Source organism: Trichomycterus rosablanca, chromosome 19, assembly GCF_030014385.1.
Source record: "Trichomycterus rosablanca isolate fTriRos1 chromosome 19, fTriRos1.hap1, whole genome shotgun sequence".
NCBI lineage: Eukaryota > Metazoa > Chordata > Actinopteri > Siluriformes > Trichomycteridae > Trichomycterus > Trichomycterus rosablanca.
Window position 1 is genome coordinate 13,786,070 of NC_086006.1, and position 111,242 is coordinate 13,897,311.

Genomic DNA, 111,242 nt, shown 5'->3' on the forward strand with positions numbered 1-111,242 from the left:
GATGCATATTGTCTGCAAGAAAATAAAATCAAAGTAAATGTAAGGAACACTGCATTTATGATTTGCATTTTCCAAACACACAGAAACACAGTAACTTAAAGCAAGTATTGAATCCAGCTTCCCGAAACCCTATATCTGTATGGCACTAACAGTATGTGTGGTGCCAGTGTGATTTGTTTTAAATGCAACACAACTTATAATCAGTGACTTTTAGTGTGCTATGACCAGCCAACATCTCTAGGTCTACTATAAATGTAACCGAAATAAAACTGTTATTTAATTAAAATTTGTCAAATAAACCGATATTATTTATTAAATTATTATAAATACAAAAATCAGAATAAATTTCATTACAAAGTAAAAATAAGGATTTATAACTCTAAGCTTTAATACACATAATAATAATGCCTTTTAATTATTTTAATTGATTAATTTGGATATTTGAACGTCATTTGGAAATGATAATGAGACCCATTTAAGCTGATTTGAAATGCTTATTTGTCACTGTGCTATGGCAACAGAGGATGACCCAAATTTCTAAATTACATAATTGTGAATTTTCTTATACACTGAAAAAATGGAAACTCGAGGGCTGTTCAAATTACAAATATGCAGTTTGTATATATTACATAATTTATTTATATTTCTCTTCAGAACATGTTTAAATCTTGTAAATATATTTCAATTTTTAGGTATGTAAATTCTGCTAGTTTCAATCATGTTAAGAATAATTAAAGTAGTTATGTTTTATTACCCGGGAAATTTCGCCTTCGGGGGTCAGTCTCGAGGACAGAAAACCGTCACTGTTGAAGCACGCCATATTTTCCCTCGCTTTTGAAAGATTTACTGTGGATGTGGACCGCAAACTACACGGAAAAGGTAATTAAAACTTATTAAGTTTCAGTCAGTGTTAGAGGTAGTTTGTTTACATGCAATATTTGAACAAGTTTAGTTTTTGATATGCCGATAATTTCGAGCGAAACGAAGTTTATGTTAATGCTTAAACGTTAACTTTTTTTTATCAGTATTAATAATGCGGTAATGTGTTTTAGATTTTGAAAATGTATGTGACAGAACTTCTCTTTTAAAATCCGTAATAAATGGTAGTTTTTTTTAAAACGTTACTATTGTAAAACAAGCTAACGCTTGTGAAAATAGACTTTATATATATGAGATAACTTCATTAGTTAAATAATATTATAATTCTTTAGACGGTGTTGGCCAGTTTTCTCATTATAAAAGCCTTTATGGAGTCTCACTGTAAATTCCTATGGTTTATTTTACTTTACAAATAACTTTTTTTTTAAACTGTTTAGACGTTTTTTTCATCTAGTGCCATTGTTTGGCCTCTTGAGTGCTGTTCCAAAGGTTGTGCAATTGTGGTGAGTAAATTTTTTTTTCATTTTGAACAAAATCTTATTTTAATGTAAATGTAATGATTTAACACTTAAAAGTATATGTTTGAAATTTATATAAACAGACCACAAATGTGTTTCTCTAAATTGAAATGTGGATTAGATGTTAGATTTACTTGATTTCTATGAAGTAGTTAGTTAAAAAAAAATAAAGTTTAAAATTATTTTAAATGAAATAATACAATTTATTTTGTACTTTATAGGTATCCTCCAACTTTGCTCTGAGTGCTGTGTCAAAGGCTCTTTAGTGGTGAGCATTATTATTCAAATGCATTTGTTGGTTTACTTGTTCCACAGCATGACTGATGCTATTCATCTTAAAAAATGTGCTAAAAGAATTGCAAGAATATAGATAATTTCTATTTTTTTAGATGCACATCATTGTTATGAACTTTTTTCCAACAGCCCTGAAGTGAGTCTTACTTTCTTTAAGGTTCTAATGTTCATTTTTTTGTTGAAACTGATTTAGATGGGTGTCACTAATATAGTTAAACCTAATTATTCTAAATATTAACACTCCTCAGTACAACACAAATTAAACAGCACCACAAACTACAGCACCTAAAGTTGCTGTGACTGTTAATTAACACTTCCATTAAACACAGGTGACTACAAATGACAACCATTATGATGGTGGGATTTATTGGATGGCTGTTGAATTACACTACAGTGGTTTTGGTTTTAAAGGTGGCATCTAAATGTATGCTTTTGAGTGGTAGAGAATAGTGGTATGCAGCATTTAATTATTTTGTGAGGCAAGACTTATTTTGTAAATAACCTGACCTTACCATAGTTTGTCTCTCTTTCTCTAGTAAATGTGGCAGTGTAAAGGGTGTTCAGTAGCTGTTGGAAGTAGGTTACAACTACTTAACCATTACAAACTTAAACACCCACATTTTGGACGCACCATATGCTATCCATGTACATATTCTAAATGTCCATGTACATTTAAGACATGGAATGCTTTAATCGTACATCAAAGTAGGGTGCATTCCACACATGATAATCAGACACATAAAGAGTTGTCTATATTTAGCTGTCACTTATGTGCATGCAAGAATTTAGCTAATGAAAGGGAGTTTTTTATACACATCAACACGCATCTAAAGAGAAATGAAAATGTCAGCTGCATGTTTGCTGGCTGTAGTTTTCAAACCAGTATTTATGGAACCTTTAAAGCTCATAAGAGTCGCCGACACACACCTCACAAGTTAACTGACTTCTTACCAGGTATTGTGAAAACAACTACACTAACAGCTCCATCATTAGATAATTTTTTTACTGATAGTCAGGATTGCGAGCGTGTGAAAGAGGGAGTTTCTGATACATCTCTTGATTTAAGCAATGAACATGAGGCACTTCCAAGTGTAATTGAGCAGCAGCTTGCAGCAGCCTTACTGAAGTTGGAATATTTAGTCCATGTGCCAGGTACAGCTATTGATGAATTTTTACAAGAACTTTACTTGATAAACTCTGCATCAGTTCCACTATCAAGAGATGCTGTAAGGGATATCTTTCAGCATCACAACCTACATGTTGATGAATTTGTAGTTACAGAAATCACCACAGCGGTTTGCTCATCTAACCCTGTTCCAAAAGCAATTGAAAAAGGTGGCCCTCTAAGCACTTCGTATCGACGCAAACAGTACTACAAGGAAAAATTCAATGTTGTGGAACCAATTACTTACATACTTGATCATAAAAAAAAACACACTTTTCAGTATGTTCCACTGTTAAAATCTTTGCAGCAAATTTTAAATAGAAAAGACATTCTTGATAGGATTATTCAAAATCATAGAGAACAGCAGGACATCGAACTTGACCCATCTTATGAATTCAGGTCACCTGAAGATGGTTTACATTTTAAGGAAAACAGCTTCCTGAATGCAGATGAGTTGCGAATATCACTGCGTCTCTATATTGATGATTTTGAGACCTGCAACCCCCTAGGCACTTCCCGGAAAAAACACAAGCTTTGTGGTATTTACTGGATTTTAGGTAATTTGCCACCAGGCTCCCACTCGTCGTTGTCGTCTATTTATCTTGCAGTACTTTGTAAGAGTGGTTTTGTAAAAACTTACGGTTATGACAAAGTTTTGGAACCTCTTCTTCAAGATCTAAAAACTCTTGAGGACCATGGTGTGTATGTGCCTTTGTTTGGCAGGTCTCTTAAAGGTACAGTGTTGTGTATTGTGGCTGATAACTTGGGAGCTCACAGTATTGCTGGATTCATAGAAAGTTTTTCTGGTGATTTCTTTTGTCGGTTTTGCACAGGAAGGAGTTGTGATATTAGGAATCATTGTGTTGCATCTGGTGCTTTCAGGCTGAGAACTAAAGAGGACCATGCAGAACATGTAAAAACAGCTTGTGAGATCAATGCACATTGCTTTGGAGTTAAAAGGGAGTGTGTTTTTACCAAAAATCTGTCTCATTTTCATGTTGTCTCCGGTTTCCCTCCTGACATTGCTCATGACTTATTTGAGGGCATTGTGCCTGTTGAGCTGGCGTACTGCTTGGCATCAATGATTTCAAAAAAGTTATTTACATTGGATCACTTGAATAAAGCTATATTGGCTTTTCCCTATAAATGGTCAGACAAAACGAATAAGCCACACATTGTACCACAGAGTGTCTTGGTTCGTAAAACTATTGGCGGCAACGCTCATGAAAATTGGAGCCTACTGAGGCTGCTTCCATTTGTGATTGGGCATCTTGTGCCAGAAAATGAGCCAGCGTGGCTTGTGTTGATGGATTTGAAAGATATTGTTGAGTTAGTTGTTGCTCCCGTGCATACTGATGAATCCATCTCATTCCTTGACAGCAAAATTGTTGACCACAGACAGAGGTACCAAGAGCTGTTCCCTGATGTCCGAATTCTACCGAAGCACCACTATCTTGAGCACTATCCTCAGATGATAAGATGTTTTGGACCAGTAGTTGCAGTTTGGACAATGCGATTTGAAGCCAAGCATGGCTTCTTTAAGAACATTGTGCAACACACCAGTTGCTTTAAGAATATACCTCTTACTTTGGCTTCAAAACATCAAATGATTATTGCTTTTCACATAAACTTGCCATCCTATGGTACATCTAGCCTAAATGTATCTAATGTATCCACAGTTCCAGTTGATGTACTGAAGGAGGAAGTGGCTGAGGCTATTAGGCTAAAATGCCCTAGCATGTCTGAAGTTCATCTTGCCAAGAATGCATCAAGTAGTGGCATAGCCTACAGTAATGGCATGGTAGTTGTCCATGGATCAGCAGGTGGATTACCAGAGTTTGCTGAAATTATTCAGATTTGTGTAATACATGAGAGTCTGTTTTTTATTGTAAAAGTTCTGTGTGGGTGGTACAGTGAACACTACAGAGCCTTTGAACTAAGCTTGTCCCCGTCCAGAGAAATAAAACTTGTGGCACTCAGTGACCTCACTGACACATATCCACTGGCCTGTTACATGGTTGGATCAAGCCGTATGGTGACCTTAAAAAGGCATATCATTATTAAAGGTTGGTTAACCCTCCCCAAAGTTGTCATTAAAAGTGTTCTGTTTTGTACATATATGCAATTTTGTTGACTTGTGTGATCTAATGAACTCCAGGGCTAGGTTGCCAAGAGCTCCCAGTAGGGTCTCCCAAGGTGAACAGGTCTGGAGTGAAGATCCAAACAAACACGATCCATATTTCGCCCTTATGAACCCAAAGGAGAGCACACTGTGTGCCCTGCCCAGGAAAGGGTTACCAGGACCTACCCCTGGAGCTTGGCATGGGGGTAGTGTCCAACAACGAGTTTCTTGTGGCTAGGCAGCCCATTTAACCCTGGCCGAGCTCAACCCGAAAAGGCAACGTGGGAGGATGTTGTGGACCCACTACCCGCAAGATCCAGATTAAGGGTGTGGTGCAGTGTTTGTTGGGCACAGTGTGGGGGAAGGGGCCCCTGGCAGAAACATCTGGGTTTTTTGCTTGCCCTATTGCCACCATGACCCTAAAAGGATAAGTGGAGTAGTTGATGATGTTTTATGATTTGACTACAAAATAAAAGCCTGGGCTAGAATCAGTTTAAAAATGAGAAATCTGACATCCTATTCAATACATGGTTGTTTCAATACAATAAAAATAAATAAATAAAATAAAAAATCTGATTAATCTAAAATAATAAGTAATTATGCTTTAACCTAATCACTATTCTTACTTTCTCTTAACAGACTAAGGCATAGAAGGATGTATTCCCCAGCAGTTCTCAGAGTTATCCTGGGTGACAACAGCAGTCAGAGGATAACTTTCCAAAATGGACTTCCTGAATCTATCAAATAACTTGTTGATGAGGTACAAAGACAGTGTGAAGTTCACTTTAATTTTAGGCTTCAATTTATGGATGCACTATTTGGAAATGAGTTTATGAACCTTACTTCAATTGATGAAGTACAGGATAGAGGGACAATCAGAGTAATTCCCATAACCGACGCTTCAGCTCCCCACTGTGCTAATATCTCTTTTACCTCAGCTACTGCCCATCGCTCGGTTGATGAATCCTCATCTCTGTCTAGTGTTGACACAGATATACTCTCTTCACCAGAGTCAGAGTCATCGTCATCAAGCTCTCGGTCATTTTGGCCTAGAATCTTTCATGTTCCTAAGTTTTGTTACGATGCAGAGTTGAAACTTCATCAGGGCAATGCAGCTTACAAGGAAAATGGTACATTGCTTATTCCAGATCCAAAACTGAAGTCAAACATTCTTGACGGCCTGGTGCAAGAAATAGTTATGTTTAAAGTTTATGTCACTGATAAAGAGTTTAACACTGTTGGAGAGGCCCTCATCTCAAAGCATCCTTGCCTGACTGAGAAAGGCTCCCTCACTGGATTTGCTGGATGGAAAGCTAGCTTGAAGAATAAACTGGCAATCTACCGCACTCACTTGAGAAAGCTTGGGTGTCCAGAGGTGACAATAAACTCTCTTAAGCACAAACCAGAGGGCAAATCAAGTGCTGCTTTTGGCATAAAAAAACCTAGGAGGTCTGAAGTGAACTACTGTCCCTCCTATCCTGCTGGAGAATCTGTTAAGAGCCTTGAGAGTGTGAGAGTTGAGCTTCTTTCAGATGTTAAGAAGAAGAGCAACAGGGAAGTACTGAGAATGAAAATGGAAAAGACATTTGCATACAGGAGACATGAAGTGGTTCGTGATACACCAATGATACAAGACTTTCAGGCAAGATGGCCAGCACTCTTTGATGTAAGCAAGGTATGTAATTTATAACATTCTACACACAGAGATGTTATGAACAAGCTAAAACAAAAGCTGTTTGTATGAAGCCTAACTGTTGAGCTTTGCCACAAAGCTAAACATTTGGCATATTTTTGTAAAATTATCTGCTGGCTGCTTGACGGCCCCCTTTAGTTTTAGACAAATTATCGTCATTATGTAGTCCGCTTATGTGCCCAACAAACATGTGGCCAACAAACACTGCACCACACCCTTACTTTGGATTTTTTGGGTAGTGGGTCCACAAGATCCTCCCATGTTGCCTTTTTGGGCTGAGCTTGACCAGGTTATGTGGGCTGCCTATAGCCACCAGGAACTCCCCGTCGTACACTACCCCCAGGCCAAGCTCCAGAGGTCATAATACTAATTATTTGTGAACTTTGGAACTGCTGTACAAATTAAACTTAAGCTTCCTCTTGCTTATAGTAAATAAACGGGTGACAAACGTTTTCATTGTATTTCTTTCCAAATTCCTGCTTCACAGCACGTTTATGTCTAATCATTCTTGTTTTCAGATAAATGCTGAATTTAAGCGGATTACCACCATGCCCCTTCAGTCCAGATTTCTCTCTCAGTTAGATGTGCACTCTGAGAAACTGATGGTTCTGTTTAAAAAGAGAGGAGGACAAATAGGCAAACACCTAGAGAGCATCATAGCACCCATGGCTCAAGTAAGTATACTTCCTTGAAAAAAGTACTGCTTTGTTGATGTAGCATTTGATTAAAAGGAAAAAGACTTTAAGCAAACAACTTGCTCTGCTTATTCCCTTTGAATAGAATGATGATGTTGATTTAGGACGAGAATGTATTATCAAGGCAATTTGTGTGTACCTCAACGAGGATCCAGAAAACCTCTTGAGAGAGTATGTGGTGAGTACTATTTACAATGTCTATTTATTGAAATTCTATATCAGCCAAGTCAGATATCAATATTGTAATGATGGGGCTGTGACAGTATGGATTTTTACTATGGTGAAAAAGCAACATATGCCTGCTCTTTGGCAATTTATTGCCAGTGACTTGTTAGCATGTAAATGAATATGGGTAATAAAATACAGTACATAGAATAATAATTCTGATGAGAATATTGCAGTTGAAATCCATTTTGGGGCCCAGTGCGATCATTCACAAAAATGTGTAGGCTAACTTCAGAACCTGTCCTTTCATTCTGCAGTACAATATTTCCTCTACACATTAGCAATGTGTTTGTGTAATCTTATTTTGTGACTGTGTTCTTCAGGCAGCAGATGAAGCCCTCATCCAGGGATCCATTGAGGAGACCACACTGGGAATATATGTTTTAAAAAAAAAAGAGATGCCAGTGATAAACCAGACGACATTGGGATTGTCCTTGAGGGTCAAGTGGTCTTGCAGGAGTTGGATAACGTTGCATTAGCTTCTGCAATGTTGTTTGGCCTAATGTATTCTCTAAACCTAAACTACCCTCCTGAACTCAAGTACACCTTCGAAGTGCTTCAGAAGGTTGTCATGGAGCTGGAAGGCAACACACTCTCTAAGAAAGTCCAAGTCCTTAAAAACAGACTTTATCAGTAAACTGACGTTTTGGAATGAATCACTGAATAGAGGGTATCTTGGCCTCAGCCTCTGTTATGACCCCTCTCATTGATTTTTGTGAACATATGTGAACCTTGCATTCCAATGCTTTGTTATATATGCATATATTATTTATAAGTGGTACAGTACCCCCTTTCCTGTTGGATTTGGGGCGATTTGTTCATGCATTATTTACTGTTGAAGACTGTAATGGTGGGAAGCAAGTCATTATAATCGTTTGAGCGCTTGCACATTTATGGGGCCTTTGTTATTAACAGATTTACAACACTACATTGTTAGGTAAACACAAATATTATAAGGAAAGTCTTACTGTTTTGTTTGAGGTTCGACCAATACCTACTGCTTTTATCAAAGATATTAGCTGTCCAGAGTTGAAAACTACAGTGTTGTAAAAAAAAGTATTTGCTCCTTCCCAATTTCTTATATTGTTGTTCATTTGTTACATTTTAATGTCTATGAGTTGTAAACTAATTTTAATATAAGATAGTCAACATGAGTAAACACATTACTATTTCACATGTTCAATAAACTAAACTATTATTTAAAAGCTGCAGTCATGCCTAGTAACACCGAACACATTTGTCAATTGGATTATCGGTTATCGGTGTTATCTGTATTGAATACATCTTCATGAAACTAAATGATCATTTAAAAGCTGCGTTTGTGTTTGCTTGTGTTGTTTATTTTGTGTTAATGTTATTTGAAAGCTGTAAAACATTGGAATGTGACATTGGCAACAGTAGAAGATTTGGGAAGGTGCAAATAGATTTTTACAGCCTTGTACGTAAGAATTCTTTGCGTCATGTGGATCACTCTTTGTTCTCTAATGTTTTTGCATAATTAATGGTTAGCATGTCAACAAATTCATTCAGTGTAGTTTGGTGTGAAATGCTCTGTTTTAGAGAAATTTGCAGTTTTTATATGTAATATTCATGCTAAATAGTGAATAGTTATATTTGTGTTGCAGACATTGTGAACCCATGTTCCAATCACCACTGAAAAGAAAATTTGATTTAACCACTGCATACTACTACTGAATGATATTGCTTTGGGTTCCAGTAGTAATGGATGTTTACTATGCATTTTCTTTATAAAACACATTATATAACTGATCAACCATAACATTAAAACCACTGTCCATTTAATCAGCTCCACTTACCATATAGAAGCACTTTGTAGTTCTACAATTACTGACTGTAGTCTATTTGTTTCTCTGCATGCTTTTTTAACCTGCTTTCACTCTGTTCTTCAATGATCAGGACTCTCCCAGGACCATGACAAAGTAGGTATTATTTGGGTGGTGGATCATTCTCAGCACTGCAGTGACACTGACATGGTGGTGGTGTGTTAGTGTGTGTTGTGCTGGTATGAGTGGATCAGACACAGCAGCGCTGATGGAGTTTTTAAATACCGTGTTCACAGCGTGGGCAGCGTCCTGTGACTACTGATGGAGGTCTAGAAGATCAAACAGCAGCAATAGATGAGCGATCGTCTCTGACTTTACATCTACAAGGTGGACCGACTAGGTAGGCGTGTCTAATAGAGTGGACAGTGAGTGGACACGGTATTTAAAAACTCCAGCAGCACTGCTGTGTCTGATCCACTCATACCAGCACAACACACACTAACACACCACCACCATGTCAGTGTCACTGCAGTGCTGAGTGATCCACCACCCAAATAATACCTGCTCTGTGGTGGTCCTGATAAAATGGACAGTGTGTGTGTAGAAACAAGGAGGTGGTTTTAATTTTATGGCTGATTGGTGTATTTTATTTTATTTTTCAAATGTATGTTTTGTGTATATGCACACAGATTTTTGTTTGGGTTTTTTTTTTTTTTTTGAGTGACTTATTTATTTTCCTGGTAAAGTTGTTTGAGGAAGAAAAGGCCAAATCCTCACAATAGTGCAGTTCAGAGTAAATTTATAAAAATGATTGGTATTGTTACTAAATACAGATATTTTGTGTTTTTAAAGAAATGTGTGTGTGTTTATTGCCATGTTGGCTTTCTGAAAAAATAATGTTGTAGGTAAAAGATTAGGCAAAATTAGTTAGGTACAAAATACACTACTTAACATGAATCAGGTTACAAAATAATTTGAAAATGTAAAATTGATGCCAAAGGTTTATAACTAAATAGTATCAGGTTGACCTGGGGATAGGTTGGTTTAACACACTGTGTACTTAGCATAATGAAGTCATGTTGGTTTAATAGATGATATTTCAAAATAATTTACTTTAATGAAAAGCTTTAAATTTGTATAAAAATTAAAAAAGTCATGTTAGTTTAACAAATAATAATTGATTATACTTTACGTTAATGAAAAGCTTTAAATTTGTATAAAAAAGTCATGTTAGTTTAACAAATAATAATTGTTTATACTTTACGTTAATGAAAAGCTTTAAATTTGTATAAAAAAGTCATGTTAGTTTAACAAATAATAATTGATTATACTTTACATTAATGAAAAGATTTACATTTATATGAAAAAGTCATGTTGATTTAACAAATAATACTTTAGTGTGTAGAACATGAATGCTTAATTTTAAGTAAACATAACTTTATTATGTGCAACCGATGTACATATTTTTTTCATGTAAATCCAACATAGTTTTTTTTTCAGTGTATGGGTCACAAATTAGTGCCACTGATCTTTGCTGTAGTGGAAGTGTAGAAAAACCAGTTTTTGCCTGAAGGGACTGGATTCAGTGACTAATGTCCTAAAGATAGAAATGATAAAGATAAACATGTCTGAACTAGAAGCCAATCTACTTGCCACAATTTGCACCTAATACCCAAGTCTCTGTCTTTATTACTGTGCAGGAGAATGGCACATTTCATCACAGCACTTATTGAACTGTGGTTGAGGTCAGTTTGAGCCAGTGATTTTCTTTTACATCAACCTTGGCTAACAGTTTCTTTATGAGCCATGCTTTGTGCATAGAGGCACTGTCATGGTAAAACAGACAGTGTCTTCCCCAGACTATTACTACAAATGTACATTAATGCAATTGACCAAACTCTCACTGTATGCTGACTGGTCAAGATTAGCTTTCTCTGGATCTACAAACACAACGCAACTCCATCTGGCCTTCCCTGGGTGAAGATAGAAATGATAAAGATAAACACGTCTGAACTAGAAGCCAATATACTGTAGAATGTCCTGTATAATTAGATTTCTTGCCACAATTTGCACCTAATACCCAAGTCTCTGTCTTTATTACTGTGCAGGAGAATGGCACATTTCATCACAGCACTTATTGAACTGTGGTTGAGGTCAGTTTAAGCCAGTGATTTTCTTTTACATCAACCTTGGCTAACAGTTTCTTTATGAGCCATGCTTTGTGCATAGAGGCACTGTCATGGTAAAACAGACAGTGTCTTCCCCAGACTATTACTACAAATGTACATTCATGCAATTGACCAAACTCTCACTGTATGCTGACTGGTCAAGATTAGCTTTCTCTGGATCTACAAACACAATGCAACTCCATCTGGCCTTCCCTATACTTCTCCATCAACATTCTAAAAAAACATTGCATTTGTGGTGCACTTTCCTGGCATAAAACCACATTACTGCTCACAATTCATCGTTAGACAAGAAATCTCTTGTCTTAACCACTACCCCTTTCTACTACTCTTTCCCAGATCTTCATGCTGTGGCTGATAAACTATATGCCTCTGTAGCTGCTGCAGCTATGCACATCACCCTTATTCCTAAAATTCTGAACCATTACACTTCTTCTCCACTCCTCAAGCATCCTCTTACATTCCAAGATTTTGTCAAACAATCTAGCTTAAAACTCCACTGCCATTCCTTATAAACATTTTCATGCTCCACTGGCAGTGATGTGTACAAGTATCTTACCAGAAATTTACTTTGATAGAAGTAAAAGTCACCTTTTAGAATATTACTTAAGTAAAAGTCTAAAAGTGTCTGATGTTTAATATACTTAAGTATCAAAAGTAATTTGATATTAAATGTACTTAAGTATTAAAAGTAGAAGTAAAAGTAAATGCTGTTAGTATAATGAACTCCAAACAAATTTAGTGAAACGTTGTATTTGTGGTTCGAATGTAATCGATAAAAATGGTTGGTAGATATCTGAACAATGTTAATGCTAATAATATGAAAAAACCGCTGATGCTGCAGCTTTACTTTGTTAATCATTGTTAACTTACATCAGTGTGTTGGAAGGGGAGCTTCTGAAATGTCCATATTTGCGTGTCTTTGGGTGAACGACTTTAGAGAACGTTTGCACATGCGCATTAATGTGTTTAACCACCGTCTAACTTACAAGCGCAGATTCACCAAACCAGCGTGCAGTCCGTCACACATCTCACATCATTTAACTTTAATTTTGTAGTAACGAGTAACGAATTTACATACAGCGAATGTATCGGAGTAAAAGTACACAATTTCTTTAGAAGTTGCCGAAAATTTTTATACTCCAGTAAAGTACAAATACTTAAAAAAACTACTTAAGTACTGTAACGAAGTATTATTACTTCGTTACTATACACCACTGTCCACTGGGCCAACTGCCTTTCCACTCATTCAATTTATAACTGCCCTCACTTTCTTCTTGCTAATCCAGGGCACTAGCTGGCTCACTATCACTACATCATCCAACCTTCTCTTTCTCTCAAGTTCTTAATTTATTAGCTTCCCAAAATACACTTTCCACCTTTAGTACACGCTCCTTGATTGTTAGCACATTCCTGTCTGCATCCTTTCTTAATCTTACCTTTTGTATATCCTACCCAGCTCTGTTCCTCTGTCTGTCCAATCAATACAAGTCCTTTTTACCTTCCGCAGTACCCTTCACTCCTGTCTACTCTAAGGTCTTTTTGACAACCTCTTATTTTTAAACCTTCCTGCACTTTCATTCCACCACCAAGTCTGTCCAACCTCTTTTTTAAATTTCCTCTTCCTCTTACTTCCTCACTTCTTTCTTTCTCCTCTTTACCACCAAAGACCTACAGAAAACCATCCAATTCTAACTACACTCTCTTCTGCCACCACCTTACAATCTTTTTCAGGTTGCATCTCCTGCATATGTGCATGTGCCCCCACTCTTATGCCACCCTGTGTTAAACCTTTTTCCTAAAATGTGTGTTTACTGCAGCCTTTTCCATCCTTTTTGTAAAATCTGCTTTTTCTTACTTCTGTCCTTAACACCAAATCCACCCAACACCTCCTCATCCTCTCTATTCCCTGAAAGCTGGAAAATGAGTGCTAATGAATGCCATCAGTGCCTATGCCCCACAAGTGAGTTGTGAGATAGAGGAGAAAGAATATTTCTGAAAAAAGAGGTGGTAGAGAGAGTACCCAAGAAAAGAGAGTGGCGATTGGAGCTGACTTCAGTGGGCATGTTGAAGTCACAGGTAGTTTTGCAACTTGGCACTGTGGGAGGAAACTGGAGCTCCCAGAGGAAAGCAATGCAGATATGGGGAGAACATGCAAACCCCACACAGACCGCCCACCTGGGGATCAAACCCTAGACCTTTTGGCTGTGAAACGACAGAGCTACCCAACAAACTGCCTTTTCAAATGACCAAAACAGTGCACCATACAGTTTACATGTAGTGATAAATGTTAATGATTTTCTACATATTAATAATAGTTTGCTCTATAGCAGCACTTAATGATGCAGAAAGTACATTCTAAATTATTTATTTTTCCAAAAACATATTTTTCTTTATTAATTTTTAGTAACCCTTTTATTGTGGTCAGTGCAACTTACATTTAAAAAAATATATTAGCCAGTCCACTTTTATAGGTGACAGAAGACTTTCTTAATCAGAAGCCATAGGTACTGATTAAAAGCATTTCTCTAAAAGTCAGACCCACTGCACCAGCTGTGCCATTATGGTGAAACTACAGGTAAAAACATACATTAAAAATCTTTAAGAATTTTAATTTTGCATCACAACCTTAATGCTAGAAAAAAACATCACTGCCAAGATTTTGTCAAACAATCTAAAAAGTTAGCTGACCCAATATCCAAAAAGCTTGTTTTTAGTAGAATTAGCTATTATTTATGTATTCCCATAGTCTTTTTAATATTTTCACCAACATTTAAAAAAAAAATCTCATTGACAACCGTGTAAAAAAATTCTGCTTTTCTACTTCTCTGTTCAATTGTATAAAATGTCACACTTATCTTACAATTCATTATAGTTTAAAATTTAAACCATGCCAATATCACAGAACATTTTTGTAAGGATAATTTTAACATCATACAAAAACTAAGCTTTTTATCATTATATTTGCAAATGTACAGAGGTCATTTGCATTAATAAATGCATTTGTTACACACTTTACAGTAAAGTTGTTTAAACACTGTACAGAAACATCTTTAACCAAAGTAAGGCACACACTATTGTGGTTGAAATGATGGGAAAATGTGAGCTACTATTATTAACCCACAGACCACTGTTAGGAGAGTCAGCACCTCAGCTCATTGCTGTGAAACCAATGAGAGCTCCCTCCATCATCCAGTGCATGCTGGGAAATATAAGCTAGTATATCCGGCCACGTTGTTCTCCTCCACGTTAACAACCACGTTTCCATAGAGACAGACAGCGAGTGAGAAAGAGGAAGACTTAAGAGATTGGTTAAGATCTGCGGGCGGCACTGTTGGTTTATTAATGAGGAAGTTTGATTCTTTGATTCTTCAGCTGATTCTTTGCTTTAAAGATACCAGGATTAAATGTCATAGAGTAAAGTATATCAACAAAGATTTAAAGACATATTAAGCCTTGGCTTTCTCATGATTCTTGCCTCCAAAATGTTTACATATTCCAACTGACAAACGGCCTCATTCATTTCGTATTTAATTTTAAACTGTTATTTTGAAACACATTCACTACTGTACTATTAGTACAGTACAAATGATAGCTTGTTATCAGAGCATGGTCAAAGCTGAATGTCACTATCACGGCAAATACTTACCTTGGTCAAACATCCATCCATCCATTCATCCATCCATCCATCATTACATCCATCACAACCCCATTCTTTCTGCCTTTAATCAGACCCTGCACATCCTTCTTCGACATGATCTAAAGAAGGATAAGTACCCCAAAAGTATACCTGCATGTTATAGGACAGGTTGCCCACACATAATGTGGATTTGCACCTAGGTGATAATTGGACTTTCCAGCAAATTGGATAATTGGACTTTCCAGCAAGACCAATAGCACTTACTGTTTGGAGGTTATCAAGGAGGTTATCAAGGCAAAATTATGTTCCACCAAGTACTGAGACTGGGGGACTGGGCGTAAATCACACATATGGAAAATTAAACACAATAATCAGTAATCAAAATTGCTTGTATGACACCATGTTGTATCATTTTATTCAATTCTATACACATCACCATAATATATTGCACTGTGTGTACAATATTTGTAAATATTTGTCATATTTTAATAAAAGTAAGATAAAAACGCTCGGGTAGTGCAGCAGTCTATTATGCAAGCCCACCACCTCTGAAACCCAGGTTTGAATCTTAGAGGTGCTCTTGGAAAGCCGGGAATCCACACAGACATGATTGACTATGTCTAAGGGAGGAGAAATGGCCGAAGCCTTGCAATGGATTGGTGCCCTATGTTTTCTGGTCAAATTCAGACTCAGTGCAACCTTGACCAGAATTAAGCGGTTGATGAAAATGAAATGTTATTGAATAAAAGTGAAATATACACCTATCAGCCATAACATTAAAACCACCTTCTTGTTTCTACACTCACTGTCCATTTTATCAGCTCCACTTACCAGGTAGGAGCACTTTGTAGTTCTACAATTACTTACTGCAGTCCATCTGTTCTCTGCATGCTTTGTTAGCCCCCTTTCATGCTGTTCTTCAATGGTCAGGACTCTCCCAGGACCACTACAGAGTAGGTATTATTTGGGTGGTGGGTCATTCTCAGCACTGCAGTGACATTGATCTAAACACTGGTATGGTGGTGGTGTGTTAGTGTGTTAGTGACACAGCAGCGCTGATGGGAGTTTTTAAACACATCACTGTCACTGCTGGACTGAGAATAGTCCACCAACCAAACATATCCATGTGACCACTGATAAAGGTCTAGAAGATGACCGACTCAAACAGCAGCAATAGATGAGTGATCGTCTCTGACTTTACATCTACAAGGTGAACCAACTAAGTAGGAGTGTCTAACAGAGTGGACAGTGAATGGACACCGTATTTAAAAACTCCAGCAGCGATGCTGTGCCTGATCCACTCATATGAGCACAAAACACACACCAACACACCACCACCATGTCATTGTCACTGCAGTGCTGAGAATCACCCACCACCTAAATAATACCTACTCTGTGGTGGTCCTGACCATTGAAGAACGTGAAAGAGAAGAGAGTGAAAGTAGGCTAAAAAAGTATGTAGAGAAATAGATGTATTGCAGTCAATAATTGTAGAACTTCAAAGTGCTTCTATATGGCAGGTGGAGCTGATAAAATGAACAGTGAGTGTAGAAACAAGGATGTGGTTTAATGGTATGTTTGATCGGTGTATTTGAATAACTGAGTTAAAAGAGGTGCGCAGTGGGATATTTCGCTTGCACCCCAGCACCGAGATTCTGAACTCCCCGGTTCAAAACTCGGTGTTGCCACAGGTCGACTGGGCGCCATCTAGCAGGCATAATTGGCAGTGCCTGCAGCAGATACTAATTGGCCACCTTATCTGCAGGGTGGGGGCCGGACTATGTGTGGGTGGGGTCTTCATACACTGTGTAAGGTGACCTTGATTGGTGGAAGAGACGCCTGTGCAGGATGCATGGGCGAGAAGAGGAGGGCTGTGCACGTGTCGAAGAGGCGTGTGCACCCAGGAAACAAAGCATACATGGAAACCACACAAATATGCAAAAAAATCTGTTAATGCATACTGGTGTGCACTTATGTGTTTAAATGCAAACTGGAATATAATAGAACTCATAATGCTACTCTGAGAAACACAAACTTTACATAACTGCCTATTAAATTTCTTTTAATTTTACCTTTCCCATCTTTCTTTTTTCTTTCCTCCAGCTATTTAATGCAAACCAGAAAGCTATTTTATTTCTGGTCCAGTTTTGTGAAGTGCAAAAAGAAATTATCTGTTTGAATGTAAAGAGTAGCACATCCTGCCGTAGCACATCCTGTGTTCCTTGTGCAGGGATTTAAATGTAAACTTGTCTCTTTTAAATAAAAAAGGAAAGAAAAAGAGTGGAAGAGAAATGTCATCGGAAAATCCCAGATGTTCCCAGGAAATGAACTCACACCACATTCTTCTTCTACCATACCCACAACAAAACTCACACACATACACACAATTATTTTAATATGCATGCATTAAACACTAATACAAACATTAGTTCCAACAAAAATGTTTAAATGACTATTCATTGTAAATATGGTTTCTTATCTTACTCACCAAAGTGTGTATGTGGTGTGTGTGTATGATCCAAAGAAAATACAGACTGAGGTTAAACCTCAACTGGACATGATCTAATCTTGTACTACTCTTGACACCACAGCCAGACTATCCTACACACTCTGCTACTTTCAGTTTTCCTGGTTTCAGCCCTACTAATCTTTCCATTTTCTTTGCTGTCTGAGCGTTGCAAGATATTTCATCATGTCTGCGTGCAGCTGCTTGAAAGGCCATCAGCAAGAGGGAATATTAACTATGGTAAGCAGTTGTGGGCAATGTAGCAAATAATGTTGCTCAAGTAAAAATAGTTTTACATACATAAATTAAATTATAGTAACATAAAACTGTGTAAAAAGATTAAAAATAATGTCATTTCAAAAACATACTAAAACAAATTAAAAATATTAATTATATTATTATTTTTATTACAACGAATAAGCGTAAGTTAGCAAAAATCTACAACCCTAAATCAGAAAAAATTGGGATAGTGTGGAAACTACAGTGTTTCTTACATTTAACCTGACTTTTGTCATTACAGACAGAATGAACTCAGGATATTTCATGTTTTGTCTGGTCAACTTCATTTCATTTGTTAATATACTTCCATTCCTGCATTTCAGGCCTGCAACACATTCTAAAAAAGTTGGGGTTGATTTTGATTTAGAGCTAGTAATGAGGTAAAAAACCAAAAATACAAAATAATACAAAAGCACTATCCACGAAAAGCTGAGTCCAAGGGGCAAAGATAGGCAGAGGAGCTCTATTTTGTCTAAACATGCTAGAAGAAAGTGTTTTAAAACAAATTTCCTCAAAGAAAGAGTGGGCGGGATTTGCATATTTCTAGTGCACTATATCATTAAACACTTAAAGAAATCTGGATTTTTTTTCCTTTTTACTACTTTAACTAATAAAAGTAGAAAGAAAATGTTTTTCAATGTTTAAGCTCATTTAGCTCTGTGTTCCATTACCGTTCCTATTAATAAAACTTGTTATGCTTTGGGAACTGAGGGCACTGATTGTTGCAGTTTTGCAAGTGGAATTTTTGTCAATTCTTGCCTGCTCAACAGTCTGTGGTCACCGTTGTCTGATCCTTCTCTATTTATGCTGCACCATACATTTTTATAGGCGAGAGATCTGGACTGCAGGCAGGCCAGTCAAGCACATGCATTCTTTGTCTACAAAGCCATGCTGTTGAAGCATGTACAAAAAAGGCCTGGCATCGTCTTGCTGGAATAATTATGGAAGATGTTGCCTCGATGGCAGTATGTGTCTCTCTAAAATCTCATATTACTGCTCCACATCAGTGGTACCTTTAAACATACGCAAGTAACCCATGTCATGTGCAGTGATGCACCCCCATACTATGACAGATGTTGGTTTTTGCACCTTTTACTGATAACTATTTGTATAAGTAGCATGATGGTTTCTCATGCAATGCCGTCTTAAGAGCTCCAAAGTCATGCATATTAAACAGTGGTTTCTGGCTTTGCCTTACATAGACTGAAATATCTCCAGATTCCCTAACTCTCTTCACAATACTATAAATAGTAGATTGTGCATTACTAAATTATTTTCAATTTTGCATTGAGAAGTTCTTTTTCAATTGTTTGGCAATTCTATCCAGAGCTTTGGCACAAAGTGGTGAGCCATGACCCATCATCTTTGGTGCATCCTCCTTTTATACCCATAATAATTCCTTCACCTGTTATCAATTCTTCTGCTTATTGTGGATCACTTTAACTGGAATATTTAGCATTTTACACAACATCCCACCTTTTTCAGAAATGGGTTTTGTACTTACTCACATCCACTGGTAATTTAGGGTAGCCAATTTGGTTTAGCCACCCTCCGCTTCAAGATGAGATCAAAACAGAATAGACATTCAAACAGCACCTTTATGACTTCAACATTTATTTGTAAAGTATGACAAACAGGGAAGTTAAATTTGAGGCCAAAACACCCACCCTAAACAAAAAACATTTTCATTCTTTACCCCCAAATGGAGATGTTTAATAAAATTCTTAGAGGGAAGAAGGTGAGCTAAGAAGGTCAAGCAAATTCAGGAAAGACATTCAATAGTTCTACACAGGATAAAAAGAGTATAAATTGTATACTTATGTACAGCATGTTTCAGGTTTTAACATTAAAAAGTGAAAGTTTAGTCACTTTTCAACAGTATGTCATGTAATAAACATTTTAAAAATATGAAAACAAAATATACAAGCTTTTAAAATAATTTAGCAAATTGTATTTAGCTAGTAGCTGGTATTTAGTTCATTTACATATTGCTAGACATACAAAGATAATCCAAAGTAAGGAGAGGAATTGGATAAAGGTTTACAGATTTATGTGATGAAGCATCTCTTTTAGCCTTGTAAGCTGATACCATAGGTTTATCTTTAGCAACAGGAATTTAATTAGTGTAGTTGTTTCAATGTATTTTCCTCAAATACAAATAGCTGTAAAAAATTCCAATGGTAGGTTTGTTTTAAGTAGCTTGAAGATAAGAACTTGGCTGGAGATTTGGATTTAGTTGGCAGACAGAGGAAGCTTTTGTCCCTCCACTTAAATTGTATGTGTATCCACTTTTAAGATAATTTTAACCATGCTCAGCAAAATTTATAATATAAATCTTAAGTGCCACTTTAGGACACAGGAACATTAAACAGAAAAGGCCCTTTCTGTTTCATGTTCCTGTGTCCTAATGTGGCACTTAAGATTTATATTATACATAATTAAATAACTTACATAATTGTCAGAATGAGTCTTCTGGTATTGTCAGTAAACTGTTTAGTTTGCAATTCATGGCTTCAACGACATTATAGCTCCAGCAACAAATAGAAAACAATTTTAAAATATCCTTAATTAACACACTTATGGTTAACACACTTATTAATATCCTTAATTAATACACTTGGTTTCAATTACTGTACCTAGTAGATAATTAAATATGTGCCAGAGGATGGCACATCTCAAAGACAACCAATAAGATTAGGTTACACAGAAAAGAAAAAAAGGCACTGTTAAAAATTTTAAAACAAAAATGGGGTGAATTGGAATACCACTGACTGAACACGCTTAAAAGAGGTAGCAGGTAAAAATATGGCTGTGGCTTTTAGGACATGGAGTGTGTTAAAGTGTTGGTAAGGCAATATAGACAGTGCCATATGTGAAAATAAAGCAAAGTGTCTTAACGTTAATGCCCTAGTTGTGTTTTTTTTTTTTGGCCAAGAGAGGATGTACAACTGTTTGTATTTCATGGTCAGCATTAATGTGTTTAATGTTGACTTGAACATACCAGTGAGATTTTATCTTCAATTTTATATTCAAAGACGCATTAAATCTCCTAATAAAATATTAAAAAAAGATTACTAAAATGTTTTTAAAAATGTACAGCACCATTCTGATATGACATTTAATAGTAACTGTATAGTTATTTAAGAAATCTGTGATTTACTGCAGAAAAGGGTAAATTTTCGGGTTTTTAGACACATACATTGTTCCATTGTAACAGTAAAATAATTTGTCTGTATTACACTTATATAAAAAATCTGCACTAACTAGCTACACTTTCGATAAGGCCTGGCTTCTGCATTGTTAGACATGATCTGAAGAACAGTTTGAAACAAACTTGTATTAGCTGTCTTACAAGTGAATGTAAAAAGTAACTCAGTTCAGAAATACATAGCTTAATACAATAAGATCAATGTTTGCATAAATAAAATACAATTATTTACATTTTCATTAAGAAAATCCTACTTTATCTTGTTGTCAGTAAATTTAGTTGAGATTTGCTGAAGTGTTTAGAAAGCCACTTAAGCCAAAGGATGCTTACCAAATGGCAATAATAATATGTGAAATTAGTAACACCATTGTTTGTCTACTAATTTGGCATACTAATTAGTGTTATACATACAGTAGAATGTTGAAAGCTTTCACTCACAACCTAAATATATTGACTGTCTGATCCCTGCACAAGAGGGTGACAAATTCAAACTTTTTTGTTTCAGATTGACTTTTTCAAACCACATTGTGCCTGCACCTTCAAAGACTGTACTGTATTTAATATTCCAAAGCTTGTGCAGGCCTGTTTAATTAGAAGCAGAAACCAGGCTCAATTACAACAACAATGTTTAAAATATCCAAATGAAGTTAGATTAAGAAATGTTTTTCACTTTTAAAAACATTTTTAAAAAATAAAAGCTTAAACTGACAACTGATTGTAAGATAGTAAGTAGTAAAATGTAAAATGCAATCACATTTTTACATGAGCTACAATTATGCATAAATTTGCTTCTTGGTTTGCCTCTGGAAAAGTGACTTTTTAATTAACTTGTGAAGTGCAGCTCTCCTCTTTAGAATCAAATCTACTGAGACAAAAAAGCTGCTTCCTAATTACTGCTGTTATTTTTGAAGTTGATCCCCGTGTACTTTGTGACATGTTTGGGCTGAGTGGTTAAGACTGTCCAGAGTCCAGTGAATTAAAAAGGCAGAGCTGAGCTGTTAAATGCTGGTTGTATAATTAATGGCAAGTGTAAGAAGAAGAAATGCTTGTTGAGTGTTGAGGATTTGTCCTTGGCAATTCTCCTTGTGCTGATCTCAGGTTCTTCAAACTGTCCAGACAGATATTCTACAGTGGCCTGTGGGATTTTAAATATTACGCACTGTATGTGCAAGTTTAGGCATGGCAGTGCCTTTGAGTGGATGTCTGTAAGCAGTAACTGTGTAAATATGTTTAAAAGAAGTATGAAAAGCCACACACTCTTGCCAATCACTCTTTCCCATTACTGGGATCTAATCTCTCTTCATTTGCTGACTCCTGTACATGGTGCTTGCACTGGCTGTGAGTAAGATGAACAGTGGAACGGGAGGTGCGAGTGAAACAAGAGGTGGGGGACTGCGGGGCACATTCACAAGAGTCCTGGAAAGAAATAAGATACCCACAGTATTTACTTATTTTAGCCTTAATTCTTTAAATATCTTGAAAGCATTTATTATTTATGTTGGGTTCAGATCATACTAAATATTGTTAAGTTTCCTTACCTCCAGGCTACTGGCACTAACCACTGTATCTTCCCGCTGTGTTTGTCTCATGAATCTTTTATTCACTATCCTAGTAATACTGTCTGTGCCAATCAGATAACCACTGAGACACTCAGGTTTGGGCTCATCTATGGCTCCAGTTTTCTCTGCAGGTTCTGTTCTTCCACACACGTTTTGAAAGAACTCCTGCACAATGCCGTATTTATGTGTTGCGGGATCACCAACACCAAATCGAACACTGGGGCAGGAGGGCTTGCCTGCAGCCTGCTTTCCAGGGCATGTGTCACCCCTCCAGAGGGACTCCATGCTGGAGGTGTGTTCCACCACGTTGAACAGGCTTGATAGACCATCATTAAGGCCACTGAGAACAGGGCTGTCACGGGTTGTGGTGGAACGAGCCCATGCAGATCCATTTTGGGTGATGCCACGATTTGACAGGTTCCATGCATTCCGGTCTCTGGAGGAGGTGGAGGATGTTTCTAGCTTAGAAGATGAGGTGGAGACCCTTCTTGTTAACTTGGGTGAGCCATATTTTGGAGAGCAGCAAGGTCGGTCAATGCGATTGTGTACCTTTTCCAGAGATGTGGAGATCTGCCGAGATCGCGCAGAGCTGAGAGACGTAGAAGGGCGAGGAGACCATATTTTCCCATGAAGACCTGCCCCTCTGGAGGTCAAGGAGACTGGACCCTCTGTCTGCAGGCCAACACTAACAAACTGAGCCGTCTGTGTTCCAGTGCTGGTAAAACCCACTGTTTGACTCCCAGTGTCTTTGCTGCACTTTCTTTCCAGAGAGCTGGAGCGAATTGCCTGCCGCACGCAGTTGGTCATCTCCTTCATATCGTCACTTAGATTTGCTGAAATTTCAAGGGTGTGGAAGGGCCCAGAGCTGCCAGCCCTGCCCTTTAGCAAGTCCCTGCGCTGCTGGGATAATGAGCTAAGCCAATGCTCATATGAGGACAATGAGGGTAGAGATGAAGATGGTGCTGCAAAGGCCAATCCCACTTGTTCTGGGATGATTGCACCCTGAGACTTGAGCCCTGGCTGGACCTGCTCTGAGACTGATTCTTTGGCAGTTTTTCTCTCTATCCTTCTGATGGTCGGGGGACTGTAGTAGATACGGATACCCGTTTTGTCTGGGGCAGTGTAACTCCTTTGTACATTGTCAACACTTAGTTTCAATTCAGGTAGGCTTGCACTGGGGCAGTCCCAAGTTTTGAATGGTTCAGGCTTCTCCAGATAGGCCATCTCATTACTTAGATACTTCCAGTTCTTGTGGTTGAGGTCAACTAAGTCTGTCTGGGCTGTAAGGCCAATTAATTGGGGCTTTACAGCTTTCTCTTCAGGAATTCCATTGATCTCCTGTCCTGGAAGGAAAGAATTAGTATCCAGCAGACTTTTAAGGTCTGACAATGGAGAAATTGTTTGAGATCTGCAATAAAAGACACAGATTTAACATATTTTCTTAAAAGGACAACATGTGACAAATCTTTGACATAAATATAAATGATTTTACCCCAGCATGGTTCTATTTGTGGTTGCACATGAGTCTTTGTCATCGAGAACCTAAAAAGAAACGTTGAGGAGTTTCTTTAAATTGTCAGCAGTAAATCAATATGGCTATTTTTATATTACATTCATGATAATTGTATTGTATGCGTATGATGATGCTGACTAAGTATTCCTCAGAACCATTATAAGATTTTAAATCAGTTCATACTACTGAAAAAACATTAAAAAAAACCATTTGTTTCCTGTTGGTGCAAGCTAATTTGCACTCTGGCATGACCTCTGACCTGTGCGTCTTTGTTCTGGACATCACAAAGCCTCTGCTCCCACTGGTTTCTTTCCTGATTGAAGCGCTCAAGGAGCTCCAGCTTTTCCCTGCTCCAGTTCCTTTCGCTGATCTGCAGCTGCTTGGTTAGATCCATCACTGCAGCATACGAGTCAGCCAGCAGGTGCTTGTGCTCTTCGCGCTCTCTCTTCATTGCCTTCAGATCTGGGGCATCCTTGTTAGTGGCAGCTGCATTAGTCTTTGGTGCCTTACCCTCCAGCTAAAAAGATTTTAAAGAAGTCTTATTTGTTTTAATTGCTCTTTTATTGGTACTACAGTGATAGCGTTATAATTAAAAGTGATGATTTGCATTTAATCACTTTTTTATTTTTTATTTGGCTGTGTCATAAAACAAATGTTTAACTAATCCGCTGACTAAGAAAGTATTCAGACCCCATGCATTTTTTGCATATTTTATTGTTTTATAGATTTGATTTTAAATATAAAAATGACCATTTTAACCATGGGTCCAAACTAAATGACCCCGCATAACGATGATGTGAAAATAAATAATGTTTTTTAAAAATTTTAAATCAAAATCTTATTCACAAAGTATTCAGACACTTGATTCAGTACTTTGTAGCAGCCAATTTGGCAGAAATTACAGCTGCAATGCTTTTTGGATATATACAGTGTATCACAAAAGTGAGTACACCCCTCACATTTCTGCAGATATTTAAGTATATCTTTTCATGGGACAACACTGACAAAATGACACTTTGACACAATGAAAAGTAGTCTGTGTGCAGCTTATATAACAGTGTAAATTTATTCTTCCCTCAAAATAACTCAATATACAGCCATTAATGTCTAAACCACCGGCAACAAAAGTGAGTACACCCCTAAGAGACTACACCCCTAAATGTCCAAATTGAGCACTGCTTGTCATTTTCCCTCCAAAATGTCATGTGATTTGTTAGTGTTACTAGGTCTCAGGTGTGCATAGGGAGCAGGTGTGTTCAATTTAGTAGTACAGCTCTCACACTCTCTCATACTGGTCACTGAAAGTTCCAACATGGCACCTCATGGCAAAGAACTCTCTGAGGATCTTAAAAGACGAATTGTTGCGCTACATGAAGATGGCCAAGGCTACAAGAAGATTGCCAACACCCTGAAACTGAGCTGCAGCACAGTGGCCAAGATCATCCAGCGTTTTAAAAGAGCAGGGTCCACTCAGAACAGACCTCGCGTTGGTCGTCCAAAGAAGCTGAGTGCACGTGCTCAGCGTCACATCCAACTGCTGTCTTTGAAAAATAGGCGCAGGAGTGCTGTCAGCATTGCTGCAGAGATTGAAAAGGTGGGGGGTCAGCCTGTCAGTGCTCAGACCATACGCCGCACACTACATCAAATTGGTCTGCATGGCTGTCACCCCAGAAGGAAGCCTCTTCTGAAGTCTCTACACAAGAAAGCCCGCAAACAGTTTGCTGAAGACATGTCAACAAAGGACATGGATTACTGGAACCATGTCCTATGGTCTGATGAGACCAAGATTAATTTGTTTGGTTCAGATGGTCTCAAGCATGTGTGGCGGCAATCAGGTGAGGAGTACAAAGATAAGTGTGTCATGCCTACAGTCAAGCATGGTGGTGGGAATGCCATGGTCTGGGGCTGCGTGAGTGCAGCAGGTGTTGGGGAGTTACATTTCATTGAGGGACACACGAACTCCAATATGTACTGTGAAATACTGAAGCAGAGCATGTTCCCTTCCCTCCGGAAACTGGGTCGCAGGGCAGTGTTCCAGCATGATAATGACCCCAAACACACCTCTAAGACGACCACTGCTGTATTGAAGAGGCTGAGGGTAAAGGTGATGGACTGGCCAAGCATGTCTCCAGACCTAAACCCAATAGAACATCTTTGGGGCATCCTCAAGCGGAAGGTGGAGGAGCGCAAAGTCTCGAATATCCGCCAGCTCCGTGATGTCGTCATGGAGGAGTGGAAAAGCATTCCAGTGGCAACCTGTGAAGCTCTGGTAAACTCCATGCCCAGGAGAGTTAAGGCAGTTCTGGGAAATAATGGTGGCCACACAAAATATTGACACTTCAGGAACTTTCACTAAGGGGTGCACTCACTTTTGTTGCCGGTGGTTTAGACATTAATGGCTGTATATTGAGTTATTTTGAGGGAAGAATAAATTTACACTGTTATATAAGCTGCACACAGACTACTTTTCATTGTGTCAAAGTGTCATTTTGTCAGTGTTGTCCCATGAAAAGATATACTTAAATATCTGCAGAAATGTGAGGGGTGTACTCACTTTTGTGATACACTGTATGTATTTGGGCAGTTTATCCCATTTTTCATGGAAAAACCTCTCAAGTCTCCCTGCCCCTATTGCCCTGATCTGTGCCTTGCTACAATTTGATCGCAGAGATCCACAGACAGTTCTTTGGACTTCATGGCTTGAATTTTGCCCTGATAATGCAGCCTAAATTGTGGGCCCTTACAGACCTAGGTGCAGCTTTTTATGTTCAGGTCAATTGGAATGTCAACGAGTGGACTCCAATTAAGTTCTTGACACATCTCAAGAACAATTAAACAAGGATGCACTACAATTTAAAGTGTTGAATATTAATTTTTTATTAAATTGTAAAAAACAACTTGTTCACTATGAAAAATTATTTGTAGATTGACAGACAAATGGCAATTATATCCATTCAAAATCTACAACACAAAGTAGAAAAAGCCAAGGATTCTAATTACTTACTCTATGTACTGTATATTTAACACCATCAAATAGTCACTGGTATTTTAGCAACTTTTAAAAAAGGGCATGGAAAAAACTGTCAGGAACTATGAATAACAAAAAATCTTAACAGGAAAATTCTGTGCTTGTGCCGGGAGCTCCAAAGCAATATATATATATATATTTACTTGACATCTTTATGAATTTATGCAGGGTATGTTACTAATACATGAGGTCTACTGGGATGCCTTTTGGTCACACGCACACATACACACCAGCATGTCAGCTATATTATGCTCTGATAGGAATAACTGGCAACCTATGAGATGATTATATGTGATAATAAACAAATTAGCCATGTAGTGTAGATTTCTTAGCACAAAAAAATAGACTACACTCATCTCAGGGTTGCATCAAATGAAACAATGATAAAAGCTTGGTGATTCTTACCTGAGTGATATAACTTTTGAGCTCTGTGCGCTCAACCTCCCATGAGGCTTTGGCTCGGGCAAACTGCTGTGTTAGCTCCTGGAAACCCTGACTTTCTTCTTGCAACTCTGTGCTCAAATCCTGCAGTGCCAATTTTAGGTCTGACAAAGTTTCATTTAAATCACTGGACTGCTGTTGGAGTAGCAAAGTTAGGTATATTGGATGATTATTCTAAAGCTGAATAATCATTTTCATTGATGAAAAGAGATCATATTTGATGTTTCCTGAGACCTGGTTAACCTACCTGGAGATGGATATTTTCTGGAAGGGTGTGATTTATGCTTGTGAGACTTGGTTGCTGCTCCTCTGCAGCTGTCAGCTTCTTGTCCCCATGATGAGGCGCAAGGCCATCATCTTTTAAAGGCAGGTGAAGATCCTTAATGCTGTTAATCTAAAGCAGTAACAGAGTTGTTTAATATAAAATATTGTCAATATTATCAGTCTATATAAAATTTATCTGTTTTACTACTTAAAATATATTTGTGGCACACTTAGGCTTATAGTTAAGTGTGTGTAATTATTACAATATGGACATTTGTTTATCTCTGGAAAAATTAAAAAGTGCCCTCACATATATTGTTTGTTTCTTTTATAATCCCAGTTTCACACTGCCAGTGACACAAAATGTATAGAAATCATTCATTTAGAATCAGGGTAGACAGAGAGATGACTAAATATACAGAGACTCTCAAGTTAAAATAACTGTTTCTGTTGTGTCATTTATATTTTCAGCATTTAGCAGACGCTTTTATCCAAAGCGACTTACACAATGAGCTGAACACAATGAGCAATTGAGGGTTAAGGGCCTTGCTCAGGGACCCAACAGTGGCAACTTGGTGGTGGCGGGGCTTGAACCGGCAACCTTGTGTTTACTAGTCCAGTACCTTAACCACTGAGCTATCACTGGCTACACTGGTGTCGATGTGACTAAAATGACATTCTACAATATATGAAATAATACAGTAGGTAGATGTACAGTGGTGTTCAAAAAAATAGCAGTCCAACACCATTAACCTGATAAATCAATGTTTTTAGTAGAAGTGTTATTTCTACATAGCAAAAAATGTACTTGAAAGTGTAGTAGAGTAATGAAAACAAAACAAACCCAACAATCAGGACATACATGCCACTCATTCGAAGCATTGATTGAAAGGGGGTTGTTCAAAATGATAGCAGTGAGGAGTTCAATTGGTCAAGTCATTCATTCTGCAGAAGAAAGACACTTCTTTTTGGCCCTTATTTAATGTAGGAGGGTGGCAAATGTTGCACAGCTTGGTCATAGTGCATTTCCTTCTGAAATACTGGTTAAATGGGTTGTTCCAGACATTGTTCTGATGAACAGCATACTTTGATTAAAAAGTTGATTGTAGAGGGAAAAACATACAGAGAAGTGCAGCAAATTATAGGCTGCTCAGCTAAAATGATCCCAAATGCCTTGAAGTGACAACCAAAACCTGAAAGACGCAGAAGGAAGCGTGGAACTACTGTTCGAATGGATCGAAGAATAGCCAAAATGGCAAAGGTTCAGCCAATGATCACCTCCAGAATGATCAAGGAACATCTGAAGTTCCAATGAGTACAGAAGATGATTAAGTGAAGCCAATTTACCAGCAAGAACTCCTTGCAAAGTCCTGTTGTTAAAAAAAAGACACATCCTGAATGGGTTCAAATTTGCCAAGGAACACATTGACTGGTCCAAAGAGAAATGGCTCAACCTTTTGTGGACTGATGAAAGCAAAATTGTTCTTTTTGGGTCTAGTGGCCATAGACAGTATGTCAGACGACCCCTGAGCACTGAATTTAAGCCAAAGCGCACTGTGAAGAAAATAAAGCATGGTGGTACAAAATTATGATAAGGGGATGTTTTTCATACCATGGTGTTATGCCTATTTATGGCATACTTGAGGAGATCATGTTGCCCTATCTTGAAGAAGAAATGTCCTTAAAATAGGTGTTTCAACATGACAATGACCCAAAACATCTTGGTTACAGACAAACAAGATTGAGGTAATAGAGTGGCCAGCCCAATCCCCTGACTTCAATCCCAGAAAGAACTTGTGGGCTGAAATCTGAAACGCGTTTTTTAGAGGCAAAATCCAAAAATGCAGAAGAACTGTGGAATGTAGTCTAATTATCCTGGACTGGAATACCTGTTCAGAGGTGCCAGAGGTTGGTTGGACTGTTGGAATTTTAGTTCTTGGAGAGATAATATATACTGATTTCAGTCTGTGCTTTACTTTAACGTAAATGCTGCTTATATTAATTGGGAAGGCCTACGTGTTTGACTTTTTCCAAGTGTTTATCAAACCAGTTTTAGCATTACTTATTCTGATTAGGATTTGCACCACAGGGTACACCCAATCCTGTAAGGATCCTAATAAAAGACAAAAGTACAAAAATTTGAAGCCTGAAACACATTCAAAACAGGTGAGGCCTGGCATTGTCTTGCTGAAATAACCATGGCACTGATGGTGGCATATGTATCTAAAATCAAAATCTGCCAAAGATATTGTACCTGCACACATTTGCAAGTCATTCATGCCATGGGTACTGATGCACACTCAAACCTTGACCAAAGTACTCCTGAGACTAGGTGGCTATATTTATCACAGTAGCACGATGGTTTCTCTTGCAGTGTTGTCTAAGGGCTTGAAGGGCACACACACATTCAAGATTTTTCCTAATTCTATTAAATCTTCTCACAATATTATGTATTCTAGCTGGTGAAAAACATAAATAATTTGCAATCTTGTATTAAAAATGTGCATTTAAACCGATTTACAATTGACATGTTTTACACAAAGTGACCCAACCCATTTTGGTTCATAGAATGATCATTTGAAATCCTTCTTTTATACCCAATTATGATACCCTCACCTAATACCAATTCACCTGTTTACTGTGGAATGGAATTTATTTGTTATTTTTATTGTTAAATCTTTTGAGTGTTAAATCTTTTGAGTGTCTTGAGGCATGAAATCTGAACGTTCTTTACATTTAGAAAATACAATCAAGTTGATCAGCCAAAACATCAAGTCACTTCTTTGTACTTTTGTCAGCTAAATAAAAGATCAAGATAATTAACAAATGACATATTGTTGTTGTTGTTACATTCTACATAATGTCCCAACTTTTATTTGGAAATGGTGTCTGTAGAAATTACCCAACTATCTGAGACTGTTTACCTCTAGCATGCCCTTGCCCTCTGTATCCATTTGCTTTCCAAGCTTCCACTGCTTGAGGAGCCAGCGCAGTTTGAGACTGACCAACCGTAAGCATTGCTTGAGCTGCTGGGACTCCTGTAACAGCACATTCTTTTCCTGGCTCCAAAATTTCTGCTGCAGCCGTGTTTGCAGACTCACACTCTGCAGCTGGAAGTTCCGATGCACCAGCATCTTCTGGTGCTCTTCATGCAGCTGAAAAGAGGCATAAAGATGGTACATATGGTACATGAGCTTTCATTTTTACTGTGTTACCATATTGAACTGAAATTAAATGTTTTTATAATGAAATGTACTATAATGCAGTTTCCAAGACCTCTCTATTCTCTGGTGATTTTAATGAGAACAGTATTGCTAACACACTTTACTGTTTAATGTATTAGCTTCAGATAAAGCGTTACCTGAGAAAGTTTTTTGGAGCAGGATTGTGTGTAATCTTGATGCACTTGGCTCTCTAGTGCGAACTCCTCTTGTGCTTTCTTAGCCTTCTCTTTGGCCTCACACAGTTGAGCCTGAAGATCTTTAACCTGCTCTAGCAGCTACAAAGAGAGACAAAGCTTTTTATAGCATACAGACACATATAGCACACATCCCAATATAAATATAAATAATGTATCTTAATATCCATAGCAGATTGCACCTAAAAGAAAAGTGTGGAAAGTGTTTATATACCCAAGATAAAAACTGCATCAAGTTTTATTAATTTGAACATTTTACCTCTGTACATCCTATACATCTCTCAATGTTGAAATGCAGTAGACAATCATACTATTGTTATCCGATAGTCTTATTATTAGTGGCATTTAAATGGCATTTGTAAATGTAACTACGTAATGTAGAGCATAATAAGCTTTTCCAAAATAATTCCTTGCCCATGTGGTTATATCAGCTATTGATGAATGACTGTTCTTGATGCAGTGCCGTCTGAGGGATCTTCGCCCTTTACGCAATTAAATACAACCAGATTCCTTAAACTGTTTAATGATATTATGCACTGTAGAGAGAGAAATATGCAAATCCCTTTCAATCTTTCTTTAAGAAACATTGTAATAACTTTCTCACATATTTGTTGACAAACTAAAGATCCTCCAGCCATCTAAGGGGGTCAGATCGGGAGACCTTGGGGGCCATTCAACTGGCCCACGACGACCAATCCACTTTCCAGGAAACTGTTCATCTAGGAATGCTCGGACCTGACACCCATAATGTGGTGGTGCACCATCTTGCTGGAAAAACTCAGGGAACGTGCCAGCTTCAGTGCATAAAGAGGGAAACACATCATCATGTAGCAATTTTAAATATCCAGTGGCCTTGAGGTTTCCATTGATGAAGAATGGCCCCACTATCTTTGTACCCCATATACCACACCATACCATCAATTTTTGTGTTCCAACAGTCTTGGAGGGATCTATCCAATGTGGGTTAGTGTCAGACCAATAGCGGTGGTTTTGTTTGTTAACTTCACCATTCACATAAAAGTTTGCCTCATCACTGAACAAAATGTTCAGTGTAAACTGAGGGTCCTGTTCCAATTTTTGTTTTGCCCATTCTGCAAATTCAGTGCGCCGATCTGGGTCATCCTCGTTGAGATGCTGCAGCAGCTGGAGTTTGTAAGGGTGCCATTTGTGAGTAGCTAATATCCGCCGAAGGGATGTTCGACTGATGCCACTCTCCAGTGACATGCGGCGAGTGCTACGCTGTGGGCTCTTGCTGAATGAAGCTAGGACAGCCACTGATGTTTCTTCATTAGTGACAGTTTTCATGCGTCCACATTTTAGCAAATCCAACACTGAACCAGTTTCACGAAACTTGGCAAGCAGTTTGCTAACTGTAGCACGGGAGATGGGTGGTCTCGTAGGGTGTCTTGCATTGAAATCTGCTGCAATGACCCGGGTACTGCGTTCACCAGACATCAACACAATTTCTATCCGCTCCTCACGTGTTAACCTCTGCGACATGCCAATGGCTGTAAACAAAGATAAACTTGTAAATAACTCATGAAAGAATAAAGTTACGTTAAAACCAAGCACACCATTGTTTTTCTTGTGAAATTCTCAATAAGTTTGATTTGTCACATGACCCTCTTCCCATTGAAAAAACTAAAGTTGGATCCAAAATGGCCGACATCAAAATGGCCGCCATGGTCACCACCCATCTTGAAAAGTTTTCCCCCTCCCATATACTAATGTGCCACAAACAGGAAGTTAATATCACCAACCATTCCCATTTTATTTAGGTGTATCCATATAAATGGCCCACCCTGTATATTAACAAATGAAATTAAGTTGATCAGACTAAAGATTAAATATTTTGGGTTCATATTGTCTGCAATGAAATAAAAGTCAAAGTAAATGTAAGAAACTCTGCATTATTTGCCTTTTCATGCTGCCCCAACATTTTCTGATTTGGGGTTGTATTACCAGCTTTAGTTCAATTCGGTGCTTCAGGTGTACAGTCAAGCCGGAAAGTCTGCACACCCCTTTCACCCTCTCCATGTTTTATTACAGACTCATTCTATAATAGATTGAGTTCATTTTCTGTCACAAAATTCTACACAAAATAGCCCAAAACGACACGGTGAAAGCAGGTTTTAAGACATTTGTTTATTTTGTTTAATTTATTAAAAAATTAAAATGTAAAATATCATATGTACACAAGTGTGCACAACCTTTGATATGACACCCAAAAGTGAGCTGAGGTGCATTTTGTGGTAAATTTAATTGACTGGACATGATTGGGGATTGCCAACACCTGCCTATATAGGGTCCCACAGTTGACAGTGCATATCAGAGCAAACTCCAAGCCATGGGGTCAAAGGAATTATCTGAAGACCTCAGACACAGGATTGTGTTCAGGCATAGATCTGGAAAAGAGTCAGAAAAATTGCTGCAGCTTTACAGGTCCTAAAGAGCACAGTGACCACCATCATTCGTAAATGGAATAAGTTTGGAACCACCAAAAATCTTCCTAGACCTGGCCGCCCGGCCAAACTGAGCAAGCGGGGAAGATAGGCCTTGGCCAGAGAGGTGAGCAGGAACCCGAGGGTCACTCTGACAGAGCTCCAGCGTATCAGAAGATCAACCATCCAGTGGCCAGACAGAAGCCACTCCCTTGCAGTTTGCCAAAAGGCACCTAGAGGCCTCTTAAACCATGAGAAACAAGATTCTCTGGTCTGATGAAACCAAAATTGAACTTTTTGTCCTGAATACCAAGCGTCATGTCTGGAGGAAACCAGGCACCGCTTATCACCTGGCTACTGCCATCTTTGAAGCTTGAAGCTTGGCGGTGGCAGCATCATGATGTGGGGATGTTTTTCAGCAGAAGGACCGGGGGTGACTAGTCATGATAGAAGGAAAGATGAATGCAGCTAAGTACACCGAGATCCTTGAAGAAAACCTGCTCCAGAGAGCTCTGGACCTCGGACTGGGGCGAAGGTTTACCTTCCAACTAAGCACACAAGTGAACAAAGGAGTGGCTTCGGAGAAAGTCTGTGAATGTCCTTGAGTGGCCCAGCCAGAGCCCAGACCTGAATCCAATCGAACATCTGTGGAAGGAGCTGATGGAGCTTGCAAAGATATGCCAAGAGGAATGGGCAAAAATTTCCAGAAACAAGTGTGCCAAGCTCGTAGCTTCTTTCCCAAGACGCCTTTAAGCTGTAATTGCTGCCAAAGGTGCATCAAACAAGTATTAGGCTAAGGGTGTGTACAGATATGTAACCTCTAAATAAACGATTTTTGTCAGTAAAATAAAATTGCATATTTTCTAAACCCTGTTTTTACTTCATAATTATTGGCGATTGTGTGTAGAAAAATGAACTCAAGGCGAAAAATGAACGCAATCTATTATAGAATGAGTCTGTAATGTAATAAAACGTGACTGTAAACATTAAAAACTGTGTTTTGGATTTGTAATTAAAAGCGAAATGGTTTGTCATTTACAGAACTGATCCAAGCCACTGGCCACAAACATGGACTGTAATACTGAAAGTGAATAAAAACTGTCTGTGGCTGTCGTGGGTTCCCCCAAAACGCCCCGCCTGCTTACGTCACCGACCGTGGGAGCGCTGAACTCAACCTGCTTTCACTTTGTCATTGTGGGCTATTTTGTGTAGAATTTTGTGACAAAAAATAAACTTAATCCATTATAGAATGAGTCTATAACGTAAAAAAACGTGGAGAAGGTGAAAGGGGTATGCAGACTTTCCAGCTTGACTGTATATGTAAGTACCTACCAGTGTGGAACTGGACTCTCTGTCTCTCAGACACGACCAATTACTACTCCTCCTGACCTCAACGTTTCCAACGAAAATATAAACGTGCGGAAACTTTTTAAACATCTTTCGAGGAATAAAAAGGAAAACAAAGAAAGGATAAAAAAAACTGTGTTAAAAGCTGCAAGACAAAGTGAATGAGGCAGGGTTCTTACATTCTGTTGAGCTGTGATCTGGTTGACCTGAGTATCTGCAGCGCAGGGAGGCATTGGGATAATTTCTTCATTCTGTTTTTTCTCAAGGGATTCTCCCAGGCCCTCCATCTTCTGATTGAGCACCTGAAGTTGGGCCTGTAGAAACTGGAGCTTACTGTGAAGGGCCTCCACTAGGGCCAGATAGTAACTATGTTCCTGGGATTTCTCCAGTAATCCTACTTCTGCATCTGCCCCGTTTGTGATTTTATGTAACATTGAATCTAATGAGCTGGTCAGGCAGTTAGATTTGGCAGATGTGAGTAGCTGAATTGCTGAGGTAACAAGCTGGGCTTGGTCACGAATGGCCAAAAGCTCTTTGATGCTGAGACACTGCTCAGAAACAAAATGGTTATTTCCTGTTAACTTCTCACATTTGTCCTCCAGAAACTGGTTGCCTTCACCTCCAATGGGGCCTTTATGCTGCTCTGGGTTAGACACATACTCGTCTGAGTCTATTGCTTCTGCATCTGTCTCCATGGCTTGTTGAGATTCCATGTGCCTAGAGACCAGATTGCAGCTCTGAAGGTTAGACAGTAAAATTCGGTTTTCATACTGAAGCTTTTGCACCTTGCCGCTCAGATCGCTAATCTGCAACCTGGCTGCCAGAAGCTCTTCATGAGATGCCTCATTCAGAATGTCTTCTTCTGGGTTGGTAATCTTCGGAACAATGAAGGGAGGAAGAATAGTGGATGGTAATGAGGACTCAATATCAGCACTGGACGGAATTTCAGACTTGAAGCGATTTAGTTCGTTCATCAGTAGCTTGTTTTGCTCCTCCATCTCGATCAGTGACCGCCTCAGCAGCTCTGCCTCTTCCTCCACAAATTGAAGGTGACGCTGCATCTCCATGACACTTTCAGCCGAAGGAGAAAGCAGCAGCTGGCCAACCCCTGTAGTGTGTGTCATGCCTCCAGGGGTCTCCTGGATTTTCAGGTCATCCATTTCTGCATGAAGGCCACGGTTCTCCACCTCCAGTTCTACAATCCGACGACTCAGCAGGTTGGCCTCCTCCTCAACCAGTTTTAGGTGAGCTCTGACCTCAGCTTCGCGAGTATGAGGTGAGTCGGCAACCTCTTCAATGGTAAGTGAGGTGTCCACATCACCATAAAGGGAATGATACTTTGCCAGTTCTTCCTTCATAGTCTCATTGTCCTTCACCATCTTGGTAAGCTTCTTGCACATTAGTGCTGACTCCTCCTTGGCAAAATGCAGCTGACACTTAAGGTCAGAGCTATCCTCTGGAGGCTGAAGGCAGAGAAACTGAATATGTTAACTACTTAAGCTATGAAATATTCTTCCAATAATTTTGGAACATTGGCTTTATCATAGCCTAACCCAAAAAAACATAAACTGTGTGTTTAAACCTAGGCATTTTGACATGCTAATAGCATCTTTCCACTGGACAATGTTGCACATGATCTGTGAGCCTGTTTTTGCTCTGTGGACACAACTGCTTAGTCAAGAGCATGACTTATAGCTTACATAATGTTACATAACACAAAGACAAGAGTCAGAGATTAAGAATTTTGAAGAGTCACTAGAGCCACTGAGAAAGATGAACACATCATACATTAAAAACACAATGGCTCAAATATCTAACTGTACTCCTGCCTCAGTGTAACAAGGTATGTGTTCCTAATAATAAGGCCAGGCTGCAACTGATATACCAGAATAACACACACTATCATGCCATTACCATGCTAGTCTTATTTCATGGCTGAGAATGATCGACCACCCAAACATCCTCTGGTCAGAGGGTGGGAATGTGAACAGAGCAACAGATGGGCTACAGTCAGTAACTGCATACCTAAAGGTTCATCTGTATGGTAGGTGTAGCTTATAACACAGTAAACAAAGGTACATACCAGATTGGTATACCTAATAAAAAGCTTGGTGAGTGTGTATTATATGCAACATATATGATGTATTTGCAGAATTTATTGCTTGTGCAAACTACCTGGGGTGACATCTTCTTTTCAGGTTTGTTGTTTGGCCTTGCACTTCGTTTTTTTAAAGAATTCTGTAAAACAGACACAGGAACAGAGAAAATTCATGCTGTTAATACAATTAAATACACTTAAACACTACATCTGGCATTGTCATAACAAGATCAGTAATAAAAGCAAAAATGTTAAACATAAAAACAGGTTAAGATGGGATTAAGCAGTGATTCTAGTAAAAGTAATTCTGCTAAGAACTCAGGCTCTCGGGCGCCCCGGTGGAGCAGTAGGATATTCCGCTAGCACACCAGTGCTGAGATTCTGAACTCCTGAGTTCAAACCTCAGCTCTGCTACCGGTTGACTGGACGCCCTCTAGCGGGCATAATTGGCAGTGCCTGCAGCAGACAAAATTGGCCATTTAAAGTCTGCTGGGAGGGTAAAAGACCAGACTAATGTGTGTGGGGTCTTCGATGCTGTGTAAGGACCTTGGTTAGTAGCCCGAGAAAGTGGTCAGTTGCCTGTACAGGATGTGGAGGAGCACAGAGATCAGTGCGTGGCTCTCTGCACACAAATACTGGCCTCATGCACAAATTCACAGAACGTGTGGATGAATAATAAGGAGTCTGTGTACTGCGCAAGCGTTGGAGGGAGCATGAGGCAGGCAAATATACCCTCCTCGGACACGACCGGAGGTAAAATCTTAGTTCTGCTATCGGCCAGCTGGGCGCCTACACAGACCTGACTGGCTATGTCTGAGGGAGGGCGGGTCAATGGTGCCTGCACTGAGATGGGAAATAATAGAGATCAAAGTAACTCTCCGTATATGATATTGATCCCTGTGTGATCATGCATCATGCTGGTAAAAATAAGCAGTTGGCTATTGCGCACATGCCGAAGGGGGTGTGCATTAAGTATGGCCTTTCTCAATTAGGGTAGGAGTCTGCAGCAGTAGAGGAGATACAACTGGATAAATGTATATGACTAGATTGGAAGACAAATGGAAAACGAAAAAATACATAAATATAATAAATAAAAAGGTTAAACTGCAGAAATGAAAACAAGAAAAGGGCGGTGGTTTGTGGTAAAATATGTAACCAACTACCCTGGTACCATTCTTGCAGACTCATAAACCACAATTATAGACTAAGAGTTAGGACAGAAAAAAGTGCATATTAAAGTCTGCTGCAGTGTAACACAGGTCTGTGGTTTCTATGGAAACCAACCCTTTTTACTGCATAATACACTTACCTTGTTTTACAAGTCAAAGAAAACAATAGCTCATCACAGAAAACACTACTTAAATTCAGCAGATGTTGTTTTACAGTAGGCCGCGTAGGATAAAGTAGCTGAAGAGAAGTTGAAGCCGTGGGCACAAAGGCTGAACTGCAGCATTTAATCGAATTGCATTTCCCATTTTTGGTTTTATGATAGAACACCATAGTTTAGGCAGGAGCAAAGCTGCTTTAAAAGGCCTTAAATGTGACTTTTGAAATTAATTTGTTCCTGCCAAATAATAATGGAAGTACTGACTTGACTATGCAACTGTTTTAGTTCTGTATTGTTTGTAGAATCTTTATAGTAAGCATCTTCTGTAGTAGTAAGATCATAGAAAGCTAACATTATTAGTACACAGCTAACTCCCATAGGCCTCTTACATACACAAGCATTAATGGAAAAGTGCGTGCAAATGTATGCTTATCAAAGCTTTTCCCCAACCCCCACCTTCTCTTTCTCTGTCCCTCTCTCTTTCTCTCTCTCTCTCTATGGTATTTCCCCATTTTACTAACCCTTTTCCTCATGGCTCTGGCTAATGTTTCCATCCATTCTGCCAAATCCATGCAACTAGTCAGACCTCCCACTTCAGCAGCAATGTGTCACCCCAGCACAAGGTCATGAACACCCACACAATTATCAAAGGCAATATTGGCTTTGACTATATCTTTCTAACATTATATCTTCTAACAATATTAGAAGAGACATTTCACTAGTGTAAATATAAATGATCTTGCAGTCTTTTAATACCATGTTAATCAGGCATTGTGTCACGCTTGGAGCCTCAGGGTGATCCTGTGCTCCAGTGTGCCACGCCCTTCTCTCCCCAGTCTCCAACCAGCCTCCCTCTCCTGATTGGTTAGCTGGGGCTAATTAGCCCCAGCTGCTACTATTTAGGAGAGGCTCAGGGAAAGGCTGGTTGGAGATTATTGAGTGTAACTCTGTCTGTTTGCTCCTGGTAACTCTGTCTGTTTGCTCCTGGTAACTCTGTCTGTGTTTGGTCATGATAACTCTGTCTGTTAGCTCCTGGTATCTCTGTCTGTTTGCCCCTGGTAACTCTGTTTTACCTTCCTCCTAGCTCCTGTCGGTCAGTTTAGTCTGTTTCGTCCGTTTAGTCTTTGTTCAGTCCTGTTTAGTCTTGTTAAGTCTGTTTAAACTGTTTAGTGTGTTTAGCAGTTGCCCCTTTGTTTGTTAGCTCAGTTTGTTAGCCTTTGTTTATTAGCTTAGTTCATGCACGTTTAGATTAGTCTGTTTAGCCACGTTAGTCTGTTTCACCCTGTTAGTCTGTTTAGTCCTGTTAGTCTGTTTAGCCCCGTCAGTCTGTTTAGTCCTGTTAGTCTGTTTAGCCCTGTTAGTCTGTTTAGCCCTGTTAGTCTGTTTAGTCCTGTTTAGTCTGTTTAGTCCTGTTCAGTCTGTTTAGTCCTGTCTAGTTCTTGTTTAGCTTAGGGTTTAGGTTTCCTGTGTGTTTAGTTTAGCTTTAGTTAGCTTAGCATAGGTTGTGTGTTTGGTTTTGTGTCCTGTCTTGTCTTTGTTATCATTAAAATATCGTTTCTATCACACATCTCTGCGTTTGTGTCCGCCCATCCTGTCCGTCTAGCCCACAAACCGTTACAGAATAATCTCCCAAAGCAAGGACACAGCGAGATGTTCATTGTTCATGTCTTCCCGGAGTTTAACTCCATGAGGTTCCCTCAGACCTTCCCGTTAAGTAGGCCAGCTCCGTATGATGGAAGCGACTCAGGCGTCGAAGGCTTCCTTCTGCAGAGCCAGCTCTACCTGCAGAACCTTTTGGACCCCCAGCCAGCTGAAACCGATAAAATTCGGTTTATGATGTCTAGGCTGAGGGGTCCCGCTCGTGACTGGGCCAGGAAGCTGTGGTCTGACCGGGGAGTTGTGCTGAACTCGGCAAAGGTGTTTGAGGGCCTCATGCGAGATCAATTTTCTAGGACTCAGGTTCGGGTGACTCCTTTGCCAGGTCCGTCTGTTTCCGTGACTCGTAGTCAGCCCAAGTCTTTTGTTAGGAAAGTTGATGATGGTATCCTGCCAGTTTGGGTGGCTTTACGTTCTCCAGTGTTTTCGCAAGTGACCTCGGACGCCTCTCCAGGGTCCTCACAGCTGAGTGCTGTTTCTCCAGTGTTTTCGCAAGTGACTTCGGACGCCTCTCCAGGGTCCTCACTGTTCTTTCAAGGAATTTCTCAAGGATTTTTGCAGCTGACTTCGGACGCCTCTCCAGGGTCCTCGCAGCTCAGTGACGTTTCTCCAGTGTTTTCGCAAGTGACTTCGGACGCCTCTCCAGGGTCCTCACTGGTCTTTCAAGGAATTTCTCAAGGATTTGTGCAGCTGATTAATGACGTTTCTCCAGTGTTTTCGCAGCTGAGTGATGTTTCTCCAGTGTTTTCACAGCTGACTTCGGACGCCTCTCCAGGGTCCTCACAGCTGAATCAAGGAGATTCTCAAGGATTTGTGCAGCTGAGTGATGTTTCTCCAGTGTTTTCGCAGCTGACTCCGGACGCCTCTTCTCAAGGGTCCTCGCAGCTGACTCCGGACGCCTCTTCTCAAGGGTCCTCGCAGCTGACTCCGGACGCCTCTTTTCAAGGGTCCTCGCAGCTGACTCCGGACGCCTCTTCTCAAGGGTCCTCGCAGCTGACTCCGGACGCCTCTTCTCAAGGGTCCACGCAGCTGACTCCGGACGCCTCTTCTCAAGGGTCCACGCAGCTGACTCCGGACGCCTCTTCTCAAGGGTCCACGCAGCTGACTCCGGACGCCTCTTCTCAAGGGTCCACGCAGCTGACTCCGGACGCCTCTTCTCAAGGGTCCACGCAGCTGACTCCCGAAGCCTCTTCGCCAGGCTCACCGCAGCTGACTCCCGAAGCCTCTTCGCCAGGCTCACCGCAGCTGACTCCCGAAGCCTCTTCGCCAGGCTCACCGCAGCTGACTCCCGAAGCCTCTTCGCCAGGCTCACCGCAGCTGACTCCCGAAGCCTCTTCGCCAGGCTCACCGCAGCTGACTCCCGAAGCCTCTTCGCCAGGCTCACCGCAGCTGACTCCCGAAGCCTCTTCGCCAGGCTCACCGCAGCTGACTCCCGAAGCCTCTTCGCCAGGCTCACCGCAGCTGACTCCCGAAGCCTCTTCGCCAGGCTCACCGCAGCTGACTCCCGAAGCCTCTTCGCCAGGCTCACCGCAGCTGACTCCCGAAGCCTCTTCGCCAGGCTCACCGCAGCTGACTCCCGAAGCCTCTTCGCCAGGCTCACCGCAGCTGACTCCCGAAGCCTCTTCGCCAGGCTCACCGCAGCTGACTCCCGAAGCCTCTTCGCCAGGCTCACCGCAGCTGACTCCCGAAGCCTCTTCGCCAGGCTCACCGCAGCTGACTCCCGAAGCCTCTTCGCCAGGCTCACCGCAGCTGACTCCCGAAGCCTCTTCGCCAGGCTCACCGCAGCTGACTCCCGAAGCCTCTTCGCCAGGCTCACCGCAGCTGACTCCCGAAGCCTCTTCGCCAGGCTCACCGCAGCTGACTCCCGAAGCCTCTTCGCCAGGCTCACCGCAGTTGATTTCTGTTCCCGAGTTGGCGCATCCCGATGGCGCTCCTGTTCCTGAGTTGGCGCATCCCGATGGCGCTCCTGTTCCTGAGTTGGCGCATCCCGATGGCGTTCCTGTTCCTGAGTTGGCGCATCCCGATGGCGCTCCTGTTCCTGAGTTGGCGCATCCCGATGGCGCTCCTGTTCCTGAGTTGGCGCATCCCGATGGCGCTCCTGTTCCTGAGTTGGCGCATCCCGATGGCGCTCCTGTTCCTGAGTTGGCGCAGCCCGATGGCGCTCCTGTTCCCGAGTTGGCGCAGCCCGATGCCGCTCCTGTTCCCGAGTTGGTGTCCTCCGACGGCGCTCCTGTTCCTGAGTTGGTGTCCTCCGACGGCACTCCTGTTCCTGAGTTGGTGTCCTCCGACGGCACTCCTGTTCCTGAGTTGGTGTCCTCCGACGGCACTCCTGTTCCTGAGTTGGTGTCCTCCGACGGCACTTCTGTTCCAGAGTTGGTGTCCTCCGACGGCACTCCTGTTCCTGAGTTGGCGCCCCCTGATGGCGCTCCTGTTCCAGAGTTGGTGTCCTTCGAAGGTGCTTCTGTTTCCTCGTCGGCACTCCCAGATGGCGCTCCTGTTTCCGTGTTGGCGCCCCCCGATGGTACTTCTGTTCCCACGATGGCGCCCCCCGACGGCGCTTTTGAACTCTCGTCGGCGCTCCCCGATAGCGCTTCTGGTCTCCTATCATGCCTACCGCAAGGCATATTAAATAACTTCAAATTTGCCCCTCAGGGTCCAGGACCTCCTTTTTGTTTTTGGTTTTTGTATTGGGCACGCCAGGAGTCGTGCCTTCGGGGAGGGGCCTACTGTCACGCTTGGAGCCTCAGGGTGATCCTGTGCTCCAGTGTGCCACGCCCTTCTCTCCCCAGTCTCCAACCAGCCTCCCTCTCCTGATTGGTTAGCTGGGGCTAATTAGCCCCAGCTGCTACTATTTAGGAGAGGCTCAGGGAAAGGCTGGTTGGAGATTATTGAGTGTAACTCTGTCTGTTTGCTCCTGGTAACTCTGTCTGTTTGCTCCTGGTAACTCTGTCTGTTTGGTCATGATAACTCTGTCTGTTTGGTCATGATAACTCTGTCTGTTTGGTCATGATAACTCTGTCTGTTAGCTCCTGGTATCTCTGTCTGTTAGCTCCTGGTATCTCTGTCTGTTTGCCCCTGGTAACTCTGTTTTACCTTCCTCCTAGCTCCTGTCGGTCAGTTTAGTCTGTTTCGTCCGTTTAGTCTTTGTTCAGTCCTGTTTAGTCTTGTTAAGTCTGTTTAAACTGTTTAGTGTGTTTAGCAGTTGCCCCTTTGTTTGTTAGCTCAGTTTGTTAGCCTTTGTTTATTAGCTTAGTTCATGCACGTTTAGATTAGTCTGTTTAGCCACGTTAGTCTGTTTCACCCTGTTAGTCTGTTTAGCCCCGTTAGTCTGTTTAGCCCCGTCAGTCTGTTTAGTCCTGTTAGTCTGTTTAGCCCCGTCAGTCTGTTTAGTCCTGTTAGTCTGTTTAGCCCTGTTAGTCTGTTTAGCCCTGTTAGTCTGTTTAGTCCTGTTTAGTCCTGTTTAGTCTGTTTAGTCCTGTTCAGTCTGTTTAGTCCTGTCTAGTTCTTGTTTAGCTTAGGGTTTAGGTTTCCTGTGTGTTTAGTTTAGCTTTAGTTAGCTTAGCATAGGTTGTGTGTTTGGTTTTGTGTCCTGTCTTGTCTTTGTTATCATTAAAATATCGTTTCTATCACACATCTCTGCGTTTGTGTCCGCCCATCCTGTCCGTCTAGCCCACAAACTGTTACACATTGTATAACAATCCAGAAGTCGTTATCTTTTTGTATCTTTTGTTTTGTAGTTTGTAGTAGCTAACCCAACTGTTGGGTAATTACTAAGATTAGGGTTATGTTATCTAGCAAAATATTTTAAATATGTTCATTAGCTGTTGGTAAGTGGCCAAAGCTCTTTGTTTATTTACGTTTCAGCATGCTTTTTACTACATGTTGGTGCATGTTTACTGATGTATCAGGTATAACAGCATATCTGGGATTTTCAAACAGGCTACTATTTTACTTACTGGCTTTTTTATTAGACACACATAACCTAACATAACTACGCCATAGCCTAGTGGTTAGGGTACTGGACTAGTAATCAAAAGGTCGCTGGTTCAAGCCTCACCACTGCCAGGTTGCTGCTGTTGAGCCCTTGAGCAAGGCCCGTAACCATCAATTTCTCAGATTGTATACTGTAACTGTACTGTAAGTCGCTTTGGATAAAGGCGTCTGCTAAATGCTGAAAATGTAAATAACCTACTTTTTGTAGGTGTACATTTAAAGACTATAGCTATTTCATTTTTTTCATGCACAGGGTCTGTCAATTCTCCTGTAGCCTTCTATCATCAGTGATGACAGGTGTCTGTAAGCTTTATGTTTTTGGTTGGAGCAATATTCTCCTGCCAACATTCATAATGAGGTGTTAAAAATCTTAACAACACTACTGCACCCAATACATAGAATTAAAACACACTCTCATGTTGCATTACTTTGTTATCTTAAGTGCAGTGAGATTATCATGATCCATTACCTGTATCAGGGGAGTCCAAACTTTTCTTATTGGGGGCCAGATGGAGTAAAAAAAAAGACTCTTTTGTAATAAAACAAATAAAAATACAATAGACTATAATACTTGGTTACTAACGATTCTATTTAAGTGACTAATTATCTATCTTTGACAGTTGTGTAAAGAAGATGCGGAACATTTTAGATTTGTTTTAAGCGATAACAACACCCAGAGTTCAAACAGTTCAAGCAAGTTTTTTTAAACCTGCTTAATAGCGGGCCAACTTTAATTTCATTTCTTAAATACCTCACTGGCAGTTTGGACATCCCCGACCAAAATAATATCTTGTCAGTAAGAGTACTATAGGGTATCACTTTACTTGCTACAGTCAATATATTTGTTTGATTGTTTGATTGATTATTCATGCCATGTCAGCTTCAAGGGCTGAACAATAGGTTTTATAATAAAGTCAGTAATTGTAAACAAAGTTTATATGCGCACACTCATGTTCTGTTAGCAGCACAATGTATAACAGAATGGGTTACGTCAAACATCAGAATAAAATATAAATATAAAAATAAAATATAATTGGACTGACTTGGACTGTTTCATGATCACTGGTGGTAAGCAGGCTGGTTTGACTGTCTAGAAACTACTAATCGTCTGGGATTATTATGCCCAATAGTCTTTTTACAACTGATCACTGCTATTATATTAATAGCAAATGGTGCATCACCAAATACTAAAACCTGAAGTACAGTTTATCTTTATTCACAAAACTCGTTTTACTGTATTTATTTAATTTAAAATCTTGCATTTGTATTCGTGCAACCTTAAGCTCTTGCTATGTGCACTATAACACTACTAGATGTTAAAACCTTGAAAGTCTCAATAGTTTGGTTTATCTGACCGCCATGCTGCTCTTCCTCTTTGGGTTTCATCACCATGTAATTTAATGAGGGAGCTGAAACCAAACACAATCAATATACTGAGTGAGCGCCCTGTTGTAGCGCTTGTGTTTTCTCAACTGGGCTGATGAAATGTGTCTCTTGCACAAGATCTTAGATTAATCATAATAAGGGCACATTTTAAATCATTATAAACATATGATTTCATACGCCTTTGTACAATTAAAATGTACATTGTCTTTAATAATACCATGCCTTACAAAAAGTCTTACCTTTACTTACTTAAAATACTTGAAACTTAAAAATAAATAAATCTAACTTTTCTAGCTTTATTTTAGTGCCAAATACACTGGACACTTGTGACTAGACAGCTGAAGATGGACAGGTGGTTTAACATCCAGCATGACAATGGCACCAAACACACTGACAAAGAGACAACACAGTGGCTTAAAGACAGGAATTTGAATGTCCTTGAATGGCCAACCTTTAACTAAATTTAAGGCCTAATTCAAACCTGGGGAGGGACTTGAACAGAGCAGTCCACAGGCAAGAATGAGCAGTGAATAAGCATGAAAATATTCTATAATTTAGGTGTACAAAAGTGAAGGAAACAGACTGATGGCTTAATTAAAACGTTTAGGCTAAAACTAAAAGTGACTCTCAAGTATTAAATCAAGGGACTGATCACTCGATAAACCATGTTATTAATATTTAACTGGAATGGTGTTAGTCAAAATGTATAAATACATTTGAGACTCTTAATAGGTTTTGATTTAAAGCTGTAAGGTAAAAAAGACCGTCTGCTTTTGCTCTAGCTTTCTAGTAATTTGATTGTATTGTGTGTGAATGTATTGTGTTTTAATGCACAGGAACAGTCACCAGAAACACGTTGCAGAAGAGAAGTATTGATCCAAAGCTCAACAGCTTTGGATCAATACTTCTCTTCTGCAACGTGTTTCTGGTAATTAGGGTTGGCTCACAGCAGAGGTGGAAAGAGTACTAAAATATTGTACTCAAGTAAAAGTACTATTACTTTAATGATTTTTTACTTAAGTACGAGTAAAATTACTAGTCTAAAAATCTACTCAAATAAAAAGTAAAAAGTAACTCATTTAAAATGTACTCAGAGTAAACGTTACTTCGTTACTTTTTTAACAGAAGGAGGAACGTCATTTTCCAACAGAAGTTGATAGATGAATGATACAGCAGACACACAGCTCACCAGCCATGCAGCATATTAGCAGTTCATGTGTGGATTTAACCACTCTACACACCTAACAGACTGCAACTGCTGTTGTCAATTCAAAACAGCATTATTTCTGTTTATCCTCAATAAAAGGGTTAGGCGGTATATAAAAATATATACGGTCTTACACCGTCATAGGAACATGATCAAAATAAAAAACAAACCAGCAGAATCACATTTATGCTGTTCGGTTTACTTAAATAAATACTCAAAAATAAATTAACATAAAAAATCACAATATTTCATAATGCTTTGCTATCGTTGCAAAATGAAAGCCAACCGTAAACAGCAGAACCATGACACAGCAACAGAAAATCATAACCACTTATCTGCTTACCTGATCTATATCCATGTGTTGTTCCATTAGGGATATAATCCACTTTATATAAGACCATCTTGTATGTTTCCAGATTATATAAATCCATACCCAACTGTTTTATCCACCTAACTAATGAAAACTATATTCTCTCGGCTTTCCCGGTAAAAAGCTTAAATTGGTGATTCTCTCGGCTTTCCCGGTAAAAAGCTTAAATTGGTGATTCGTTCACTAAACTGTCATTTATAGCAGGGGTTTTCAACCTTTTTGGGCATGCGGCCCCCTTCGTGTGCCAACCGTGAATTTGCGCCACGCCCCCCTCCGTCAACCACCGCACAGAAATCATTGAGAATTGTTGTGCACATCGCACATATGATGCAATTTTGCTAATACAGATAATACAGTCTGACCCCATCTGAGCCGATTCTATCAGCACATTATATAAATTCGTGGTTCACTTTGGTAAATCATAAGCGGTTCTTGCTTTTTTATGTAGATGAGAGCAGAAAACGTTACTTCACAGAGTCAAGCATAGACAAAAGTTCATCAATTACTAAGTTGGTTAGTTCGGGATCATCTGCTCTGACTGACAGAAAACGTTTAGCTCCACAGGCAGAACGACTCTGACTCTGTGGTAATACTCAGTATAATTAAGCCTGAGCATTTTAAGGTAAGCGAGTCACACAAAATGTTCTGTAGTAGTTGGTGTTTATTTACAACCGCAACATTCATTATAACAGTAAACACGGAGAGATGACTGAGAAAAGAAACTTACACTGCGCTTAAAATTAATTGACTCCTGAGTCACTTATAATCGATACTGTGAACAGAGCGTCTCTCTTAAAGACACAAACACGTCCTATAACAGCGGTCGTTGCTTTTGTCACCGGTTATCTTCGCTGATAGCTCTATTTTGAAGGTTTTTTTCAGACGGAACTGAATAACATTAAACGTGCGTGTGAGCGTGGCCAGTTAGAGTAATGAAATATGTCTCCCGTGGGTGAAAAATGAATTGCTTTAGTTTTAGAAGTAAAAAAATCTCGTAATGCCACGCCCCCCGGTCAGGCACTCGCGCCCCCCCCCCCAGACAAAGTACCCCACAGGTTGAAAACCCCTGATTTATAGAACAACCAGTGAAGAAAGAGATTGAAATTCCGCCCAGAATGTGAATTCTGAAGCTCTGATTGCTTTATACATCTGAATCTCTTCACCAAATGAACCGATTCATGGAGTTGTTTATGACAACAATTATCAACATCATAATGAAACAGAGTGAGTCGTTTCTGACTCGTTAACTCAGTGATTCAGTTCGCAAGCCCTACTCTAAAGCACACAAATGCGTAAATGCTCAGCGGGCCGGATCAAACAGCCTAACGGGCCGGTTTAATGTCGTTTTTTTTTTTTTTTTTTTTTACTCAGTAACGGATGTTATTTAAAATGTAGCAAATTACAATTCTTAATACAAAACATACTTAAGTAAAAGTAAAATTACAGGTTGTAAAATCTACTTTAAAAAGTACAAGTACACAAAAAAACTACTAAATTACAGTAACGCGAGTAAATGTAATTCGTTACTTTCCACCTCTGGCTCACAGCATGCACTTTTTAAATCACACAAATAAATATAAAAAAAACAGTAATTGGCATTGATCTAAAAAACTGCAAATTAAACAAAAAAATCAGTCTAAATAATTTGATGCGGCCTAAAATGTATTCTAAAATAGAGACAATCCGTTAAAAGTGAATAAAAAAAAGCAGTTATTTGTTATTCAATAAAAGTGAAAACCTGTATTGAATGCCTGTTACCTTCAATCCTTCTGATGGCACTACATTAAAAAAAACATGATTCTGTAAAAAATATAACCAACTGGGCTCAGGAATAGCATGAAAAACCTCTTGTCAGACAATAGATGTTGCTGCATCCACAAATGCGAGTTAAGACTCTATTACGCAAAGTAAAACCATGTATGAACAAAAACCAGAAACTCTGCTGACGTATGTTTCAGGTCAACTGAGATAAATAGATGCAAAGTTGCTGTGATCTTTTTAAATAATGGACATTGTGTTCTCTGGGTCAAAAAGAAGAAAAGGACAATCCTGATTGATACTAAGGCAAACATTAAAAGACCAGCATCTGTCATAGTATAGGGATGTGTTAGTGTCAAGTTAGGGAAAACCCAATTATAGGTGAGGGGTACATACTCTTTTTTGCAGCCACATATGATGCCATCTGGACAACAAAAAATTTACAATAAGCTCATATACAAAAAACCAATAAATAAATAAATACAGTATTTTAAAACTGGACAACACAAAGGTCTTCTTCTGAGTGCTATGAGTTTTTTTTCCACGGAAACCCAATATTGGCTTTAAGGTCAGATTCCAGTTATCTAAAAAATAAAATACTTAAATCTGAGAAAGCAGAACGACAACGTCTCTATGCTGCTGTGCCTGTAAAACTGTGCTCACACTTTAACTTTGGATCCTGAACTCACAGTGCAGGATGCTATGACTTTTGTAGAAAGAAATACAGAACTCAAGTTTTTATTAAAACGTTTAGCTAACAAACCACTTTTGATCAAACACTGCAGGATTTATCTCTGTCAGAAATATGTTCTTGGAAGAAACTTCTGTTACGTGTCAGTACAGGTTAATCTGATAATAGCATGCTACAAATCAATACATGCACAAAAATGTTTAAGTACTGGCTGAAGTTACAGCATGATGGCCTATAAAGTCTATGTAATTTGCTGCTTTTTTAACAGATTCATTTTGTATTGTGCTTCAATTTGGGTTTAGTTTAAATAACAGGCCAAAGAATCACAACAGACTGGAGTTGGACAAGAACAGGCAAACAAAGGATGACAGAGTTCCACCAGGTGAGCAACTATTTCTAAAGCTGTGCCTATTTTCGTACACTGCATGCAGACACAAGCGGTTGTGACAGTCCATGACAGGTTCCCATGGTGACAGTAGCAGCACCAGTGGCTGATGGAACAAGTAGATGGTAAGGGGGAGAGAAGAATGGGTAAATCAGGAAATGGCAATCCTTGAAATCCTCTTGACATAACTAAAATCTCTCTTTCTCTCTCTCTCTCTCTTTGTCTTTCTGCAACACACTGTTCCAAAAGAGAGCTTGAAGCTTGATCATTTGCATTGTTTCTCCATGAACTGTTTAAATAATAACTGAAAAGCTGCAGTGCTTTAAGTCTGAAAGGGAACTTAGCAGCAGGTTTTATTCATTCCCATTAAAAAGCTTTTCAGCTCTGGTAGCTAAAAGAAGACACTAATGCAGAACTATAAAGAAATTAATAAAGCTTCTGCTGAAAAAAAGACACACAATGCCAGCCTTTACAGTATCCCACTTTCCTCCCTTATAATCTAAACAGTGACCATGAAGATGGAGCCCTAGGGAAAATGCATACACTCAAGATGACACACATACACACACACAGGTGCTGATAAAATTACTTAAATCACCAGCATCATTTTGCCAATTTACAGGCACAAATGTCTTCCCATGCATTTCAACATATTCAAGTATACCTCACATTGTGATAGCTGCTGTACAAGATTATTGAACTAACCATTAATTAGTTCTGCTTCCTAAGGCTATAAGGCTTCCTAATTACAGAAAAATCTTTGCAGACCTTGAATGATGTGTAAAAATGTGAATTGAAGAAGGGTAAATGCTTAAACACTGGATACTCAGTAAAAAAAAGATTTGAAAAAGGTAGAAAAATCCAGCTTTCTGGATAAATTTGGAACCTAACAAATGCAGAAAATGATGCTATAGCAATGAGATTCTGTTTAAAAGCTTCAGGCCTTTACACACTGCACACACTTTACCAGTAACCCTTCAGAGAACAAAACAGGGGTCAACTGAGGGTCACAGATATGAACTCCCGCCAGTCACTCTAACCTAATTCCTACATGATGTAGACTCCCTTTGTTATCTCTACCTCCCTCATGTATGCTGAATAAGAATGTAATATAAGAAAAGCTATGATACAACCCAGCACACAACTAAAAGTCCCTTGCACGTTTTTCTCTCCATTTGATGGAACAAATGCGACATTCACTTATCTGAAGCATTAAATTGCCAATCATCACTGCTTAAACTGTGTCAATGATTTATGTTTCTGGTAATGGGTTAAACATTCATTAAAAATTCACTAAAATACAGGATTTGTGCAGGTTTTATTTTACTGTATCTTACAGTAATAATTCAGTTTTATCTATCCAGTACAGTATTACACTGATAAATGTAAAGTCATAAAAAAAAAAAAAAAAAGGACGTGTGCTAATGTTTCAGGCACAGTTGGTACACCATGCTTTTAAGTTTTTTGTGGGCCAGTATAATCTAATTTCAGCAGGCTGTATTCATTAAACATTTATCAAAGACAATTAACTGATTAATATTTAATAAGTTGTATATTTCACCTAATAAAATTCTTAAAAAACATAGTAAAATGGAAGTAACTTTGTACAATAAGGTAAATACTAGGGCTGTCGAAGTTAACGCGATAATAACGCATTAACGCGACCTCAATTTAACGCGATTAAAAAAATTAGTGCCATTAACGCAAATTCTAGTTCATGTTGACACTTGACTGGTAGAACAAACGTTTTAATGTCGGACTTGCCACCGTTTTTCATTTGCGGTTTGTTAACATAATGTAACCGATCGTGGTAGTGATGCACTTGCATAATAAAGAAATAAATACACGCTATATTCACAAGTTGTCGGGAGCAGAACACTTTATTACACTTAATTAACTTCTTCTTCTGTACCGAATACCGGAAAGCTGAGTCGAGCACGTTAGTTCATGAACTATGGAAGCCCCAAAGGGTCAAAACACACTCACTTCGTGTAGAAACGTCCATCAAACCATCGTCACGATACAACCACAGACAAGTCTGATACAATAACTACGCCTTATCCCACCTAAAGCACCGCTGATCTACAATGTTTGCTGATGGAGAAATTCTAACCTACAATCTGACATTTACTGCCTAGTATGTGAGTGAATAAAACTCCCTTACAGTTTTCTCTTGTCCCAGCAGTTTTTAACATCAGTACATTTAGCATAAAATGTGTTCACCATTTTAATTGTAACATTTCACTTAAAAATCCTTGTTTTCTATAACATTTACACAGATTTTTTTTAATGCGATTAATCGCGATTAACTATATGAAATTCTGAGATTAATCGCGATTAAAATTTTTAATCGTTTGACAGCCCTAGTAAATACAAATGCTCAGATCTAGTCCTGCATTTAAAACTTACACTTAAATAATAGAAACTTACTAGCAAGTGGGAACTTACATTTAAGTAATAAAAACTTACTAGCTAGTGGTCAAGATGGCTACTGAAATATCAAAAATGAAATAACATAAGCACATTACTTAAATTACTTTACAGCAAGAAAGTAACAGACATCAATAAACCATTAAAATCTAATAGAAAAATCAATAAAGATAAATACAATAAAATTAATACAATCTCTAAACAGTCGAATGTAATCACTGTTAAACAAATATTGGGATAGTAGTACCAATCAAGTTTGAAAGATTAGTAGTAGGCTAGCCTGAAGAGGTGAGTTTTAAGTTGGGATTTAAAAGTAAAGAAACAATCGATAGTACGGATATGGATTGAGAGGGTGTTCTCGAGAGAAGGGGCAGAGTGGCTAAAAGCCCTCGCACCCATAGTCAACAGGAGGACAGAAGGAATAGAAAGCTGGAAGGCTGAGGAAGACCTAAGAGTGCGGGTGGGATTGTAGACTTAGAGTAAATCGGAGATGTAAGAGGGTGCTAGACCATGTAGAGCTTTGAATGTGAATAATAAGATCTTAAAATGTATGCGATAATTTACGGGGAGCCAGTGCAGCTGTCTGAGAACTGGAGTGATGTGTTTAGTTGAGGGTGACCTAGAGATAATCCGTGCAGTGGAGTTTTGGACAAGTTGGAGTTTTTGTAATAATTTATGAGGTAAGCAGAATAGGATGTAATTACAGTAGTCATTTCGGGATATTACCAGCGCATGGACGAGAATGGCAGTACTTGTTTGACTGAGGAACGGGCGTAGGCGGTTGATATTTCTTAAGTGGAAGTAGGCAGATCGTGTAATGTTATTGATGTGTGCTTTGAAAGAAAGATGATTGTCAAGAACAACACCCAGGCTTTTAACCTGGGAAGAAGGCAAACCAAATGTTTCATTTACCCTTCTTTTCCTGATCAAGAACATTATCTTTTGTAATCACAAGCTGCCATATACTAATTGATAGTTCATAGTGACATCCTAATGTCAACGTGTACAGAAATACCAGTGCAACTCAATTCTTATCAAAGCTTTCCTAAGGAAACTCCCATGTCCCCTGTCAAATGTGGCCTACTTATGTTGTGTACACTAGGCTATAAGGCAGGCCTTACATATTACAGCCCACAACCACGCAACCCACATAACAGAAAAAATCTAAAAAGTGCTGTTTAAAAAGCTTTATTTAAGTTCTAATTTTAACGAGCGTTAGTCAGTAAGGTCACATCCTTATAATAGCAAACCATCAGATAGTAAGCATTTTGGTAAATTCCTCTTCTGCATCACATTTAAAATAAGATGGATAGCAAAAACACCACCAGGAGAATAAAACTAGGTCAAATTCCTTGGCTCAAGCATAAATACTTTATGAAACATTTGCCAAGCACTACAATACAGAGTTACAATCACAAATGCCTCTTAAAACATACTGTGCAAAAAACCTTATTTTAATCATGTACAGAAGCTGCGTGGATGTCTTTGGGCTCATGGGGCATCTGGGACAGACCATCACACAGTGGAAATGTGTATTGTGCCCAGACGAATCATCACTCAAGAAACAGATGTTGTGTGCTCCGGACAATAGACAAAAATGAAAAGGACTATACAGACTGTTCTCAGCAACAAGTTCAAAAGCCAGGGTCTGTCATGATATAGGGGTTTGTCAGTGCCCTTGACAAAAGTAATTTACACTTTAGTGATGGCAGCATTAATGCAGAAAAGTACACTGAAATTTTAGAGCATCATAAGGCTGCCTTCAAGACATCATCCTTTCCAAGGAACAACCATGCATTTTTAACAAGACAGTGCAAAACCACATGCTGCACACATTACAAAGGCACGACTGCAGAAGAATAGGGTACGGGTACTAGAGAGGTCTGCCAGAAAGAATGTGTGGAAAATTTCAAAACTGTATTTTCAAAAAAATTGCACACCGGTACTGAAAGAATGGAACAAAATAACACACAAAACATTTAATCACTTTGTATCCTGGGTGCCAAAACAACTTTTAAATGTTGTGAGAAGAAATGATAACATTACAAATTGGTAAATGCTTTACTGTCTCAACTTTCAGGCCTTAAATGCAGGAATTAACATATATATATATAAACAAATGAAATGAAGTTGACCAGACAAAACAAAAAGTATCTTGGGTTTGTACTGTCTGGAGCCTGAAATGTAATCAGCATATTTTAGTGAATGCAAAACCTAAAGATGTGCTCATGGATGTATTATGCTAGCCCAGCGCTGCTGAGATCTAGGTTCTACACAGACATAAGTAAAAGTAAAAGTAAAGCCTTTATACATTAAAAATATGAGAAATAATGTGTCAATTGTAAATGTTGTTGTAAATGAAGTGAATATTACAAACATATCTGCTTACTATACACTAGTAATATAACTAGTTCTGTCTGTATTTTACCAAGGTTACCTTCTATAGTTACAGACATCCCTGTTTTATGTAGGACTAGTCATTCCTGAAAAATTACTCCACTGTGAGCCAGTAGCCATTGTTAAACATGGCTCAGCCAAGAAAATCCATTCAAGCGTTGATGTCTGCCATTAATTTGGACAGTTTTGTAGGACTAAAACTAGAGTGTGACAATTGTAATTGAGCTGTTGGCAGTTTAATGGCTTGTTACAAAGGTTTTATTCACTGTTGAACACATTAGTATCCTGTCAGATTTAAGGCTCATAAAGGGCTAATTCAGCAGAATAAGGATTGACTGGAGTCATGAAGATACAAGGCTGAATAGGGAAACAAGGCACTGACACTGTTTGTTAGTGTTTTTAAAACTTGATTTATTTTAACTTTATCTCTGTTTCTCAATCCAAAGCATGTGTAATCCTTAATGCTCTAACATTCTCTGTAATAAGAAAAACAAAACAATTTGACTAAAACCTTAACTGATGTCAATGTTTTTAATTTCCATAGATAAATAGATGTTGCAGTGAACTTTTCTTGCTTGGAGTGTGGATATAACAGCTAACAACATTAACACTGAATGTGTGTATTTGTTTTATAAGGGGAGAAGTAAATGCTGACTATATATAAGTGATTTTATATATATATATATATATATATATATATATATATATATATATATATATACAGGGGTTGGACAAAATAACTGAAACACCTGGTTTTAGACCACAATAATTTATTAGTATGGTGTAGGGCCTCCTTTTGCAGACAATACAGCGTCAATTCGTCTTGGAAATGACATATACAAGTCCTGCACAGTGGTCAGAGGGATTTTAAGCCATTCTTCTTGCAGGATAGTGGCCAGGTCACTACGTGATGCTGGTGGAGGAAAACGTTTCCTGACTCGCTTCTCCAAAACACCCCAAAGTAGCTCAATAATATTTAGATCTGGTGACTGTGCAGGCCATGGGAGATGTTCAACTTCACTTTCATGTTCATCAAACCAATCTTTCACCAGTCTTGCTGTGTGTATTGGTGCATTGTCATCCTGATACACGGCACCGCCATTGGATGCACATGGTCCTCCAGAATGGTTCGGTAGTCCTTGGCAGTGATGCGCCCATCTAGCACAAGTATTGGGCCAAGGGAATGCCATGATATGGCAGCCCAAACCATCACTGATCCACCCCCATGCTTCACTCTGGGCATGCAACAGTCTGGGTGGTACGCTTCTTTGGGGCTTCTCCACACCGTAACTCTCCCGGATGTGGGGAAAACAGTAAAGGTGGACTCATCAGAGAACAATACATGTTTCACATTGTCCACAGCCCAAGATTTGCGCTCCTTGCACCATTGAAACCGACGTTTGGCATTGGCACGAGTGACCAAAGGTTTGGCTATAGCAGCCCGGCCGTGTATATTGACCCTGTGGAGCTCCCGACGGACAGTTCTGGTGGAAACAGGAGAGTTGAGGTGCACATTTAATTCTGCCGTGATTTGGGCAGCCGTGGTTTTATGTTTTTTGGATACAATCCGGGTTAGCACCCGAACATCCCTTTCAGACAGCTTCCTCTTGCGTCCACAGTTAATCCTGTTGGATGTGGTTTGTCCTTCTTGGTGGTATGCTGACATTACCCTGGATACCGTGGCTCTTGATACATCACAAAGACTTGCTGTCTTGGTCACAGATGCGACTGCAAGACATGCACCAACAATTTGTCCTCTTTTGAACTCTGGTATGTCACCCATAATGTTGTGTGCATTGCAATATTTTGAGCAAAACTGTGCTCTTACCCTGCTAATTGAACCTTCACACTCTTACTCTTACTGGTGCAATGTGCAATTAATGAAGATTGGCCACCAGACTGGTCCAATTTAGCCATGAAACCTCCCACACTAAAATGACAGGTGTTTCAGTTTCATTGTCCAACCCCTGTATATATACAGTGCCTTGCAAAAGTATTCAGCCCCCTTGAACTTTTCAACCTTTTGCCACATTTCAGGCTTTAAACATAAAGATATGAAATTGTAATTTTTTGTGAAGAATCAGCAACAAGCGGGACACAATCGTGAAGTGGAACGAAATTTATTGGATATTTTAAACTTTTTTTAGAAATAAAAAACTGAAAAGTGGGGCGTGCAATATTATTCAGCCCCCTTGCGTTAATACTTTCTAGCGCCACCTTTTGCTGCGATTACAGCTGCAAGTCGCTTGGGGTATGTCTCTATTAGTTTTGCACATCGAGAGACAGAAATTTTTGCCCATTCTTCCTTGCAAAACAGTTCGAGCTCAGTGAGGTTGGATGGAGAGCGTTTGTGAACAGCAGTTTTCAGCTCTTTCCACAGATTCTCGATGGGATTCAGGTCTGGACTTTGACTTGGCCATTTTAACACCTGGATAAGTTTATTTGTGAACCATTCCATTGTAGATTTTGCTTTATGTTTTGGATCATTGTCTTGTTGGAAGGTAAATCACCGTCCCAGTCTCAGGTCTTTTGCAGACTGCAACAGGTTTTCTTCCAGAATGGTCCTGTATTTGGCTCCATCCATCTTCCCATCAATTTTAACCATCTTCCCTGTCCCTGCTGAAGAAAAGCAGGCCCAAACCATGATGCTGCCACCACCATGTTTGACAGTGCGGATGGTGTGTTCAGGGTGATGAGCTGTGTTGCTTTTATGCCAAACATAACGTTTTGCGTTGTGGCCAAAAAGTTCGATTTTGGTTTCATCTGACCAGAGCACCTTCTTCCACATGCTTGGTGTGTCTCCCAGGTGACTTTTTATAGATATCTTTGAGAAATGGCTTTCTTCTTGCCACTCTTCCATAAAGGCCAGATTTGTGCAGTGTACGACTGATTGTTGTCCTATGGACAGAGTCTCCCACCTCAGCTGTAGATCTCTGCAGTTCATTCAGAGTGATCATGGGCCTCTTGGCTGCATCTCTGATCAGTCTTCTCCTTGTTTGAGCTGAAAGTTTAGAGGGACGGCCGGGTCTTGGTAGATTTGCAGTGGTCTGATACTCCCTTCATTTCAATATGATCGCTTGCACAGTGCTCCTTGAGATGTTTAAAGCTTGGGAAATCTTTTTGTATCCAAATTCGGCTTTAAACTTCTCCACAACAGTATCTCGGACCTGCCTGGTGTGTTTCTTTGTCTTCATGATGCTCTCTGCGCTTTAAACAGAACTCTGAGACTATCACAGAGCAGGTGCATTTATACGGAGACTTGATTACACACAGGTGGATTCTATTTATCACCATCAGTCATTTAGGTCAACATTGGATCATTCAGAGATCCTCACTGAACTTCTGGAGTGAGTTTGCTGCACTGAAAGTAAAGGGGCTGAATAATATTGCACGCCCCACTTTTCAGGTTTTTATTTCTAAAAAAAGTTTAAAATATCCAATAAATTTCGTTCCACTTCACAATTGTGTCGCACTTGTTATTGATTCTTCACAAAAAATTACAATTTCATATCTTTATGTTTAAAGCCTGAAATGTGGCAAAAGGTTGAAAAGTTCAAGGGGGCTGAATACTTTTGCAAGGCACTGTATATATATATATGTGTGTGTGTGTGTGTGTGTGTGTGTGTGTGTGTGACCCACCATGATTAAGACAAATGAAAATCATTCATAGCATAATCCCAGTTACTTGCCTGAGTGCTTTTGTACATAAGAAGACCAATGTGAGTCAAAACCATAAACTAATAAAAAAAATCTGAATTAATATAAATTAATATACAATTAATACATGGGCTATAAAATGATTCAAGGCTTAATTACAATATATTTACAATATTCCTCAAAAACTAATCAAGCAAAGCTGTCATCAGGCTACACTTCTAAGTGTTCACTGCCAAACATTTAGAGATTAAGTCACTACTGTTTGTAGATTAAAATAGCCCCATATGTCCTTCTGGCCTTAATCATCTCAGGATCTGCTGTATGCTGTTTCACATCACTTGTCTGTTTAGAGCTGTATCTTAGAGACAGCACTATTAGCAAAACATTACGGCCAGAAATAGAGCTGGCAAATATTCCATATATGAGATCATGTAAGAAAGATTTTTGCATGTGTCACAAATGATGTGAAAAGATTACCTAAAATCAGATCTTAGTCTGATCTTAGTCTGATCTTAAAATGATCTAGGATTCTTTTGCATTATTTGGGATAAGGACACTGGGGTAAGGCACCAATAATGACACATATAGTACAGTAGACCCTTGAGTTACGAACGGTTTAACATACGAACATTTTGGGTTACAAACGATCTTTTTTAACTCAACGTACAAACAAATTCCGAAACAAACCGAAATTCGTGAAACATGTGACGTCACAAACAAGTTGACTCTGAGCGTCTCTCTCTATATATATACAGTAAGCAAACATTGGGACAGAGGACAATGTTTTTCTGATGTTTTCTTTATATTTTGTAAAATTCAATATTAAAATGTCCCCAAAGAATGTGCAGAGAGAGCGCAGTGTTGAGAAAATGAACAAATCTATTACATTTGTTGTTGTATAATTACTCCTGCCAGTAGCTGTCACTGTGTATCAGAAAGCGGGGACAGTGAGTGAGAGAGAAGAAGGAATTCGGCTCAGTAAAGTATTCTTTCTTTCGTGCAGTTACACCTATAAAATACAACACTATTGAAATAAAGAAGGAAATAATAGAGAAATATGAGAGTTATTGTTGTTTCTGGTAGATACATTTTATAAAAAAGAAGGAAATTTATTATGGTGTATGGTACAGCACACGTACTGTACTGAAATGTGATGTGTGTTTTTATGTACAGTACTACTACTGTGTATTGTTGTTTAGTACATTAATGTCTATTCTATAATTTAAGATTTAATGGAAAATATACTTGTATTTATAACAAAAAAGACCATTTAAGACATTAGAAAGGTTAGGTAAGGGGGTGGTTTGGGAGGTCTAGCACGGATTCATTGTATTTACATAATTTCTTATGGGAAAAATATGTTTAACTAACGAACATTTTGACTTAAGAACAGCCCTTTGGAACCAATTAAATTCGTAAGTCAAAGGTCTATTGTACTCAGTTTTAACAAGCTTGAAATCACAGGGCAGAATAATGTCCTTTAGGGTTCTTCTTCTGTGTCTCTTTAGATTAGGTTTAGGTTAAATCCCCTCTTTAATAACTGGCATTAAGCAAAATTGTTTTCTGTATGCTTAATGAATACACATGTAACTTATAAGTGACCAAAATAATCAGTATGAGCATTACTACTGCAGTAATTATTTTTGTTGCATTTTTCTTTTATTTTTCTTGAGAAACAGGTTTAAACACACACACACAAGAAAAAGACAGCCAAGGCACCTGGTTAGTGCTGTAAAGCAAAATTGGCCATATGGAGGAAAGGAAGGTCAGACAGGGTTTTCGTTGCTGCCTGTTACAGAACCTGAGTTGAGTGGTGGAGGATTTACATATGCTCATATAAAGTATGGCATGACTCTTGAAACACAGTACAGCTCTCTGTAAAAATCCACCTCTAACTGATTTAAAGAATTGACCTGCTATTGCACATCTCAGAGGGGACAGATGCTTGTCAAATAAACAAACTATTTAACTAATTTGTATAAAAGTACTGACCTAAGACATAAATTAATCAGACAAAAAGTCAAGTCAAATTTATTTGTGTAGCCCTTTTTACAATAGACATAGTCTCAAAGCAACTTAAGGGTTAAGGGTGACAGTAGCAAGGAACAACTCCCTTAAAAACAATTTTACTATCCAACAAGTTGCAACTTGTAAGAAAGAAATTTTATTATGTTGTATGTTTTGAGGACAGAACCATTAGCATTTCTTAAACATTGTACTTTACTTACTTATAATAAATATTCTTTGTTCGGTAAAACAGATTGTTTTGCTAATGCCAAGTTCACACTACACGACTTTCAAGTTTAAAACAACTGGATCTCTTTTAACACAACTGGATCTCTTGTAATCAGGAGTCTTTTATTTTTCTTGAGTCTGCAAGCGCTTGGTGAGTGATCGGCGAGCTGCTCGGATCGAGTCGTTGAACAGTTCACACATAGCAACCGAGAACTGATTTTCGAGCCCCTAGTGAACACCGAGTTGCCCACATCTAGTGGCGACCTGTCAGCGAGCAAAAATCAGGGCAAAAATTGTGTAGTGTGAACTAGCCAATATAAGAATTCTGCTTTGCTGGTGTTCCTAGCATTAAATAGCACATAACTCTGTCCTTCTTCGAACTGTCTTTATGTCTAGCCAGGTACGTTTTTTTTTCTTTCAGCTGCTCCGGTATTTAGGGGTCGTCACAGTGGATCACACTGGTCCACATACCTGATTTGACACCGGATGCCCTTCCTAATACACCCCTCCTTATTTTTATCTGCTCTTGGAGCCGACACTAAGAGTGCATTGACAAGTTTACCTCCAAGTGGCTAGGCTGTTCAACCATTCCCCACCTATATCTCCACCCCTCTATGGCACAGCCAATCATATCTGTGTAAAAGCCAGACAGACCGATAGCACCACTGAAATTCCCACCCCGGATCTCAGCAGTGGTGGGCTAGCATACTTTATCATTTCATCTCTTAAGTGCTTTAGCCAAAGATTTATGCTGCATGATAAATTACATTCTACAGTGCTAAACGGTAACTCAACAAGATAACGACAACATTGGTGGCTTTCTTTGTTTGACATATGCTACGATTTAGTACCCTGTATGTGGTTTGGGACATCAGATAACACAAGTTTGCCTGCTGTGTTCTTGCATTCTCATATACAGAAATCCAAAATAAATCTGTTAAAACATTATACATGCACTAAATTACATGATTACTAGACTAAAATACAAATAAAAAGCTTAATCCACTTTACATAATCAAATCTAAATCAGGTAAATCAACACTGCAAAAATATGACAACAACTTTTATTGTGCATGTTAACTTACTCAACATGGTGAGGATGCGTGCAGTTAAAGCATATTATAGCCTGTATTGTAAATACAGCTGCTTAATCAACCCCAATGCTCTACAAACAAGGCACTACCAATCCTTGGCTACATAATTATCTGCTTTGAAGTTACTGGGATCAGTAATAAAAACAGATACAAGACTTTGTTGTTTTTGTTGGGAACATGTAGAGCATAGATCAGATAATGCTGTAACCAGAGCTCCTTCCCACACAACAAACACTGAACAGGCTAGAAGTAAAATAATGACAGTGCAAACACAAGGGCTGTGTGCAACATCTAAGTAAAGCTTAATAAAAGTTTGCTTTCTGTATTACTTGGAGCTGAAAACACAAGCAATGTTGTAGCTACACTCTAAAAAATGATTCAGCACATTAGTAAATTAAACGTAATATAATAAGTCAGTTCAACATAAAAGTTTGGGCAACTTAAAAAGACATTATTTTAGACAAACTCAAAACTGTAACCTTTTTCAACGCATTTTTTTGCTTTGGTACAACATCATACCAATTTTGAGTAGAGCCAACTAAAATATCTGAGTTGTCTGAACGAAGCAAAGAAGAGAACAGCATCAGAAGCTCAGAGTACGTTCTGTCACCGCGCATGCGCACTTCTCTGAGTTGAGTTGTAACGGACGAGGCCAACCCTGAGGACGCGCTGAAGTTTTGGATTTTGCCCTGACCTGCCCTGAGGTCGGTATTCAGCTATTCAACATAATACAAGTTATGTTTAAAACTTAACAAATGCATAAACTATAAACTGACTGAATAACGAGGGGAATTACTAGCATTTTAGTTTCACGTATTTTCTCAACCAAAGATTTCAAATATTGTATGGCAGACGAGTGCGAGTTCTTTTCAAAAGTAAATAAATTCTCATTGATTTTTAATTTATATAAAGGTGTACGAGAGTAATCTATTTGCAAATTTGGGCTTGTCGATGACAATTTAACCATTTTCGGTACACAGAGAGAGATGTTAGCTGACATGCTAGCGGCTTATGATGCACATTGGTTTTAGCTTAGTAAGCAAAACTTGTCTGTGGTACAGCACACCACTAAAAGTCTGTTGCACTTAATTATGATGCAGTATGATTGTAAGTTTACATTTACCCTGATTTATTCATACTAGGATGCCACAGTGAATTATGCACACATAATTATAGGCAGAATTAGAGTACATGGAGAGTTAGCTATAGTTAAAAACTTTTAAAAATTAATATGCTTATTGTCAATTTATTGGAACTTTGCTAATTTCATACATACTTGAACTTTAGCTGATTTACTGTGCATGTCTTAATTGATTATTAAACTAGCTAAATCATTAAAGAGCTAAATCATCATATTGTTTAAATTTAAATGTAAACATATATAATTTTAAAATTGTTTGTGTTTTTTTTTTTGCAGATTGATATGCAATGCAATCCCAGTCCAGAAGTACTACTGAAACATTACAGATTGTGTCATTACCAAGGGCGCTCCTGGCCATTGCCGTGTTTGTATCCTGACTGTGCTTACCTGGAAAACCAGTTTGTTTATTGATGCTAATTATACTTTTGCTGGAGTGGCACAGGTTTATGGCTTAAAAAACATGTCTGTTGTGAAAGTCAAATAAACATTTAAATAAAATTTTCTTAAATTGTCTTAAATTTCTTTCATAGTTACTTGTTAAGAGCGTAACATATTAATTTACATTTTTGTCATTTTGCAGATGCTTTTACTTAAAGAGACTTACAATTGTGGCTGAATAAAATGCTAGCAATTGAGGTTTAAGGGCCTTGCTCAGGGCCCCAACAGTGGCAACAGTGGTGGTGGGGCTTGAACCAGCATCCCACTGAATACTAGACCAGTACCTTAACCACTGAGCTACCAACTGCCAGTTCAGATATGTAAAAAACTTTTGCCTGTAAAAAACATTTAGTAACTGCTTTTTTTTTTAGTGAAAAAAAAACAGTTTAGTAAACTTAAAGTAAAATGTTTAGTCAACCTTAAAAAATGTAAAAGTTAAGCTGACTTGAAAATGTAAGGCAACCGGCTGCCTCACCTTTTTGAGTTTTCTCAACTTCAGGAGTCCAAGCAGTTGTGCAACTTGTTAGGTTGTTAGTTCACTCAAATCACTATTTAAAGTTGGACAAAATTACAATTACTATTTGATTGTACTTGTAAAAAAAAGGTTGATTTAACTTAAAATATTCTTTTAAGTGAACTTATAGGGAAACTAAAGAAAATAAGTACGAATGCCTGAAGTTGAGAAAACTCAGAAAAGTGAGGCAGCTGGTTGCCTTACATTTTTAAGTTTGCTCAACTTTTAATTTTTTACAGTGCAGATAATTAAAGCTAGCAATGTTTAGAGAAAATTGCAATGTTTTTGAACAAAGCAGATGCTTTAATTTGTTAAAGCATATATATATATATACAGGGGTTGGACAAAATAACTGAAACACCTGTCATTTTAGTGTGGGAGGTTTCATGGCTAAATTGGACCAGTCTGGTGGCCAATCTTCATTAATTGCACATTGCACCAGTAAGAGCAGAGTGTGAAGGTTCAATTAGCAGGGTAAGAGCACAGTTTTGCTCAAAATATTGCAATGCACACAACATTATGGGTGACATACCAGAGTTCAAAAGAGGACAAATTGTTGGTGCACGTCTTGCTGGCGCATCTGTGACCAAGACAGCAAGTCTTTGTGATGTATCAAGAGCCACGGTATCCAGGGTAATGTCAGCATACCACCAAGAAGGACAAACCACATCCAACAGGATTAACTGTGGACGCAAGAGGAAGCTGTCTGAAAGGGATGTTCGGGTGCTAACCCGGATTGTATCCAAAAAACATAAAACCACGGCTGCCCAAATCACGGCAGAATTGAATGTGCACCTCAACTCTCCTGTTTCCACCAGAACTGTCCGTCGGGAGCTCCACAGGGTCAATATACAGGGCCGGGCTGCTATAGCCAAACCTTTGGTCACTCGTGCCAATGCCAAACGTCGGTTTCAATGGTGCAAGGAGCGCAAATCTTGGGCTGTGGACAATGTGAAACATGTATTGTTCTCTGATGAGTCCACCTTTACTGTTTTCCCCACATCCGGGAGAGTTACGGTGTGGAGAAGCCCCAAAGAAGCGTACCACCCAGACTGTTGCATGCCCAGAGTGAAGCATGGGGGTGGATCAGTGATGGTTTGGGCTGCCATATCATGGCATTCCCTTGGCCCAATACTTGTGCTAGATGGGCGCGTCACTGCCAAGGACTACCGAACCATTCTGGAGGACCATGTGCATCCAATGGCGGTGCCGTGTATCAGGATGACAATGCACCAATACACACAGCAAGACTGGTAAAAGATTGGTTTGATGAACATGAAAGTGAAGTTGAACATCTCCCATGGCCTGCACAGTCACCAGATCTAAATATTATTGAGCCACTTTGGAGTGTTTTGGAGAAGCGAGTCAGGAAACGTTTTCCTCCACCAGCATCACGTAGTGACCTGGCCACTATCCTGCAAGAAGAATGGCTTAAAATCCCTCTGACCACTGTGCAGGACTTGTATATGTCATTTCCAAGACGAATTGATGCTGTATTGGCCGCAAAAGGAGGCCCTACACCATACTAATAAATTATTGTGGTCTAAAACCAGGTGTTTCAGTTATTTTGTCCAACCCCTGTATATATACAACCCCTGGCAAAAATTATGGAATCACCAGTCTCTGAGGATGTTCCTTCAGTTGTTTAATTTTGTAGAAAAAAAGCAGATCACAGATATGACAAAAAACTAAAGGCATTTCAAATGGCAACTTTCTGGCTTTAAGAAACACTAAAAGAAATCAAGAAAAATAATTGTGGTAGCCAGTAACAGTTAGATTTTTAGAACAAGCACAGGGAATAAATTATGGAATCACTCAATTCTGAGGAAAAAATTATGGAATCACCCTGCAAATTTTCATTACAAACACTAACACCTGCATCAGATTAAAGCTGCTCGTTAGTATGCAGGTAAAAAGGAGTGATCACACCTTGGAGAGCTGTTGCAACAAGTGGACTGACATGAATCATGGCTCCAACACCAGAGATGTCAATTGAAACAAAGGAGAGGATTATCAAACTCCTTAAAGAGGGTAAATCATCACGCAGTGTTGCACAAGATGTTGGTTGTTCACAGTCAGCTGTGTCTAAAACCTGGACCAAGTACAAACAACATGGAATACTGGTAGACCAAGGAAGACATCAAAGCGTCAAGACAGAAAACTTAAAGCAATATGCCTTGAAAACAGAAAATGTACAACAAAACAAATGAGGAACAAATGGCAGGAAACTGGAGTCAACGTCTGTGACCGAACTGTAAGAAACCGCCTAAAGCAAATGGGATTTACATACAGAAAAGCTAAAAGAAAGCCATCACTAACACCTAAACAGAAAAAAACAAGGTTACAATGGGCTATGGAAAGGCAATGGAATGACTGGATGAAAGTCATATTCAGTGATGAATCTCGAATCTGCATTGGGCAAGGTGATGATGCTGGAACTTTTGTTTGGTGCCGTTCCAATGAGATTTATGCAGACAACTGTCTGAAGAAAACATGCAAATTTCCACAGTCATTGATGATATGGGGCTGCATGTCAGGTAAAGGCACTGGGGAGATGGCTGTCATTACATCTTCAATAAATGCACAGGTTTACATTGACATTTTGGACACTTTTCTTATCCCATCTATCGAAAGGATGTTTGGGGATGATGAAATCATCATGCCTTTAGTTTTTTGTCATGTCTGTGATCTGCTTTTTTTCTACAAAATTAAACAACTGAAGGAACATCCTCAGAGACTGGTGATTCCATAATTTTTGCCAGGGGTTGTATATATATATATACGTATATACAGTATATGCAAGTCCTTTTGCTGCTTGTTAATTGTTTGCACTTTTAATAAATGCAGATATTGTATTTGATGTCTGGAAATTGATTTATTTGAGTGGTAGTTGAGTGTGCTTGTATTTTAAGAAATACGAAAGCAAAAAAATTAAGGCAATAGTTTGCATGGATCTTTCTATGTTGGGAAAACTTAAAAAAATGAGTTGGTACAACTTGAATTTGTAGTCCTTCATTTTTACTTTATTTTAGTTTTATTTATTACAAAACCTGAGTAGGTTCAACTTAAAAATCAACTCAAAATATTTAAGTTGACTCAACATAGTGATTTTAGTTATACTGTGATAATTTATTTAAGTATATTTTAAGTGGCTTAGATACAGTGAGGCCAAAAAGTATTTAATCAGCCACTGATTGTGCAGGTTCTCCTACTTAGAAAGATGAGAGAGGTCTGTAATTTTCATCATAAAAAAAAAATCCAGGAAATCACATTGTAGGATTTTTAAAGAATTTATTTGTAAATTATGGTGGAAAATAAGTATTTGGTCACCCACAAACAAGCAAGATTTCTGGCTCTCACAGACCTGTAACTTCTTTTTTGAGAAGCTCTTCTGTCCTCCACTCGTTACCTGTATTAATGGCACCTGTTTGACATCGTTATCTGTATAAAAGACACCTGTCCACAGCCTCAGTCAACCATGGCCAAGACCAAAGAGCTGTCGACGGACACAAGGAAGAAAATTGTAGACCTGCACCAGGCTGGGAAGAGTGAATCTACAATAGGCAAGCAGGTTGGTGTGAATAAATCAACTGTGGGAGCAATTGTATGAAAATGGAAGACATACAAGACCATTGATAATCTCCCTCAATCCCGTGGGGTCAAAATGATCATGAGAACGGTGAGCAAAAATCCCAGAACTACACGGAGGGACCTGATGAATGACCTGCAGAGAGCTGGGACCAAAGTAACAAAGGCTACCATCAGTAACACACTACGCCGAGAGGGACTCAAATCCTGCAGTGCCAGGTGTGTCCCCCTGCTTAAGCCAGTACATGTCCAGGCCTGTCTGAAGTTTCTATGACCAAGAACCCCCAAGCTCTGCGCCTTTGTCTATACTAATCAAAAGCCTGAGAAAATAAATATGTTTTCAGTCTAGACTTAAACATTGAGACTGTGTCCGAATCCCGAATAGAGGCAGGAAGATTATTCCAGAGTTGTGGAGCTTTGTAGGAAAACGCTCTTCCACCAGCCGTGATCTTTTTAATTTTAGGAACTATAAGTAACCCTGCATCTTGTGAACGAAGTGGACGCGCTGGGCTGTAGTGATTAATAAGTTCACTCAGATACTGTGGAGCCAGACCATGTAGCACTTTATAAGTTAGTAAAAGTATTTTGTAATCAATGCGAAATTTAACTGGCAGCCAGTGTAGAGATGATAGAACAGGAGTAATATGGTCAAATTTTTTAGTTCTAGTTAGCACTCGAGCTGCTGCATTTTGAACTAACTGGAGTTTGTTTAAGGATCTACCAGAGCATCCAGTTAGAAGAGCATTACAATAATCTAACCGAGAAGTTATAAACGCATGGATCAGTTTTTCGGCGTCATTAACAGATAGTATATTTCTTATTTTAGAAATGTTACGCAAATGATAGAAAGCAACTCTAGTAATATTATTAACGTGTGTATCAAATGAGAGATCTGAATCTATTGTGACACCTAAGTTTTTTACATCTGGGCTGGGAGTAACAGAGAACGTGTTTAAGTTTAGCACCAGGTTAGACAATTTGTCTCTTGCAGCTTTAGAGCCAACAAGTAAAACCTCTGTTTTATCTGAATTAAGTAAAAGAAAGTTACACGACATCCAGTTTTTTATGTCGTTTACACAATCTTCTATCTTACTGATTGTGTCAGTATCATTTGGTTTGGCTGATATATACAGCTGTGTGTCATCTGCATAGCAGTGAAAGTTTATGCCATGTTTATGAATAATTTCACCTAGTGGAAGCATATAGAGTGTAAATAATAGCGGTCCCAGTACCGACCCCTGTGGAACACCATACTTTACTTTTGTAGTTTCCGAGCATTTATTATTTACATAAACGAATTGAGAGCGGTCAGTCAGATATGATTTAAACCAAGAGAGTGCGAGTCCTTTAACACCTACTGTATTTTCTAGCCTCTCCAGTAAAATGTTATGATCGACCGTATCAAACGCTGCACTAAGATCTAATAGAACAAGAAAAGAGACACATCCATTATCAGAAGACATTAACAACTCGTTAACTACTCTAATTAATGCGGTTTCGGTACTATGATTGGGTCTAAATCCTGATTGAAATTTTTCATGAATACAATTTTCATTCAAATAAGAACATAACTGTTTGGAAACGACTTTTTCTAATATCTTTGAGACAAAAGGAAGGTTTGAAATTGGCCTATAATTAGCTAGTACATGTGGATCAAGATTAGGTTTTTTAATCAGGGGTTTAATAACAGCACTTTTAAACAATTTAGGTACATATCCAAGGCTAAGGGATGCATTGATTAATGTAAGCAGGGGCTCTACAATAGCTGGGAGTAAATCTTTAAGTAAACGAGTTGGAACAGGATCGAGTATACACGATGATGACTTCGATGATTTAATCAACACAGTTAGTTCATTTTGGGAGATTGGATTAAAGGAATTTAGTTGGATTAACTCGTTACTATTATCACCACTGTTATCACCAATGCTGTTCGGAGTGAGTCCATACTTAACATTGGCAAGTGACACACTCTGACTCTGAAGTCGTATTTTTTCTATCTTGTCATTAAAGAATTTTAAAAAATCATCGCTGGTACAGTCAGGCGGTATATTAGATTCAGTTTCATTAACGTTTTTAGTTAATTTGGACACTGTCTCAAAAAGGAATCTGGGATTGTTTTTATTTTTCTCTATTAGGGATGAATAATATAAAGATTTAGCTTTTATAAGTGCATGTTTATACTCAGTTAGAGCATCTTTCCAAGCAATCTTATACACTTCTAGTGTAGTGTGACGCCACTTGCGTTCTAATTTTCGTGCTGCTTGTTTAAGTGCGCATGTGTGGTCATTGTACCAAGGAGCAAGTTTTTTCTCCCTAATCAGTTTAGTTTTGAGTGGGGCTACGTTATCTAAGGTTGTGCGCAGTACGGTCTCTAGGTTTTGAGTTGCCTGATCTAGTTCTTTAGGTTCCGATGCTGATATATTTGGTAATTCTGGTAGGCAGTTTATGAACGCTGCTGCAGTTGCAGATGTAATAGTGCGCTTATATTTAAAACGATTTGGTTGCTGTATATTATTGGACAGGGACACTTCATAAATTAGTAGAGAGTGATCAGAGATTAAGTCATTCTGTGGTATAATTTCCAGGTTGTCTATGTTTATACCATAAGTAAGTATTAAATCTAAGGTAATACTTAGATTTAAGTATTACCGATATTTTGTATCTGTTGGTCCTGGATTTTGTAAAGTTGCTTTGAGACAATGTCTATTGTAAAAAGCGCTATATAAATAAAGTTGACTTGACTTGACTTGACTTGTTTGGTTAAAAAAACAAATGATACAGATGTTACTTTTAGTCACTTTAATGGTATTTTTTCACCTGTAAGTCTCTCTAGAACATTTTACATTTACATTTTGGGCATTTAGCAGGTGCTCTTATCCAGAGCGACTTACAAAAGTGTGTTCACTGTAAACATTATCCCACTCTATTTTAATAGACAACAGAGGTTGCGTGGTACAGAGCGGGGTGTGATGAGTTCTCTAAGGTAGCTTGGGGCTGGTCAATTTTTTTGGCTTTGTAGGCGAGCATCATTGTTTTGAACTGAATGCTGCAGCTACAGGAAGCCAGTGAAAAGAACCCATCAGTGTTGTGATGTGGCAGTGTTTCGGTTGGGTAAAAAACAGGCAATCATAACACATTATGTCATTTACATTTACAGCATTTAGCAGACGCTTTTATCCAAAGCGACTTACAGTATTGTGACAGTATACAGTCTGAGCAATTGAGGGTTAAGGGTCTTGCTCAAGGGCCCAACAGTGGCAACCTGGCAGTGGTGGGGCTTGAACCGGCAACCTTTCGGTTACTAGTCCAGTACCTTAACCGCTAGGCTACAACTGCCCTATGTCATACTTTAAACAGTCTAACAACATCCATAATGAATCTTATTTGTTATGATTTATTAATTAAAAAACAGGTTAACAGACAATGTGGCACTGTAAGCAGAACCAGTTTAGCAGGTGTAATAGTTCTGTTGCTAATTTAAACAATATAAATGCATAAATATGTTTCCTGTTCAGGTAATAGTCTACATCTGTAAACAAAGCTGAGACTGGGTAACTAGACATGGACCGTTTGTACATTCATTTAAATAACGGACAGCTGTAATCAAACAATGATTTCTTTGTTGGTTGACATCCGTAAAATAGTATGTACAACGTGCACCAGTTTTATACAACTAAGGTTAATCATACTAAATGCAGGCAAATTGCACCAAAAAAGAGGAACAAACAACCTAGCACATGTAGTCTGTATTTTTTACTGTTTTTTTTTTATCTCAGAGGAACAAAGACAGCAACTTCCTGAAAGTTATAAAAAAGAATGGAGTCAGCTAGAGTTCTGTTTCCTCTCACTATGTTGATTAAATGTGTGTAGTTTAAAGGTTAGGGTGGGACTGAGCTCCTTCACATGGTTAAAGGTCCTATGTAAACAAACAAGCCCTTAATGGATAGCAGTAAGGGTCTATAATTATAGACCATATCCATGTACAGTGGTGTTCAAAAAAATAGTGATTTTTAAAAATTGAATAAAGCGCAAAATTATAATACTAACTTTTATTTCCATAAATTCAAATGCACTTAAAATACTACACCTTAAATTATAAATCAAAACATTAACAAAATTTAGCCAGTTTGTGTTAATCCTTTACAGAAAGTTAAGAAAAATGAATATTAGGCTGTTCAAAATAATAGCAGTGCCAGCATTTTTCTTTAAAAACTCAGAAAATGTAAGTATAAACTGAAAAAAATGTTTGAGGTTTCACTTTACTTTGAATTACTGAACTAATATTTAGTGGTATAGCAATTGTTTCCGAGATCTGTGTTGCATGGAGTTGACCAACTTCTGGCACCTCTGAACAGGTATTCCAGTCCAGGATGATTAGACTTCTTCTGCAATTTTCAGTTTTGCCTCAAAAAAACATGTTTCAGATATCAGCCCACCAGTTAAATAAGGGCCAAAACTGACACCCGTTCTTCTGCAGAATGAATGCCATCACCAATTGAACTTCTCACTTCTATTATTTTGAACAAGCCCCTTTTAATCAATGCTTCGATTACTCAGAATGAGCAGCATGCATGTCCTAATTGTTGGGTTTGTTTCGTTTTCATTACTCTACTACACTTTCAAGTAAATTTTTGCTATATAGCAATATCTTTTCTACTAAAAACAGTGATTTATCAGGTTAATGATGTGTGACTGCTATTTTTTTTAACACCACTGTATACACCTTAATCGGAACAGACTAGTCACATTGAGGCAATTCCGAATACATTCTCTATCCAATTAAACAAAGTGGAAAATCCTTTAAATAATCTGTTAAATACAACCCCAAATCAGAAAAAGTTGGGACAGCATGGAAAATGCAAATAATAAAAAACACAGAGTTTCTTACATTTACTTTGACTTTTATTTGATTGCAGACAGTATTAACCTGAGATATTTCATGTTTTGTCTGGTCAACTTCATTTCATTTATTAATAAACATCCATTCCTGCATTTCAGGCCTGCAACTGCAACACGTTCCAAAAAAATGTTGGGACACCACTTTGTAATGTTGGCATTCCTTTTAACCACACTTAAAAGACGTTTTGGCACCAAGGATACCAAGCGATTTATTGTTTCAGGTTTTATTTTGTCCCATTCTTCCTGCAAACATGTCTTAAGATGTGCAACAGCACAGGGTTGCCGTTGTCGTATTTCCTTTCAAAATTCGTCACACATTCTCTATTGGGGACAGGTCAGGACTGCAGACAGGCCAATCCAGTACCCGTACTTTCTTCTTCCACAGCCATGCCTTTGTAATGTGTAAGTACAAAGTGTCTTGTTGAAAAATGCATGGACGTCCCTGGAAAAGATGACATCTTGAGGGCAGCATATGTTGCTCTAATATCTCAAGGTACTTTTTTGCATTAATGCTGCCATCACAGAGGTGTAAATTACCTTTGCCAAGGGCACTGACACAGCCCCATACCATGACAGACCCTGGCTTTTGTACTTGCTGCTGATGACAGTCTGGATAGTCCGGAGCACATGACATCCATTTTTTCCAAAAAAGACCTGGAATGCTGATTCATCTGACCACAATACACGTTTTCACTGTGTGATGGTCCATGCTAGATGCCTCAGAGAAGTTGACGCCGCTTCTGGACATGGTTAACATAAGGCTTCTTTTTGCACAGTAAAGTTTTAAGTGGCATTTGTGGATGTAACTCCGTACTGTAGTGCTTGACAAAGGTTTGCCAAAGTAATCCCTAGTCCATGTGGTTATATCAGCTATTGTTGAGTGGCGGCTCTTGATGCAGCGCCGCCTGAGGGATCGAAGATCACGGGCATTTAGCTTAAGCTTGTGCCCTTGGCCTTTACGCACTAATATTCCTCCCGATTCCTTAAATCGTTTAATGATATTATGCACTGAGGGAGAAATATGCAAATCTCTTCCAATCTTTCTTTCAGGTACATTGCTTTTAAACATTTCAATAATTTTCTCACGCATTTGTTGATAAACTGGAGATCCTCTGTCCATGCTGCTTTGTACCAGACTACGATTACAATCACCTGTTGACATCACCTGTTTGGAATCACATCATAATTTAGTTTTTTCACCTCATTACTAGCCCTAAATAGCCCCTGTCCCAACTTTTTTTGGAATGTGTTGCAGGCCTGAAATTCAGGAATGGGGGTATATTAACAAATGAAATAAAGCTGAGCAGACAAAACATAAACTATCTTGGGTTCAAACTGTCTGAAATCAAATAAAAGTCAAAGTAAATATAAGGAACACTGCATATTTATTTTATTTGCATTTTTCATACTGTCCCAACTTTTTCTGATTTGGCGTTGTAGAAGAATAATTGCCATGTAAACACCTGTATCAGGTTATATTTCCAATCTGAAAGTTTAAGTACTTTTTTGCACATGTGAATTTGTGTCATATAGGAAATGGGAGTAAAACTGTTCTGCACAACAGAAGTTTATGCTGCAAACTTTAAAAGACTTAATAATAGTTGGCAGGATGGACAGCTATGAAGCATGCAATAAAAAGTTGTTAAGACAATGCCTCGGAATGTTGCAGGACATGACATCTTCCGCTCATCCCTTATTAATAACTGAATGTGAAGTACAATGTAAAGTTTACCATAACTTTAAAGCGATTAAAAAACACCAAATAAAAACCCAGATAACATATTGCTACTCTGAGTGAACTTAGAAGATGCTCGTTGTGTACACTAAGAGGTATTGGATTACTTGTAGCGTACATGTAAACAGAGATTTTCATTGGATTGTTGAGCGTACATGTAAACAGAGATTTTCATTGGATTGTTGAGCATACATACAACCCCTGGCAAAAATTATGGAATCACCACTCTTGGAAGATGTTCTTTCAATTGTTTAATTTTGTAGAAAAAAAATAAATCACAGACATGCCACAAAACTATCATTTCTCAAACTGTCAACCCTCTGGCATTAAGAAACAATAAAAAAAGAAACAAATATAATAGTTGTGGTCAGTCACAATTGCTTTTTTTTAGATCAAGTAGAGGAAAAAAATATGGAATCACTCAAATCTGAGGAAAAAATTATGGAATCATTAGAAAACACTGCACCATTATTACTTTGTTGCACCACCTCTGGCTTTTATAATGGTTTAAACTCTCTGAGGCATGGAGTTAACTAATGACAAACAGTATTCTTCATCAATCTGCCTTCAACTGTCTCTTGCTGTTGCCAGATCAGCTTTGCAGGTTGGAACCTTGTCATTGACCATTTTCTTCAAATTCCACCAGAGATTTTCAAATGGATTGAGATCCAGACTATTTGCAGGCCATGCCATTGACATTATATGTTTTCTTGAAGGAAAGTTTTCACGTCCTTTGCCCTATGGCAAGATGCATTATCATCTTGAAAAATGAAGTCATCATCACCAAACATCCTTTCAACTGATGGAATAAGAAAAGCGTCCAAAATTTCAATGTGGACTTTGGCATTTATTGAAGACCATCTCCCCTGTGCCTTTACCCGACATGCAGGCCCATATCATCAACAACTGTGGAAATTAACATGTTTTCTTTAGGCAGTTATCTTCATAAATTTCATTGGACAGACACCAAACAAAAGTTCCAGCATCATCACCTTGCCCAATGCAGATTCGCGATTCATCACTGAAGATCACTTTTATCCAGTCACCCACAGTCCACGATTGCTTTTCTTTAGCCTACTTTAACCTTGTTCTTTTCTTTTTAGGTGTTAATGATGGCTTTTGTTTGGCTTTTCTGTATGTAAATCCCATTTCTTTTAGGTGATTTCTTACAGTTCAGTCACAGACATTGACTCCACTTTCCGGCCACTTGTTTCTCATTTGTTTTGTTGTGCATTTTCTGTTTTCAAGACATATTGCTTTAAGTTTTCTATCTTGATGCTTTGATGTCTTACTTGGTCTACCAGTATGCTTCCCTTTTACAACCTTCCCATTTTGTTTGTACTTGGTCCAGATTTTAAACACAGCTTACTGGGAACAACCAACATCTTTTGCGACATTCCACAATGATTTATCTTCTTGAAGGAGTTTTATAATCCTCTCATTTGTTTCAACTGACATATCTTGTGTTGGAACCATGATTCATGACAATCTGCTTTGTGCAACAGCTCTCCGAGGTGTAAGCACTCTTTTTAAACTGAAGAATAATTAGCAAATCTAATCTGCTGCAGATGTTTTGTTTTTAAACTGCAAATTACAGAGTGATTCCATAATTTTTTCCTCAGATTTGAGTGATTCCATATTTTTTTCCTCTACTTGATCTAAAAAAAGCAATTGTGACTGACCACAACTATTATATTTGTTTCTTTTTTTTATTGTTTCTTAATGCCAGAAGGTTGACATTTTGAAAAATGATAGTTTTGTGGCATGTCTGTGATTTATTTTTTTTCTACAAAATTAAACAACTGACAGAACATCTTCCAAGAGTGGTGATTCCATAATTTTTGCCAGGGGTTGTATAAACACCACAGTCTTAATCTATAATCGGAATAAATTCAATCACATAGGAGAAAATCTTAGCCTGTAAACAAGGCCACTGAGAAATCAGATTATTTGGAAATCACACCCACTGTTCAAGTTGAGTTGAGATGACAGTATATTTGAGAACTAAAAGAAAATGGAGCACAGCAATTTGGGGTGTAAACTCTAACAGAAAGAACTGTGTGCTTTTCCAAAAGACCTCACCCTGTATACAGTGTGTTTGTAAGGGACTTTGAGGGCAGCCTACCTAAAAATATGATCCTAAAAATATATAACTGAATAAACCTTCACACTTCTAATTACTTTAATATATCTGTAGTTGATATGCATTTTTTTAGGGAACACAAAAAGTTGGAACATTTTGAAAACTGCAATAAAACCAAAATGGACAAAAAATTACAATTACAATTAATGACAACAATTAGTGTCCTCAGTTCCCAAACCATTGAAGTCTCATTAATAATAAAGATGATGGGAGAGTCCTACCTCTCTGCTCTTTTCTAGCTCAGCCTGCAGCACCTGCTTGGCCACCTCCAGATCCTGGAGCTTCACCTGAAGTTCCTCGTTTTCTTGCTCCAAATGCGTCCTTTTTTTCTCCACAGCCTCCAGCTCATTGTGCAAGCGGATGGAAACGTCTTTTGTCACCTGAAATAAAAAGATGCAACATGGGCAAAAGATTAAAGCAGTTTTATGTAAGACCATGCTGATTATATAAAAATGAAATGTGCTTATAACAAGACTGCGAGATAACAGATTGACATATTAATGTTTTAATGCTACACCATTAAAAGAGTTACTAACTTTAAACTAAAACAGCCAAAAATTACACTGCCTGGCCAAAAAAAGGGTCACGAAGTTCCCTTCGCATTGTGCGTGTGGAAATGCTCTTACTTTCACCATTAAACACATCCCTGAGTTCTACTGTAGTTTTTTCTACGATTTGATTTCACCAAACGTTTAAGTGATCGCCGATCACAATCATTCAAGATTTTTTTCCGACCACATTCCTTCCTCGAAGATGTTTCCCCACTGTCCTTCCACTTTTTAATAATGCGTTGGACAGTTCTTAACCCGATTTTAGTAGTTTCAGCAATCTCCTTAGATGTTTTCTCTGCTTGATGCATGCCAATAATTTGACCCTTCTGAAACAGATTAACATCTTTTCCATAACCACAGGATGTGTCTTTCGACATGGTTGTTTAACAAATTTAGAAGCTACTCACTGCATCAGTTAGGGTTAAATACCTTGTTGCCAGCTGAAACATAATCACCCATGCAGTAATTATCCAATGGGAGGCTCTTACCTATTTGCTTAGTTAAATCCTGGTGACCTTTTTTTTGGCCAGGCAGTGTATATATACATGCTTTTTAATTCCACTGTAGAGTCTGAATCATGCCATAGATGAGCATGGTTAAGCAAAGCAATACACACATAACTGCTGTATGGCAGTTTATGAGGTTATAATTAATGTATTTCTCACAGAACTGATGACTTTTTATCATAAAATCATGATGTAAAAAAAAAAAATTATACACTTTGTAAGCCCACTTGCAGATAGCAAGAACCAGATGGTCCACTGTGAATAAAACCGCATAATCATAATAACACAGCATGACGTGATGAAATGTGTATTATTAACACAAAGCAAAAAACTCCAAATATGACACTAAGCACTGTCCCATACACTTTTTACATCACTGTGCTTTTAATAAAGCAACATCTGCAACATTACCAAGGTTTTACAGGTTCTCTTTGTGGATTTACTCTTTGTATTCTTCTTTTCTTTCATAATTTCTAAAATGTGCCTTAAGGTGGACTGACTGTAAATCCCCCTAGGTATAAGAGAGAATGAGTAGGTGAGTGATTGTATGATGCCATATGTTTAATAGATGCCCGGTCCAGAATTTATTCTTGCCCCACCCCAGTACAATAAGAATATTTAAAACAGAGTGTAAGGAAACATAAAACATATGCAATTGCACGGTCTCCAGCCTAATTCTGAATAATTTATCAACTTTAATAAATAACTTTAAATAACTTGCTTGCCGAATGTAACATGACATTTTAAATATTACTAAATTAATTTTCATGTTAAGGTTGTGCATTATGACAGTATAACATACTGAACATACATTGGGTGAGACCAAATTCTTTATTTGTAAGCCCAGTAAAAATTTTAGTGAAAATGTCTGTGGTTAATTATCCTCATACTAAAGAATATTTTTTTTTAATTCTAACCTGTTATGGTGCAAATATATTCCAAGACAATAACATTTTTTAAGTATTTACAATGTTAAAAAAGTGTCACAATAATATTCCTCTTAATTCTCTTTGTTAAAATAAAACCATAAGAGATTTGTCCACAATGATGAGATAAAGTAACGCAAATCAAGGAATCTAAGAACCTTCCTCAAAACAGACTCTTTCCAGATTCTTTCAGCCTATAAGTTCTCTCTTCACAGTGCAAGTTTATGTCAGGATTGGAATAGCCATAGCACAAGACTGATTTAATTTTTTGTGTGAATTTGGACACTTTTCAGATCACTGGCCAACTGGAAGATTCGACCACAATCCCATAACAATTCTTTTTTTGGTTAAGAGAGCAAGATTTTTAGTTTAGTTAGATCTTGTATCTTAACAAGGTTACAAATGATTAAATTATCAATTAAAACAACAATAGATAAATAATGAAATTATTTGTTAATGTTATTAGCATGAATAAAATGGAACATACAGTGAAATAGTGAATATATAAAATATATGTATAGTGACTATTTGTCACTAAGTGTATAAGTGTATTTAAATGCAAGATTCTCTTCGGCTCAACCATCCTCACTCTATCCTTGAATCATTGCCAGAGAGCAGCTGGGTCCCCACAATACCTCTTTGTGCACAAACCATGCTTACATTCATATCAGATCCCCTTCTTCCCTTTTCTCTGCTATGTTTCAATTGAACCCTTTATTTATTTTCTTTTTATGCTACATAATTTCTCAAAACTATATTGTGTGAATAAACCACCTCTGTTCATCTATCACGTTATTTATTTATTTATTTAGTTATTCTTTATGTGTTACAGTACTGTCTTATGGATGGTGATGGCCATGTTTACAATAGTGAAAGCTCTATATTTACAGTATTTAGTTAGCTTATTGTTTAAAGCATCACTTTACAGTGACTGGCAGCTTTCAAAAAAATTTTTATTGAATTTTAACAAGTCCTACTAATGTAGCTGTTACAACATGATTTTCAATCTCTTTTTGTGTCTGACACCACACTTCCAGCATTTGTTTAAAAGAATTATAGCTCCTAAATTGTGCTGCTTTGATATGTTAATACTGAGATCACCTGGGGGTGGTTTAAGAGCCAGAGCACAAAAAGAATATAAAACAGCTTTGCCGTGTTGTCTGGAAGGTGAGAGAGAATTATCTTGTCAAATGTTGTTAGAGGCATTAAAATTGTCTGTAACCCTTCCTTTTTGTTCCCATGTCTGATTCCTTTTATTGCCCAGACCCTGCTGCAGACATAATCAACATATGTATGACACAAAACTAACTACAAAAACTGCATGTATGACACAAAACTAACTACAAAAACTAAATGGGCCAATTAGCCACCAAAGAGATTCTCTTATGTGTATATGTGCTGGTCTAGCACACTTAACATGGATTTAAATATGATGGTTTAAATATAGCCTATTTCACACTCCAAGCAGTTAGTCTGCAGTTAGTCTGCCTTTTTTGGCAGGGGGTAATTACCAGACTACGTATCTTTTACACATGCAGGCTCTGCTTGACCACTTATTTCAGCAATTGCAAAAATCCATTCAAAATTGTATGTTTAGTGTGCAATGCTATAGTTTGCACAATTTACCACTTCAGAGTATGGTGGTTCCCTGATTTGGAGGAGCCAAAAGTTATTAAGCATAGCAACCATGTTGTTCAGTGCATGTAACCCCATTTTTCAGTTTCTGTAAGATTTCTATAACTGTGCATGGGTGAGGAAAAGGGCTGAAAAAAGTAAAGACTATCTTAATGCAGAAAGACTATCTGCTGTTTTAATGCAGCAGAACACCTTAACGTGTGTATAATAACTAAATAGTATGCACATACTATGCTTAAACAGATTAGTTTTTTGCAGTAATATGATTACTGTGGGTTCTGTTAACCACATATTTGCCTTCATCTGTCAAGGCATATATGTCAAGACTGCAGTCCAGATCTGTCTATTATTTAAAATGTTAGGAGCATCGTGGATTTACAACGGATTTACACTGTGAAAAATTATTTTTAAGTTTTGATTTTGAGAATAAATTCGTATAAGTTTCATTTTCGAGAATAAAGTCGAAATATTATGAGAAGCACGGGTCTCAGTACCTGGATCGGCACGCAAGCACTTAGGGTAGCCTCCAATGCACGTTACTGTGGTTATCCAGTAAGCCGCAATTACTTTTGGGTCGTTGTTTGCATTGTACGCTTCCATCCACATGACATGACGACTAAACCCGTAAATGAAACCATTTATAGTGATGCCATATGGCTTTAGTTTCTCATATGAGTCCATAAGCCATAAGGCGTTTCTTCTAAATAAACGCAGTTTATTGCAAATTGAAATGACTTTATTCTTGAAATCGAAACTTATGGTTTTTTTCACAGTGGCCCTAATACGCCGTTGTATCAATCAGACAACACCAGCCTGTTGGTGTTAAGTTTTGTTTCAAACAAGAATAAGCAAATATTTTACTTGCAAAACTGCAAAAAATTAAAAGCTGTAACTAATAGGTGATGTAAAACAGTGGTAAACATGCCTCTGTCTCAACTTTTTTTGAGTGTGTTGCAGGCATCAAATTCTACATTCATTAATATTTACATAATATGAACAGTTAGTAAAACAATGGAGGGTAAATAAAGAGGAAAAACATAATAAATCTGAAATAAGTTTTACTGCATATTAGAAAATATCCAAATGTTTCTGAAAAAAGGGTTTGTATACTTAACGACTTAATGCATATATTTAATTCTTCCACATTCAGCATCTCGTATTTGGGTTTACACCCTTGACACCCTTGAACACTGTCACCAAATGTGTGATTGCACAAATTAAAAAAAAACTGCAAATCAATGTGTTTTTTAGTTTCCAGACTACCGTCCACCCTTTCGTGGTCTCTGATGCAGAACAGCGTTGCTGCATAGCTCCTGGATCTTTGGGCTGACTGTGACATATAACATAAGCCATTATGCATGCTCCTCTCATTGTGTGTGGAATGTCAAAGTGGAAGGGGGGAGGGGTGGGAGTCATGTTTCCTGCAATTGTCAACACTGTTTAAGATGCAGGAAAACTAAAAGCCCTAGCAAAGGCAACGTCAAAGAAATTGTGCCAACCAAGGCAAAATAATAATGAACTTCAGCACACCACAAATACTACAGTTGATGGAGATTGCAGAAACACAAACGAATAGCATATTATTGTACAATACAGTATATTAAAATAGTCATATCACCTTGGTTGCAGCGGATAAGGACTTTCAGTAGCATACTTACTATATATTCATAGTATTTTATGTAGTACTATGTGGTTTGGAAAGTAGTCAAACAAACTACCATAGCGACCGTGTACATGGATAGTGGCAGCCTTGTGGGCAAAGCTGTGGGTTACCAACTGGAAGATTGTGAGTTTAAATGAACCATGACCTTTGAGCTCTCAGACAAGGTGAAAAAGTCAACATCTGTCATGGTACGAGGATGCATCAGTGCTCAAGGTATAAGTGATTTGCATTTGTATGAAGGTACCATTGACGCTAAAGCATATACTGGGATTTTAGAAAAAAACACGCTGTCATCAAGGCAATGTCTTTGTCTGGAAAGTCTGTGAACAAGACAATGATAGACAACATTCTGAATGCTCTACAACAGCGTGGCTTCATAGACACAAAATGTGTGTGCTTGACTGGCCTGCCTGCAGTCCAGATCTGTCTCCTATTGAAAATGCATGGTACATCATGAAAAGGAGAATGAGAGCAAAATTGCAACAATTAGTGTCTTGATTAAACATTGAAACAATTGGTGCCCAATAAAAAATGAAAAAGAGGTAAACTTAAGAATAAACATGAAACTGAACACATGCTCTTACTTTTACTTTCTCTTACTTGATTATTTTTAGATATTTGAAAAATGCAATAAGGGGTTGCCGGGCAATAGCCCTAATGTCTTTTTTTTAGTACATTTTCATGACCTACATACTGTAACATCACATCCTGCTTTAAGCCCTGGGAAGGACAGGAAACAGCTAAACATGAAAACTACTTAAAGCACGAGTAAAAACCAAACAAACCATTATAGTTATTAAGACCTAGAGCAAGAACATGACTGGCCCACGAATGCTGTTTATTCATTCAGGATTAACCAACAAAGAACTGATAGTGGGTTTCTTTTTTCTTATACATACAGAAAACATAGTTTTTATTTTTACCCTAATTATTTTTATATTTATTTTATCTCTTTTAGATGTTACAAGTAATTTTGGTCTTTATATGCTCTATCAACAGTGAAACATTGGACAAACCTTACAGAAAAACCGATAGCCCCTGACAGTTTTCAAAGCTCTTTTGGCTTTCTTGTGTGTGCAACTGGCTGTAGGTAAATTAGAAATGAAATTTTGTATTCCAAGAGCATAGATAACTCATAACCATAGTTCCATAGATAACTGTAGTAATAACCAAGCAACCTAAAAACATCAGATAGAGTATTTAACCACCTCTTTTGTTTTAAACTAAATGTAAAGACTCCTTGTCTTTTTGTAGACATATCACAAACAGGGCAACCAGTGAAGGATTTTTGTTTTCCCTTTGGCAACATTAGGGACAAAAGTGCAGCTAAAACAGCCAGCAATCTGACCCCGTAACTGGTTGCAAAGACAGACAATTGGCTCAGTGTTAAGACACTTTTGCTTCAAGAATCTGAGAGCAACACTGTTTTCTTTTAAATTCTTTTTAAAAACCCATTACTTTCCTCTGGGTGGTTAACAACATTAACAACTGTTTCTTGATTGGCCAATCATGACTTAGGTTTAGATTATGGCAAGCTGCAGAAAAAAACACAGCTTCCTTTGTTGTTGCCACTACTACCAACATCTCAGCCTTTTAAAACAAGAAACAGTGGTAGCAAGTCAGTGCTTAAGGGAATGACATCATTCCTAAAGCTTCACTTCCTCTACACACAGAAACAGAAGCCTAAACAACTACACATAGAAGCTATTAATGCAGGCTAATTCATCTTTTAAAATTCTTAATATTACAACCCCAAATCAGAAAAAGTTGGGACAGTATGGAAAATGCAAATAAAATATAAATGCAGTGTTCCTTAGATTTACTTTGACTTTTAATTGATTGCAGACAGTTTGAACCCAAGATATTTCATGTTTGGTCTGCTTAACTTCATTTCATTTGTTAATATACCTCCATTCATGCATTTCAGGCCTTCAACACATTCCAAAAAAAGTTGGGACAGGGGCAATTTAGGGCTAGTAATGAGGTTAAAAAACTAAATAATGATGTGATTCTAAACAGGTGATGTCGACAGGTGATTGTAATCATGATTTGGTACAAAAGCTGCATCCAGGAAAGGCTTTGATGAGCAAAGATGGACAGAGGATCTCCAGTTTGTCCACAAATGCATGAGAAAATTATTGAAATGTTTAAAAACAATGTACCTGAAAGAAAGATTGGAAGGGATTTGCATATTTCTCCCTCTACAATGGATAATATCATTAAAACGATTCAAGGAATCGGGAGGAATTTCAGTGCATAAATGCCAAGGGCACAAGTTTAAGCTGAATGCCATTGATCTTTAATTTGATCTTTGATCTTTAATTCCTCAGACGGCACTGCATCAAGAGCTGCCACTCAACAATAGCTGATATAACCACATGGACTAGGGATTACTTTGGCAAACCTTTGTTAAGCACTACAATACGGAGTTACATGCACAAATACCACTTAAAACTGTGCAAAAAAGAAGCCTTATGTTAACCATGTCCAGAAGCGGCATAGACTTCTCTGGGCTCGGAGGCATCTAGGATGGACCATCACACAGTGGAAACGTGTATTGTGGTCAGATAAATCAGCATTCCAGGTTTTTTTTTTTTTTAAATGGGCGCCGTGTGCTCCGGACCAAAGACAAAAAAGACCATCCAGACTGTTATCAGCAACAAGTCCAAAAGCCAGGGTCTGTCATGGTATGGGGTTGTGTCAGTACCCTTAGCAAGGGTCATTTACGCTTCTGTGATGGCAGCATTAATGCAGAAAAGTACCTTGAGATATTAGAGCAACATATGCTGCCTTCAAGACGTCATCTTTTCCAGGGACGTCCATGCATTTTTCAACAAGACAATGCAAAACCACATGCTGCACACATTACAAAGGCATGGCTGCGGAGGAAGTGGGTACGAGTACTGGACTGGCTTGCCTGCAGTCCTGACCTGTCCCCAACAGAGAATGTGTGGAGAATTTTGAAACTAAAAATGCGACAACAATGACCTCGCAACACTGCATTTTTATTGTACTGTATTTGCATTTTCCATGCTGTTCCAACTTTTCTAATTTGGGGTTAAATTATTAATGCCATTGTTGTTATAAAATAAATTTTTTTGTATTCAGAGAAATTTTTTTTAGACCAAATTAACAAATAAGACAAGTTAATTACAGAGCTGTCAACATAATAACCAGTTGGCTGTATTTTTGATTTATTGCAGTTTACTTTTTATGCACTCATTAGATTTATACAAAACAAAATTATACTTAAGTATACTTGGCTTATACTGACAAGTATACAAAAAGTCTAAATATATTTAACCTATACTCGTACTTAATACATGGATCCTACATATATTTAAGGAAAAATATAATTTAGTATTCCTACCTTATACACAAATTTAAGTATACTTGGTTGGTAATTTGTAATGAAATAGCTTAGACTACATAAAAAGTTGGGACAATTTAGCACTAGTAGGGAAGTAGAAAACTGAATAATAATGTGATTTCAAATAGGCGATGTCAAAGGGTGATTTAATCATGATTTGGTACAAAAGCGGTATCCGCAAAAAGCTATGTCCTTGAGGAGATAAGCAGAGGATCTCCAGTTTCTTACCCGACAAATGGGTGAGAAAATTATCGAAATGTTTAAAAACAATGTTCCGCAAAAAAAGATTAGAAAGAATTAGCATCATTTTCGAAGACAATCATGCATTTTTTCAACAAAACAATGCATAACCACATGCTGCACAGATTAGGATTCATACTGTCTGCAATTAAATAATTTGTTGTAATAGATAAGTAGTAAACTACTAAGTATTTTTGTCACAACATCCTTATTTTTCCTTTGTTTGCTATCATTCCCACAGCACTCTGCATGCTTTTTGTTTGTTTCCCCCGCCCTGACTAAACTCTTGTATTTGTTTTGCTCTGCCTGTTGTTTTCACCTGTCTTCTACTATACCGATTACTAGTTTGTCTTTGTTCGGGGCTTGAGTATTGCCATTGCGATTGATACTGCATACAAAGCGTATTCTTCTCAGGTACTGTGATAAATTCCTAGTCCTGTTTGTTTGCTGTGTTTTAGTCTGTATATTATTATTGTTTCATGACTAGTCCTGTTTGCTTGTGATGTTTTAGTCTGTTTAGTCCAGTCTAGTTCTTACTATGTCCATTCCAGTTTAGTTCTGTAGCCTTTATTTATGCTTTGTTTTCCGTTTACCTATGTGTACTGATCTACAAGTTTTGACCTATGTCTGATTCATGGATTTTTGGTTATCAATTCTGTCTTCAATAAAAAACGTTCATCGATATTCATCATCTGACCTACTCAGTCCATCCTGCATTACAGTTATGTGAAGTTCACTAAAGATAACTTACAAGTATACTAGCAGTATACACTGATCAGCCATAACATTAAAACCACCTCCTTGTTTCTACACTCACTGTCTATTTTATCAGCTCCACTTACCATATAGAAGCACTTTGTAGGTATACAATTACTGACTGTAGTCCACCTGTTTCTCTGCATACTTTTTTAGCCTGCTTTCACCCTGTTCTTCAATGGCCAGGACCCCCACAGGACCACCACAGAGCAGGTATTATTTAGGTGGTGGATCATTCTCAGCACTGCAGTGACAATGACATGCATGATGGTGGTGTGTTAGTGTGTGTTGTGCTGGTATGAGTGGATCAGACACAGCAGCGCTGCTGGAGTTTTTAAATACCGTGACCACTCACTGTCCACTCTATTAGACACTCATACCTAGTTGGTCCACCTTGTAGATGTAAAGTCAGGGATGATCGCTCATCTATTGCTGCTGTTTGAGTTGGTCATCTTCTAGACCTTCATCAGTGGTCACAGGACGCTGCCCACGGGGTGCTGTTGGCTGGATGTTTTTGGTTGGGGGACTATTCTCAGTCCAGCAGTGACGGTAAGGTGTTTAAAAACTCCAGCAGCACTGATGTGTCTGATCCACTCATACCAGCACAACACACACTAACACACTACCACCATGTCAGTGTCACTGCCGTGCTGAGAATGATCCAACACCCAAATAATACCTGCTCTGTGGTGGTCCTGAGAGTCCTGACCACTGAAGAACAGCATGAAAGGGGGCTAACAAAGCATGCAGAAAAACAGGTGGACTACAGTCAGTAATTGTAGAACTACAAAGTGCTTTTATATGGTAAGTGGAGCTGATAAAATGGGCAGTGAGTGTAGAAACAAGAAGGTGGTTTTAATGTCATGGCTGATCAGTGTATAAACTATCAAAACTGAAAATGGGACAGAAGTATATAACTAGTAAACTAACAGTAAATATTATTATATTACTAGTATATGGGAATTATACTTAAGTAAACTTAAAAAACACACTTGTGCAAGTTAATACAATATAATATTATCTCTGTGTGTGTGTGTGTGTGTGTGATTCTATTGAACGGCTCTTTCAAATGAACCGAGTCGCATCTCTGGGAGCCGCAAATATATATGTTTTCATTTTTGCGCCGTTCTTATCGGCTGTAATACACCCATTCTTCTTCACATCAGTATGGGGAATTAATCAGTCATAATAAAAGCTGTTTATTGTCGGAATTCAAATCCGAAACACTTTTAGTATCGCGAAGAGTGAGCACGACACACACACACACACACACACACACACACAGAGATAATATTATATTGTACTGTATAAACTTGCACAAGTGTGTTTTTTTTGCAAGTTCGGGCTTGTCAGTGAATGTAACCGTATTCGGTACACGGAGATGTTATATTCACATGCTAGCGCGTTGTGCCACCCCATCCCATGGTTTTGAATGGCAAGATGCTAACTGTTAGCTTAGCAAGCAAAACCCGATGGAATCGCTGTCTAAGTAGCACGTTCGAATAACCTGCCTTATAATAAGTCATTGACTTATTAGAATCCTCTCTACTGCCTATGTAGGCAGTAAGACAGCAAGGCAGCTCACTAGGTGTTTGAACACACCCTATGTAGAGAGCTCCCTAGCTTTTGTGTTATCATCTCAAAAAGTGAGCACCCCCACAACCAATCTGTGAGCTCCAACCACCTACCACTCCCACCCCTCCCTTACTATGGATGCGCGAAGGTCTTAAAGTCTCCGTTTTCAAGGTAGACCTGAAGCAGAAATTTGGCGCTTCACATTTTTAAAATACCGTCACCATTTTTAAATACCATCAACATTTTTACATACCGCGGTATACCGCAATACCATCATACCGCCCAACCCTAGCTAGAAGTATTTAACTACTACCTATAAGTTCACTTTTGGTACAGTACACAGTATATCTGAAGATGTAAACTGGTTGTGTACTCAAAGTTTTAGTGTCAACTAAAAGTAGGCCAATTTAGTTTCAATAAGTTTAGAAAAAGAATAGTTCTAGTACATTGTCATTAGTATACTTGTTACGTAAAGTATACCTGGGTAATATACAGTAGACCCTTCAGTTACAAACGGTTTACCATACGAACATTTTGGGTTGATCTTTGTCAACTCAACGTACGAACAAATTTCGGATTAAGAACCGAAATTCATGACACACGTGACGTCACGAACAAGTTGACTCTGAGCGCCTCTCTCTCTCTCTCTCTCTCTCTCTCTCTCTCTATATATATATATATATATATATATATATATATACAGTGTATCACGAAAGTGAGTACACCCCTCACATTTCTGCAAATATTTCATTATATCTTTTCATGGGACAACACTATAGACATGAAACTTGGATATAACTAAGAGTAGTCAGTGTACAACTTGTATAGCAGTGTAGATTTACTGTCTTCTGAAAATAACTCAACACACAGCCATTAATGTCTAAATAGCTGGCAACATAAGTGAGTACACCCCACAGTGAACATGTCCAAATTGTGCCTAAAGTGTCAATATTTTGTGTGACCACCATTATTATCACTGCCTTAACCCTCCTGGGCATGGAATTCACCAGAGCTGCACAGGTTGCTACTGGAATCCTCTTCCACTCCTCCGTGATGACATCACGGAGCTGGTGGATGTTAGACACCTTAAACTCCTCCACCTTCCACTTGAGGATGCGCCACAGGTGCTCAATTGGGTTTAGTCCATCACCTTTACCTTCAGCTTCCTCAGCAAGGCAGTTGTCATCTTGGAGGTTGTGTTTGGGGTCGTTATCCTGTTGGAAAACTGCCATGAGGCCCAGTTTTCGAAGGGAGGGGATCATGCTCTGTTTCAGAATGTCACAGTACATGTTGGAATTCATGTTTCCCTCAATGAACTGCAGCTCCCCAGTGCCAGCAACACTCATGCAGCCCAAGACCATGATGCTACCACCACCATGCTTGACTGTAGGCAAGATACAGTTGTCTTGGTACTTCTCACCAGGGCGCCGCCACACATGCTGGACACCATCTGAGCCAAACAAGTTTATCTTGGTCTCGTCAGACCACAGGGCATTCCAGTAATCCATGTTCTTGGACTGCTTGTCTTCAGCAAACTGTTTGCTGGCTTTCTTGTGCGTCAGCTTCCTTCTGGGATGACGACCATGCAGACCGAGTTGATGCAGTGTGCGGCGTATGGTCTGAGCACTGACAGGCTGACCTCCCACGTCTTCAACCTCTGCAGCAATGCTGGCAGCACTCATGTGTCTATTTTTTAAAGCCAACCTCTGGATATGACGCCGAACACGTGGACTCAACTTCTTTGGTCGACCCTGGCGAAGCCTGTTCCGAGTGGAACCTGTCCTGGAAAACCGCTGTATGACCTTGGCCACCATGCTGTAGCTCAGTTTCAGGGTGTTAGCAATCTTCTTATAGCCCAGGCCATCTTTGTGGAGAGCAACAATTCTATTTCTCACATCCTCAGAGAGTTCTTTGCCATGAGGTGCCATGTTCAATATCCAGTGGCCAGTATGAGAGAATTGTACCCAAAACACCAAATTTAACAGCCCTGCTCCCCATTTACACCTGGGACCTTGACACATGACACCAGGGAGGGACAACGACACATTTGGGCACAATTTGGACATGTTCACTGTGGGGTGTACTCACTTATGTTGCCAGCTATTTAGACATTAATGGCTGTGTGTTGAGTTATTTTCAGAAGACAGTAAATCTACACTGCTATACAAGCTGTACACTGACTACTCTAAGTTATATCCAAGTTTCATGTCCATAGTGTTGTCCCATGAAAAGATATAATGAAATATTTGCAGAAATGTGAGGGGTGTACTCACTTTCGTGATACACTGTATATATATATACAGTATATTAGGGCTGTCAAACGATTAAAAATTTTATTCGCGATTAATCTCAGAATTTCATATAGTTAATCGCGATTAATTGCATTAAAAAAAATATGTGTAAATGTTATAGAAAACAAGGATTTTTAAGTGAAATGTTACAATTAAAATGGTGAACACATTTTATGCTAAATGTACTTATGTTAAAAACTGCTGGGACTGTAAGGGAGTTTTATTCACTCACATACTAGGCAGTAATACTATCCAGCAGAGACCCTTGACTTCGTATATATGTCAGATGCGCAGTTATTGTAACAGACTTTTCTGTGGTTGTATCGTGACAATGCTTTGATGGACGTTTCTACACGAAGTGAGTGTGTTTTGACTAGGGATGCATCGATACCATTTTTTCCCAACCGAGTACGAGTACAAGTACATGTATTTTTGTACTTGCCGATACCGATACCTATTTAGAATGATGCAATCTGGAGCATTATGGAATAGTGTAGTTTTTAGTGTAAAATAGTGCAGTGGAACAGTTGCTTGGGTTGCCATCACTAATTGTAAAAAAAAACACCGCACAGACATCATTGAGAAAGCTTCTGACAAGCTAACGTAATTAATGTTCATTAATAAACGCACGTAATTAACGTTGTGCACATCATACATGCGATGCGATTCTGCTGATTGAAATATTTACTTTAAAAAGACAATACAGTCCGGTCCCATCTGAGCCGATTCTATCAGCACGTTCGTGGTTCACCTCAGTAAATCGTAAACGACTCTGAGTCGGCTCCCGCTCTGTGGTAATAACCAGTATAATTAAGCCTGAGCTTTATAAGGTAAGCGAGTCACACAAAATGTTCTGTAGTAGTTGGTGTTTATTTACAACCGCAACATTCTTTATAACAGTACAAACGGAGAATTGAATGAGAAAAGAAACTTAAGCTGCGCTTACAATGAATCGATTCCTGAATCACTTGTATCGACACTGTGAACAGAGTATTGAACACAAACACAGCGGTCGCTGCTTTTGTAACCGGTTTGTCTTCACTGTGAGCTCTATTTTTAAGGTTTTTTTTGTCAAACGGAACTAAATAACATTAAACGTGCGTGTGAGCGTGGTCAGTGAGAATAATTCAATCTGTCTCCCGTGGGTGAAAAATGAATTGCGTTAGTTTTAGAATTGAAAAAATCTCGTAATGTCGTAATGTAATTTGCGTTAACGGCACTATTTTTTTTTATCGCGTTAAATTGAGATCGCGTTAATGCGTTATTATCGCGTTAACTTCGACAGCCCTAATATATATATATATACAGGTCCTTCTCAAAAAATTTGCATATTGTGATAAAATTCATTATTTTCCATAATGTAATGATAAAAATTAAACTTTCATATATTTTAGATTCATTGCACACCAACTGAAATATTTCAGGTCTTTTATTGTTTTAATACTGATGATTTTGGCATACAGCTCATGAAAACCCAAAATTCCTATCTCAAAAAATTAGCATATCATGAAAAGGTTCTCTAAACGAGCTATTAACCTAATCATCTGAATCAACGAATTAACTCTAAACACCTGCAAAAGATTCCTGAGGCTTTTAAAAACTCCCAGCCTGGTTCATTACTCAAAACTGCAATCATGGGTAAGACTGCCGACCTGACTGCTGTCCAGAAGGCCATCACTGACACCCTCAAGCAAGAGGGTAAGACACAGAAATAAATTTCTGAACGAATAGGCTGTTCCCAGAGTGCTGTATCAAGGCACCTCAGTGGGAAGTCTGTGGGAAGGAAAAAGTGTGGCAGAAAACGCTGCACAACGAGAAGAGGTGACCGGACCCTGAGGAAGATTGTGGAGAAGGGCCGATTCCAGACCTTGGGGGACCTGCGGAAGCAGTGGACTGAGTCTGGAGTAGAAACATCCAGAGCCACCGTGCACAGGCGTGTGCAGGAAATGGGCTACAGGTGCCGCATTCACCAGGTCAAGCCACTTTTGAACCAGAAACAGCAGCACTGGACTGTTGCTCAGTGGTCCAAAGTACTGTTTTCGGATGAAAGCAAATTTTGCATGTCATTCGGAAATCAAGGTGCCAGAGTCTGGAGGAAGACTGGGGAGAAGGAAATGCCAAAATGCCTGAAGTCCAGTGTCAAGTACCCACAGTCAGTGATGGTCTGGGGTGCCATGTCAGCTGCTGGTGTTGGTCCACTGTGTTTTATCAAGGGCAGGGTCAATGCAGCTAGCTATCAGGAGATTTTGGAGCACTTCATGCTTCCATCTGCTGAAAAGCTTTATGGAGATGAAGATTTCATTTTTCAGCACGACCTGGCACCTGCTCACAGTGCCAAAACCACTGGTGAATGGTTTACTGACCATGGTATTACTGTGCTCAATTGGCCTGCCAACTCTCCTGACCTGAACCCCATAGAGAATCTGTGGGATATTGTGAAGAGAAAGTTGAGAGACACAAGACCCAACACTCTGGATGAGCTTAAGGCCGCTATCGAAGCATCCTGGGCCTCCATAACACCTCAGCAGTGCCACAGGCTGATTGCCTCCATGCCACGCCGCATTGAAGCAGTCATTTCTGCAAAAGGATTCCCGACCAAGTATTGAGTGCATAACTGAACATAATTATTTGAAGGTTGACTTTTTTTGTATTAAAAACACTTTTCTTTTATTGGTCGGATGAAATATGCTAATTTTTTGAGATAGGAATTTTGGGTTTTCATGAGCTGTATGCCAAAATCATCAGTATTAAAACAATAAAAGACCTGAAATATTTCAGTTGGTGTGCAATGAATCTAAAATATATGAAAGTTTAATTTTTATCATTACATTATGGAAAATAATGAACTTTATCACAATATGCTAATTTTTTGAGAAGGACCTGTATATATATACAGTGAGCGAACACTCGGACAGAGAACGGTGTTTTTCCGATGTTTTCTTTATATTTTGTAAAATTCAATATTAAATGTCCACAAAGAATGTGCAGAGAGAGCGCAGTGTTGAGAAAATGAACAAATCTATTACATTCGTTGTTGTATAATTACTACTGCCAGTAGCTGTCACTGTGTATCAGACAGCGGGGGAGTGAGAGAGAAGAAGGAATTCGGCTCAGTAAAGTATTCTTTCTTTCATGCAGTTACACCTACAAAATACAACACTATTGAAATAAAGAAGGAAATAATAAAGAAATATAAGAGTTATTGTTGTTTCTAGTAGATACATTTTATTAAAAAAAAAAAGGAAATTTATTATGGTGTATGGTACAGCACAAGTACTACTACTATGTATTGTTGTTTATTATTGTTTATTACATTAATGTCTATTCTATAATTTAAGATTGAATGGAAAATATACTTGTATTTATAACAAAAAAGACCATTTAAGACATTAGAAAGGTTAGGTAAGGGGGGTGGTGTGGGAGGTCTGGCACGGATTAATTGTACATTATTTCTTATGGGAAAAATAGGTTTAACCTAGAACATTTTGACTTAAGAACAGCCTTTTGGAACCAATTAAATTTAAATAAAGTCAAGGGTCTACTGTACTAACGTTCACTTAATAACATGAACTTTAAGTATATATTTTTTTGTAAATAAAGTTAAATTTATTTGGACAGCACTTTTTACAATAAACATTGTCTTTATAGCTTCCAGGACCAAAACTCCCTGTTGAGCAAGCAGAAGGCAATAGTGGCAAGAACAGAGATCTAACCTCCTTGGGTGCCCTAGAGAATAATTTGGAAAAGTACCTATAAAGTATCATATGACATCTTAAAACCAACTTGTAAAGGCAATTGTTAACAATTTTTTTTCTAGTTAAAAGATACGTAAGTGTCACATAAATATCATTTATTTTGTCCTCAAACTCTGACATTTAAAAAGTAAATTCTAAAAGTATTTTTGTCATATATATACAATTAATTTTAACAGAATAATGTGCTTTTGTAAAATGTATTTACATCTAAAAATAATTTTTAATAATAATACTTTTTTACATCAAAATTATTACATTTATATGAAATAAATGCACAGACCTTGGCCTTTCTACCCACATTTCTATTGTCTTTTGATCCGTCTGAGATGAAAACTCTGATATTAGGTGTTTATGCATAGAACTGATGTTCGGCATTCTCTTTGCGTAAAGTAATTCAGGTTGCATTTCTTGATACAGCAGCAGTTAAGTTACAACAGTTTTATGAGCCCATTTGGCTACATTACAGTAGCATGATGGTTTCTTAGGCAAGGCTGAGGTCTCTAAAGTCACACACATTCAAAGGCTTACCAGCTATGTCTAACATGAACTGATTTTTATATTTAAGTATTTGTGACAGCTCAGCTTGCTTACCTTAGCTATCACCGGAGTAGGGCTGTCGCGCTAACCGCAATTTTGAAATATCGCGGTATAGACCAGCCAACCGCAGGGCATGCCAAGCAACCGCATCACCGCGATATTTACGTTTTTTCTTTCTTTCTTCTCTTTTTTCTTTTTGCAGGGTCCATCTTGTTTTATACGCTTACAATTGGGCGTAATAAATGTTAAATAAATTCATAATGAAAATGAGCAAGGAGCGTCATTTTCCCGCAACCTGTTCTCATGCGTTGCTGCTGAGTCGCAACAGGAATTATAGGCAAGTTTATTAATGATCAAATTGAGTTCACACTCAATAAAATACTTGTAATTTAGACTATATTTAAACAGCCTTGGCGTACTAAAACACTTAATGACGGTTAATATGGCATTGCTGGCTTGCTGGAATGATTTAAATGTATTTTTTCGTTGAATAAAAATGTATTGAAACGAATAATAACTTAAAATGTCGTATATATTGTTATGTTAATTATATCTACTGAATAGACAGTTATTAGTGGCGCAATAACCAGGCTAGATTTGCTTTGATCTGTAAAGTCGCATGCAGGATCAGTACACGTGTGTTAGTGTAACATCGGTAACGTCGGGAACATCGCTACCCCACTCAGATCCTCTCTAAACCACATCAGATGAACTTGTTGGTTTTTCTAGCGTGCATAAAATATTTAACCTAAACTCTTTTTTTTTAGTTTCACAGTGTATCTAGCCTAGGCTAGAAGCTTAATTTAAACCTTTTTTAATAGAGAAAAGACGCGCATCCCTGCTCTGTTCTGTATTTAACATTAAACACGCATTTCATTGGTCTTAAAGCTGTCTCATCTTTGTCATTATAAAGCAATAATATACTGAATCATAGCCTAACAATAAAGCTTGTTTATATAGCTCTGAAATCCAGATTAATTAAGTAATTTTCAAAAAAAAAAAAAAAATGGCGATATCACCGCATACCGCGATATTGAGACAGGTTGAATATCGCAAGGGGAAATTCTTTCACCGCGACAGCCCTACACATCAAACATCTTTATATTGTTCTAAATATATTAAAGGCAAATGTGTAATTTCACCAAGTTTTAGTGTGTTTTGTAGGGTATCGGTCCGATATTGGCCCAAATCACTGGATCGGACATCGGAAGGAAAAACGTGTAATCCGATCCAATCCTTACTGTTGCTTAATGTAAACAAGGCCATTCAGAAATTAAAACACATCTTCCAACTGTAGACACTTTGGATGACACGCCGTAAGTGAGATGCGTCACATGAACAACAGCTCGAACGTAGGTAAAACCTGTTAGTAGCGCGGGCGTCATCTAAAATTGTTGTGTGTAAAAGTTAAAATAAAAACAGCAGTTTTGCATAACTGTGTTGTAGGTTATTTATTTATTTTTTTTGAATATTTGTTTCACAGTCTGAGCATTGTTATTTAGATAGCTAGTTTAACCATGGTGCATTGAGACATGTATTATAACTGCTTAGTTGTTTGAGAGGAAAAATTACGGTATCGGATTGGTATCGGCAGATACTTTCTCACTTATTAGTCCTTTTGCTTAGTCAGAGTTTGCTTTTGTTTTTGGTTTCACATTGCAGACTATAAAAGAAAAACATCTTCTGAGATGAGCAAGGTTAAACAGTAGCCGTCGTCAACTGTCTTACTATCTGAAAAACAATACCATTTTATTCTACATAGCAATTATAATGTTATAGACAACCTCTTTTGCATTTTCTCACCATGCAAAGACCACACTAGTCCACTAGTTTTGGCCTAGCTAAACAAACTCCATCAGTAAACTTCAAAAGTGTGAAAGCACCATCAAAGTAAAAACAGCATACCATATTTTTGAAATAGGATTTTACCTTGACATCTTGTTCCAAGGTGCGGATGAGTTCACCGTCAACTTGGCCAGTCTGAGCAACGCGCAGGCTACGTCTCTCAGCCTTGCGAAGCCGGTATTGAAGGATGCGGCAAGTCTTGTTGGACTGCTCCAGCTGCTGCCTTAGCTCCTGTAGCTGGTAGACGTCCTCTTCCATGTACATGTCTCTCATCTCCAGCATCTCAGAACGCAGCTCCTCAACCTCATCCTAATGCACACACAGGCATAGTCATTGCTGCTTATATGACTAACTGTTTTTATGTTTAATCATTTACCATCAGTTAATTAAAGACAACTGAGAAGCACAGGGCTTTTTAATTAAAAGCAATGTATTCTTATCCAACATAAGTGCCCGACCTGACAAATGCTCTCCTCACTGAACAGGCACAAATTCCCACAAACACACATCAAAACGTTGAGGAAAGACTTAGGCCACATACTTTTGGTCATATTGTATAAACACTATATGAATGTGGACACTTGGTCAGGAGCTTGTTGGACATCTTGTTCCATAATCAAAGGCATTAATCTGAAGTTACCTAATGGTGTGGAAGAACTAACCTCAATCCCACTTAAAACTTTGGAAAAAATTGGACAAAGTTTGCCATGAAGGCCTTTATGTCCAACATCAATGTCTGCCCTCACCATTGCTCTGTCTGACTGGGCATGAATTCACACAGAGACATTCAGAAACCTGTCATAGTCGCAAAGGGAAGTCCAACAGGCTCATCGTCCACATACTTTTGGCCATTTAGCATATGAGGCACATACAGAACAAAAGAGGAGCATTTCTTGAAAACTGTTAAGAAACATGTAATAGTAGTAGTAGCATATATAAAGCTGCCCAAAACGGGCATACCCAGTCACACCAATTATAAATAAATTTAACCAGCACACAAGTCTGTTTAATTGATTGTGGTTCAGGATTCAAACAGGGTCAATATGTAATTTAAATCATGAATAAATATTATTTTATGTTATTTATTTCCCTTTTTTAATAGTTTGTTGTCACCTGTAAATCAAAATCTGTTGTAAAGCTACTTTTTTATCATACTAAAAACAGGTGAGTGAATAAGGGGTGCTGTGCTTCCCACAGAGGTGCTAACTAGCTAATTACTGCCATGAGGCCAAAGAAAGCAGAAGCAAATGTAGATGATCCACAAAGTTAAATCAGTTCATCTGGACACAAGTTTGTTCTCTACAACAAACTTGTGTCCAGATGAACTGATTCAACTTTGTGGATTTGTGTACCTGGATTATTGAGCATGCATCAAGACAAATGTAGATTACTTGGTAATGGTGTCTTTACTAAACACGCTTTTAGAACAACAGCAGAACAACAAGAAAAGTTATACAAATTATTCATCCAAGTGATAACGTATTCGACTAACCTCAGAATTGACAATCTTTTTAAGGATGTTCAAGAAATAAAAGGTAGATTTAGTCACAAGTGGAAATAGAAGATCTAAAAATCGATTCCAGCTTGAATGCCGCGACAACAATGGGAAATGACTTTGAAAGCGATCTCATCTTATCAAACCTTTGCTAAAACAGAATGTCTAAAATGTCATGCAGAAACAATCTTTTAACAGATGAGATACATTGTGTTAAATCAGAGACTTGGCAGAAGTCAGCAACTAAAGAAAAACCCTTTTTAATCCCTCTTTCTCGTATGACCCCACTAAAGACTCCTGCATAATTTCTTAATTCGCTGTGTTATGCATTTTAGTATATTCTCTAATAGAGATCCTGACATCAATCAATGATTACAACTGGATTTAGTAATACAGAATAATGCACAAAAGCGTATTCTGTATTTACCGAGAAGATAATTAAAGTAATTCATTAGTCATCTCTAGTTACAAAGAAGCACCTTAATAAACCAACAGTCTTATATCACTAAAGATCACAAAAAAGCAATCAGAAAAAAATAAAGAGATCACTTAACAAATCCCACCCATTTAATGTACAGAAGATATACTACATTTTATACTACAAAATTATCTTCAGTACACACTATATTACCATAGCAAACTCCAAAGAGCCCAGAATTATATTAAAAGTACATGGTATGAACTGAAATGTGAAAGATTTTTTATAAATAAGACAACTCAGTATTTTCGAATTGCAGGCATATATCTATTCTGCCATGTTTTCCAAAGTTTATGAAAAAGTTGTTTACAACCAACTCATATATCATTTTAATAATTACAGAAATAATATCATCATCATCAATATATCATCATCAATATAGTTTCCATGAAAAGCATTCTACCACTATGGCTTTGGTCCTATTTATTAACAATAAAATCAGCATTACAGCATTATAGTGTATATGGTATGTAGTTAGAATAGTTCAAAACAGTGTGTATCATGGCAGAGTTCCTATTCCAAGACCAAATTTCTTGGAATTCTTACAAATGACAAATTGTGTCAATTTAATATCAAATTAGATATCAAATAAAAAATTGGTCTTATCAAAAAAGTCAAATTCCTTTCACTAATAACGATACTTATTAATCTGCATTATACATGAATATATCCATATCACCTTACTGTAATATTACTCAAGCACATCCAATTGACATCAAATTTGACAAAGTGCTTCTGAGTCACATTCTCCTTCGAGTTGTATGGTCCTAACATCAAATAAAAAAAACATGGCCACCACAGACCAATCAGATTGCAGGAAGTATCTGATCACCAAAGAATTAGCTAATCATCATGGAAGTAAAATGCATCTCCAACTATCGACCCTTCGAAGCATAACAGGCATCAGCCACTGGAGATGGGGGGCCACACGTTTTGTCTTACACAAAACACCTTAATATCTTATATCAGTGATTGGATACTTATGCAGCTACACTTTACCGTCATATCCCTGACAGCTTGACAAATTTGTCAGTAGAATTCACTTCCTATATTTTACCGTTTTCTTAATGTTGCTTGAGTGTAAAACAAAAAGACAACATGGAACACACCCCTATGGGTTTTTTTGCTTTCTCTGCAAATGTTTTTTATCACCAGAAATTGTAGTTTTTAGTTTCCTGTTCTTGTTAACTGTGCAATTGAATAAATAAAAAATATAAATAAATAAAATTCGGACATGTTGACTGTCTGCAACAGTAAGTTTAATGTCTGCTTATATATACAGCATAGCACAGTGCATTGTCTTCACTGCTGCTAAGTGTGAAGTAATGGCCATCATCAATCACCCCACTGTTATCCAACATGGTACACTACTAAATAATAAGCCTTACATATGGGCTTACTGAAACTTTTTGAAAGACAAATCAAAGTGAAGACTGATTAAACTAAATAGGCTTGGCATTGTTGGCTAATGAATGTACTGCATTGTACAATGTGAAAATGTATTGCATAAGTTGCATCTAATGCTTTACACAGTTCCAAGTAAATTAGATTTGCATTTCCTGAACAAACTACATGTTTGCACAATGTTGCTAACCCACTAGGGATAGGTTATATAGCAAAATATACTACATGGTGCACTAATAAGGAAAATACTTTTATTTTACAGTGTAAACAAATCATTGAACTTGTGTTATATACTGTCATGTACATAACCATCTATTTATCTCAAATTAATTGTACAACAGAGTCCATGTGGAAAACTAATAATTAATGGCATCTCATTCATACAGGACTACAAAATAATACAAAAGTTTGTAAATCAAATATATAACATATCTTAAATAAGGTGGGGTTTAGTTTAACCAAATATAAAAGTATATATACTAAAAAGGAGGATGTTGGCCCACTGCTATAACTGAGTGCAGTCAATTAGGGAATGCCAGGAGAAGACGTATACAGTGTATCACAAAAGTGAGTACACCCCTCACATTTCTGCAGATATTTAAGTATATCTTTTCATGGGACAACACTGACAAAATGACACTTTGACACAATGAAAAGTAGTCTGTGTGCAGCTTATATAACAGTGTAAATTTATTCTTCCCTCAAAATAACTCAATATACAGCCATTAATGTCTAAACCACCGGCAACAAAAGTGAGTACACCCCTAAGAGACTACACCCCTAAATGTCCAAATTGAGCACTGCTTGTCATTTTCCCTCCAAAATGTCATGTGATTTGTTAGTGTTACTAGGTCTCAGGTGTGCATAGGGAGCAGGTGTGTTCAATTTAGTAGTACAGCTCTCACACTCTCTCATACTGGTCACTGAAAGTTCCAACATGGCACCTCATGGCAAAGAACTCTCTGAGGATCTTAAAAGACGAATTGTTGCGCTACATGAAGATGGCCAAGGCTACAAGAAGATGGCCAACACCCTGAAACTGAGCTGCAGCACAGTGGCCAAGATCATCCAGCGTTTTAAAAGAGCAGGGTCCACTCAGAACAGACCTCGCGTTGGTCGTCCAAAGAAGCTGAGTGCACGTGCTCAGCGTCACATCCAACTGCTGTCTTTGAAAGATAGGCGCAGGAGTGCTGTCAGCATTGCTGCAGAGATTGAAAAGGTGGGGGGTCAGCCTGTCAGTGCTCAGACCATACGCCGCACACTACATCAAATTGGTCTGCATGGCTGTCACCCCAGAAGGAAGCCTCTTCTGAAGTCTCTACACAAGAAAGCCCGCAAACAGTTTGCTGAAGACATGTCAACAAAGGACATGGATTACTGGAACCATGTCCTATGGTCTGATGAGACCAAGATTAATTTGTTTGGTTCAGATGGTCTCAAGCATGTGTGGCGGCAATCAGGTGAGGAGTACAAAGATAAGTGTGTCATGCCTACAGTCAAGCATGGTGGTGGGAATGCCATGGTCTGGGGCTGCATGAGTGCAGCAGGTGTTGGGGAGTTACATTTCATTGAGGGACACATGAACTCCAATATGTACTGTGAAATACTGAAGCAGAGCATGATCCCCTCCCTCCGGAAACTGGGTCGCAGGGCAATGTTCCAGCATGATAATGACCCCAAACACACCTCTAAGACGACCACTGCTTTATTGAAGAGGCTGAGGGTAAAGGTGATGGACTGGCCAAGCATGTCTCCAGACCTAAACCCAATAGAACATCTTTGGGGCATCCTCAAGCGGAAGGTGGAGGAGCGCAAAGTCTCGAATATCCGCCAGCTCCGTGATGTCGTCATGGAGGAGTGGAAAAGCATTCCAGTGGCAACCTGTGAAGCTCTGGTAAACTCCATGCCCAGGAGAGTTAAGGCAGTTCTGGGAAATAATGGTGGCCACACAAAATATTGACACTTCAGGAACTTTCACTAAGGGGTGTACTCACTTTTGTTGCCGGTGGTTTAGACATTAATGGCTGTATATTGAGTTATTTTGAGGGAAGAATAAATTTACACTGTTATATAAGCTGCACACAGACTACTTTTCATTGTGTCAAAGTGTCATTTTGTCAGTGTTGTCCCATGAAAAGATATACTTAAATATCTGCAGAAATGTGAGGGGTGTACTCACTTTTGTGATAAACTGTATGTAGCAATAACAATCCCAATTTTGTAAACACTGGACAACATGGAAAGCCCAACACTGACACTGGATAATGCAACACTGACACTGGTAATGCAACTTTAAATTGCATTACCAGTGCTCTGCATCTTCTGTGGTACATCACATGGAGACATACCTACTGCAGTGTATTGTGGGGATTATAGAATAGAATAGAATAGAATGCCTTTATTTGTCATATACAGTACACATATGTACAGTACAACGAAATTCTTTTTTCACATATTCCAGCTTCTTTGGAAGCTGGGGTCAGAGCGCAGCATCAACCATTGTACGGCACCCCTGGAGCAGAGAGGGCTAAGGGCCTTGCTCAAGGGCCCAACAGTGGCAGAACTGAGATTCGAACTCTCAACCTTTTAGTTGATAGCCCAAAGCTCTACCCATCAGGCTACCACTGTCCCATAGATAGATAGATAGATAGATAGATAGATAGATAGATAGATAGATAGATAGATAGATAGATAGATAGATAGATAGATAGATAGATAGATAGATAGATAGATAGATAGATAGATAGATAGATAGATAGATAGATAGATAGATAGATAGATAGATAGATAGATAGATAGATAGATAGATAGATAGATAGATAGATAGATAGATAGATACTTTATTGATCCCGAAGGAAATTATGTCCTTACCACTGCGTGTATTATAGAAGTATGCTGGATATTATTATGATTTTAATGCATTATTCATGAAATATAAAAATAAAGCTTACAAAAAGTAATAAGATATGCAAATGCAACTGAGCATAAATTACATAAATTAGTTACTTTAATTATTTGGTGGCCTTCCCGTGCATACCTTTAAATAGTCGTTTTCCGACCTCAGTTCTTCGATTTCTCTCAGGTATTCCTCGTGTATTCCTTCCGTTAACTCCTCGGTCAGGTCAGAAAACGCTAAGGATGTGCTAGCAGGCATGCGACTGTCGAGCGAGGTAAAGGAGCGCTCGTCTCCCGGAGACATGCTATCCTGCCCGGCGTCTACTTCTAACGATAACCGCCTTACGTTAGTTTTTGCCTGGTTCTCCCCCAGCACGTTTCTCCCTTTCTCACTCTCGGCTGCACCGCCACGGCTGCTGGTTTCTGTATCACTGCTCAGCGCGTCCATGAAAAGCTTGTTTTCCTCCGAGGCGCAATCGGACAGCTCAGAACTGCTGTCGGTCGGAGATAATTTGCCAGACTCTTTGCCCGAGTCTTTGCTCAAATCATCCGACGCGATACTAGCATCTGATACTTTCCTCCGAGCGGCCTTGTTTGATTTTAAGCTGCTTTTCTGAGCAGTGAGCGCAGCAAGCGCGGATCTTCCCACTGCTTTTCCAACTCTTTCTCCCTTAGTGTCTTTACCACTGGCTGGGCTGCGTCTGGACACCCTGCTTCCTAAATGAATCGCCCCTGGTTTTACACTCAGCGTGGGTGCACCGATCCCTCCACGGATCTTGGTGATGGACCATCCTGGCACGTCTTTGGGTCTTGCAGGCGAGGGAGCGCGATGCGGTTTCTTTTTCTCGATCGGAGGCGCTTGCACGACCGCGCCAGCTTCGGGCCCGCTTTCCGTTTCCATTTTACTCCTAAGCCGTTTTTCCTTGGCCGAAACGAAATGAGTTGGAGAACCAGCGTCAACCTTTGTCTTGGTCATTCATTCCGTTCTCGAGCGACAATTTAGAAAGAAATAAAAGCCATGTGTAAGGCAGAAACTTGGTTTAGGAACAAAGCAGCGCCGGAAAATAGGTACTAATGTGAGACAATAAAAAGCATCGAATTCGATCCACAAGACCATTAAAATGCGTTTAAGCTTTCGTTTTTTCCGATCAGTTCTCCAACATTCTCTGCTCCCCTCGCAGCCGTTGAACAATATTGCGACTGAATGTGAAATCGTGGGAGGTTTTTTGTATTTCTCTCTCTCTCTCTCTCTCTCTCTCTCCCCCCCCCCCCAGATAACCGCTCCGTGCGTATTGCATAGTTCACTAAGCTCTACTGCCACCACCAACTTCTGGAGAGACAGAAAGCTGCATTCAGCAAAAACCATCAGCACAGCCATCACTGATGAATTAAGGACCTTTTCAACACAAAGCGCAGCTTATTAACTGTATGTAAAAACTCACAATGTTATAACTACATGTAATGTTATAACATAACATAATGTAATAACACAAAAGTAATAAAAGCTCATAATGTATCATGTCTTATTGGTTTGTTTTTATTTTAAACTGTCAAGCAAAGGTCTCAAACATATGGGGCATATATACTGACCAGGCATAACTTTATGACCACTGACAGGTGAAATGAATAACACTGATTATCTCTTCATCACGGCACCTGTTAGTGGGTGGGATATATTAGGCAGCAAGTAAAGATTTTACAGATGAGCTACTGTAGCTCAAATTGCTGAAGAAGTTAATGCTGGTTCTGATAGAAAGGTGTCAGAATACACAGTGCATCGCAGTTTGTTGCGTATGGGGCTGCATAGCCGCAGACCAGTCAGGGTGCCCATGCTGACCCCTGTCCACTGCTGAAAGCGCCAACAATGGGCACGTGAGCATCGGAACTGGACCACGGAGCAATGGAAGAAGGTGGCCTGGTCTGATGAATCACGTTTTCTTTTACATCACGTGGATGGCCAGGCGCGTGTGCGTCGCTTACCTGGGGAACACATGGCACCGGGATGCACTATGGGAAGAAGGCAAGCCAACGGAGGCAGTGTGATGCTTTGGGCAGTGTTCTGCTGGGAAACCCTGGGTCCTGCCATTCATGTGGATGTTCATTTCACACGTACCACCTACCTAAGCATTGTTGCAGACCATGTACACCCTTTCATGGAAACAGTATTCCCTGATGGCTGCGGCCTCTTTTAGCAGTAAAATGCACCCTGTCACAAAGCAAAAATGGTTCAGGAACGGATTAAGGAGCACAACAACGAGTTTGAGGTGTTGACTTGGCCTCCAAATTCCCCAGATCTCAATCCAATCGAGCATCTGTGGGATGTACTGGACAGACAAGTCTGGTCCATGGAGGCCCCACCTCGCAGCTTACAGGAGTTAAAGGATCTGCTGCTAACATCTTGGTGCCAGATACCACAGCACACCTTCAGGGGTCTAGTGGAGTCCATGCCTCGACGCGTCAGGGCTGTTTTGGTAGCAAAAGGGGAAACAACACAATATTAGGAAGGTGGTCATAATGTTATGCCTAATTGGTGTATATACAGTATGTGAAGAGAGAGAAAGAGGTAGATTGATCATTTGTATGATATTATAATACAAATATACAAATATGATATTATATATGATTATACAATAAATTATATGATAGTATATTTCCTACTATATGCTTTATTGGAATGGAGCTTTATTTGTACTCATTATAGAGATTCTTTATGTTTTCAATATGTTATTGTTATTACAACCTAATTATGAGTTGAAGTATTATTTAAAATTTTATTGTATTATAATTAGGGCTGTCGAAGTTAACGCGATAATAACGCATTAACGCGATTTCAATTTAACGCGATTAAAAATAATAGTGCCGTTAACGCAAATTCTAGTTAATGTTGAGACTTGACTGGTAGAACTACAACGCTCGGTTACATTATGTTAACATTATGTTAAAACAAACGTTTTAATGTCGGACTTGCCACCGTTTTTCATTTGCGGTTTGTTAGCATAATGTAACCGAGCGTTGTAGTGATGCACTTATAAAGAAATAAATACACGCTATATTCACAAGTTGTCGGGAGCAGAACACTTTTATTAACTTATTCTGTTAAGGTACCAAATACCGGAAAGCTGAGTCAAGCACGTTAGTCCATGCGCTATGGAAGCCCCAAAGGGTCAAAACACACTCACTTCGTGTAGAAACGGCCATCAAACCATTGTCACAATACAACCACAGAAAAGTCTGTTACAATAACTACGCCTTATCCCACCTAAAGCACTGCTGATCTACAATGTTTGCTGATGGAGAAATTCTAAACTACAATCTGACATTTACTGCCTAGTATGTGAGTGAATAAAACTCCCTTACAGTTTTCTCTTGTCCCAGCAGTTTTTAACATCAGTACATTTAGCATAAAATGTGTTCACCATTTTAATTGTAACATTTCACATAAAAATCCTTGTTTTCTATAACATTTACACAGACTTTTTTTTAATGCGATTAATCGCGATTAACTATATGAAATTCTGAGATTAATCGCGAATAAAAATTTTAATCGTTTGACAGCCCTAATTATAATGTAATAAGCAGCACATAATGTAATACCTTACTACATTATGTGCAAAAATATTATTACATTATTGGATGAAGATTTTATTACATTATCAGCAATTTATTACATTATGAGCTTTTATTACATTTGTTTTATTACATTATATTCAGTTATTACATTACTTGTAGTTATTACATTATGAGTTGCTACAACTGTACCCCAGTAAAAAAAATTTGAAACAATCTTACGATTACAAACCCCATTACCAGAAAGGTTGGGGCACTTTCTAAAAAATGCAATAAAAACTAAAAGCTGTAATTTGTTTTATCAATCAAACATTGATTTATCTGAAAAATCTAACCTGACTAAACAGTTAAAGTGACTTTACCCTGTCGTGTGCCTTTACTCCCACACCTCCACCACCGCACAGCAAAAGACCCATGCATCCCCACTGGACAGCGGCTAGGTGAGACGACCCTCTAGCCATTTGTAGGTCCCTAGAAAGTCAAGGAGCCATGGTAAACGACTTCTATGGAAGTCAAGGGCCCCATAGCAGGGGCCCTCGTGATCAAGGGCCCTCTTAGCAAGTGGCTGATGCTAGCGGTAAAGTGCCGCGATAGCGAAAGTAAAAACACGACAATATTTTTGTTAAGTAAAATATAAAAATAACTAAAAGACAATGAAATATCAGAATACATGTAATCACAATACACAGTGAGTGTACAGCAAGGGATTTTGGGAATCTGTCTAACCTGCTTAACGTTACTAGACATATATATATAGAGGGGGGGCCCAAAATTATTTTTTGCACTGGGGCCCATGAGCTCCTAGTTACGCCACTGAACTCTGTTGTTTTGCGTTGTGTACTGATTTTATGAAAACTATACGTGGGGGCCATGGCTGGATTACTGACCGGGCCAGTGGGGCCAGCGCCCAGGGGCCCTTGAGGTCAGGGGGCCCCGGGGGGGCCCTGGCCCAAAACATTTTGCGATGCCTATCAACATTTATGATACAATATATTTTTATTTCCGGGGGCCCTCCATTTTAAGGATCCTCTGACTATTAGGGACTTTGACCCCAGGGCCTCTTGGGGGCCCTAGCCATGCTTTTGGGGCCCCTAGCCATGCTTTTGGGCCCTAGCCATGCTTTTGGGCCCTAGCCATGCTTTTGGGACCTAGCCATGCTTTTGGGCCCTTTATGAAAATGGATGAGGCGTTGTGGCACTGCTCTGACTTCGACTTCTGGCTATTAGGGGTCCTAGGAAAGAGGGGGGCATATTTTTAGAGGGCCCTGGTTATGAGAGCCCCTACCAGGGGGCCCTAGAGAAGAGCAGGGCATACCATTAGAGGGCCCTTGATCACGAGGGCCCCTGCTATGGGGCCCTTGACTTCCATAGAAGTCGTTTACCATGGCTCCTTGACTTTCTAGGGACCTACAAATTGCCAGGCAAGCTACCATATTTCATAACAGACGTTTTGTTGCAAATATGCGATTCAGGCCCTTACTTAATGTTTCTGAATTTGTATTGTTTCAAAATTATTATGTTCAATTTCTATTAAGCGCAGAGACACAAATTAATTTAGCAATTTTGCAATTATTTAAATTTAAGACAAGCAATTTGTCTGATGAATGTTATCTTTGACACCGATTAAATTGAGTGAATTTGGCCAAGGGTGTCAAGTCAAGTCAAGTCAACTTTATTTATATAGCGCTTTTTACAATATACATTGTCTCAAAGCAACTTTACAAAATCCAGGACCAACAGATACAAAAACCCCTGTTGAGCAAGCCGAGGGCGACTGTGGCAAGGAAAAACTCCCTGAAAATTACAGGAAGAAACCTTGAGAGGAACCAGACTCAACAGGGCCCATCCTTCTTGGGTGGTCTGGAGGATACTTTAAATAAATACACGATTTACACAAATCATACAAACACAGAATTGAATGATCTAAAAGTCATACAGTGGTAATAAATAGATAAATAAACAATTAAATAATAATAGAGTTGTTATCCGCTCTAGTCTTCAATAAAGTCTGTAGTGATTTCTTGTCGTTGCAATTACTCCAGACCCGTCACATCTGACAGGAGCAGCATCGTTGTCCCGGCAGTCTCGACTTCAATCCTTAACCTCGGCGGGTAAACAGGTTTCCATCAGAATGCCCTCGGGGTAAAACAACAGAGAATGTAGTTAATAATGTACAATGCTAGTTGACAAACAGTTTTACAGAGAGTTTTAGACTCCGGCAGCCCTAATTATTACAGCATAACTAAAAGGGAGAGCGAGCAGGTAACAAGGTCATGAAGGCTTTCACAGGACATCAGCGCCCACCTCTCCTACCCAAACCAGAGTGATTGGACAAGAGAGGCAGAACGACAGCGACCCAACATCCCTGATCACCACAAGTTTCTATGACCAAGAACCCCCAAGCTCTGCGCCTTTGTCTATACTAATCAAAAGCCTGAGAAAATAAATATGTTTTCAGTTTAGACTTAAACATTGAGACTGTGTCCGAATACCGAACAGAGGCAGGAAGATTATTCCAGAGTTGTGGAGCTTTGTAAGAAAATGCTCTTCCACCAGCTTTGGTCTTTTTAATTTTAGGAACTATAAGTAACCCTGCATCTTGTGAACGAAGTGGACGTGCTGGGTTGTAGTAATTAATAAACTCACTCAGATACTGTGGAGCCAGACCATGTAGCGCTTTATAGGTTAGTAAAAGTATTTTGTAATCAATGCGAAATTTAACTGGCAGCCAGTGTAGAGATGATAGAACAGGAGTGATATGATCAAATTTTTTAGTTCTAGTTAGCACTCGAGCTGCTGCATTTTGAACTAACTGGAGTTTGTTTAAGGATCTACCAGAGCATCCAGTTAGAAGAGCATTACAATAATCTAACCGAGAAGTTATAAACGCATGGATCAGTTTTTCGGCGTCATTAACAGATAGTATATTTCTTATTTTAGAGATATTACGCAAATGATAGAAAGCAACTCTAGTAATATTATTAATGTGTGTATCAAAGGAGAGATCTGAATCTATTGTGACACCTAAGTTTTTTACATCTGGGCTGGGAGTAACAGAGAACGTGTTTAAGTTTAGCACCAGGTTAGACAACTTGTCTCTTGCAGCTTTAGAGCCAACAAGTAAAACCTCAGTTTTATCTGAATTAAGTAAAAGAAAATTACACGACATCCAGTTTTTTATGTCGTTTACACAATCTTCTATCTTACTGATTGTGTCAGTATCATTTGGTTTGGCTGATATATACAGCTGTGTGTCATCTGCATAGCAGTGAAAGTTTATGCCATGTTTATGAATAATTTCACCTAGTGGAAGCATATAGAGTGTAAATAATAGCGGTCCAAGTACCGACCCCTGTGGAACACCACACTTTACTTTTGTAGTTTCTGAGCATTTATTATTTACATAAACGAATTGAGAGCGGTCAGTCAAATATGATTGAAACCAAGAGAGTGCGAGTCCTTTAACACCTACTGTATTTTCTAGCCTCTCCAGTAAAATGTTATGATCGACCGTATCAAACGCTGCACTAAGATCTAATAGAACAAGAAAAGAGACACATCCATTATCAGAAGACATTAACAACTCGTTAACTACTCTAATTAATGCGGTTTCGGTACTATGGTTGGGTCTAAATCCTGATTGAAATTTTTCATGAATACAATTTTCATTCAAATAAGAACATAGCTGTTTGGAAACGACTTTTTCTAATATCTTTGAGACAAAAGGAAGGTTTGAAATTGGCCTATAATTAGATAAAACATGTGGATCAAGATTAGGTTTTTTAATCAGGGGTTTAATAACAGCACTTTTAAACAATTTAGGTACATACCCAAGGCTAAGGGATGCATTGATTAATGTAAGCAGGGGCTCTACAATAGCTGGGAGTAAATCTTTAAGTAAACGAGTTGGAACAGGATCGAGTATACACGATGATGACTTCGATGATTTAATCAACACAGTTAGTTCATTTTGGGAGATTGGATTAAAGGAATTTAGTTGGATTAACTCGTTACTATTATCACCAATGCTGCTCGGAGTGAGTCCATACTTAACATTGGCAAGTGACACACTCTGACTCTGAAGTCGTATTTTTTCTATCTTGTCATTAAAGAATTTTAAAAAATCATCACTGGTACAGTCGGGCGGTATATTAGATTCAGTTTCATTGACGTTTTTAGTTAATTTGGACACTGTCTCAAAAAGGAATCTAGGATTGTTTTTATTTTTCTCTATTAGGGATGAATAATATAAAGATTTAGCTTTTATAAGTGCATGTTTATACTCAGTTAGAGCATCTTTCCAAGCAATCTTATACACCTCCAGTGTAGTGTGACGCCACTTGCGTTCTAATTTCCGTGCTGCTTGTTTAAGTGCGCATGTGTGGTCATTGTACCAAGGAGCAAGTTTTTTCTCCCTAATCAGTTTAGTTTTGAGTGGGGCTACGTTATCTAAGGTTGTGCGCAGTACGGTCTCTAGGTTTTGAGTTGCCTGATCTAGTTCTTTAGGTTCTGATGCTGATATATTTGGTAATTCTGGTAGGCAGTTTATGAACGCTGCTGCAGTTGCAGATGTAATAGTGCGCTTACATTTAAAACGATTTGGTTGCTGTATATTATTGGACAGGGACACTTCATATATTAGTAGGGAGTGATCAGAGATTAAGTCATTCTGTGGTATAATTTCCAGGTTGTCTATGTTTATACCATAAGTAAGTATTAAATCTAAGGTATGTTTACAGCGGTGAGTGGGTCCTGTTACATTTTGGGTGATGCCTAAGGATTCTAAAATAGAATCAAACGCAATTTTGAGTGTTTTTCAGTTCTTTATACTGCATTATATTATTTTATAATATATATAAATATTTTTATATTATATTATACTATACTATATTGCATATATTCTGTTACATTCTTTTCATAGTCTTTTCAAAGGCTTATATATTATATTATATTACATGATATAACATTATATTACTATATATAATATATTAAACTTTGAAAGGTTCACAGCCTTTTTCAAGGCTAGTGTAACGTTGCTAACTAGCAACTCACAGCTTTTTTAAAAGCTTATTGTTATTTGCATATTACATTATTGATAATAGTAGAAGTGTAAGCTTTATAATATTAGTACATACATACAATACATTTACAATAACAAAAATTTATAGCTAAATAGTTATAGGTCAGCCTTTTTTTATTACATATTGTATCTGGTTCTACATACAATTTTGTGATTGTATTTTTTTCCTGAACATACAACATAGAAACAACATAGTAAGTATTGGATAGGAATAGGAATTTGCAAGACAAGCTTCTATATTTGCATCTTAAGAAACACTTGCCATTAATAACATGGATCCCAAACAAAGAAGTGGTGCCTCAAAAAGAAAAGCAAAAAAGATTAAGG

General features: G+C 38.6%; 2 protein-coding genes across 2 annotated transcripts; one reads left to right on the forward strand and one right to left on the reverse strand.

The window, feature by feature from the left end:
- The first annotated feature begins 6,176 nt into the window (after positions 1–6,176).
- LOC134333884 (uncharacterized) lies at positions 6,177–8,517 on the forward strand. Its single transcript, XM_063016052.1, has 4 exons — positions 6,177–6,653; positions 7,190–7,345; positions 7,452–7,544; positions 7,915–8,517. Exons 1-4 carry the CDS (start codon positions 6,177–6,179, stop codon positions 8,068–8,070), a joined length of 882 nt encoding a protein of 293 aa, XP_062872122.1. The 3' UTR covers positions 8,071–8,517.
- Positions 8,518–21,986: 13,469 nt separating this feature from the next.
- Positions 21,987–103,245, reverse strand: mtcl2 (microtubule crosslinking factor 2). Its single transcript, XM_063016053.1, has 15 exons — positions 102,412–103,245; positions 96,082–96,306; positions 76,569–76,727; positions 62,409–62,605; positions 60,993–61,059; positions 37,381–37,443; positions 35,385–36,668; positions 31,361–31,498; positions 30,924–31,154; positions 27,983–28,129; positions 27,700–27,870; positions 24,526–24,783; positions 24,246–24,295; positions 22,733–24,161; positions 21,987–22,610 (listed from the first exon to the last, which is right to left on the reverse strand). Exons 1-15 carry the CDS (start codon positions 103,243–103,245, stop codon positions 22,461–22,463), a joined length of 5,403 nt encoding a protein of 1,800 aa, XP_062872123.1. The 3' UTR covers positions 21,987–22,460.
- Between the last annotated feature and the right edge of the window lie 7,997 nt (positions 103,246–111,242).

Bases quoted from the DNA above. Each gene is read 5' to 3' on its own strand.
- mtcl2 (XM_063016053.1), bottom strand. From the start codon at position 103,245: ATGACCAAGACAAAGGTTGACGCTGGTTCTCCAACTCATTTCGTTTCG. The intron at 24,784-27,699 runs GTAAGAATCACC...AAATCTTTTTAG, and splicing joins TCAAAAGTTATATCACTCAG to CTGGAGGGTAAGGCACCAAA. The intron at 22,611-22,732 runs GTAAGGAAACTT...ATTTCTTTCCAG, and splicing joins TTAGTGCCAGTAGCCTGGAG to GACTCTTGTGAATGTGCCCC.
- LOC134333884 (XM_063016052.1), top strand. From the start codon at position 6,177: ATGTTTAAAGTTTATGTCACTGATAAAGAGTTTAACACTGTTGGAGAG. The intron at 6,654-7,189 runs GTATGTAATTTA...TCTTGTTTTCAG, and splicing joins CACTCTTTGATGTAAGCAAG to ATAAATGCTGAATTTAAGCG. The intron at 7,545-7,914 runs GTGAGTACTATT...TGTGTTCTTCAG, and splicing joins ACCTCTTGAGAGAGTATGTG to GCAGCAGATGAAGCCCTCAT.